This window comes from Agelaius phoeniceus, chromosome 1 (assembly GCF_051311805.1).
Source record: "Agelaius phoeniceus isolate bAgePho1 chromosome 1, bAgePho1.hap1, whole genome shotgun sequence".
NCBI lineage: Eukaryota > Metazoa > Chordata > Aves > Passeriformes > Icteridae > Agelaius > Agelaius phoeniceus.
Window position 1 is genome coordinate 2,819,811 of NC_135265.1, and position 141,844 is coordinate 2,961,654.

The 141,844-nt window shown below is 47.1% G+C and overlaps 4 protein-coding genes and 1 pseudogene across 9 annotated transcripts; 3 read left to right on the forward strand and 2 right to left on the reverse strand.

The window, feature by feature from the left end:
• Nucleotides 1-1,053: 1,053 nt before the first annotated feature.
• Nucleotides 1,054-21,722, forward strand: HHATL (hedgehog acyltransferase like). Of its 3 annotated transcripts, none has more exons than XM_077185081.1 (12): nt 1,054-1,360; nt 2,980-3,130; nt 3,727-3,794; nt 4,579-4,692; nt 5,616-5,810; nt 7,285-7,494; nt 11,683-11,854; nt 13,187-13,331; nt 13,668-13,703; nt 15,040-15,241; nt 18,484-18,625; nt 20,592-21,722. In XM_077185081.1, the coding sequence occupies exons 2-12, from the start codon at nt 3,025-3,027 to the stop codon at nt 20,714-20,716; spliced, it is 1,515 nt and encodes a 504-aa protein (XP_077041196.1). In that variant the 5' UTR covers nt 1,054-1,360; nt 2,980-3,024; the 3' UTR covers nt 20,717-21,722. The 3 variants fall into 3 exon arrangements, with proteins under 3 accessions (XP_077041196.1, XP_077041231.1, XP_077041260.1); XM_077185116.1 differs by lacking the exon at nt 1,054-1,360 and adding an exon at nt 2,298-2,838; XM_077185145.1 differs by lacking the exon at nt 1,054-1,360 and having other exon boundaries at nt 3,019-3,130; nt 3,731-3,794.
• A 126-nt stretch (nt 21,723-21,848) lies between these two features.
• On the forward strand, nt 21,849-37,040 carry KLHL40 (kelch like family member 40). The gene is made up of 6 exons (XM_054644295.2): nt 21,849-27,031; nt 30,460-30,620; nt 32,035-32,142; nt 33,201-33,386; nt 34,347-34,493; nt 35,820-37,040. The coding sequence occupies exons 1-6, from the start codon at nt 25,886-25,888 to the stop codon at nt 35,929-35,931; spliced, it is 1,860 nt and encodes a 619-aa protein (XP_054500270.1). The 5' UTR covers nt 21,849-25,885; the 3' UTR covers nt 35,932-37,040.
• Nucleotides 37,041-39,460: 2,420 nt separating this feature from the next.
• Nucleotides 39,461-62,132, reverse strand: ZBTB47 (zinc finger and BTB domain containing 47). Its single transcript, XM_077185203.1, has 6 exons — nt 61,638-62,132; nt 49,677-51,041; nt 46,153-46,300; nt 45,551-45,666; nt 45,058-45,202; nt 39,461-44,199 (listed from the first exon to the last, which is right to left on the reverse strand). Exons 1-6 carry the CDS (start codon nt 61,638-61,640, stop codon nt 43,832-43,834), a joined length of 2,145 nt encoding a protein of 714 aa, XP_077041318.1. The 5' UTR covers nt 61,641-62,132; the 3' UTR covers nt 39,461-43,831.
• A 10,232-nt stretch (nt 62,133-72,364) lies between these two features.
• Nucleotides 72,365-74,234, forward strand: LOC129127437 (PWWP domain-containing DNA repair factor 3A-like; annotated as a pseudogene).
• Nucleotides 74,235-86,614: 12,380 nt separating this feature from the next.
• NKTR (natural killer cell triggering receptor) lies at nt 86,615-126,713 on the reverse strand. 4 transcript variants are annotated; one of them, XM_077185361.1, is made up of 17 exons: nt 126,658-126,713; nt 126,312-126,391; nt 117,128-117,202; nt 113,824-113,931; nt 113,153-113,197; nt 111,384-111,471; nt 103,378-103,407; nt 102,421-102,566; nt 100,229-100,424; nt 99,499-99,648; nt 98,384-98,471; nt 96,871-97,016; nt 93,004-95,940; nt 92,316-92,411; nt 92,127-92,186; nt 90,712-90,810; nt 86,615-89,004 (listed from the first exon to the last, which is right to left on the reverse strand). In XM_077185361.1, exons 2-17 carry the CDS (start codon nt 126,367-126,369, stop codon nt 88,926-88,928), a joined length of 4,401 nt encoding a protein of 1,466 aa, XP_077041476.1. In that variant the 5' UTR covers nt 126,370-126,391; nt 126,658-126,713; the 3' UTR covers nt 86,615-88,925. The 4 variants fall into 4 exon arrangements, with proteins under 4 accessions (XP_077041476.1, XP_054500740.2, XP_054500731.2 ...); XM_054644765.2 differs by having other exon boundaries at nt 90,712-90,807; nt 100,202-100,424; nt 126,658-126,712; XM_054644756.2 differs by having other exon boundaries at nt 100,202-100,424; nt 126,658-126,712.
• Nucleotides 126,714-141,844: the final 15,131 nt, after the last annotated feature.

The following is a 141,844-nucleotide window of genomic DNA, read 5'->3' on the forward strand; positions in this document are numbered from 1 at the left end:
AACTTTTAATTTTTTACAGGAGGGTGAACCTTGTTTTCCACAAGATCAAAGCACCTCGTTAGGTGCTGGGTGTCAGCACACTGCCCTGGCTGGGAGAGCCTCTCTGTGTGCACCAGGTGAAAAACAAAACCATGTTAAAAAGCCTTTTTGTTCACAGCCAGTGCAGCAGCAGAGCTGGGCTGATCCCAGGGCTGCAGATCCTCCCTCCCAGAACACAGAACCTCACCCCAAAACTAACCAACCACCGAGGGATTTATAAAATCCAAATTTATACAACATAAAATTATTAAAATATAACATTTTCATAAAATCTCTGCCTTGTTTCTCCGTGCTGACCCCTCAGGCAGCCCAGGGATGCTCAGGGAGGCATCCCCAGGGTGAGCTGTGCCCAGATGTCACAGGGGCTTGGTGACAGATGTGGGCACTGGGCACAGGCCTGGCCCTGAGATAACAGAGACCAGAACCCAACCCTGCCCCTTCCTATCCCCTGCTGGGGATGCTGGAACACCCAAAGGTGTTTTGTGGAGATTCCAGGACCGTTGAGGCTGCAAAAGAGCTCTGACATCATTGACTCCAAGTGCTAAACCATGTCCCCAAAGTGCCACATCTATGGGAATTTTGGAACACTTCAGGGATGGTGATTCCACCTGCGCTGTTCCAGTGCCTGACAACGCTTTCAGTGAGGAGATTTACAGTAATATCCAACTTGAATCTCCTCTGGCACACCCTGAGGCCGTTTCCTCTTGCCCTGACTCTTCTCACCTGGCAGCAGGAGATGCTGCAGCCTCCGAGCCTCACTTCGATTTCAACCCTGCCCAATCTGAGGAGGAACCACGCTTCCTTTTGGCTCCGTGCCTCAGTTTCCCCATCCCCACGCACTGACATCTCCCTTTGGAACAAGGTGATGGGGACATCCCCTCCTAAAAGCGGGGACCCAAGCCCACCCTGGGAGGGGGAGCCAGTCCCTGCCTGGCGCTGCCGAGCCCCGGGGCTCCCCGGGCCGGCTCCCCTGGCTCGGGGTGAGTTTGGCAGCCAGCGCGGGTCCTCTCAGCAGCTGCGGTGACAGACAGCTCCCGAGCCACCCCCCTCTGCAGCGCTGCTCTAAAATAAAAATACCTCCCGCCTGCTCCGCTCCACTCCCGGCCAAACTTCCCCCAGGGCCAAGCTGGGGGGACGGCAGCCCAAAAACACCCCTGGCCCCCTCCCCGAGCCGGGCTCAGAGATGCTCTAGGGCAAACCGGCCGCCCCCAAACCCTCGGTGGGTGTCCCCTCTCCCTTGTCCCCCTGCTGTCCCCATCGCGCTGCCGGACGCTGGATCCCCGACCCTCGCCCGCCTCCCCCCGCGGCCCCGGGGCTCAAGGTCAGTAGCGATGCGGGAGCGATGCGGGGCTGGGGGGGCCACGATGCGGGTGGTGACACCGCTGTCACACCTCGGGGCTTTCTGTCACCTCTGCGTGTCCCCAGCGCCCGCCCGGGGGCCGCGGAGGGAGCGGGAGGGTGAGGATGATGAGGATGATGAGGATGATGCTGCCCTGCTGCCACCGGGGCTCTGCTGGGACCCCCCCGAGCCTCCCTGGGCAGCCCGGAGCGATCAGAGTTAAAATCATCCGAGGGGTCCCCGTCAGCCCCCGAGGTTGGGCACCGCCTGCCGCCCGCTCCCTCGCCAAAGAAGGGAACAAAAATAAATAAAAAGAAGCTTTGGAAAGCGTGGAAAGGAGGGGGAAAAGCTTTTTACAGGCACGGCCGTGCGCGCTCTCCCGCCGCAGGGGCTCCGCAGAGCGGGGGCAGCGCCCGCCCGCAGCGGCCCCGCACCGGGAGGGAGGGAGGGACCGACGGCGGGGACAGCCCCGACATTCCCCCGGAGGAACCCGACATTCCGCCCGGGATGAGCCCGAAATTCCCCTTGGGATGAACCCAAAATTCCCCCCGGGATGAACCCAAAATTCCCCCCGGGATGAACTCGAAATTCTGCCCGGGATGAGCCCGAAATTCCCCTCGGGATGAACCCAAAATTCCGCCCCGGATGATCCCGAAATTCCCCCCGGGAAACGCGTTTGGTCCACGCCGGGGGGAGATGGGGTCACCCCCCCATCGCTGCCAAGGACCTCCCCCACCCCCTGCTTAAAAACCCCGGCGACCAAACAAAAAATAAACGCTTAAAATGAAAACGATAATTTAAATATTATTTTAATATTATTTTAATTTAAATATTATTTTCATTTTAATATTATTTTCATTTAGTATTATTTTCATTTTAACATGGAGTGGTTTTAATAACCTCAGAAGCTTTTGCGACGCGGATGCCAGAGCAGACAGAGGGTGACCGGGCGCCTTTTGCGCCTTAATCCCCTCGGCGCTCTCAGGGATGGTGGCAGGGGGGTGCCAGCCCCGGGGCTGTCCCCTGTCCCTGTCCCTGCTCCTCTCTGGACACTCAGCCGGGAGGCAAGGCACGTCGCGCCGACGTTAATTAACCTCGCAGGAGTAATTAGCCCCTGGGCTAATTGCTGCTGATGCCGCCGGGGGGGCTCAGCCGTGTCTGCGGGCTCATAAAGTCTCCTGGCAGGTGAATTTTGGGATCACGGGGATTTGGGAGCCCCCCGAGCAGGAGGTTGGGCGAGGTGAGCGGGGAGGTGGGGAAACCATCGCGTCCCCTCCATCAGCGGCGGCTCCGTGTCCTGGATCCCCTCCAGGGACCCAAGCAGGAATTAGAGGTGGGGACACGCTGGAGGGAGCCCATCCTGGAGCAGCTCTGAACATCGGGATAACGGGAAGAACAGGAACACCTGGCCCCAAATCCTGGCTCCCGGGTGGGGTTTGCAGGAACCCCTTTGCACCCAGGTGTGACCCTCTTCTCCTTTCCCTTCAGCCTTCAGGGCTGGGGAGGAGCAGCAGGAATTTATGGGGTGTTTGAGGGACCCTAAATTCCTGCTCAATTCGTTTTCCCCCGGTTCTCCCCGCTCTGCTCTCTCCCTTGCCCAGGTGTGGATCCCTCCCCGGTGCCGGCCGGGGCTGTCACCTCCCACCATGGGGGTTAAGGCGATGCTCCCCAGCTACGAGCTGGGCTTCTATGCCCTCGTGGTGACCTGTGCCGTGCTCTACAGCGGCAGCGGCATCTTCGAGGCGTCCAGAGGTAACGCTGCATCCCCTGGGAGGGGCCGTGGCTCTCAGGCTCCTGCTTTTACAGCTGCTGGTACCAGCAGCAGATCCCCGGCTTTAACTGCTGCAGAAAACAGCTTGCAAATCCTTTTTAAAGGGATTTTTTGCCTGGTTGTCTCTTTGTCCCTATTCCCACTGTCACAGGTCTCCAGGTAGTGCCACACCAGGCAACCACCACCCTGCCTACACAGGGCTGATTCCCTTTCTTGTTTGTTGTTTTTGGGGGGTTTTGTTTGTTTCGGTTGGGGTTTTTTGTTGGTTTTTGGTTTGTTTTTGGCTTTTTTTTTTTTTGTGTTTGTTTGGTTTTTTTTGTTTGGAAGCCCACAAACCTGAAACTTTTATGGGATCAGCCAGGCAATGTGTAATGAGAAAAAGACTTTGCTGAAAATTCCTGCAGAAACCTGCTGTCACTGACTCTTTTAGTTGTCTGTGGCAATCAGGCAATTTTGGGGTGGGGTATTTGGGCCCTGGTTGCTCATTATCACAATGATGAAGGTTCTGGGCCTGGCTTGAACCTGGATCCCGTTTCCCAGAGCTGTTTCTCTCCCTCTAACTCTGATTCTTCTGCAGACAGCATGAACAGAAAAGCCTTTCGGGATGGCATAAAGCCAGGCTGGCACTACTTTGGCAGGAAGATGGTGAGTGAGGAAGGGCTTGGGCTTTTCCAGCTACAGACAGCCTGGGCAGTGGAGAAACAGAGCTGGTTTTTCTGCTACTGACGCACTTCTGTGAGGTCCACCTGACTCATAATTTTCTCCCTAAAGTAGTGGGGAAAATACCAGCCCTGATGATGCCTTGTGCAGGCTGCCCTAGAACAGAGGCTGGGCAGAGCTAAAGAATAAAGCAGGGATTTATTAAAAGGCCTCCATGGATGCACCTTGGGCAGCACAAGAGCCCAGCCAGGGCTGCACCCAAGATGAACCAAAATGGCCCCAAAATGCACCAGCACTCCCGGGCTCTCTCCCTGGGATCAGTTCTGCTCCATTTGCATCTTGCAGTTCATTGTCCCATTCCAGCTTTAGCCCCTGCAGTCCCACCCTGCTTGTTTTTCTCTCTCCAGCCCACGGGGTTTGTGCTCTGGGGCTGAGATTTGGATCATTTGTCCTTGGTGCCCAGCTGGAGCAGGAATTGTTTTGTCTCCCTGCTCTGTGCACAGAGCTCAGCATGCCCTGATGTGAAGCTCAGACCCACACACTAAAGCAGCACAGAATGTGAAAGTATAAAAGCCAAATCCTGAGGCATCACTGCAGGGCTGTGGATGCTCCACTTTGTGTGTGCTGGGATGAGTGACCTCTGCACGTCCCTCCTGGGGTTTTATGTCTGAGCTAAAGTACTTGGGAGCCCTTGGGTGGAAAATGGGAAGCAAAAGCTCTAAAAGTTGTGGAGCTGGGGGCAGTAAAGTGCCTGGTGCTGCTCCTGCAGGATGTGGCTGATTTTGAGTGGGTGATGTGGTTCACCTCGTTCAGGAACATCATCATCTTCGCCCTCTCGGGACACGTCCTCTTTGGCAAGATCTGCTCCATGACCGTGCCACAGGTGAGCAGGGATCTGAGAGCACCAGGGCTGGCCTGGGATCTGTGGAAGGGTCTCGGGTTTGGTGTTGCTGAAATGGCTCCCAAGGTATTAAAGAATCTTTTGTTCAGCTTCACAACTGAAGAAGTAGAGATTCTTTGGCTTTGGTTTTCAAGGTTGTTTATTTTCTTTTATCCATTACATTCTGTCTCTGACCTGCTGAGATCTGTCCAGCAGGTTGGTTCGTGGCACCCTGACCACCCTTGGGGTGGTGTTGGCTTTTTATACTAAAAACTACCTGTACTTTATTTACAATAATTTTCCAATACCTATCACCTATGTTAGACACTCTGTCTCTACCCTAAACCAATCCAGAAGTGCCACCATCACAGCAGAAGATGGAGGACAAGAAGAAGAAGAAGAAGGACAGGACATGCCCAGACTCCTCCATCTTGCCTCTTGAACCCCCATTCTAAATCCCCAAAATTCTACATTTTCACCCTGTGATAAATTCACTGTCATTCTACTCAAACCCTTGTGGCTTGTAACTCCTTACACAAAGTTGGGAATTGTTTCCATGGACTAAAATCAAAGGCACAGGTGTTTGTGACTCTGTGCCAAGGTCTCTGAGCCCCTGCCAGGGTCTCGAGTCCTCCAGGGCAGCCAGAGCAATGTCCTGGGCTCTGACAGGAGGGGTTTTGGGGACATTCTGGGCTCAGGGCTCTGACAAGAGGGGTTTTGGGGATGTTCTGGGCTCAGGGCTCTGACAGAAGGGGTTTGGGGATGTTCTGGGCTCAGGGCTCTGACAGAAGGGGTTTGGGGATGTTCTGGGCTCAGGGCTCTGACAGAAGGGGTTTTGGGGATGCTCAGGGCTCTGACAGAAGGGGTTTGGGGATGTTCTGGGCTCAGGGCTCTCCCCACACTCACCACAGCTGCTCTCTCCCCAGCACCGGGCTGTGATGTACATGGTCTACGGGCTCCTGGCTGTGCTGGCCAGCATGGGGCTGCTCTACCTGATGATCATCCTGTCCCACTGCCTGCTCCTCTACTCGGTGGCCCTGGCCAAGCAGAAGTGGCTCTGCTACGTGGCCGGGCTCTGCTGCCTGGCCTCCTTCAAGGTGGAGCCCTTTGGCTCATGGCAGGTGGGTCCTGGCCGTGTGTCTGCCCCATTTCCAGCCCACTGGTGTCCATCTCCTCGGGGTCATCCCCCAGGAGGGCTCCTGGGGCAGCCCCAGGCCCTCCTGGCCATTTCTCCTGGCTGTATCAGAGCTCTCACAGCATTTTAGAGGGAAGGGACTGTTGAGGTGTGAGCTTGGGAGTAATCCCACAGTGCTTATGTCACATTTTGGTGGCTTCATGCTGTTCCAGAACAAAAGACATGTGAGTCCTGCTTGCTGCTCAGGCAGCAATTTGTCAGCCTGTTGCTGCCCTGTGCCTCAGTTTCCCCAGCTGTAACACAGAGCTGAGATGGATTCAGTGATGCTCATCTCTTAGGTGACAGCCTAGGTAAGATTTTATCTCACTGGTGGGTGGAGAGAAGCCCAGGAAGGACTTTATCAAAATATTCAATCCCTCAGCAGGACATTGCTGTCTCTCCCTGCCTCCAAAGATGTGTTCCCTCCCTCTCCATCAATCCCAAAGCAATTGGCTCTGCTTTACTCTGTGGGGACACCTGTGACAGGGTGACATTGCCACCCAAACCAAAGCCTGTGTGACCAACAGCTGCTTGGTGACACGGCCAAGAGGATCTACCACTTCCTGACTGCTCTGAGCTGCAGGAGCCAGCTGGGAAATCGAGCCCCAGTTTTCTCTTTCCAGCTCATTAACTTCAGAGACAATTGGTGTCAGAGCATAATTAGAGGTTTTCCTTGAACTGAAAACTAAACTGGCAGAGGTCAGGGTTAGAGGAGATGCTAGGAAAAAATTCCTCACTGTGAGAGTGGAAAAAGGGGCCCTGGCACAGGTGCCCAGAGCAGCTGTGGCTGCTCCTGGATCCCTGGCAGTGCCCAAGGCCAGGATGGATGGGGCTGGGAGCAACCTGGGATAGTGGAAGGTGTCCCTGCCCATGGCAGGGGTGGCACTGGATGGGCTTTAATGTCCCCTGAACCCACACAATTCTCTGCTGCCCCAGTGTGGTGGTGTTCACAGGGGTCCCAGGATGAGGGGAGTGATGAGAATCTTGACTCCATGTTTCAGAAGGCCGATTTATTATTTTATGATATATATTATATTAAAAAGAAATGATAGATTAAAACTATAATAAAAGAATAGAAGAAATTATTTCACCAGAAGGCTGGAAAGGAATAGAAAGGAATGATAACAAAAGCTTGTGACTCTCAGAGAGTCCAAGCCAGCTCACTGTGATTGGCCATTAATTAGAAACAACCAACATGGACCAATCACAGATGCACCTGTTGCATTCCACAGCAGCAGATAATTCTTGTTTTTCTTTTCCTCTGAGGCTTCTCAGGAGAAAAATCCTGGCAAAGGGATTTTCCATAAAATATCACAGCGACACCCCAGGAGTGGTGTCCCCCACACAGCGAGGCAGCACAGAAGGGACACCACGTTCCTGGTGGTAATCTCTGTTTCTGTTAATCTCTGTTTCCTGCCCAGAGTGGGTTTGTGACAGGAGCTTTTGATCTCCAAGATGTCCTTTTCTACGGAGGCTGCACCTTCACCATCATGCGCTGCATGAGCTTCGCCCTCGAGAGCTCCCAGAAGGACGAGGGCATCTACTCCATCTTCGACCTCCTCAAGTACAACTTCTACCTCCCCTTCTTCTTCTTCGGGCCTGTCATGACCTTTGACCAGTTCCACGCCCAGGTGAGTGAGCCTGAGGCCAGGCTGGAGCAGGATTTCCCCCCAGAATTTATTTGCTTGTGGTCAAAAACCCCAACTTTTGCCACAGTGAAGTTGCAAATGGTTGTAGAATTTCTTGTGGTCACCTCTAGTCTGTGGCTGTGCATTTTTGTGGGGAAGGGCATAAACTGATGGATTTTTAAGCTTCTTTTTGGGTTTTTTTTTTGGCCAATTCACAATGGAAGATCTTGCTGTGATGTCCTTGCTCCCTGGGCATCTGCACTGCTCCGTGCCTCAGTTTCCTTGTGTTGTCACCCCAGCACCTTCATGGTGAGGACCACACATGGGATCTCTGCATGCTGTGACAGCAAGGACATTTCTGTCTCCCATTTCTATGCAGCTGCTTCACCTGGGGATGGTTTGTGTTTCTTTAGATCCAGTTATTTCTCAGGAAACAAATAAGATTTGGTGGAAAGCTGAGCTCCAGCAATCAGGGGCTCCATTAATACCCTGGTGCCCCAAGTCTTGGCCCGTTCCACACAACCAAGGGAGCTTTTGGATGAGCAGACTCCAAACAGAACTGGAAAACACCAGCAGAAGCCTGGGCTGGGACCTCTGGAGCTGTTCCACAGTCCAAGATCAAGGAAACCAGCAGTGCTGTGTCCCCCCTCGCTCTTCCCACCTCAACCTCCTTCTGCACCAAGGATCAGCCCTGGCCACCAAAGCAAGCTGGTGATGCTGGCAAAGGAGGGTGTTTGGTCAGCAGTGGTGCTGTGGAGGATTCCCACCACCACCACCACCCCTGGTTCCTTTCGCAGAAGAACAGCCACACTGAGTTTTTGGACCCAAACTGATGCCTGGATACAAGAATGTTTTGGAAAAACATTTGTGGATTCAGAAGAAAAACCAGCCCAGGGCAGGGGAGAGCAGCCAGAGCCTCATGGGGAGGAGGAGACTGAAGGCCCACCAGCCCAGCAGCTTCTCTCACACTTGGAGCTGGTTTTGGTTGCCTAAGAAGGGGTTTGCACTGGAATGTTTCCTCCAGGATGAGCCATGATCCCGGTCCTGCTCCTTGCCTGCTCTTCACCTGTGGAATTTACAGCTTCATGATGCCTCTTAAAAGGAACAAGAGCCCTCAGGTCTTACTGCACATATTAAAAATGATTTTTAGAGCATTGGACCTTGAAGATCATAAGGTCAGCTCTGGTGTCCCTATCAGGGATCCAGCCAGGTACCTACAAATGGGGACAGGAAACTCCTCATGTCTCCAACACCTGAGCTCCCACTGCTCCTGCAGAGCTGCATCCAGGGGGAGTTTTATTCCTGCTCCTTTGCACAACCCCAAACCAGGCTGTCTAAAGCCTCTTAATGAGCAATTCCCCTCTCTGCTGCTTCAAACCCCAAAGGCACAAGGATTAAAGTCCCCAGCCCCTCTCCCCTGCCCTGGCCAGGGGTCCTGGCTTGGCCTGGCCACCACTGCCATCTCCTGGCTACATCCCCCCTGCACGGCTGGAGCTGCAGCTGGATGCAGGGGTGAATTCTTAATTGCCCAAGAGCAATCAGGGCAGGAGGCAGGTGGAACCTTCCCCGGGGTGGGATGAATGGTCCCGTTAGAGATTGGATCTGTCCCTTTGGATCCTACTGGTCCTGCATCCTGGTGGAGCTCCTGCATTCCTATGTGAGATGGGAACTCATCTGTACCAGGGCTTGGCCAGCCAAATTTGGGTGGAGAAGCATCTTTCTCACTGAGACCAAGGGAACAAATGCCCCTTTCCAGGGCTGGGAGTGTCAGTGACACATCCCTGATCCCAAGGGGGTGGTGGCCAAGCGCTGGCACCACACACAGATGTGAGAACGAGAGCAAACAACCTCTCATCCTCACATTTGTTGTTGCACCAGGGGAGGTTTAGATTGGATAATAAAGATCATTTCTTCAAGGAAATGGTTGTTAAGCATTGGAAGAGGCTCTCCAGGGCAGTGGTAGAGTCACCATCCCTGCAGGTATTTCAGAGAGGTGTAGATGTGGCACTTGGGGACAGGGTTTAGTGCTGGGTTAATGGTTGGGCTCAATGATCTCAATGGATTTTTCCAGCCTAAGGCATTCTGTGATTCCATGGAAGGAGGGTTCTGTGCCCACCCCCACATCTCCATGCAGACCCTGTCCTCCCTCAGACCTGGGTCCGGCGACCTCTTCGTTTCCTCAAAGCACCTGGTACTTAACAGGCATGAAAAAAAATATGGCAAAGGCTTTAATTCTCAGGAATCATCTGGATTTGACAACAGGGCTGGTGCAGCAGCCCGTGGATTATGTAGGGAGAGCTCCCACCTCTCGCAGGGAATAAAGGGGAAGTAATAAACATAAGAGGATTTTGAATACAGCAGCGATTTTGCGGGGAAGCAAGGACATGGCTCTGCCCCGTGTAATCCTGAGAGCTCGCTCTGGTGATGGTTATGTGACAATGAGCAGAGATGTGGCAGCTCCTGGAGGCAAACCCCAGGCCCTGTTTGTGCAGGAGACAGCAAAAATGAAATCCCCATCAATCAGGTCCCACCAATTCAGGACAGCCCCTCGAGCAAGTCTCCCTCTCATCTACAGCAGGAATCTGCAACAGAAGCCTCAGCCATCATCAGCTCTCCTCTTCCTCCCAGATGACCCTGAACAAAAATACACCAGGCCCTGGCAGATCTGTCAGGCTGGGATTCCAACCCTGGAATCCATCCTGGAGATGTGATGGGTGCAAGCATTTGCTCCCTCTCAGTGCCTTTTGGAAGGGGCTGTCCTTAAGCAACGTTGATTTCCTGAGCACATTGCTGCAGAAAGAGCACGAAACCCTGGGAGCTCCCTGGTCAGAGTGGATTTCAGCCCACCTGGAGTCCCTGAGGACATCCAGGCCTTTGACCACAGACCTGCTCTGCTGGGAACCCCCTGGGAGCAGCAGGGTGATGCAGTAGGGACATCCCTGCTGTGGGTGGGACAGGTCCTGCTCCTTGTGCATGTGCTCACCTCAGCTAGCCCTTGAGAACTCCTTAATCAGTGGAAATTTGGGCAATGTAGTCCACAGTGTGACCTTGTCCTGGTTTAGGGCAAATTTGGGAGAAAACCTCCAAAGGGGGTCCCTCCAGAAAGCAAACCCACACAGCCCCTCTCCCCAACAAGTTTGGGAAGGATTCCTCAGGGAGAAGTGGAAAGAACCTGTTTATTTAACAGGCATAGCAACTCCCAGCACACAAAATGAACAATAGCAGATGACACCACTCTGAAAAAGATGACAAATTCAGAAAGTCTCTCTGGGGGTGGTCACTCTGTTCTCAGTCCCTCCTGTGCTGGGGCAGCTGCTGCAGCCACAAGGTGCAAACTCTCAGTGTTCCCAGGTCCCAGTCCAGAGCAGGCTCAAGTAGGTCCAAATAAAGGGAAAGGAGAAACAGTCCAGGGAAAAATTTGGACTGTTTGGCTAAACTAGCTAAGGAGCAGAAGCAAGAGCAAGCAGAAGCGAGAGCGAGAGCAAAGCGAAAAGCCAAGCAAAAAGCAAAAGCAGCACCATGTACTGCCCTGTATGTGTGTCCCGCCAGCCGTGGGGGAGCGGCTGATAACAAAACCAAAACAAAACTTTCACTCTTCAGAGCCAGTCTTGAAGGCACAGAACATAATATCCAGCATAAACAGAACACACAAATGGGGATACAAGCATCATAACATCACCCTAGGACAGACCTCTAAAGGGGAATGATGAATCAATCCCTGTTTGGACCTTGACCATCCTTGTGGATGAAGGAACAATGCCCATCCTGTCCCTGGGCTCAGCCCTGCCCTGTGACCGGGGTCCGAGGATGAGGAGAGAGATGAGGATCTGACTCCATGTTTCAGAAGGCTGATTTATTATTTTATGATATATATTACATTGAAACTATACTAAAAGAAGAGAAGAAAGGATTTCATCAGAAGGCTGGCTAAGAATAGAAAAAGAAAGAATGATAACAAAGGTTTGTGGCTTGGACTCTCTGTCCGAGCCAGCTGTGCTGTGATTGGCCATTAATTAGAAACATCCAACATGGGCCAATCCCAGATGCACCTGTTGCATTCTACAGCAGCAGATAATCATGGTTTACATTTTGTTCCTGAGGCCTCTCAGCTTCTCAGGAGGAAAAATCCTAAGGAAAGGACTTTTCATAAAAGATGTGTGTGACACTGCCCCTGTTTGTCCCTCCCTGCAGGTGAGCACCCGCGAGCTGAGGCGCAAGGACGACGAGATGAAGAGCATCCGTGTCAATGCCCTGCTCCACGTGGGGGCCATCGTGGCTGTGGACATCTTCTTCCACTTCTTCTACATCCTCACCCTCCCTTCTGACCTGAAGTTCGTGAACCGCCTCTCGGACTGGTCCTTGGGTGAGTGGCTGTGCTCGGGCACCTTCACCCCTGTCCTCAGCTCCAAGGCAGCGGTGAGGGATCCAGATCTCCATCCACCCCCCTGAGAGGCTTTGGGAATGCCTGTGTTGGACAGGTTTGACTAAAAAACTCCTCATCCTCACTCTGGCCATGCACAGAGCTGGGTTGGTGGCCCTGGAGGTTGGGTAGCTCTGGAAAGCACATGGTGCTGGTCTGGCCTTTCCACAGGGTAAATTGATTCGTTTGGGGTTTAGGAAGCTGAGCACCAAATTATTTTCGTTACCTTTGGACTGGGAGGGAGCTCAGCACCTCTGAAAAATCAGCAGGACAAAGCAAACCACGTGCAGCAATGCAAAGCCTGATTGCATGTAAGGAAAGTTGTCCATTGAGTGGTCAAACACTGGGAGAGGTGCCCAGAGAGGTTGTGGATGGTCCCAAAAGAGTCTGTTCAACACTTAAATGGACAATGTCCAGGGCAACATAATCTCTACCTAAAGGTGGGTGTTCTCCAAGCATGGCTGGGTTAGCAACCTCCAGAAGGCAAATTCCCAGGATAAGTGATGGAAGCAGCACTGGCAGCTGGAGGGAGGGCTCCAGATGATCAAATCCATGTGTGGTGGCAGCATTTCAGACACCACCACACAGCAGAGGCCAAGCAGGGGCTGGAGGAGCTTCCTGTGTCTCCAGAGTGGCAGCTCGAGGCCAGGATAAAATCCTAATGCAGCTGGAGTGGCACTAACATGGATTTAGGGTGTCCCAAGAGCCCTGGCTAGGTGGATCCCATGTTACTCCAGAGGGAGCTGAGCTCTTCTGACTGTCCTGACCATGGTGGGAGTGGTCAGATTATCCCTTAATCTGGGAGCTGGATCCCACCAAGACAGGGGCATTTTAGCAGCTCTTTGCAGATCCATTTGAAATCTTTAGTAGCTGTCCATGCAGGGTTTGTTTCCCAGTGTCAGACCTCTCTAAGGCAGAGGTTCTGACCCTGGCTCTGCTGTAGCATGATACCCATGGCCAGGGTAACTGGGGCGGGGGGAATTTTGATGGAGGTGCCAATAAAACCTCAGAGGGCAGCCCTGAGAACTGTGATGAGTTCATCAAGGCTTAACAAGCCTCAGAGGGAAGGCACAATGATGGAATAAATTACTGTACAAAGAGAATTTCTTGGACTATTAAGACCAATAAGCAGTTTGCTCCCTAATACCCTGAGAAGAAATTGCCCTTTGGTTCAAGCCTCTTAAAAAAAAATTTAGTTTTAAAAGGTTTGCTCTGCAGAAATCCTGATGCATTCCGTGTTCCTTTTTCTCTGTTTGTCTCCCATTTTTGCTCCAGCTGGCCTGGCCTACTCCAATCTGGTGTATGACTGGGTGAAGGCAGCTGTGATGTTTGGTGTCATCAACACCATTGCCAGACTGGACCACCTGGACCCACCCCAGCCCCCAAAATGCATCACCATGCTCTACATCTTTGCTGAAACGTGAGTACCCTGAATGGAGACTGTTTGAGCTGGACAGGACCTGTGTGGAGGGGAGGGCACCTGGGCTGTCCTGGGCAGCTGCTCTCTGAGCTGGAGACCCCCTGAAACCACAGCCTGGACCTGGCCAGAACCCAGGGAAATATTCCTAGGTGGGGAGAAATGGATAAGGAGAAAAGTTAAACCACGTCTCTAGTGGGATCTGTCCAAGGAAGGAGCCTGGAGGATTTCTGTGAGCAAGGTCCATGATGTGCCTGGCCAGGGGATTGGGTGTTTTCTCTGTTTCAACAGGTTTTTATTGTCATTGTGTGTTTTAACATGTTCTTATCTTATTTTTAGGCATTTTGACAGAGGGATTAATGACTGGCTGTGCAAGTAAGTGTCTGGTTGAGCCCCTCTAGTCTGGTTCATCCATCCCAGAGCAATGAAGCATCACATGCTGTTCATCCCAAAGCTGGGGTGTCCTCTCTTCTGGATAAATCCCACTATTTGCTCTGTTTAGCCCCAAACCCATTGAATTAATTGCACAAAGAACAGCCCCCTCCTCCAAAGCTGGGAATAAAAGAGTGCTGTCCCAAAATCCCTTTAAGGCTGGTGGGTGTAGGGTTCCCTCAGAGGAGGAAGAGCCAGCTTAGCTTTACATTTCTCCAGGAGGAAAGGGGAACTGAGTGCTGTATCCCCATCTGCACCTGCCTCAGCCCTTCAGCTCCCTTCATCCACAAGTTCACACCAGCAAACCTCTACTGAGGGGGGTGGTGGCTGCTTGGTGATAAAATCCTGAGCACCAGCAAGTCTGAGGGAACCCCAGTTTTACCTGCCAGAGGGGGAAAGGTGGATATTTTGTCCTTGAGTATTTATAGGTTGGTAGGAACACAAGTCGACTCCAAGCAGTTGGGGCACAGCAAAAATCAATTTATTGCCATAAGATCCCTCCTGTTTTATTGGGATGTTCTGGGCTGACCTCTCTGTGAGAGGAGCTTGGGAAAAGAAACTCCAGAGGGATCTCCTGGACTACAGGGAGCACCAACCTGTGGTGGTGTTCACAGGGGTCCCAAGACGAGGGAAGAGATGAGAATCTTGACTCCATGTTTCAGAAGGCTGATTTATTATTTTATGATATATATTATATTAAAAGAAAATTATATACTAAAACTATGCTAAAGAATAGAAGAGAAGGATTTCATCAGAAGGCTTGAAAGCAATAGAATGAAATGATAATAAAATTTTGTGCCTGACCAGAGTGTGAGACAGCTGGACTGTGATTGGCCATTAATTAAAAACAGCCACATGAGACCAATCACAGATGCACCTGTTGCATTCCACAGCAGCAGATAATTATTGTTCACATTTCGTTTCTGAGGCCCCTCAGCTTTTCAGGAGAGAAAAATCCTAGCAAAAGGGATTCTTCATAAAATATGTCCGTATATTTTCATAAAATATATTTTATCATTACATATAATTTATAATTTATATATATAAATTATATATAATGATATATAAAACAGTAAAATAACTACAAAAAATAAACAAAACATTAAAATACAATACTATAAATTAATATATAATCATATATATATAATATATATTTTATTTTATCATTATGTATAATTTCTAATTTATATATCATTATATAATTTTATAGAATATAATATATAAATGTATATTATATAATTTATATAAAAAAACATTAACCACCTTCCCTGGCCTTTAGGTACGTGTATGACCACATTGGAGAGAACCACGACAACATCCTGAAGGAGCTGGTGGCCAGCATCACCACCTTTGCCATCACCACGCTCTGGCTGGGGCCCTGCCAGGTCGTTTACATCTGGTCCCTCGTCAACTGCTTCGGCCTCAACTTCGAGCTCTGGGTGCAGAAGTTCTTCCAGCTGGGGCCCTTTGCCAAGCTGGAGGTGAGGGCGTGGGGACAGCTCCAGGGGGCTGGGAAATGCTTGTGCCTGGAGGGAGCTCACACTGGGTTGCAGGGGTTGGGTTTTTGGGTGAGGAGGAAGAGCAGAATCCCTGAGGATGCCATGGGGCTCCTGCCTGGAGATCTGGAGGTCTTTGCTGTGGCCTTCAAAACCGTGGAATTATTAAGACTGGAAAAGATCAGCAAGTCCAGCTGGATCACCACTGTGGTGGTGTTCACAGGGGTCCCGGGATGAGAGAAGAGATGAGAATCTTGACTCCATGTTCCAGAAGGCTGATTTATTATTTTATGATATATACTATATTAAAAGAAAAGGATATATCAAAACTATACTAAAAGAATAGAAGAAAGGATTTCATTAGAAAGCTAGCACAGGAAAAGGAAAGGAATGATGATAAAATGTTGTGCCTGACCAGAGTCCCAACACAGCTGGACTGTGATTGGCCATTAATTAAAAACAACCACATGAGACCAATCAAAGATGCACCTGTTGCATTCCACAGCAGCAGATAATTATTATTTACATTTTGTTCCTGAGGCCTCTCAGCTTCTCAGGAGAAAAATCCTACCAAAAGTATTTTTCAGTAAATATGTCCAGAACACCATGTCCACCACCAAACCACATCCTTTAGTGCTGTATCCATGGGGCTTTTTTTGAACATTTCCAGGGATGGAAATTGTCCCTGGACAAGCCTTGGGATCAGCCACTGAGCTGTGCAGGGGAAGCTCAGTGCTCTGTGTCCCCTCATTCCATGCACTTTGTCACCCACCCAGAGCAAACCAACTCCTGCCCCTAGGCTGCTTCACAGGGAATTTAGATTGGGGTGGAAATTCCAGAGGGAAAACAGAGGTCCAAGAGAAGCAGGAGTGAATCTCCAATGAGGCATCAAAGTGCCACAGATGGACACAAAATTTGAGATGTCTGTCAATATCTGTCCTTGGGAATAGGTCTATGCATATGGGGAATATTCTGTGGGGAATATCCAGATCCTAGGGGGAAATGTTTACATATTTCCTTATGGGATTAATTTGTTCTTCTTGTTCCACAGAGCACCTTGGCATTCTCAGTGGTTTTGATCTGATTTATTTTAAAATCAAGTGTTTGGATGATATAACAAATTATTTTTAAATAATAATAATTTAATATTTTTAATAATAATTTTAATAATTTGTGCCCTGTCTTTGTTTGGGACCAAGATATCTCAGGGACATACTGGAAAAAAAAAATCTTTAAAACTTCCACTCTGAAAACAATTATCTTCCTGTTGGAATCCAAAATGCAAGAAACTCTCAGAACTTTAGACCTGTAAACCCAAGCTTAGAATTAAACCAAAGATTTAATCTAAAACCTTAAAAAAAACTTCCAAACTTAAATACTAAAACCAAAAATATAAATTTATAATTTTAAACAAAACCATGTTAAACTAAATTTAAAAAATTTAAAGTTTAAAATTTAAAATATAAAATATTGCAATAACTGCAAAAATAAACAAAAATGAAAATGTAATTCTATACATTTATATATAATATATATAATTATATATAATTTGTATAATTTGTATATAATTATGTAATTTATATATAATATAATCTAATATATAAATGTATATAGTATAATTTATAATTATATATAATTTACATAATTTATAATTTATATATCACTGTATATATCAATTAACTAAAAAAACTTACACTATAACACAAATCCATACAACAAAATATTTAAAAATTAAATCAAAACCGTAATATCCTTATTAACAGTATTTTATTAATCAATAACTTCTTAAACAATCACAACTAAAAATCTTAAAACACTCTAAACAATGCTATAACAATATAAGCCAAATTCACCCTTCCTACCTATAAAAAATTAAATATAAATATAAAATAGATAAACCACATAAATATAAAAAATTAAAATATAATTTTTAAAAAATCACATCATCAAAATAAAATAAAAATAAAATTAAATTATAAAAAATAACATAAATAAATATATAAAATATAAACCACATAGAAAAAAATAAACCACAATTCAAAGATCCCATCTCAAATTCCTTCCAAAATATATATTCCTTCCATTAAAATATAAAACTATAATACAAATAAATATATAAAATATAAACCACATATAAAAAAATAAAATATAAAAAAATAAACCACAACTCAAAAAAAATCACATCTCAAATTCCTTACAAATAAATTATCACAAGCTCCCCATTTCTTTTTCCCAATTTAAATCCTGGAGGTCCTAAATTAGTTAAAGATCTATTTTGAATACAAACCGTGGAGAGCAATCCTCCCGCTCGCTCTCCTGGTTGAACTCCTAATCAGATTAGGGCTCTCGAGGCAGTGAAATCCCCTTCCCTGCAGCACCACAATTCCCAGCCCTAAGTAGCCTGGAGGCTCTTTGGAGGCTGTTCTGAACTCCTTCCCTGCTCCACTCTCAGCAGCTGATCCTGGAGATTATGTGCCACTGACAATTCCACTCTGCTGCTGTCATTGGCTTCTGAGCTTTTTTTTCTTTCCTGTAATTCCTAGGAAACTATTTTTACCAGGAGCCAGGAGTGATTTGCATGTAGGGCTAATAATAATCCTGGGATACAACAGATTCTTCTGCCTTGAGGAGTGGCAAGAGGTGGAGAAAGCAGGACTCAACCATTTCATTTTAAAGAGGATCTGAGAGAGCTGGAGAAGGACTTGTCACAATGATGTGGAGGGATGGGACAAGGAGAAATGGATTTGAACTGACAGAGGGCAGGGTTAGATGGGATTTTGGGAAGGAATTCTTCCCTGTGAGGGTGGGGAGGCCCTGGCACAGGGTGCCCAGAGCAGCTGTGGCTGCTCCTGGATCCCTGGAAGTGTCCAAGGCCAGGCTGGATGGGGCTTGGAGCACTCTGGGACAGTGGAAGGTGTCCCTGCCATGGCAGGGGGTGGAATGGATGATCCTGAAGATCCCTTCCAACCCAAACCCTTCCATGTGTCTGTGATTCTACAATTACCATGAAACTGTGTCTAACATCTTGCCCCTACCCATGGGACCCAGCCCAGGGTCCCTCAAGCAGCAGAGCAGTTTTGTCCTTTCCTTGTCCTTTCCTTTCTTCATTCCAGAGGCACTTAAAGCTGCTCTGATTTTTGCCTCCTCTCTGGGATCCAGCTGGGGTTGCCCCAGTCACCCCCTTTCCCTTAGAGACCCTTTTCCCTCTGCTCCTCTCTCCTCCACAGGCCAAGCTGTCAGGGGCCATGTCTCGGCGGATCAGGGCAGCTTTTGGGGCTGTGAACTTCTGGGCCATCGTCCTCTACAACATCCTGGCCCTCAACAGCCTGGAGTTTGCTCTGCTGGTGACCAAGAGACTCCTCGTGACGGGTAAGGTGCTGCCAGCCTTCCCCACTGAGACACCCCTGTCTGAACTGCTGTGGGAGCTGAGCACTGGGATCTTGGATCCTTCTGGGTCCAAAGTGCCCTGGTCACTGGTTTGTGATGTTTGGACATGTTTGGCTGCTCCAAATGTCCTTAATTCTCATGCAAAAAGTGGTTTCTTAGCCCCTCCTGCTCCTCACTGAGTGTTCTGGAGTGCCAGCTGCCTGCCAGGTGTGCTTGTACAGCTCCTGGCCCAGTCTGAGCCTGGCTCAGCCTCCCTGGAGCACTGCAGAGGTCATGTTCACCTCACCAAGTAGGGCTCAGTCCCTGCCTGTGAAATGTCCCCTTGCTGGAGAAAGGGATTGACCCCTCCTGCCTCATTTCCTCTGCTCCAGCAAGCATCCTCCACCATCCCAAAGGTGACAGGTACTAATCCTCATCCTGCATGTCTTGGTTTGGAAAGACAGGAGTCTGCTAAGGAAGGCAGGAGCCTCCCCTGAAATGGAGAATGTAAACCCTCCCCGCCCCTCCAAATCGCTATAAATTTTAAATTAAGGGGCTCTCAGGCAAAGATATGAGAGCAGGAATAACAGTTCTTTAATAGGGACAACAATAAAAGGATAAAATAAACAATGCAGTACACTAGAACAACACTGACAGGGTCAGAATACAACTTGACACCCAGGGTGTTGATAGCAGTCCCATTGGAATTGTGGCTCAGCCCTCCTGCAGTGTCAGGGGTGGTTCTGCTGGAGCAGGGATCCTGTAGAAAAGGGTGCATTCTTCCTCTGAAGATCCAGGGGAAGAAGAGGCAGCTGCTGCTCCTCTGGGGAATCCAGTGGAGCAGCTGTGCAGTTATTCCAAGATCTCCAGATTATATCCAAGTAGGAATGCTTGGCTCCTCCCTCTGGGCTCACATCTCCCAATGGGATGCTGTAGTTCTTATCAGCCATGCAGGGACATTCAATGGCTGTTATCAGCAGGTGTCCCCTCCTGAGAGAGGAGTGGCTGTGGAAGAGATAAGGCAAACTGCCCACCTGACAAGAGACAACTGCCATACAGATGGTGATAGAATACATCTTGCCTTGCAACCTGGATCAGTACATTTCTAATCAGTGGATTGTGGCACTTTTCTGAAGTATTCTTGAGCTGCCCAGGGTATAAATAGCCCTGAGGAGCCCTCTCTGGGATGGGGATGGATAATGTCACACTCGCTGTGCCAGGAGTGCCTGCCCGCTGAGCTCGCTGGCTTTTGCTGGTTGCATTATTCATTGCACAGCTCCTGTTTTAGCAGGAACAAACCCTGGATCCACCCCTGTGCTGTGGAGACCAGATTTGTGATTGCAAACATCATCAGACCCTTCCAAAGAGGAGGGAGAGCTCAGTCACTGACGTAGGTGACAAAAATATGTATTTTCCAGGGCGGACACTGTGTCCCCACTGAGTGCAGGACAAGAAGACTTCAAAACAGTGCCACAATGCACTGGTTAGAAATGTACAGACTGCAGGATGAGGATTTGTACCTGTCACCTTTGGGATGATGCAGGGTGTCTGCTGGAGCAGAGGAAATGAGGCGGGACAAGGCTGGGCTTGATCTCAGCATCAGCGGGGCGCAAAGATTCCAGAAGGTCTCAGTGTTGAGCAATGATAAACATGGGCAGGTTCAATGGGCAGAAAGCCAACCATGACCTCTGAACTTGGGGAGCAGAAGGATTTTTGGGGGTAAGAGGGGCTCAAAACCCCTCCAGCATTCCCCCTTGGTGGGCTCAGGCACAGCTTCACCTAAAATCCAAGTCTGAGGATTTCCCTCTTGCTGAAGCTGCAGGGCTGGATCTATGACAAAAAAATGTCACTGGCCACCATGAGCTTGTGTGACCTCCCAAACCCGCCTGAGAGGCAGCTGTGCTGGGGTGAAGAAGTGGCCTTGCCAGGCCAGCACAGCTGCATGACCAGGTCTCCCTCCCTGCCCTAGGTTTCCCTGAGAGCACCTTGTCCATCTGGTTCATCACCTACTGCGGCGTGCAGCTGATCAAGGAGCGCGAGCGCATCCTGGCCATCCAGGAGGAGGAGAAGGGGGACAAGGCCAAGTTGGAGTAGAGGAGGCTTGTCCTGAAGCTTCATCTCCCTTCCAGCCACTGCTGCCAGGCCAGGCACCGTTCAGGGCTCTCCAAGCCCTCCTGACAATCGGACTGCTGTAGCTCATCCACGTAGAAGCCACCTGGAAGGCACAGGTCACCCCCTTGCTGCAGGGAAGATTTTCCATCAGGCACAGTGGGTGTTTCACAGTCTCCCCAGACGTGGCAGGATGCTGAGGCAGCTCCCAGGATGTTTTTTCCATGCCAGAGCCATCCCTGTTGTTTTCCTGACCCTCTGAAGTGTGCAGGCCCAGAGGTTTCACCCTCTGCTTCCCCCAATGCTCGGTGCACCAGCACTGGGCTCCCCCTCAGCCCTTGTCTCCCAGAGGGGACTCTCCAGGCCCCATGGCTGGAGGTTTTAGGGCCCTGCACTGCTGGATCTGAGACTGATGTGACCACCCTGCTGTGACATGTGTCCTGGGACTCAAGCCAAACCCCACCTCAGTTTTTTTACATGCTACGGACAGAGGTCTAAGCTCACATTCCTGCCCATGGCTGAGGGACAGAAGGTGCTGTAGCCACCCCTTGCTCATCTCCATCCCTTTCCTCAGCTGCCTTTGGTGTGCACAGCCCAGTGAGCACACAGCTGAACACCATCAAAGGAGAAAAACCCCAGGTGAAGGGCAAGGAGTGGGGCCAGGTGGTGGAGGGAAAGCCTAATGGAGACTCCTTGGAGAATCAAACTTTGGGAGTGTGTGAAACACAGTGCCTTGGGGAAAAGGTGGGTTTGTGACCCAGAAATAGCTCTCTTGCACTTTAGAGTAACTCTCAGTGGCCTTATGTCTGAGTTCTGTCTGTTTGGGGGCAGGATCCACACCCCTCTGCAGTGGGGTCGAGACCTTGGTGCATCCCTGTGGGGGAAGCAGGATGGGTTCCCAGCCAGCTTTCAGCTCTGCCAAAGCAATTCGTGAAGTCCCTGGTAAATGTCTCTTATTTATGTAGCCAATAAATGTTGGATAACTCTGGCACCTGCTGCTCATCCCTGTTAATGCTGCTGGCTGCAGGTGACACCCCTGGAAACACCCAGGCACCAGAGCTGAGAGGACAAGGATCTGTTTGCAGGTCCTCGCCTGCTCCCCCCAAAAAAGTGACACAAGACATTTGTGACTTCAGCAGAAACCCGTTTGCTATCACCAGACTGAAGGTTGGGCTGCACTGGATTCATATTCACCTTTAATTTCACTCTACTATTGGGTGTCATCACCAGACTGGAGTTTGAGCTGCACTGGATTCATATTCACCTTTATTTTGATGCTGCTTTTGTACATATCTTGATCCTGTGGCCAGCAAACTTCACCCATGTGGGCTTTGGGTTAGAAGCCAGGTTGGTTTTACTTTTGGGAGCCTGACCAACAGTGCTGGGAGTAAGGGGCAGGCATTGTGCCTTGGTGGCATCTTGTCACATCCCTTTTTGGCACATCTGTCACTGCTGGACTTTTCATGGGTGTTTCTTGGCATCTCCGTTATTTCAGATTTACTTTTTCCATCAGACCAGCTCTGCCACCGTGTGCTTCCTGCAGGGTTGGCTTCCTCCCCTGCCCTCTCTGGGGGTGTCCTTGCACAGGTGGCACCTCCCTGAGCTGCTGTCACCACGGGCTCTGTCCCTGGGGTGGCTCAGCTCAGCTCTGTGGCTGCCTGGGAGGACAGAGTCAGCTCCCAGTGTCCAAGTGGGTGACTCACATGGCAAAGCCCAGTGACTCTGCACTGCCCTCCTGACTGGGACACTTCAGGAGAGAAAATAGCCCATCCACTAAGAGGCTATATTTACCCAGCAGCTGCTGAAGCTGCCAGAAGGAGCTAATCTTAGACACCAACCCAGCCAGTGATCTGTTAGAGACAGTTCATGGGAGAATTTGGGCTTTGCCCTCCTTTTCCAGGAGTTTTCCATTCAGCTTTTGCTGATCTGACAAGCCCAGGAGGTCTGAGCCCCCTGGTGCTGTCTCAACCAGCTCAGCCTTGCACAGGACACCCCCACCCTCACTGAATGTCTCTGTAGGATGGGGTTTATCCACTCATTTGCTCTGATTATTGCCTGCCCCTCCATAAAACTCCACCAAGAAGCCAAGAAAAGCAATTTTTTATTTTAATTACAAATCCCACTTAACAGCCTTACATTGGACACTTCCTTGTTCAGCCTGACATGGCTGAAATTCCTTCCTCCATCCTTTTTGTTGTAACATTTTGTATGGGTGGGAGTGATCCTGCAGCACTGCATCCCTTTAGGATGTATCTGTGTATCCTCACTGTTGTGGTTTAATCCCACTCACTCACTCCCCCTCACCCCATAAGGAGGAGAACCAGAAAGAAAAGGTGAACAGGTAAATCTGTGGAGATAAGAACAGTTTAACATTTGAAACAAAACACAATGATGATAATAGTAATGACAAGGAGAGGAGAAAGAGCAACAGAGGCCAAGAGGAACAAGTGCTGCACAACAATTGCTTATCACCCACTGGCTGATGCCCAGCCTGTCCCCAGACAGCAAATTGGCTCCCTTCTGGGTAATTTCCACAGTTTATATCCTGGAAATGATGTTCTGTGGTGTGGATCATCCCTCTGGCCAGCTCAGGTCAGCTCTCCTGGCCATGCTGCTTCCCAGCTTTTGGTGCAGCTCCTCCCTGGCAGAGTGTGAGAGATGGAAAATCCTGACTCAGGGTGAGGATGACAGCAGGAGCCAAAATATCAGTGAGTTATCAGCATTATCCTCAGACTAAATCAGGAAAAGCACAGCACTGCAGGAGGAAAATCAACTCTCCCAGATGAAACCAGGACCTCCACACCCTCCCATGTCCTGGGGGACTGTTGCCCACTTGGGGACGCATTTAATGACTCTGGGAATCCACTGGTCACTGGAAATCCCTGGCTGTGGCCCTGTCAGACCTGGGGCACAGTGCACCCAGGCTCTTGGAAAACCAGGGCTGCTTCCCCAAGCCTTGGAGCTGCTCCAGGCAAAGCCGCTGCAGCCCTTGGGAGTCCCCAGGGCAGGTTTGGGAGCAGCACAGGGCCCTTTCCCTGGGTGAGCCACCAGCCTGGGAGATGCCAGAGACCCAGCAGGTCCCAGAGCTCCTCTGGGAAGGGCTGCAGCTGAATTTTGGCAGTGGCACCCCTTGGGGTGGGGGATAAGGAAGCAAAACTCAGCTGGCAGCAGCACGAAAAGGAAAACAAGGCAGGGCTCAAGGGAGATTAAAGGCAGAGGGAGGGGGGAAATCCCAGCTGGTGGCACAACAACACAGGATTAAACCTGGGATGGCACAGAGCTGATGCACAGGGGGCAGAGAGGGGAGGGAGAGGGTGTCCAGCCCCAGAGGTCAGGGAGCAAAAATTCCTGAAGTTTGACCCGGTTCAAAGATCAGCACTTGGAGCTTGGGCCTGGCACAGATGAGCAGCACAGGAGAGCTCATGATGTGAGCTCTGAAAACTGCTTGAGATTATTTCCCTGCTCTGTTGGTACCTCCCAGCTGCTGCTGGAACCACACCAGTACAGAAGGGCTTCATACTGGAACAGCTCCCTCCCTCTTGTAGAGATGACCATCATGGCAATTTTTATGAGCACATCCCTGCCAGGGTAAGGGGTTGTGTGGCTTTAAACACACCAAGAATAATGGCTAATATTTTTTCATAGACTTAATTAAATCGTTAATTAAATCTGTGCCATCACTGAGCGTCAGACAGCCCAGAGGGTCCACAGCAAGAGATAAAACAGATTCATGTGCAAGTTTTACTATGGGTATAAATAATTAGAGCTACTCTGCTCGCCCATGTCTGTCAAAACTAATTTGCTTCTTTGTGAGCTCTGTGGGAATAGCTGGACCTGGACTGGCCATTTCAGGGCCCAGGGGACTTCCTAGACATCCATGGGTAGGCAAGCAGGACACAAAAGCTGCTGGAGAGCTCAGCCACCCTGGAGCATCAGCTCCAGGCCAGGCTGCCCTGCTGTGCCTCTAGACTTCATCCAGAGGGGAACGATCAACCAGAAGGCCTGAGCAGGAGACCCTCAGTTTACTATAAGGTATTTGTGTTTAGATGTCTTAATCTGTGAGTTTGAGCCCACCCTTGCATTTCCTTTATTTCTATCCAGCCTCAGACACTCTCTCAGTCACCAGGATCTGGAAAGGATGGATTTATTGGTGCCAAGGTGCCCACAGACTGTGCCACTGGGGCCCATTTGCATGTAGGACAGAGTCACAGAATCAGTGAGGCTGGAAAAGAGCTCTGGGGTTGACTCCAACCTGTGGTTGAACCAGACCATGGCCCTGAGTGCTGTGTCCAGTCTTTCCTTAATGCCTCCAGGGATGGAGACTCCACCACCTACTGCAGGGAAAAAGAGCCATTCCTCTCCCACCGTCCTCAAATCTCCTGCTTTAGTGAGGATTTTAAAGGAACTTCCAGCACAGATCTCGTATCCCACACAGGGCTGTAAATAAACACCTCTAACTCCATTTCCAGACCCCTGAAAAGTGACTCCAGAGGAGAATAAAGGACAAACCCGTGCAGCAAAGCAGCCCTGGGTGGGAGCTGGCTGGAGCTGGGGATGCCACAAAGCCCACACAAGACCTTCCCTTAGCACATCCTTCCAGCTTGGACTTCATGGCCTATTTTTAGCACAGCTAAAGGTCCAGCACTTTCAGAGCATCATCAGGAGGAAGCCCCAGCCTTGCCACCCATGACCCAAACAGCAAATCGGGCTGTTAGATTCACCCAGAGTCCTCTTCCCAAGCCCATGGGTGTCCCCTGTGGTGTCACAGCAGCTAAACCTGCTGCTCTCCCCGCGGTGACTCATGAGCTGACAGGCCCTTCCTGAATTCCTGGGGCTGGAATTACAGCTGTTCCCCCGGCCCCCCTCCCTTCCTCCTTGTCCAATGTGTCATATTAAAGGGTGATCGGCTTACACATGCTGCACTATGGATTCCTTAAGCCCTGCAGTGCTGTGTCTATATATAAAGCCCCGAGCTGGAAGCTGAAGTGCACAGACAGCTGGGAGCATAGCAAGGTTTCACATTCCCAGTGTGCCAGCGGTCTGGAAGCCCGTGAGGCTGTGAGCTCTGCTTTCTTTACTCAGGTTTAGGTACAGCCACCAATATTTATCCATAAAAGAAGGACTGGGGCGAAGAACGAGTGGTTATTCGCCACCATGGGTTTGCCTCTTGATCAAGTGGAAGAATTGCGTCTCTACCAGCAAACTCTTCTCCAGGACGGACTCAAAGACATGTTGGACCACAATAAGTTTCTGGACTGTGTGTTAAAAGTGAAAGGGAAGGAGTTTCCCTGCCACCGGCTGGTGCTGGCAGCCTGCAGCCCCTATTTCCGGGCCATGTTCCTCTCAGACATGGAAGAGAGCAAGAAGAGGGAGGTCAGCTTGGAAGATGTCGACCCAGACGTCATGGGCAAGATCCTGCACTACATCTACACCTCCGAGCTGGAGATCACCGAGCAGAACGTGCAGGACATCTTCTCCGTGGCCAACATGTTCCAGATCCCCTCCATCTTCACCGTGTGCGTGTCCTTCCTGCAGAAGAGGCTCTGCCTCAGCAACTGCCTGGCCATCTTCCGGCTGGGATTGATGCTGGACTGCGCCCGCCTGGCCGTGGCCGCCCGGGATTTCATCTGCGACCGCTTCGCGCTGGTCTCCCGGGACGAGGAGTTCTACCAGCTCTCCCCCGACGAGCTGATCGCCATCATCTCCAGCGACTCCCTCAACGTGGAGAAGGAGGAGAGCGTCTTCGAGGTGGTGATGAAGTGGGCGGGGGCCAAGGAGCGCGAGAGCCGGCAGAAGGCCCTGCCTGTCATCTTCGAGAGCGTCCGCTTCCGCCTCATGCCCGGCGACTTCATCAGGGAGCACGTGGAGAAGCACGCCCTGGTCAAGTCCAGCCCCGAGCTGCTCAAGAAGCTGCAGATGGTGAAGGACGCCCAGAAAGGCAAGTTCACCGTGGTGAAGAAGAAGAAAGTGAAGAAGAGCAGTGAGAATCAAGCAAAGGAGGATGTTGTCAATGGAGCAGTGGATGAAGGGGAGGACACGGAGGAGGATGCTCTCCCTGGGATCCTGAACGACACCATGCGCTTTGGGATGTTCCTCCAGGACCTTATTTTCATGGTGAGCGACAGTGGAGCAGTGGCCTATGACCCCAATGCCAACGAGTGCTATTTTGCCTCCCTGTCTACTCAAATCCCAAAGAACCACGTCAGTCTGGTGACCAAAGAGAATCAGATCTTCATCGTCGGAGGACTGTACTACAACGAGGACAACAAAGAGGATCCCATGAGCTCCTACTTCCTACAGGTACTACCTTTGTCTTTTGTTTCTTGACCACTTGGGAACATCACCAAGCTTTAACTCCCATATTATTTGTTGTCATGTGATGTTAAAGTTGTTAATGAAGGAGAATGATCTGGGTTGCTTTACTGAAGATTCTTCTCCCTTTATTTTTAAGGATGATGCCATTGAGGGGTGGTTGTGGTAGTTGAGGAAGAAGGTTTGAAGGAGTAGGAAATAGGAATGAGCCTTCCTGATTCAAATCCTGAGGAGAGGATTGTTTAGGACAATAAATTTGGCCCAGCCCTGGCTGCCACAGGGTTCACAAACTGGGAGGTTTGTGGCATCAGACCTTGCATCCCCTGCCTTCCCTGGTTATGAACCCCAGGAAAACCCAAGGGTGACGCTGCCAGGTGCTGGGCCAAATTCACTGTCCTAAGGAGCAGCAGCAGCTGCAGCCACAGAGCAAACACCCCAAGGACACAGGGCATGTCCCTGCCTCCCAACGTGCCCCATTCCCAGTGCTGTCCTGCCCCTGGAGATGGGCTTGGTCCAGCTCAGAGTCTCTGCCTCAGCCATTTCCACCCTGAGAGGGGGAAACCACCTCGAGCTGTCTTTGGGGATACCCCTCAGGGAAAGTGGCTGTTCTAACTCAGCAGTGACCCAACTGTGACTGGATTGAGCTGTGCAGGCAATCTGAGCCCCAGCCTGGGCTGCAGCCCAGATTTCTTTCCCTGTAGACAGCTAACACAAGGCTCCTGCCCTTCCTCCTGACCCCAAGGAATCCAGTAAATCCTCTATTCTTCCTCCCATACCCAGAAATCCTTTTTTTGTTCCTCTCCATGGCTCAAATCTTCTGGGAAGAAACAATAACGTGTCTCAGGCTCGCATCTTCTGGGAAAAACAATAACATCTCCAGGCAGAAAGGATAAAAGGAGGGTGGTTGCCAAGCTGGGACACAGAGCCCTGATCCCAGCCTTGACTCATTGCCCTCATCAGTGGGGCTGCACATCACGCAGGGACCAGGCTTGTCCTCACCTGGAAAGGGGCAGGGGGTGAAGCCCAGGGAATGAGAAGCCAGGAGGAAGAAACCCCAGCCCTATAGAGCAGGAGGGAGTGGGAAAGCTGAGGAAGTGCTGGGGGTGCCCCGTTTGAGATACAGCACTGGACAGTCCATGATGACCAAGGTGTGGGCAGCCCCATCAGGTAGCTGTGAAGAGCAGGGCAATGCATTCAGCCAAACCTGTGCCTAAGGATCAATCTTCCCAGCAGAGGAGGAGCAGGGTCCAGAGACCTCACAGAACCTCCACAGAATCATAGAATGGCCTGGCAGGCCATCCTATGGAATCCTGAGAGGGACATTGAAGATCTCATAGTTCCAAACCCCTGCCATAAGCAGGGACACCTCCCACCAGACCAGGCTGCTCAGAGCTCCATCCAACTTGGCCTTGAACACTTCCAGGGGTGGGGCAGCATCCTTGGAAATATTTAATATTTGGCTGCACAAAGCCCTGGGAAACTGCTCTAACTCCAAACCTGTGTCCCTTTGAACATGTGGATTGCATGAAAAACCTTTGGTGGTCCTTCCCCTCAAAGTACTGTGTGGTTCTGAGCTGCAAACAAAGCAAGATTTCTCTGTTCAGCTCCCAGTTTGCCACTAATTCAGTGGCAAATGTCCTGAGCATCGTGGGGCCAGTTTCAGCTCTTCCCCACAAGAAGGGTCTCTTCACACATCACCATGTCATTTGTGCTTGGGAGAATCAGACAAACCCTGGGACTGGAGAGCGCCATCAGTTTGCAAATGTTTAATTTATTACATCAGTGTAATTCTGTAGCTCAAAGTTGCTGTATGAGCAAGAGAGGTTTGGAGCCCTTTTTTTCAGCTCAAATGACACATTTAGACATGCAGCTCTATGACAAGCCACTGTGCCACAGCTCCCTACACCTTCTGACTCTTTCTATCCCCCCAAATTTCACATTCTCCCTGCTGGAGCTGGGTGCATTAGGTCAGGGATAATTTAGATTTAAGGACAGGCACCAAAATATAAAAATGCTGATAAATCCCAGGAGCTTTGCAGATTTTGGCAGGAGCAAAATGATTCCATTGACATTTCAGATGGGAAAGGGTATCCTTTCTTTGTCACTTGCAAGATTTATGACTCGAAAACAATGCTGAACCCATCAAGAAGCAGGAACCACCCCGATGACTGAGCTGCTCAGGGTTGCACTATAAATAACACATGTGTGGACCACAGCTTACAAAGAGACAAAAACCACAGGCACCCAGCTGAGGGCGAGTCTTTGGAGCCAACCCATCAGGCTGGAGCTCCTTGGCCTGAGCCCATGGCAAACAATGCTCCAGGCAGTGCTGCGTCACAGCTTCATCCTGCAGCCCCACAAAACTGGCTGCAAGACATCCCTCCCTCCTCTATCAAGATATAATAATTTTTTTTCCCAATTCCCATTAAGGCACAGTGCTCAGAGTCTTTAGTCTAAGAATTTTTCTTTTTTTTTTAATTTTTTTCGGGTGGGAGGCGAGGCATTGCTTTGATCTACAGATGTCCAAGGATTTGGTGATCTGATCCAGCAGCTTGCTCTGGCACACTTTATCTGTGTAGCCAACATTGCTGGCAGCACCCTGTTACCTGGCAGAGATGGAAAATGCCAGGATGAAATACTGTGAGGTGTTTTCTATGCTTGAAAAGGCTCAGGAGAATTTCTAGGATTGAAATGCTTCCATTCCTCCAGTCCCAGGAACAATCCATTGCAAGTGCAGCAAGAAGCCTCTCACCCAAAGATGACCAGGCTTGTTCCAAGCTCCGAGTTAGAAAAGGAGACTGAGGAGAGAGCTTATTATTCCACAACTCCCTAGAAGGAGGCTGGAGCAGGTGGAGTTGGCCTCTTCTCCCAGGCAAACAGTGACAGGATGAGAGGACAAGGCCTCAGGCTGCACCAAGGGAGGTTCAGGCTGGACATGATGGAGAATTTTTTTACTGAAAATGTGGTCAGGCATTGAGATGAGCTGCCCAGGGAAGTGGTGGAGTCACCATCCCTGGAGGTGTTCAAGAAATGGCCTGATGTGGCACTCAGTGCCATGGGATGGACAAGGAGGGGATCGATCAAAGGTTGGACCCAATGATCTCAGAGGCATTTTCCAACTTTAACATAATTCTGTAAGGACCTGGATTTGATGAATAGAGCAGAAAATGTTGCTGCAGACCCATCTCTGCTCTTATGCCTTGTCATAAAAGGTTTATCGTACAAATTGTGACTTGGGTTTGCTCTCAGATCTCCCATCCTGCTCCAGCTGACAAAGGCACAGCCACAGGAGCATTGCAGGGAGTGCTGCTGGGGTGACCAAGCTGCACATGGGAACACACTTTGTCCTCCACCTCTGGACCCTGATTTTTGCTAATCAAATGGACACACACTAATGATCATTTGTTCCTTTCCAGTACGACCACCTGGATGCAGACTGGCTGGGGATGCCCCCCCTGCCCTCTCCTCGCTGCCTTTTTGGTCTGGGGGAGGCAGAAAACTCAATTTTTGTGGTTGGAGGGAAGGAACTGAAGGAGGGAGAGAAGACCTTGGATTCAGTGCTGTGCTACGACCGCCTGTGAGTGTTCCTTGGAGGAGAAATGGAGCAGCTGCCATGGGTCAAAAGGCTTGGGAGAAGGGCTTGAACTCTGTATGAGGATGCTGGGACTGTCCTCGAGCTGTGCCCTGGGGCTTTGAGCTGTCTCCTTCCAGCTGCTCCCTTTATTGAGCCTCCTGGAGAGGGAAGCCTTTATGGGCATATTTTGTTATTTGGGATTGACATTAGTAGATGTTCACGTGAGATGTACAGAGGTGGTTTTTTTCTTCTGCTAAATCTCCTGCTCTTGCCCATTGATTAAAGGATCAGTGGCATTCACTGTGGTCTCACCAAAAGCTGTTTGAACAGAAAAGCTTGTTTTTAAATTTTTCAGATGTGTCACAGAATGGCTTATCCTGATTGATATCAGGCTTAATATCCAATTATTTTTGGACAATGGGCTCTGACCCATGCTAGCTCATGGGCTTTATTAAAAGGCACCATCCTGTTCTTCTCTCAGGAGACAGAAACTTCCAAAGCCTGCTGCTCTCTGCCCCAAAGAGACAGAGCAGCAGGCACCAAGAAGCCTTTTCTTGGTCTATATTTAGATGTGTGTGCTTCCAAGTCTGTTTTATAGGCAGAGATTTGAAACCAGTTCCATTCCCACAGAGCAGGGCATTTATCTGCCCCTGCAGACTCTGGGAAAGAATTTGTCTGCCCCCACTAAGTGTTTGGGGGTGGTTTGAGTGTCAGTTTGGAGCTGGTAGAGATGTGATCAGCGCCATTCTATCTCTGCTTTTATTTGGTTATTATTCTGATTGAACATGGCTGAACACGAGCCAGCCATGTGCCCAGGTGGCCAAGAGGGGCAGTGGATTGTATCCATCCATCCATCCATCCTGGATGGACCAGCAGGACCAGGGAAAAGTTTATTCCTCTGTGCTGGGCACTGCGAGGCTGCGCCTCAAATCCTGCATCCAGTTTTGGGCCTCTCATGACAAGAAGGACATTGAGGGGCTGGTGTGAGCCCCAAGAAGGGAACAGAGCTGAGGAAGGGTCTGGAGCACCAGGAGCAGCTGAAAGAACTTGGGGGGCTCAGCTTGGAGAAAAAGGGGTTCAAGGGGTCATTATTGCTCCCTATTCCTACCTGAAGACCTCAAGAAAACAATGGATATTAGCATAAATAATCTGTTCATTTTATTATTTTACTGTCATCCTTTTAAAGGATAACTATTATTATTTTTAGGGTCATTATTATTATTTTTAGGATCATTAGGCATTTATTGTCTGAGCCTGTCTCCCATTACAGACCTTGTGATTCTGAGACTGAGTCCAACCCTGTGCTCACCTCTAGGCCTGGGAAATGTCATGTCCTCTAGGTGTCATCCAGCAAGCTACAAATCCTTTTGCTTCCCATCTTTTTCTGACCCATCTTTTTCTTTCCCATCTTTTCCAGGTCCTTCAAGTGGGGTGAGGCTGATCCCCTTCCCTACTCAGTCTATGGCCACGCAGTGGTATCACACAAGGACCTTGTCTACGTCATTGGGGGCAAAGGAAGTGACAAGTAAGTCAAAAAGAAAGGGAAAATCGAGGAGGGAATCCCTCACACCAGTGGGAATGCAGCGTTGGTACCTCCTCAGCCTGCTTTAAGGAGGGCTGGATGGGATGGGAGATGTGGATCCTCCCCTCTCTGCTCACCTCTGTGCCTGCAGCCCTTTCCAAAACCTTAGGAGGCCAACAGGGACATCAGGAGGATGGCAGTGTCCTTTCAGGAGAGAGAATGTATTGTCCCATCCCTGGAAGCAGGCTGGAGGGGGCTTTGAGGGAAACTGGTCCAGTGGAAGGTGGCCCTGCCCATGGAGATTGCAATGAGATGTTCTTCAAAGATCCTTCCAAATCAAACCACAAAAAAAACCCAAATGTCACTCAGATTGGGAGAGGCAGTGAAGAGCAAGAAGCTCCTTCACTTTTAGGGTGTCCTGTCGTGGGTTTGTGGAGCAGAGTGGTCACCATAGCCAAATCCAGACATGTATTTGCAACAGGAGGGAAAAACCTGATCCACCCTGACCCCATCCCACCCTCCTGCAGGAGATGAGCTCGGCAGGAAAAGCCTCTCTCAGGAGCATCACAGTGGCTGCCTTGCAGGGCACAAATGTGGCTGTTTGCAGAGCAAACATTCCACAGTCCAGCAAGGATTGGTCCTGCTCGGGAAGGGCTATGGTCTGAAAGATGTGAACATCCTCACACTGCCCACCTGGCCACAGGAGCATCACTGAGGATATTTGGCAGCATCACGGTGGATCAGGAGCAATAAATCAAAGCCTTGAAGGCTTTGAGAGGTCCTAAGGGGCTGCCTGGACCTGTATCCAGGTGTGTGAGCACCAAGCTGAGCTCTCAGGACTTCTGTCCAAGGGTACAGCAGGAGGGGATGTGTTACACACACAGGTGGTGACTCCAGGCAGGGACATCCTTGGGTGCACACCCAACAAAGTCAATGTGAAGGAGCAAAATCCTCCCTAGGCACCCCACCTTCTTCCCAGCAGACACCCCCAAACCCCTCCAAGAGCAAAACCACCCCTTGGAAAGCCATCAAGGCTCCTTTTCCCTCTCCTTTTTCTCCAGGAAGTGCCTGAAGAAGATGTGTGTCTACAACCCAGCCAAGTTTGAGTGGAAGGAAATGGCTCCCATGAAAACTGCCCGCTCCCTGTTCGGGGCCACCGTGCACAAGGACAAAATCTACGTGGCAGCTGGTGTCACTGACTCTGGTTTGACCAACTCCGTGGAGGTCTATGACATTGCCACCAACAAGTATGTCCTGAGTTGTGGTTACACCAGGAGTAGGTGCAGGTGTAGGCTCAGCAAATTCCAGCCATTCTGGAGTTTGTTTGTGGCTCCTGATGTCAGTTCCTCCAGTTTATACGCCCATGGGAGGGGAGCTGGAGCTGGATAATCTTTAAGGTCTCTTCCAACCCGAGCCATTCGAGGGTTCTATGGTTCCTCAGAGAGCTGGGCATCACCAAAGCCACTGTGGTTGGGCTGGGGATCATCTCAGGCTCGTCCTCAATGTGGTTTCACCCACTCTGCCATCCTTGGGTTCGCTGGGGCTTCACCCAACACAATAGACCCTCAGAATTTGGGTGACTCTTGCAGCTGCTGCCCCAGCACTGGGACAAACTGGCCCATGCACCCAAAGCAAAACAAACTTGAACGATGATGATGGGAACAGTTTCCCTGAAAGCAGCCAGGGTATGGTCCCATAACCACCTTGACCTGCACAACTGGATCTGTCCTAGTGAGCTCAGCTGTTGAATCCTGATTTGAGGCCATCCTCAGCATGGGGGTGGCCAGGATGCTCCAACTTTGAGGAACATTTGAAGGACCTGGGGCTGTTTAGCCTGGAGAAGAGGGGGCTCAGAGGTGCCCTTATTGCTCTCTACAACTCCTGCAGGGAGGCTGCAGACAGGTGGGGTTGGTCTCTGACAGAACCAGAGGACACAGCCTCCAGCTACACCAGGAAAGGTACAGGTTGGATATTAGGAAAAAAAATTGCACCTAAAGAATAATAAAGTACTGGAATGGTCTTCCCAGGGAGGTGGTAGAATCACCATGTCTGGATGTGTTTAACAAAAGACTGGCCATGGCACTGGGTGCTATAGTCTGGCTGAGGTGTTGGGGCATGGGTTGGGCTCGATGATCTTAGAGGTCTCTTCCAACCTCATTATTCTGTGATTCTGTGATTCTGAACTTGTCCCCTCTCTCACGTGGCAGGTGGGACACCTTCCCTGAGTTCCCCCAGGAGCGCAGCTCTGCCAGCCTGGTCAGCCTCTCTGGGGTGCTCTACCTGCTCGGGGGCTTCGCCACGGTGGAGACCGAGTCGGGAGAGCTGGTGCCAACAGAGCTCAACGACGTTTGGAGGTGACAAACCTTCCCCAGGGCTGTCCCAGGGAGCATGGGAGGGATGTTAGTAATGAAATAGATCATTTCTGTCTGGTTTTATGCTGTCAGTGTGAGATGGAGGTTGTCACCCCAGCACCAGGCTGCAGGCTCAGCACTCGGTGTCTGGGAATTTTGCCCTGTGCTGTGCTGGAGGGCACATTGGTGCTTCAGTGATCTCTCCAGCCTCACGTAGCAACAGACCAGGGAAAACTTGCTCCTTTGGCTTTGTTGTGCGTTGACATTTTGCCTGGAGCTGGTTCCAGACTCTCCTTTGGTGTGGAGCAGCATCTGTGCAGTGTTCCTCTCACTGGGAACAGCCAGTGCTTGGGCTGGGAAGCAGAGTCTGGGTTAGGAAGCAGAGAGTCTGGGTTAGGAAGCAGACAGTCTGGGCTGGGAAGCAGACTCTGGGCTGGGAAGCAGACTCTGAGCTGGGAAGCAGAGTCTGGGCTGGGAAGCAGAGTCTGGGTTGGGAAGCAGATAGTCTGGGCTGGGTAGCAGAGTCTGGGTTAGGAGGCAGAGTCTGGGCTGGGTAGCAGAGTCTGGGTTAGGAGGCAGAGTCTGGGTTGGGTAGCAGAGTCTGGGCTGGGAAGCAGAGTCTGGGCTGGGAAGCAGAGAGTCTGGGTTAGGAAGCAGAGTCTGGGCTGGGAAGCAGAGTCTGGATTAGGAAGCAGAGTCTGGGTTAGGAAGCAGAGTCTGGGTTAGGAAGCAGAGAGTCTGGGTTAGGAAGCAGAGTCTGGGCTGGGTAGCAGAGTCTGGGTTGGGAAGCAGATAGTCTGGGCTGGGTAGCAGAGTCTGGGTTAGGAGGCAGAGTCTGGGCTGGGTAGCAGATAGTCTGGGTTAGGAAGCAGATAGTCTGGGCTGGGTAGCAGATAGTCTGGATTAGGAAGCAGATAGTCTGGGCTGGGTAGCAGAGTCTGGGTTAGGAAGCAGATAGTCTGGGCTGGGTAGCAGATAGTCTTACATGCAAGAGGAGTAGGCAGAAAGCACTTAGTGACAGCTCTAGTGCAGCATTGGCTGCTCCTGTCCCTCAATTCAGTGCTCTGGCACCCTCAGCAGGATCCTGCTGTCCTTCACCATGGATGTTCCACCTTGGTGCCATCAACCCAACTCCCAGAAGAAAAATATCCCCTCCCCTGCAAGACCACGTGCTGATATCCACGTCCCCCAGAGTAGAGCACGCCAGGGCTGCAATTCACGCCAGTTCTTGTGGCCAAATAACTCCTGTGGGCTGCCACCCCTATGGAGAACAGCTGGAGGGAGGGAGAGGAGCCCTTTCCTCAGCATTGTCTGCCTGTCTCTCCCCAGGTATGACGAGGAGCAGAAGAAGTGGGAAGGGGTTCTCCGGGAGATCCAGTACGCCTCCGGTGCCACGTTCCTGCCCGTGCGCCTCAACGTCCTGCGCCTCACCAAGATGTAGTCAGGAGAGATTGCTCCTCTTTCCAGGGGCTGCTGGAGCAAGGAGGGGTGGGGAGATGCTTCTCAGAGATGGGGCATCTAAACACTGCCCAGGACATTGCATCTGTGATTGGTAATTTTTTGGATAAGTGGGAAAGAGGGGAGAGTATCTGGAAAACCTCCCGGGAAATTGAAGGGATTCACAAGGTAATTAAAGAGGGGATTTGGAGTCTGTAAGGAGCTGGGGAAGGCTGAGAAGCACAGAAAAATTAGTTATTCCAGTCTCAGGAGACAGGACAAATAGATGATAACATTTTTTAGCTTATTTCTTCATGTTTTTTCCCATCTTTTCAACTGCTGTTGGACCCCTCCAACAAACAGGGGATGCAGGAAGTGAGGACAAGGATTACATTCCCCAGGGAAAGGCATCCACAGAGTATTTTCCAGCCTAGGGTGTCTGTGAGCACAGTGTTCCTTGGAGAGGAGAAGGAAGGGTTAAAGTCAAGTGGCACAGGAGAGACCTGGTAGAATTTGATGAGTTCCTGAGTGAAGAGGGTTGTTGGGATAAGACAGGCAGAAGAAAAGATCATGTGAGCAGCAGAAGCACCTTGGAAGATGAGATGAAAAGCAAATCATCTCAGTTCTTTGCCTCCAGCTTGACTGTGGAGTTTTGAGAGGCTGGGAGTTAAGTGTCAGAAAAGGAGGAGTCATGGAAGTTGTAGGGTAGGAAGGGGGAGAGATGGACAGAGGATGCCATGTGTGGCCACCTCCAGCCTTTTGGGCCCCTCATCTTCAATCACAGATCACAATGTCCTCACCTATGGATGGACAAATGCTGGTTTTTAGGGAAAGGTTTTATATTTTTGCTGTTTTTCTTATTTTTCATGTTCAGATTTTTTTTTTAAGAGTATTTTACTTTGCTAAGATCTCAGATGTGTTTGGCTCAAAGGGAGCTTCTGACTGAGGAAAACTGCGTATTTATTTTAAAGTTGTCAATAATGAAGTTTTGATAGAGACACGACTGTACTGGCAGCAGGAAAAAAGATCTGTTAGAGCAAAATTCTCCTGATTTTGCCCACACCATCTGACCAGTGGTTTATTCAAAAATAAATGTGACTATTCCAAAAGAAACCCCTGTGTCTGCACATTGATAAAGCTGAAACTGATCCTTCACAGCAACCAAAGACAAGGACTGAGCACAAGTTGTGATGGACACATGCAGCAAAACAGCCCCATGGAGAGCCTCATCTTTTTCTTGTTATTTTCCCTCATTTGAGAGCTGAAATTTTAGTATCCATATCCTTACAGCTCTTCCCTATGGGTGTCACAACCAGGAGTTTACCCAGGACTAGAAGGAAGCTGGATGCCTACACTGACAGGGTGAGAAGAAATGGCCTCAAACTGTGCCAGGGGAGGTTTAGATTGGATGTTAGGATGAGTTTTTTCATGGAAAGGATTATAAAGCACTAGAAAAGGCAGTGGAGTTCCAGTGATGCAGTCACCATCCCTGGAAGTGTTCAAAAAAATGTGGATATGGCATTTAGGAACGTGGTTTAGTGGTGAACAAGGGGGTGGTGCTGGGCTGGTGTCTGGACTCAATGAAATTAAAAGTCTTTTCCTACCTTTCAATTCCATGAATTGAATTCTTCCAACAATTCTATGATTCTTCCAACAATTCTATGATTCTTCCAACAATTCTATGATTCTGTGATGTCACAGTACTATTAACAGGGTTGATAATCAATAATAATTCAAAAAAAGAACAAAAACAAACCTTGCAAAACAATTGCCTCAAAGTGGTATGAAAATTCTGGTATCACAAATCTAGGTCAGAATGCAGTTGTGGAGAAACTGAAATATGTTTGGAAGAAAAAAGAATTCAAGAGAAGTAAAGGAACCAGAGTCTTGTCCTGGTTTCATTTGAAGGATTTAGGAAGTTACAGGATAAGCTCCTTAGAGGACAATCACATCAGAACAGTAATGAAATATTTCAAAAGAAAAAGAAATCCAAGGTGACTGGCTGTCACAAAGTAGCTTAAAAAAAAAAAAAGGAACAAAAATCTTTGAAACAATCAAATGTGTGAAAAAGGCACGAAAAAGAAATAAACACCTTCTGCCTAGTTCTGCAGAAATTCATGTAGACAATTCCCAAGCTAATTAAAGATGACTCTTCCAAATAGCTTCTGGCAGAAAAAAAAGAGAAAAATTCAGGAAAAAATATTAAAAAAAAAATAATCCCTGCATAGAATAACCATTTAAAAAAGTAATTTATTACAGTGTCAGGATCCCACCTCCTGCCTCCAGCAACAGCATCCCTGGAATTGTTCAAGGAATGAGTGGAAGTTGCACTCAGTGCTCTGGTCTGGCTGACTCAGTGATCTTGAAGGTTATTTTCCAGCCTTAATGATTTTGTGATTCTGTGACCTTTGCTTCAGCTCTTCTTGCTGAATGCAGGCTGGGAAGTTGTTGATGATCCTAATAGAGGTTTGATCCCCACTCACTTCCTGCCACACTTCTTGGCTCTCCTGGAGGAATTCTGGGCTTTTTGAAGCCAGCAGGAGAATGTTGCTGACTTTCCATGAGCTGTTGTGATGTAGTCCCTGATAAAGGCTCAAGATGCTTCAAATAAACTGGAGTTTGGTGCTCATGTGTGGTTCACATCCATTATAAAGCTGCGGAGAAGCCACCACTGGCACAGGGCAGGAAACTATAAAATAGAAAAAAATGGCTGTTGTATAAAAATATCCAGAAGAACTTGAAATATCCCACTGCTGGAACAACAAGAGGCAAATCTCAGCACATGCTGGTCCGAGGAAGGAGGCAGAGTTGGACATCACCAAGTGAAGGTGTGGCCTGGGGATGTTCTTCCATATCTTCAAGAGGCTGGGTCAGTTTAAAGGCCATCACAGATAAGAAATGCCACCAGGAATGCTCAGAGAGACATCACTCTTCCCTGCTGCCTGGTGTTTTCCTGGCTCAGATGCAACAGCTTCACTGGCACAGGTCCCCCTGCAGATAATGACAGTGGCAAAGACTGCATCCAAAGGGTGAGGGAAAACCATCTCTTCTTCCCCAGTCTTCCCAATATCTATGCTGATATTACTGGTGAGGTTCCCCCTGCTCAATTTTGAATTAATAAAGGCACTGGGTGCTTTTGGATGTGCTCCTTGGTTTCTCTTCTGCCAACAGAGATCAGAGAGCCCCTGCTCGAGAGTTCACACCGACCTGATGGAGCCAGTAGGATCAGGTGCTCAGTCCTTACCCCAGGGCTGTAAGCACTGAATTCCTTCTTCTATCCACTCATCACCCTTCCCTGAAAAGCTCTTTTTTTGTTGGCCCCACAAGAGTCTCACACACATTCACACATCTCCCACCAAACCCAGCACAGAGCCCGCACATGTGAAGCAGTGGCAGCAAATTCCTCATCCTCCCCATCTCTGACTGCTCACACAGTTGCCTGAAAAAAACCCTTTTAAAAGAAAAGAAAAAAAAAAAGGGGGGGAAAGATAAAGCAAAATTAAGGTAACAAAAGAAAGTGGTGGAGCTTTCGGTTTTCTTTTATAAAAGACAAATCGTTTATTGATTCAGTCCTTCCACTTGCAACCTCTTTGGTAACAGTCATAACACTTCCAGACTGGGAGAACGCAGTGGAAAGGCCCAGTTCTGACCTCTCACCAATTTCAGAGCTCAGTGAGCCCCAACGTGCCTTGGTGAGAGGCCAAAAGCAGATTTCAAAGCATGGCCAAGGACCTGGCCTCGAGGGACAACCCAAACCAGCCTCCCTACTGTGACTTGTTGCGCTGGTGGGCAGCACAGAGAGCAGCCCCAGCACCCCCAGGCAGAAGATGGCTTGGGATGGGGATGTCTGACTGGGAGCTGTGCCCTGGGAGGTGGCCTTGATGAACCTCTTGGGACCTCCTGGACATTGGCCAATGGGACCATCAACGAAACAAGACTCGCCCGTTCCTGCGGTAGACAATGACTTGCCTCAGTTGGCCCCACGGGGATGGACTAATCCAACCATCTCAGCCTCCCCCTCCTCACACCATCCCAAAGAGAGTAACTGCTGTACTTGGAGTTAAAGATAAACATATATTGATTACACATGGTCATAAAAAAAAAAAAGGTAATAATAATAATAATACATTTCCTAGAACATTACTTAAGACGCTTCCGAAAAGCATCCAAGCTTCCCCTCCCCTCCCCGCCTTCCCTTAATCTATACAGAATAAAGTGCTTCGTTTAGTTTGTTCACACTTGTAGAGCCACCAATACACTCTTATCTTGGCATGTTTGGGCAACTGATACTGAATGCCGTAAAATAATTCAGAGCCAAACACCAGGCATGAGAAACTAGTTTTGAGGCAAGTGCTTGGGGGTTTCATTCATTTCCTTCAAGTTCCATGCTACAGCGGTTGTTCTTATTCCTTTTTTTTTTTTCTCCTTTTTTTTTTAATTTATTATTTTCTTCCTTTGTAAGTCCAACCCAACTCCCGTTGTGGTTCCGTGTCTCTAGGCAGGGCTGCGCGTGGGGAAGCTCTGGCCGTCCGTGTGAACAAAGGGCGTCTGTCCGTCTGTCCTTCCCTCCTGACTTCAGGCAAACCAAGAGTCACCTCAGAGGAGTTGTCTAGCAGCGGATGCTCGTCTCTATTGCACTGTCACAGCCATTCCCACCCATCTGTCCATCCATCCATCGCCTTCCCACCGCGCCAGGGTTATGGCTGTGGTCCGAAGGGCCAGCCGTGCCTCATAGATACGTGAGGCGAACTGGTCTGTGCTACCAGGCTCCTGGGATTATATAAACCAAAAGTGACCCTCCCCAGCATGATTCCCTCCCTCCCCAAAGTTCAAATGAAGGGTGGAAAAAAAAATAATTCCGACCCAGGCGGGTCTGGGGTTTGGGTGTGTGGGAAGAGCTGTCAGCTGAACGTTGCGCTACGGCGAATTCAGGAACCGCGTAATCGAAATCGAGCCCCTCTCCACCCTCGCGGTCTGTCAAAGAAGGGATGTGAGAGATTAAGGTGCAAGAGTTAAAAAAAAAAAAAAAATTAAAAAAAATTAAAGTAAAACATAAAAAGCTTGAAAACAACGGACCCAACTCTCCTGCCTGCTGCTCTGTCTAACCCCAAGGGTGCAACAGCGCGGGCTGGGACGGGTCCGGGATGGACGAGGCACTGTGGGAGCGACTCGTCTGAGCTCTTAGTACACAAATGAAAACCAGACATGGAGACACACTGGGGCTGAGTCAGGGTGTAGACAAAAGGGCTTGGAGGCCTCACAGGACTCCTGGGAACTACCCAGGCCTTGGAGAGGGGAGGGAGCAGCAGGGATCTGGTTCTCCAAAGTGCTGTGTGCATGGTCACATCTCGACGTCTCCAAGTGGCTCTAGGAGCAGGCTCTCGAAGGGGATCGGACGTGGCTGGGATCAGTCACTGGGCTTTCTGCTGGGCTTCCAGCCTCAAGGAAGTGCTCTCATCTCCCAGAGATGTCCAAGGGGGGCAGGTCCTCACTGGGAGAGGATGAACTGGGACAGGAACAGGAAAGCCACCTCCAGGTGAGTGGAATAAGGGAGCACACAATGTTGGCATGGATGTTTACATGGGGGGAAGTCTATCAGCTGATGGGCTCCATCACAGAAGACCATAAAATAAGGGCACAGCACTCCCATCCTGTCTCAAGGCTGAAATTGAGGGGAAAGAAGCACAAGGAAGCCCAAGGGGATGGGATCTGGGAGGCAGCAGAGGAGACAGCATGAACCTCTCCAGCACCTCCATGGATTTCACTGAATGCTTCTCCAAAGCAAAAATCTTCCAGTATGGGTCATGGTCCCTTCAGACAGCCAATGGCCCCAAGAGCCCTCATCCCTCACAGGTGTGTGTGAGGCTTTGTGCCATCCCAACGAGTCCCAGGGTCATGGAGGGGGCAGCAGAGAAGCCTTTGGAACCCACCTGAGAAGGTCAATGAGGTGAGGCAGCTCTGCCATAGAAACCTCCTCGTGCTCAGAGCAGATGGAGATGAGGGTGAGCTCACTGGTACTGAGAGCCATGCTGGGGATCCACAGGATCCCAGCCAACACAAAAGATAAAAAGGACTTTGTAGCTCCAAAATGCTAACATCAGTCAGCTTTCCCATGATGCTGGGCACCAGTGGGGCACCACTCAGCAGGAGGTGACACCAGACACCTCAAAGAGCACTCAGGAGAACAGCAGATGCTCCCTGGTCCTGTCCCCATCAGGCTCCTGCATGTCCCCAGTCAGCAAAGCCCCTGAGCATGTGTCTGAATCCTCCCATCTCTGCAGGCACAGCCCCAATGCTGCCCAAGTGCTTTGCTGATTTGGTCCAGGACACAAAGCACCAAAGATTTTCACAGAGCTAGGTGTGGCTCCCTGTCCCCAGCACTCTGCTGTCACCCAGCACAAGCTGCATAAGAGAAAAGGCTCCTGCAGCCCACTCAGTGACCTCTTTCCTTTTTACCTACCAACAGTGCTTCCACCACCTCCTCCATGACCTGACCCACACCAGCTTTAGAAGCACAGGATCAGCTGGAACACCCCCCACCTCCTGCCAGCCCTTCTCTGCCCAGGCTGGGTGCTCTCTGACTCTAAAGAGGACACTTCCCCCAGGCAGGGACCCCACAGCCATGGTCAGGACAATGCATGGCACCCTGGGGCAGAACACAGCAGTGAGAGACCCTGCTGGGACCTCAGTGCCCAACAAAAAGGTGACAGCAAAGCCTTCCTCTTCTCCTCCTCCTCAGCATGAAGTCAGACACATAATTTGTAAGTGAATCATCAACAAGCACTAATCAACATCACAGGGCATCACCAAAACAACCACAACCCTCACTGGTCCCCTCTGGTCCCCCCAGACCAGGACAGGGCAATGGATGCCAGCACCACAAGGAGAAGTGAAGCTTGGGAGAGCAAAGCAGGCAACAAACTGGAGACTGGGACATCATCATCCCCAGGCTGAACATGGTCCTGCTTTAGCTCTGAACCTTGCAGTGGGACTGACCTGGAGCTCACCCATCCCTCAGGGGTTTGTTCAGATTGTTAAGGCACTATTCTGGGCCGATTCTGCTGAGAAACAGAAGCGTCCTGCTCCTCTGTCCCAGGCTCCCCTCCTGCCAGTCCCAAAGGTACCTGAGCTCTCCCAGGAACAGCTCCCCAGCTCCAGAGCATCCCCAGGAGCCCAGCTCCTGCTGGGATTAGCAGAAAGGGCACACCAGAACCCAGCTCCCTTAGGGCACCCCGGAACTGAACCAACAGCGAGTTGCAGATGCCCCGAGATGCAAGGTGGGTGTTTGTGCTTTTGCCTGTGGAGGAGGAAAACCTGCTGTAGGGAAGGAAGACGTGTTGAGGGCTGCTAACGAGGGCATGCTAATGGCTTTCCAATGGGGACACCTGCTCGCCACGGGTCACTGGGGCTGGCAGTGGGGGGCTCCCCTGGGGTGCCTACCTTTCAACCCCATGGGTGAAGAGCCTGACTTGAAAGACCAGCTTTACAGTACAGGGATTCAAGCACCACTAACTAGAATTCGGCTTCGAATTATTGATGCACCGGCCAGCAAGCTCAAGCCTGGATATCCTGCTCCTCCCAGCCTCACCAGCATCCCAGCAGGAAGGTGATGCCAGCGTGTGGGAAGATGAAACTGAGAGTGACACCTTTTACCTACACCCTTACGGACGGATGGCAGTTCCCCCCCCAACACCCACATTCCTCAGGGGGAGGCTTCCTCCTGCTCCCCCTCTCTGCAGAGAATGACAGGTGAGAGAAAGGAATAAAAACCCAAAACAACCCCAAAACGAGGAGGAAGGGGGGGTAGAGAGCAAGCAAAGCCTTGGCTCCCCGGGGGAAAGGCGTTCCCGAAGGGCAGAGCAGTCCGTGCAGGCGCATGGCCGGGGGGGGTGAGGGGAGGGCACCTAATTGTTGTTTGAATTTATCCTCCCCGCGGGAAACAGGGGAGGGGGTGGCGGTAGGTGAGGAGGAGGAGGGAGGGTCTGTGGAAGAGGATGGAGCAGCGGCAGGGGCAGGGGGGAGACGCCGGGGCCGGGGGGCAGCGGAGCCGGGCTGGTGGCGGGCTGGGGCACGGCTGTGTCCGAAGCCAGGGGGTTGGTGACGCGGAAACATTTCTCCTTGTGGGCCTTGAGCATGTTGGAGAAGCGGAAGCGCTGGCCGCAGACGTCGCAGGGGTACGGCTTCTCCCCGGTGTGGGTCCGGCGGTGCCGCTTCATGTTGGGGCGGCTGGTGAAGCTCTTCCCGCAGATCTCACAGATGTAGGGCTTCTCCCCTGAGCGTGGGAGGAGAGGGAGAGAAGCTGCTGGTTAGGGTGAGTGTCAGAGACTGGGGAGATTTGATGTCTCGAGGTATTTTGGGGTGCATGCGCGTGCCTTGCCCTGGTGAGGCAGTGAACAGCCCCACATCCCAGCCCCAGGGCCTGTATCCCAGCCTGGCAGTGTCTGTCAATCGTGGCACACGGGGAGGCAATGCTCCATTCTCCCCTAATCCAATTCCTGAGGGCCAAATGATCAGAAGTCCCATGTGGGAGAAAGGGGGGAACCAAATACCCCTTGAGGAGCAAGGGGTATTTAAAGCCAAACACAAGGCCATCACATTCATCTAGACCCTACCTTTTTCTTGGAAGTTCTGTCTGAACCCAGGAGTTGGTACCCTGTGCTACCAACTACCTATATGTGCTTTTCTGTATCTTTTCTGTCCTTCTCTTTCTTCTTCTTCTAATTCTCTCTCCTTGGAATATTTTGAGTAGCTCAACATTGAATGTATTTAAAGTTTGCTAAGTTGAATGGGCCAAGTTTAATGCTGTGAGAAGTGTTTTATGTTGGTTGAATGCTGTACTAAACCTTTTGCGAAAGCTCCCTGATTTTTCTCAAGTTTGCCAGCAAACCTTTGAGTTGTTTTGACCCCTTGAGAAGATCTTGTTGGCATTTCTCCTGTGTGTCCAGCTCAGAGATCATGAACCATTGTAAGCCCTTCCAAAAGTCTCCTTGAATAAATTGACTGGGGCCTTATCAGTGCTTCCCAAAACCCCATCCTGCCACCCACCCTAAGATGTTGCCCCCATCCCATCACTCCTTTCAGGGAGAGCCTGACTGCAGGGATTAGGGGCCAGGCAAGGGGCAGGTCTCACCCGTGTGCGTCTTCATGTGCTCATCAAAGTACTGCTTCATGTTGAAGTCCTTGCCACACCACTGGCACATGAACTGCTTGTGGCCGATGTGGATGCTCATGTGGGAGCGCAGCTGGTACTTGTACTGGAAGCGCTCGTTGCAGTTCTGCAGGGGTGAGGAGTTCTCGATAAGCACCCAAAATATCCCCCCATTCCCCTCAAATCATCAGCAGCAAGGAAATCCTGTTTTTTTCCCCCAAGAAACCCCCCCAAAACAGGTTTTTGGGACATACCCAGCCAGGTTTGCAGGCTGGGTGGGTGCAAAGTCCAGGCACTCGGGGACAGATCCTGGCATTGGACAAGTTTCATCATGAAGGTGGTGGGACTCTCAAACCAGGAGGTGATGCAAAGTTTGGAAAAGTGTGGGATCATCCCTACAGCTGCACTGTCACACAGCACAGTGGAAGCCCCAGGGAGTGGAAGATCTCTCCCCAGATCAGTGTTTCTGCCTTACCTCACATTTGAAAGGCTTTTCCCCGGAGTGCTGGAGCGAGTGGACCTTGAGGGACATGCTGCGCTTGAAGGACTTCCCGCAGGTCTCACAGGTGAAGGGCATGTCCTTGGTGTGTGCTGGTGGGGATAGGGGCAGGTCAGCAGCCTCCACACACCTCCACCATCCATCTCCCCACACCCCAGCTCTGGCTCCCCATGCCAACCCCAGCAAACCCAAAGAACCTCTGGAAGATAAATGGGAGCGACGTTTCAAGCGTTTCCCTTCCAAACCCCCATTCTTTTGGATCTCTTTGGTGGCTCCAAGGCCCAGGGACCCAACCACTGTTGTCGTATGGAATTTGCTTTTCAAAGCCCAGCACTGGTATGGTCTGGTCCTTTTACACTTCAAACCTTCCTCTGATCACTTCTGATCAATTAAATAAATGGGATTCCCCAGCACTGAGCAGACATTGGTTCAGCATTGAATATCAGGCCAAATTTCAAGACAGGGATGTGAGAAAGCTCACCCAAGAGTAAGCAAACATGACAGCAACAGAAAACACCTTTCATTGCCAAACTGATGGACCCCCAGCAAGATCTCCCCGTGGCGCCTCCCACACTCACCAACCATGTGTTTGCGCACGTGGGCCATGGTGTAGAACTTCTTCTCGCAGATCTCGCAGGAGAACTTCTTCTCTGCATAGCCATGGACAATCTTGTTGTGCTCGTGGAGAGACCAGAGCTTCTTGAACCCCTTCCCACACGTCACACACTGCAAGGACACAGGAGACAGTCAGGGAAGCAGCTTCGTCCATGGAAAGGGAACATCATGGTGAAAGCTACAGCTGATATCAAAAATCATAACTACCAGCAAGTCTGATATAGACCTTGTCGCTTCAAAACCTCCAAATTTCATATTTCTATGAAAATGAGCAAGGGGCAATGACCTTCCAGGGAAGGTAGTGGAATTTTCATCAATGGCTGTATCAGGATTTGGATAAGCAACAGCTCATGCCCTATTCTCAGCTGGGAATTTTATTCCTAAATGAAGATCTTACATAAAATATCCTGACCCTCTGTGCATTGGAAATTTGCAAAAAATATGAAAATAAGGAGAATCCCTATCTGGGGCAGTACAACTTCAGTCTTCAGCAGATATAATGGATACTTCACCACTAAATTTATTTTCCAAGCAGATCTGTGATTCCATGATATCCAAAAGGACCAAAATAGACCCAAACCACCAGTCCATCAGCACAAGGAGAACAACGTGACATGCAAAGTCTTCCCGAAAAAGTTAAGGTAGAGAATCACTTCAGCTCCAACAAGTTCAGTGCTCCTCTGGAAGTTCCCAGGAAAAGGTCCAGCTTCTATGTGAGACCTCTTGGAGGCACATGAGACCAGTTCAGTGCCCAGGAAAACACTGGAGAGAGATATCCACCAAGGATACCATGCCAGGAGCCAAGGGTCAGCTCCTTCCCCTTCACCTTTCCATGGCTCATGTTCCTCTTGGTCAACAGGGATAAAACCACCTCTTCTCTCCTTGCGGACTTGTTTAGAAAATTATTCATGCCTTGAAGGCATCTTGCAACAATGTGGCTGAATTGTACCAGTGAACCTGGGCAGGGATTTCTCCACTTCTCCTCCTTCCCAGAGGAACAGATGCTTCTTGATGGGCTTCAACCAAATTTTGCTGGGATACCACTGAAAACACATCATTATGCTGTGAAGTCACTGTATTTCTCCAAATATATTTATATTTAGGTGCCCCAAAGGGAAAATTAGGGTCACAGAGCTATTCCCAAGCCTCCTCATCTTTATCTTGCCATGCTCAAATATCAACATTAGCAGTTCTCCAAGTCCTACTGTTCCCAAGTATGCATTTCCATGGATCAGAACAGCTTTATCTCTGTCTTAAGGGATATTTCAGGGCAAATTCAGGACTAGAGCCTGATATCAAAGACACATCAATATCCATTTTCTCTACTTAAAATGAAAGAGACAGAGGAATTTCAAAATGAAAGGTAGAGGGAAAGCAGCAGAGGTAGAAAAACCCCAAGGGCTGCGGGGCAAACACCCTGGAGGACTGAGCTCTGTGTCCTCACTCACTGCTGAAAATCATCACTCAAAAAATAAGGAAGCAATGTCCAAATGAGGGGGAAAAATGGGGATATGAATTCTTGTAGGTTAAAAGGAAAACCATACTGAAGCTGGCAATAAAAAGAGTTTGAGGGACAACTCAATAAAGCAAAGGATGAATCACTTTTCAGGTGGTAGAGGTAGGATGCACATTATGGAGATGGGGGATGAACACAGGGAGCAGGATGGTTCTTACATCCTAAAGCTTTATGGGTGAAATTTGGTGACAAAACAGGGAAAGAAAGCAGCAGATCAAACTGAGAAAAGGTGGATAGTCTCTTCATGGATCTGATTAAAACACAAGAAATAAAAACTCTTATCGGCAGAGTGTTGAAAAAAATTCCTTTTCCACCCAGACATAATTCCATGGGATGTTGATAAAGTTATTAAATATTATAAGAGCAAATGGAGTGGATTTGGCTATTTGTAAAATTAAAAATGCTTAATTAGGTGACAGACAATGATCCCTTTTTTTGCAGAAGGAGGTCACTATACAGGCAGTTCTGGTTCATCCTATTCCAAAATGATTTGGAAAAGGGATAAAAAGGAGAGGGCAAAACAAAAACCAAGCAATGTGGTGACAGCCCCATGTTATCCACCTGGAAAGCAGATGAAGCTGAATAAACATTCTGGTAAAATTCCTTTTTAACTCTTTTTTTGTTAGGCCCTGAAATAGCCACCACTGCGCAGCTATTGGAACTACACTCATCCATTCTGGGAAAAAGCATCCAAAAAAAGCAACTTCAGAACTGTGGATTTGTCAGGAAGATGCACCAAAGGGTCAGTGACTGCTTCACCTATGAAACAAGACTGTTCCTGCTCCCATGTTCCCTGCTTGCCAAGATCTGCCTCATTCCCTGTTTTATTTGGGGTCTCATCACTGAAGGGCTCCAGTAGCACTTGGGTTGTGTTACCTCCATCAAGGAGAGCTGTGAGATCATTCAAAATCTGGTCACTGGTGGGAAGGGTGATGGGAGAAGCTGTCCATAAATTGTAATATATAATATTTGTATATTAATGTAATATTTGTATTTGTATATTATATAATATTTGTAATTATTAGCAGCAGCATCCTGTAAAACAGCTCATCAGGAATTAGGAGATGGGAATTTGGAGGGATCTTCAGGAACACACGTGTTTACTGCTCTGATTGGGTGCCTCCCTATCCCCTCAAAACTGCACTGATTTAACAAAGTCAATTTGTTACACAGGATCTCATTAGCACAGGGGAAGGCCACACCAAGCCCAAGCCATGTGTGGATGTCAAATGCACTCAGAAATTTGCTAATGCACACAAAAAAAGCACAAAAGGCAGATTAAAACCATTTTAACTCCTGTCAGCAAATCTTCAAATTAAGCTAAAATGGGTTCAGTCTGGGTGGGAATGCTGGAGTGTGTCTCCATCAAGGGCTCGCAGTGTTTTATCCAGATTAACTGAATAAACTCAAAAGAAAAATTACTCCTCAAAAATTAACTCTGTGCTTCCACCCAGGCAGTCAATGGGAAGCCACAGCCCTGTGGCACAAATCCTCTAATTGCAGGTGACTGTGGGACCCTCCTGAGTCTGAATACAAGTCATGGGTGAAGGAAGGTTCCCTCCCAACTGCCATGTTGTGCTGGTTTTGCATATAGAGAAAAATCTCATATCTCAAATTCTCAAAATTCTGAAACTCTCAAAATCTCAAATTAACAACCAAAACCACTACACATGTGCTAACTGCAACATCAATATTATCTGAGCACGAGCCCATCCCATGGTGTAACTGGATGGAATGACCTCCACGGTGCTTGGGATGCCCTTCCCTCACTGGGATGTCCCACAGTGGTGGGATTCTTCTCCTTTGGTGGGATGTCCCCACCTTGATGGCACACCCACCCACTCTGGAGGGGTATTCCCCCCTTGGTGGGACATCCATCTCTAGTGGGACGCTCCACCTTGGGGTAAGGCATTTCCCGTTGGTGGGATGTTCACCTGGTGGGATCCATGCCCTGGATGGAGCCATGCTCACCTGGATGTTCTTCTCACAGTCGGTCTGGTGGTGCAGCAGGAGCTCGCTCTCCAGCAGGAAGCGCTTCCCGCACTTGTCGCAGATCTGCATGCGGCTGTGGGTGACGTTCATGTGCTTCTCCAGGTACCAGCGGTTGTTGAAGATCCGCGGACACTTCTTGCACGGATAATGCTGCTTCTCCTCCAGCTTCACCTTCTGGCCCAAGCCATCTTGTTCTTTCTTCCTCTTCCTTCCCCTCTGGCCTTCTTCTTCCTCCTCCTCCTCCTCTTCCACCTTGGCCATCTCCTGGGACCTGGTTGCCATGGCAGGTTTAGTGGCTTTGGATGCCCGGCTGCCCCTGCGGGGCTGCCCGCTCTTTTCCCTTTTCATCTCTGAGGCATCCTCATCATCATCATCCTCTTCTTCCGTCGTCTCCTCCAGATCTTCCTCCTCGCTGCGCTCCTCCTCCTCCTCCTCCCCCACCTCCGCATCCTCCTCCTCTTCCTCCTCCTCCTCCCCTTCCTCATTCTCCTCCTCCCCGTCCTCCTCCGTGTCGCGCCCATCCCCGTCCGGCCGCCCCATCACGGCCGCCTCGCTGGCAGCCGCCTTCCCCTCCGTGCCCTTGGAGACGTTGAGGGTCTGGTTGTTGAGGTTCACCTCCACGATGATCTGCTCCCTGTTGTAGGAGCCCTGGCTGTCCAGGTCCTCCTCAGACTCCTCACCCTCCATCTTACAGACAGCACCAGGACCTCCATCCTTCTCCTCCTTGTAGTACTGCTTGGCCGGGCCGGGGGGGAGCGTCCCGCTGCCCGTCCCGTCCTCCACGCGCACCGAGAAGGGGTCGTTGCCCTCCCGGGCGTAGATTTTGGGGTGGGGGGCGTCCACCTCCTGCTTGATCTCGCAGTAGTAGGGAGGGGGTCCGGCGCAGCCCTCGGCGGGCAGGGCCATGTCGGTGGCCAGGCTGAGCGAGCGCGTGTCCAGCAGGTCCTGGCAGGAGGACGCGATGTTGTTCATCTGCAGCACGGCGGCCGCGTTCAGCACGTCCTGCACATTGCAGGAGTTGACGAGCAGCTTGGAGGTGTAGATGAAGTTGAGGATCTGCTGGAGGCCCTGCGAGGTGAGGGCCTCCAGAGAGAGCTCCACGCGCTGCAGCTGCTTGTTCTGGGTGAAGAGGGAGTGGAAGAACTGGCTGTAGGCTGCCAGGACCCCCTTGTGCGCCGGGAAGATGCTCTTGTGCTGCACCAGCACGATGTCCACGTCGCACAGGTCCGGCTGAAAGAGGCGCTGCTCGTTCAGTCTGTCCATCAAACACGTGAAGTGGAGGGCTACATCCTCCACCAGGGAGTACTCAGCCGAAGGGTAGTCAGTCGTTTTTTCGACTATCAGCTGGGGGAGGAAAGAAATAAAATCATTCAGGGCTCTTTTCCCCCCCCAAAAAAACACCCTTCTGGCCATGCCATCATGCCAAGTCAGAGATGTCACCTGAGAAGCTCTACTGCCAGCCTCAGCTTGGAGGTGCCAACCAAAACATTCTGTCACCTACCCCAGCTTGGAGGTACTCACCATGGAGTTCTACCACCAGCCCCAGCTTGGAGATACCAGCCAAAACACTCCATCACCAACGCCAGTTTGGAGATACCAGCCAAAACACTCCATCACCACCCTCAGTTTGGAGATAGTAACTAAAACACTCCATCACCACCCTCAGTTTGGAGATACCAACAAAAGCACTCCATCACTAACCTCAGTTTGGAGATACCAGCCAAGAAACTCCATCACCAATCCCAGTTTGGAGATACCAACCAAAGCACACCATCACTAACCTCAGTTTGGAGATACCAACCAAAACACTCCATCACCAACCTCAGTTTGGAGATAGCAGCCAAGAAACTCCATCACCAACCCCAATTTGGAGATAGCAACCAAGAAACTCCCATCACCAGCCCCAGCTTAGACATGTCAACCAAAATGCTCCACCAACCTCAGCTTAGGAACACCACAAAGCTCCACCACCAGGCCCAGCTTGAAGACACCAACCAGGAAGCTCCACCACCTGCTTGAGTCCAGGAGACTCAACCAAGGAGGAGAAGCCCCAGTGAAAGGGCAGGTCAGGGCCACACTAGCACCCACTGATATCCCTTCAAGGTGTGTAGGAAGCACCATGGCCACCCAGGAGGTCCAAAGGCAGGCTCAGGTGTCCACACTCACTCAGAGATGTCACACAGGAGAGGGGATGCCTTGACCTCTTGAACCAGATGGAGATCCAGGTGGGTATTTGCCCCAAACAGGAAGCCAATTTTAGGCACCTGCTGAGATGTAACCACCCCCTAAATAAAAAGAAATTAGGATTTTATAGCTCCCTGTTTCTGCAGACAACAGCACAAAGCCCAATATCCTCTGATATTGCTGAATTACACCGCGTGCTCTCGCTCACGACAGCAGCTCACTCACAGCTGGATCCATTGGCATGATTTATGCACTTCTTAATGCTCATTTTCCATTGCCTGGGGAAAGGCACTACCTGGAAAAATTCAAATCAGGGAGCAGCACCCCCAGGCTGGGGAACGCTGTGCTGCCAACCCTCCCCAGGCTGAGTTTTCTGGGTATTTAATCCAACTCCCATGTATTTCACATGGTCCAGAGCATCCCTGGTGTTCATCCCCTCTCCTGGTCATACCTGAGCCCCAGGATGAGTCTGCCTGCTCCATCCCAAATCCAAGGGAAATCCCACACCCTAAATCCTGCATCCTGCATTAAAAGAAGGTGGGACACACCCAGACCCCATAACAACCCTTTTTCATGACCTTTGTAGGATGTGACCAAGGACATGGTGCAGAACAGTGGCAGAGAGGGAGGGTTCAACCTGCCAGGTTTATCCTGCACCTCCTGCCCCAAAAAGAGATTTTCAACTCCCATTTTTTCTGGAACAAATGGCAGCTTTTGATTAACACACAAATTCCAGCAAGACATGTTCTGTTTGTCTTTTTTTTTTTTTTCTTCTGGTGAGCCAAAGGCAAAAGGACACACAGACAAAAATGTTTAAATAATAAAAAAGGGTGTTTTCTTCTCTGTTTTCCCAACAAGCAAAAAACCTCTTTCCCTTCCCTGCCAAATTTTTTCATTTTCATTGGATGTCTGCTCCACAACCAACCCATCCAACCAATAGGGATCTCAAGTTTTGCATGGTCCTGATAGCCCCGGAGAATCCTAGCAAGTGCTGGCACCCAGAGAAAACATGGAAAAACCAGTTCTGCTCCAAATTCTTGGCTCTGCAGCCTGGAGCATGGCAAAGAGGTAGTAAAAGGATTGGGTGTTTACATATTTTTATATACTTTTTTATAATTTTTTATATATATATATATTTAATATTTCCAATATTTAATATTCCAATATTCCAATACATTCATGCTTATATATAGTTAAACTACTTATATATAAAAACACATAAATATATAAATACACGAACATTCTTTATATATGTACTTGTTACAAAATGCTGCATAACCCAGCTGGAACATCCATCCACCTTCACCATTTCCTGAGCCTCTCACGACTGCCAAGAACATTTTGATGAGATCTTGGATGGTTCAGCCCCCCCCCCCCACCTCCAAGACACGTAGAAAATAATAAGGCTGTAATAAATATCAAAAACTGAAGAGACAGCAGGAATTCAGCAGAGCAGTTTGCTGTTTGCCAGGTTCTCTATTGAAAAAAATAACCCTAAACTCAGTTTTTATCTCCGGGGATCCATCTCATTTAGGATACCCCGAGCTTGGGGCACAGCCACCAAGGAATGGGTGCAAAATAGAGGAAAACGGGTCTGTGGGGCGGCATCTCCCAGCCTGGAAAACAAAAGGCGGCTTTTTTTGCCCTCTGGATGGAGGATTTTTGGCAGAGGGGGCTGATCCCTCACCCAGCGGCGCTCCTTGCCAGGCGGCTCTAATCAGTCCCAGCAGCGGCGAGGACAATGCGTGTCTTGGCCGCGTCCCGCCGGTGACTTCAGCCCGGGCTTGTCAGCGGGAGCCTTTTGCTCTTTATTGCTCTCAGATGCTTTTCGTGAGCTTGCCCCGCAGCCAGAGCCCCGGCCGAGACGAGAGGCGCCTGCCGGGGTGAGATCCCCAAAAAGACCCCGACTTGCCCCAAAATGCCCCTCCGGCAGCTCCTGTCCCTGCGGCTCCAGCGGAGCGGAGCAGCCTGACTAATGGGGATTAATGGCAGGGTTAAATCCAGGGCTCTTCCTCTGGGAAAACGCAAATATTTGAAATGTATATCACTTGTAATATTTCTTATATTAAAAATACATATTGAAGAAAAAAAAAAAAAAGGAAAAGAATCACGAGTTTCGCTCTTTTCCACCACCACCACTCTGCCCCTCTGGCTCTGTCCACATCCCATCTCCATCCCCTGCTGCACACCTGGGCAGCTCACTGGATGCACTAAACCAGGGTGAACCCTAAAACTGGCCCCACCACACGCTACCAACCTCAAAGCAAGGTTCTGCCATCATCAGTGCAGAAAAACACCCCGAAAAATTATTAGAAAGCAGCGTGGCCGTGAGTTCCGCAGCCCGAGGGGCCGGCGGCGCCTCCAGCCAGCCCTCCCCGCCCTGACGCTGCCCTCCAGCTCTATTTTAAGAGAGTTTTCACGTGGTGCTGCCAAAGTCCCGTCCCAAAACAGCCCCTGGGGCAAGAGGACGGCCAGAGGATGGGGAGGATGCTTGGGGTGAGGGATGGGGGGTGGAGGAGCCCCGAAGGGAAAGGATGGAAGGAAAGGGTGAGTAAGGAATGGTGGTGGAAGGAGATGCTGGGGCTCACTGGGGCAGGGCAGCATCTCTCCAGCCAAACCACCAAAAATCCCACCAAAGGAGGGGGAGGCCAAGCTCCATTTCCACCTGCATCCTGCTACGTGCCTCAGTTTCCCTAAACAGCCCCACCAACACCTGCCCACCCGCCCTGAAAGTGTTTGCTGCTGGATTTAAATCAATGTACTACGACAAAAAGCACTTTCTCTCAGCAGCTATTGAGAATGAGATCCCTAAATGTTCCTACAGCTCTAAACCTCCCCAAAGGATCAGAAGGTTGGGCCATTCTGGATATATTTAAATACTCAAATCCTCAGTCCCCCAAGAAGATCATCTCTGACCTTCACCAGCCTCTTCTTTATTTAATTAATTATTTGTTCATTTCTAGCACCCTCATCACCACAGCATCGAGGACCATGAGTAATTCCTTCCCACATAAGCACAAGGACAAGGGGTCTTAGGGCATAAAATTCACATTTAAGTGGTGACAAGACCAGCTGCCTGTGAACCACTTTCCATTCAGCACAAAATTTGGGGATTTCTTTAAATTTTTCACCCTCAAGATGTAAAAAAAAAAAAAAAAAAAAAAAAAAAAAAAAAAAAAAAAAAAGCAATCTGCTTTTCTGTATCATTTCCAACCACCAAAGCATTCATAGTTGACCTTCAGTATTAAATTGCATTAAAGAAAAGTGCTTTAATAAGGAGCTAAATACAATGTCAGCACTTCCTCCTCAAGAAAAAAAAAAGAAGTTCCCCATGCCCTCTTCTCAATTTGGACATTGCTGAACTTCAGGACAAAAGAGCTGGGCTGGAACTATTTAATGTCAAAACTTGACTTTTGCTGAAGAAAGAAATAACATTAAGAAATAACATTAAACCCCCATTTTTACAGATTAAAAAACTGTAAAAATTTTGGACGACACAAAGGGGCATCGTTACAAACCCCAAATATTCGCGCTTTCGGTTTTAATCCCCGCCCTCCTACAACCTGCCCTCTGCCTTCCAGACCCTTGCATGAAACCTTCAGCCTTCTCTCCCTAGTTTTGAGGCCATCAGGAAATTTTTTTTCAAAAAAAAAAGCTCCCCAAACCAGGATACACCAGCCCAGAACGAGCAGCACTGCATGGACCGAGCACATCCCACTGCCCAACCACCCATTCCTGGGGCACGGTGGCAGAAGAATAAACCACATCCCAAAACTCCTGTCCCCCTCCTATCACCAGACCCCTTGCATGAAACCCTCAGTCTTTTCTCCCTAGTTTTGAGGCCACCAGAAGATATTTTTTGTTTCAAAATTACACCAGCCCAGAACGAGCAGCGCTGCCTGGACCATGCACACCCATTCCTGGAGCAGAGCTGTGCCTGGGAAGCTGGCAGAGGGATAAACCACATCCCAAAGCTCCTGTCCCTCTCCTGTCCCCAGACCCCTGCATGAAACCTTCAGCCTTTTCTCCCTAGTTTTGAGGCTACCAGAAGACTTTTTTTCAAAATGATGTGTTTTCCCACAGCTCCCCAAACCAGGATACACCAGCCCAGAACGAGCAGCACTGCATGGACCGAGCACATCCCACTGCCCAGCCACCCATTCCTGGAGCAGAGCCGTGCCTGACAAGCTGGCAGAGGGATACACCACATCCCAAAGCTCCTGTCCCTCTCCTGTCGCCTACCTTGACAGCTCTGCTGTCCCCTCCCTCCCCGGGGAGCTCTCCGTGGGTGCTCTCGGCACGGGACCGTGCTGGGGGTGGGGTCTGCTCGCTCCTCCGACGGGTGTTTTTATTTAATTACGAGAGGCTTGTCCGGAAAAACAAGCAGGAAGGGAAAACAATAGCCCGGCCACAGCCCCGCCTGGCGAGGCGCCGGCCGGCACGGCCCCGAGCGAGCGCCCACCGCCGGCATCCTGCCCGCCGGGATGTGCCCGGCCCGCTCCGGAGCCCCCAGGGATGCTGCTGACACCATCCCAAGCGATGATTTTTATTTCTGTGCTGTCTAAAAGGCTTAAGGGTGCCCAAAGCAGAGCCATGTGCAGGCACAGAGAGCAGGCAAGGGGAAGGGGCTCAGCGATGCTCCCTAAGCCCGGCTCATCCTGGGGTGTTGGACAGCCCAAAAAACACCTCCCAGCCTCTGCTGGGTGAAGAAGAGCATCAGTCCAGCTGTGGGACAGGCAGATGCTTCACAGGCTTTTTTTTTTTTTCCCTCCCTTTTGGCTGTTCCTAATTTTTTATTAATGATATCCAGCATTTACAGGCTTTGGCTCAAGGATGCTTTTCCCAGGGAGTTGGTAGCAGCCCCAGGCCCAGCAGTGCAACAGAACAGGGACAGCTCCTTCCCCCATCCCCGTCTCCCTGCAACCAAGAGGACACCTTTGCAAAGGGGGAAAGGTTCATTTGGGATGTTTTTGGAAGCACCATGGCCACCAGCAGCGTGGGGAGAGGAGCAGGATGAGCTGGGATGAGCAACACAAAAGCTTCATCCATTGGGAGCAGGCACTGCCTTCCCAACAGCACAGCCCACAGAGGGTTAATGGCTTTGTGCTTTTTTTTTTTTTAATCTCATACTTTTAAATTTTTTTAAACCCTATCAGCTGCTGTGGGTGCTTTTCTCCTTTCCTTTTGCACACAGAGCTGCAAAGCCACTGTGACATTTCCAAGGACGGATGGATCAACCCCAACTGTCACACCCCAGCCCCAAATCGTCCCAGTGAGGTGATGCTGCTCCTCGAGGATGCCACCACCGTGATGGCATCGAGGACACTGTCCCTCTGTTCCACCAGGGTGACAGTGAGGGCAGTGCCAAGCCCTGGGAGCCCATCCCAACACGTGGGAAGCCGAGCACTGTCCCCTGCTCAGACACAGCCTCTGCTGCAAAAATACAGAGGCTCCAGCAACGCCGCATCATTTTCATGCCAGAACAAATCCCAATCCCTCCAGGAGAGCAGAGGCACCAAACCCTGGATGGAAGCACCCTTCTGAGTGTCCCTGTCCCCTCGGTCAGGGCTGAAGGAGGTGTGGCTCAGTCAGACCCAGCAAAAGCTCTGCAGGTGATTCCAGAGCCAGGCAAAGTCAGGTCTGGGGTTAAATCCCAAAGGGATGCTGCTGGATTCCAGCAGAGCTGGCATGGCCCTGGCAAACGCTGAGGGCAGACAGGACAGCCAGGCCATGGGGGCACAGCCAGTGACACCCAGCTGATGGGGATGTCCCTGAGCTGCTGCACTGGCACGGGGATGGGATGGGATGGGATGCTGCCCTCCATCTGTGGGATGCAGGACTGCCCAGAGTCACTGCTGGGGTGGAAGAGCCCAGGGGATGCACACACACACACACACACACACACAAAGCCACTGTCCCCCTCCCTCTCCTGCCCGAGAAAAACAAGCAGAGGGAAGGCTGAGGGAGGAAACGAGGACAAAACCCAAGGCTGACCTCCCCAGCCGGGCTGGCGGCCAAGCGGCTGCACCAGGGGCCAGCTCCAGAGGGGACATCACCCCAGAGAGCCCAGGGATGTCCCCAGTGCCACTGCCACCGAGGGAGGGCCTGGATGCAACAGGAAAGGCGGTGCTCAGAGCCCCCCAGAGCTGACAGGAACCCCAAATTCAGTGCTGGGAGCAAGGATGGGTGCAGGAGCAGGGATGGGTGCAGGAGAAGGGATGGGTGCAGCAGGACAGCCACCATGTCACCTGTGCAGAGCTCAAAGGCATCATAACCCCAAGGCACCCCCTGCCATGTGCAGCCAGGGATGCAGGAAGGGGCTGGGATCACCAGCAGGATGGATGGAGGGACAGAGGGAGGGATGATGGATGGATAGATGGATGGATGGATGGGTCGATGGATGGATGGATGGATGGATGGATGGATGGATGGATGGATGGATGGATGGATGGATGGAGGGATGGAGCCACCTCCCAAGCACTGCTGAATGAGGTTTCCAGCATGCCCTGCCTGGCAGCCCAGTGCCCATCCCTGGGGCAGCCACCACGACCTTCCAGGTGGATCAGCAGCATGGTGGGATGTGACATCTCCAGGGTTTGTCCCACACTCAGCCCTCAGTAAAGCCTAAAGCCACAGCATTTCCTAACCCAGCCACAAACTTGCCAGAGAGATCCAAGACTGCACCTGTCTCAGCCACGATGCTGGGCAGGACTTTCCATCCCTGAGCATTTCTCCAAACCCTGGCTGACCCCAGGGATGGTCGCCATCTCCAGATCCATCTTAACCCAGCCTTGACCAGGGCTCTTTGGGAAGCACCAGCCAAGCTCCTCTAATCCAGCCATGGAATGGTTTGGGCTGGATGGGACCCTAAAGATCATCTTACTCCCAACTTCTCTGCCATGCACCATCTTCCTTCAGATCCAGTTGCCCAGATCGAGGATCTGGATGCACCAGATCCTTCCTGCCCAACACTTTTAACATTTTTATGAAATGCATTATTTTTGTCCTTATTTTTATCACCCTTTTTCCTGTAGCTTGGGGAGCAGAGCTTTAACTCAGACAGGGTGTCAGCAGCCCTGGCTCCAGGCAAAAGATGTAATCATAAAAATAATAATAAAAAACGACAGTTTGTTGTAATTAAGTCTTCTACCCATGACATCTGCACCACCATGGCCAGTCTTTCCCCATATCCAAAGGCATCCCAGTTTTCACCATCAGGAGAGGTGGATGAACACTGAGTTGGCTGCAGAGGGGACAGCAGCTCCAGAGAACACGGGGACAAGTCCCCAGGTGTGTCCCCATGCAGGAAACCCAATGGGGCCACCCCTGCCCTGCACAAACCATCCCAACAACACAAGCCATTTCCCTTAGGAATAAGGGAAAATTAGGGGCAGGAGGCAGAGAGCTCATCCTGCCCACCAACATCCACTCCTCCAGTTCTACAGGGACCCACGGAATGCCAGGGGACATCTAGGATGACATCTAGGATGACATCTAGCATGCAAACCACATGGAGGATCTACATATCCACATTTTTGGGGCCAGGCAAACATGGCAGCAAATTAAAAACTTCATCCCTTGCTCTTCTCCCGCAGAGTCACTTTGTCAGGGCCACCACCAGGTCCCCTCTACAAAGGCTTAAATGCAGCAGCATGGGAGAGTCCTCAGTTTTCTCCTCCAGGAGGGAGAACAGGAAAATCAGCATTTCCCCCCAAAACCTTCAAAGACCCTCTGATGTTTTGACACATTCAGTTCAACCGCAAAAGGTTTGGGTTGTTTGGTTTTTTTTTTCCCTTATTTTTCCACAAGCAGAAAAATCTGCATCTTAAAAAGAACCAATATTTCATCAACTCTCGGGCAAGCAACCTCCCGTTTTTCCCCCTGTCTTTTCCAAAGGATCCATCTCCAAAGGCGGCAGCGGGTTATTTTTGTGGAGGGGGTGGCAATGTCTCTGCTCCAGACCCGAGAGACACGAGCACGGGGCCGTTTATCTCGCCTGCTGATAAGCGAACGCTCCGTTAATTCCTCCCGGGGAGAACAAAGCTCCGCCGTCATTCCAAGCCCAGGTGGCAAAGGGGACCCTGCGGCCACCCCGGGAAAAGCCCCCGGAGCGGGGCTGAGCATCCTCAGGGAAACTCTGCACTTGGAGGCAGAATGTTTGCACCCAGAGAGATTTCACCACAGATCCAGAGGAAAAAATAAAATTAAAAAAAATATATATAATAAATCCCTTTCGTGTCTTTCCAAGGAGGAATTTTGCTTTGTAAAGCAAATCTTCCTCTGGTTCTTGCCGAGGTAGGGTGTGGAAGGAAGGCTGAATTCCCAACTTTTCCCCGTCTTCCTTGCTGGGGTGGGCTCTGGGTGTCTCCAGCTCCACCTCAGGGCACGAAAGGCTCCCCAAAACACCCCGGAGTGTCCCCCTGAGCCCTCAGCATCTCCTCTGGCAAGGGATGCAGGCGCAGGATTCAGACGGGATTTCATTGCACAGGCCGAGTGTGACTGCCCAGCGTGAACCCAAACCCACTCCCGACCACTTTAACCCCAGCATTAATTAAACCCCCGCAGTCCTGGGGTGCCGAGCCCCATCCCACCATCCCATCTACCATCGTTTCCTCATTTTTCCGAGCTTGCACTTTCTTGCCCTTTCCAAAATTCCACTCGGACGCTTCCCGGGGCGTCAGGACGGGCACGGAGTCAGCACTGGGGCAAACACAATCCCGCACTTTTTGGGATGGGGGAGGCACCGGGAGCACATCCCAGGGGGATTTCATGTGGATCTTTCCCAGCTCGGGCCTGCCCTCCGCAACTCCAACTAAACCCCCCCCAAAAAAACTCCACCGGCCGATAAAATAGGTCACTGCTGCAGGCGAGAGCCCCAGCTCTGGTGTTATTATTATTATTATTGTTATTTTAAAGAGGAGCGCTGGAAAATCGCTTTTTCAGAGGTGGGGGGGATGCTGCGCCCTCCCTGCAGCTTTGCTCCTCCGGGATGTTGCGGAGCGCCCAAAACCCCCCAGACCCGCCGGGAAAAGGGGGCCCAGGACGGGAACCAGCCATGGAAAAAGGGGGGGGAAGGAGGCGGGCAGGAATTGGCAAAAGGATGGAGTCATCCGGGGAATGGGAATGGCCGAGGAAGCGGCAGCTCCTGCGCACCCCCCTCCCTCACAGCGGATCCTCCGGCCTGGGGGGCTCCAAAAGTGTGCGAGTCCCCCCAGATCCTGCCAGGGACCCCCGAGCCGGGCTGGGCTCTTCCCAAGGGAGGGCTCAGACCCCTCCTCACGGCCCTTCCGCACCCCCATCCCCCTCTAAAGCACCCCAAAGGTGCTGGTGATGGTGGAGGGGGGCGCGTTTTTGATGCCATTTCCACCAAACCCAGCCCGTCCTCGCCTTGCAGGAGGGGGGACCCTCATGCAACCCCCCCAGCAGAGCAGCACCGGGCCCAAACCCGGCCGGGCTGTGCTTTTTATACCCCCCAACCCCACAAAAAAATAAAATAAAAAATAATCCACGGCCCCCTCCCGTTTCCCCCTCAGGCCTGGATGCAGCATCGCCCATGCAGCCCCCCCACCTCCCTCATGCACCTCCGCCGCCCTGGCCGGGATTTGGGCAAGTTTCGAGGCCTTTGGGAAGTCGGCAAAGCCCCGGCAGAGCGAGGAAACGACGGAGGAAGGAAGGGGAAGGGAGAGGGGGGAAATAAAAGCGAGGAGAAAAGGGAGAAGGGGGGGCGGGTGGAAAGGGGGGGGGTTCAGGCTCTACCATTTTGATGCAAAGGTCTCCGCGCTGAGGAGTCCCGGTCCTCCTCCGCTGGCCTGGGGTTTGTGCTCTCCATGAAAAAAACAAGGAATTGGTGGGTTGGGTGGGTTGCTGGTTTGGTGGCTTTTTTTCCTGTTTTTCTTTTTTTTTTGGCCGCCTTATTTCTGCTTTTTTTTCCTTTTTTTTTTTTGCCTTTTGGAAGAGGAGGAGGAGAGGAGGGGGGGGAGGAAATCACCGCGCCAGCGCTGCTTGCATCCCCGTCCCTCTTTTCCTTTTTTTCCCCCTATATTTCCCTTTTCATCATTTTCCTCTCCCCCTGCTTTATATCTTATCTCTTTTCCTTTCTTTCTTTTTTTTTTTTTAATTTAATTTTTATGTTTTTCCTCCTCCTCTTCACCTCATCCTGCCCATCGCCATGTTCGCCCCTTTTGGGAAGCCGGAGGAATGCGGAGCGGCGGCGGCTCCGGCTGCCAAGAGCCCCGGGGCCGCTGATTGGAGCCGCCGCATCAGCTGGGGCCGCGGCTGCCCCTTTAAAGCGACAGCAGCCACCGCCACCCCACGGGGGACACCCCTCTGTCACCCTGTGCCCGCACCCCAAGCCCTCCGCCACAGCCGCCAATGCAGCGCTGCATCCCCCCGGAGCATCCCCGGGGATCCCGCTGGGCAGGGGAAACTGAGGCACGCAGCTCCTCACCCCCTCCCCAAACCCAATAGAAAGATCCCAAGATTTTTTTGAGCGCATAAAACCTCAATTTGAGGTGTCATGGAGCTTAAAATTGAGTGTTTTCCTGCTATTTGGAGGAAATGGGGATGCCCTTTCTGGATGTGTTTTAAGGCACATTTGGAGCATTAGTTGGGAGCATCCTCTGCATCTTGCTATGGCAGGGGAAACTGAGGCATGCAACCTCTCACCCCCTCCCCAAACCCAATAAAAAGACCCCAAGGCTTTTGGGTCATAAAATCTCAATTTGAGGTGTGTTGAAGTAACAGTGATGTACTTAAAGTGGGATTTTTCAGGTGTTCTCCCACTGTTTGGATGAAATGGGGATGCCCCACCTGGATGTGTTTAAGGCACATTTGGTTATAGGGAGCATCCTCTGCATCCTGCTGTGGCTGGGGAAACTGAGGCACACAACACCTCACCCTCTCCCCAAACCCAATGAAAAGACCCCAAGGCTTTTTGGGGACATGTTACCTCAATTTGAGGTGTCATGGAGCTTAAAATGGGATTTTTTTGAGTGTTTTCCTGCTGTTTGGAGGAAATGGGGATGCCCCTTCTGGATGTGTTTAAGGCACATTTGGAGCATTAGTTGGGAGCATCCTCTGCATCCTGCTATGGCAGCGGAAACTGAGGCACACAACCCCTCACCCCCTCCCCAAACCCAATAAAAAGATCCCAAGATGTTTTTGGAGACATAAAACCTCAATTTGAGAGGCTGTGGGGTAATGTCCATTTGATTAAAATGGGATTTTTGGAGTGTTTTCCTGCTGTTTGGAGGAAATGGGGTGCCCACACCTGGACGTGTTTAAAGCACGTTTGGTTATAGGGGGCATCCTCTGGATCCTGCTATGGTGGGGGAAACTGAGGCACACAGCTCCTTACCCCTCTCCAAAACTAAGAAAGACCCCAAGGTTTTTGGGTCATAAAACCTCAATTTGAGGTGTTGCGGAGCAACAGGGATTTAATTAAAATGGGATTTTTGGGATGTTCTCCCACTGTGTGGAGGAAATCCCCACCTGGATGTGTTAAAGGCACATTTGGTTATAGGGAGCATCCTCTGGATCCTGCTATGGTTGGGGAAACTGAGGCAAACAACTCCTCACCCACTCCCCAAACCCAATAAAAAGATCCCAAGGTTTTTTGGGTACATAAAACCTCGATTTGGGGTGCCGTGGAGTAATGTCCATTTGATTAAAATGGGATTTTGGGAGTGTTTTCCTGCTGTTTGGAGGAAATGGGGATCCCTCACTAGGATGTGCTTAAGGCAGGTTTGGTTTTTGGGAGCATCCTCTGGATCCTGTTATGGCTGGGGAAACTGAGGCACACAACACCTCATCTCCTCCCCAAACCAAATAAAAACATCCCAGGATTTTTTGAGCACATAAAACCTCAATTTATATATCGTGGAGTAACAGTGATTTATTTAAAATGGGATTTTTGGGGTGTTCTCCCACTGTTTGGAGGAAATGGGGATCCCCCACCCGGATGTGTTTAAGGCATGTTTGGTTCTTGGGAGCATCCTCTGGATCCTGCTATGGCTGGGGAAACTGAGGCACACAACACCTCACCCACTCCCCAAACCCAATAAAAAGATCCCAAGGCTTTTGGGCACATAAAACCTCAGTTTGGGGTGTCGTGGAGTCCATTTGATGAAAATGGGATTTTTGGAGTGTTTTCCTGCTGTTTGGATGAAATGGGGGCCCCCCACCTCGATGTGTTTAAGGCACATTTGGTTCTTGAGAGCATCCTCTGGATCCTGCTATGGTTGAGGAAACTGAGACACACAGCTCCTTACCCCTCCCCAAAACCAAGAAAGACCCCAAGACTTTTTGGCTCATAAAATCTCAATTTAAGGTGTTGTGGAGTAACAGTGACTTATTTAAAATGGGATTTTGGGGGTGTTTTCCCCCTGTTTGGAGGAAATGGGGATCCCTCACCTGGATGTGCTTAAGGCAGGTTTGGTTCTTGGGAGCATCCTCTGGATCCTGTTATGGCTGGGGAAACTGAGGCACACAACCCCTCACCCCCTCCCCAATAAAAAGACCCCAAGGCTTTTTTGGGGGTTGTAAAACCTCGATTTGGGGTGTTGTGGAGTCCCATTTGATTCAAATGGGATTTTTGGGGTGTTCTCCCACTGTTTGGAGGAAATGGTGATTCCCCCACCTGGATGTGTATAAGAAACATTTGGTTCTTGGAAGCATCCTCTGCATCCTGCTGTGGTTGGGGAAACTGAGGCACACAACACCTCACCCCCTCCCCAAACCCAATAAAAAGACCCCAAGGCTTTTGGGGCACAAAACCTCAGTTTGAGGTACTGTAGAGTAACAGTGATTTACTTAAAATGGGATTTTTTGGGTGTTCTCCCACTATTTGGATGAAATGGGGATGCCCTATCTGCATGGGCTTAAAGCACATTTGGAGCATTAACTGGGAGCATCCTCTGGATCCTGCTATGGCTGGGGAAACTGAGGCACACAGCTCCTAACCCCCTCCCCAAACCCAATAAAAAGCCCCCAAATAGTGGGAGAACACCCCCAAAATCCCATTGGGTCATTGGGATGGTGACCACCTCCTAAACCCATTCCTGCCCCCAACCCTCCTGCAGACACCACCCAAAACAGCAGATGGGACCACACCACCCTAAAAACAGAGCAGCACAGTGGCTCTGAAGGGCACTGGGGGCATCCCCAGAGCCTTTGGGGATTTTCATCCCACCTTGGGGATTTTCATTCCACCTTCCCAGCTCCTCTGGCTCCCCCAGCCACTCCCAGCTCAGACATCCATGTGGTAACGTCCTGCACTTGTTTAGACTCAGCCCTGGTTGCTGTGCTCAGTAACTCCTTCCAGATGTGAGCAGCTCTTTGCATAACGTCCCCGTGGCCACGTCCTGCCTGTGTTGGCTTCATTGCAGAGCTTTCTACATTTTTTTAGAATTTTTTTTTAATGCTCTTTCTCATTCTCAACCCTGCACTGCTTCACAGGAAAAAATTCCTGGCCAATGCCACCAGAACATCGTCCCTGTCAGAAAGGTTTTTGTGAGATGAGTGTTTGGCCTGTCTGACATCTCTCCTACCCTGGAAACCTCTCCAAAAAGCTACATAAGCTCCTGGAAATGCAGCCAGTGCTGGGGGTGAGGGTGAGAAGAGGCTGGAGATGGGACACAGGGATTTAAGCTCTGCTCCAGGGCTGAAATCCCTGTGGCCTTTTCATGGATGTGGCACAGGGGACCAGGGAGCTCCAGAACTTGGAGTCCTCATAGCTCTGAATATGAAGATCTACAGGGGTGGTCAAAGCCCTGGTGCCACTATGAGGGCCTCACCAAGAGGATTTTGGAAGAAGCTGAGCCCACCTCTCACATGGAGACCTGGTCTTTGCCAGATGCAGTTTCTCCTTCTTGATGAGAGAGAAGCTGTTCCTGAAGGGGCCACCAAGACAAGGGGAAAAAGCCTTGGAAGGGGCACAAGCAATGACACACTTGTGTGAAACCCTTTCTTTGACCACAGCAATGTTCCTGAGAGACAAAACACAGGTGGTTTCTTGGCCACAGCCACCCAGGGGCTACGTGGGGTTTGCTGAAAGAACCTCCTGAAGCTCCCTACAAATCCCACCCCACCCAGCTTGGTGACAAGGGGGAAAGCCTTGGAAGGGGCACAAGCAATGACACACTTGGGTGAAACCCTTTCTTTTGAGCACAGCAATGTTCCTGAGAGACAAAACACAAAAACCTTGTGAAAGAAAAACCTTGGGAAAAACCTTGGAAGAGGCACAAGCAATGACACACTTGTGTGAAACCCTTTCTTTGACCACAGCAATGTTCCTGAGAGACAAAACACAGGTGGTTTCTTGGCCACAGCCACCCAGGGGCTATGTGGGGTTTGCTGAAAGAACCTCCTGAAGGTCCCTACAAATCCCAGTGGGGTGAGATCCCACCCAGCCTGGCTTGGGGGCTTTGTTGTGTCGGTTCATGGGGCATGTGGGTGATTGATCCCTCATTGGAGCTTCCTCAGCTGCTGGGATTGCTGGCTGAGGGTAACTCCAAGCTCTTGGTGCCTTCATACAAAGTTCTGGAAGTTCTGGAGCCTTCCTGGAAGGCTGTGGGCTGGGAAATGGCTCTGGCACAGCTTGCACAGCATAACTGACTGTGAAAAAGGATGAAGGGAAGGTTAGCAGGGTCTACAGAGGGATCTGAGGGTCCAGAGTTCAGCTCAGTTGCTGTTAGGGAAAAGGCTCTCCAGGAAGGCAAAGTTCTGGAGAAACTGGCAACAAGGGGTTTCTTGTTGACACAGAAGTGTTGGGTTTCCTCCCTGGGACTTTCCAGCAGCATGGTGGCCACAAAAGGGACATCTGCAGTAGCTTTACCTCTTCCTTTCTCCCCCCAGGCCATGAGATGGAAACTGCAAGGTCACAGAGGGTCTTAAATGAAAGATCAGCCACAACAACACAGAGGAAAATGTTTAGGGAAACCAGGAGAGGTTCCTGTTTCCTTGGTTCAGCTGGTAATTCCATTTGCATTCCCATGGTTTCAGACTTCCCCAAAGAAAGTGTCATCAAGGACAAGGGATGAGAAGAAAGCTGAGACCCCGTAAGAGCTCAGGGAGCTTTGGGTTTGTGAGGAATCACAGAAGAACCTGGAGGTGTTTGTGTAGATGGGGCACCTGGGGACAGAGTTTGGTGGTGGATGTGGCAGTGCCTGGCAGGTAAAGGTCAGACTTGATGACCTTGAGGGTCTTTTCCGACCTAAATGATTCTGTGAAGAGCCAAGTGGACCTGGAATGATGAATTCCAAGGTGGAACCGTGGCTCTGCCTGCCTGGAATCCCCTGCTTTTACAGCTGTGCTCTGCTGAGCATCTCCTCTAGGCTGGAATTCCTGTGGGGAGGTGCTCCAGGAGATGGTGAGGGAGGTTCTGTGGTGTCCCCCCTTCCTGAGAGGGTCAGGGCTCAGGCAGAGCAGGAGGGAAGAGCCCTCCAGATTCCCTTGGGACACAGGATGGAGGCTGGGGACAAGGTTAGGGACATATCCTGGGCTTGGCCAGAGGTTTTCACTCAGCAGCTGGTTTTCTGAGCAGGATCATGGAAAAGAAGGGATCAAATCAGGCCAAGGGAGGGAGAAAGAAAGAATAAAAAATAGAGGAAGCAAGAACATTCCTGGAGGCTGTCTGGCCTCTCTCCCTCCAACCTCCTGAGAGGAGCAGGAGGAGGAGGGAGACAAAACAAAAGGCACAAGAAAAGAAGGAGCCAAAATAGCACTAACATGAGGGTTGTGAGGTCCAAAGCAAGCAGTGCTGGGGCAGGCCCCTTCCCAAAAACCCGGCAGCCCTCAGAGGATGCGGGGGTCCTGCAGAAAACGCTGCCCTTTTATGGCCAGGCGAGGAGGGCCGAGCACAGGATCCTGCCCTACTAAGGGAAAACATCTCCTGCTCAGTGCTTGCAAGGAGAACACCCACAGTGAGTATAGACAAGCTCTCAAAGGACGACTGAAATACTGCTGCTCGTGTTGACCCCGATTCTTCTCTTCTTTTTTACTTTTTTTTTTTTTTTTTTTTTCTTTTCTCCTCTCTTGGAGTTCTCACTTCTGCCTCCAAACCGGGGAGGGGGGAAGCAAAAAAAACCAAAACCAAAACAAAACAAAAAAAACCCACCAAAACCAAAACAAACAACAACAAAGAAAAAACAAAAAATCCCCAAAAAAACCCAAAAACAATGCCAAAAAAAATCCCCAAAAAACCCCCCAAAAACAAACAACAAAACAAAACAAAAAAAACACCAAAAAAACCCCACCAAAAAACCAAAACCAGAAAGACATTTGAAAAGAAAAGTGATGATCCAGGCAGGGCTGGCTGGGTCCAGGTGAAACCCTCCCATGGTGGGGTGGGGAGCAGGTTCAGGAGGGTTGGTGGGGAGGTGGGTGAAGCCCCCTGAGCTGTTCCCCTTCCAGCAGTGGCTGTGCTGGTGTTTATCCTGCTCTGGCCTGGTGTTTATCCTGCCCTGGGCCGTGGAAGGGCTGTGATCCAAGCAGGGAAGACGTTTGTTACTCCACTCTGAAGCACGAGGTCTGTGCCAAGCCCATCCATCCACTGCTGCAAACCGCAGCCCTGGCTGACCCAGAATCTGCTGCCTGGGATGGAACCACCACCTCCCAAAGCTGCAAAAGCCTCTCCATCCCAGGGCAGGTGGGATTTTCACCAGGAATAACTTTTTGCCTCTGCTTGGCTGAAGCAGGGAGGGGAATCCACACTGCAAGTAAGACCCTGACTCATAGAAACCCCAGTGAATTTGTATTTTTCTGTATTTTTCACGCATTTATCCACCCACAGGTATCTTCTGGATCCGGCAGCAGCCAGGTTTTAATTCTCAGAGGAGCTCAAATTGGATTCTAGGCCTTTTTTCCTACCAATTTTGGAATTACCAGGTTTAATTTTATGTTTGGTAACACCAAAATTAGGAAGTTTTAACCTTTAAGTTAGCGCACAGCAATAAGAAGATCCAAGAATTAATGAAAAAATGCTTGGAGGAGTGAATTTGGTTTGGTGGCCAGGTTTTGGTAGTGGGGGGCTACAGGGGTGGCCTCTGTGAGAAGCTGCTCAAAGTTTCCCCCATGTCCAGCAGAGCCAATTCCAGCCAGGACTGACCCAGCCTGGCCAAAGCTGAACCCATCAGAGATGGGAGCAGCAACTCTGGGGAAAACAGATTTAGGAAGTGGGAAAAAAACCCCCTGCAGCTGCAGAGAGAGAGAGTGAGGCCTCAGGTTTTGGCTTTTATATTTTCAGATTCTGTGCTGCTTTAGTGTGTGGGTCTGAACTTCACATCAGGGGATGCTGAGCTCTGTGCACAGAGCAGGGAGACAAAACAATTCCTGCTCCAGCTGGGCACCAAGGACAAATGATCCAAATCTCAGCCCAAGAGCACAAACCCCGTGGGCTGGAGAGAGAAAAACAAGCAGGGTGGGACTGCAGGGGCTAAAGCTGGAATGGGACAATGAACTGCAAGATGCAAATGGAGCAGAACTGATCCCAGGGAGAGAGCCCGGGAGCGCTGGTGCATTTTGGGGCCATTTTGGTTCATCTTGGGTGCAGCCCTGGCTGGGCTCTGGTGCTGCCCAAGGTGCATCCATTGAGGCTTTTAATAAATCCCTGCTTTATTCTTTAGCTCTGTCCAGTCTCTGCTCTAGGGCAGCCTGCACAAGGTGTCATGAGGAGTGAAGATATGTGAGAGGAACAGCCCTGCAGACCCCCATGAGGAAGGGCAGGAGCTGCTGCAGGTGCTGGAGCTGCAATTCCCCTGAGATTCCATGGTGCAGCCTGTGGAGAGCCCCTGCAACAGCCCATGGATCCACCTGCAGGACATGGAGGAGCCCATGCTGGAGCTGGGGATGCTCAAAGCACCCTGTGACCCCATGGAGAGCCCAACTGGGGCAGGCTCCTGGCAGCACCTCTGGATCTGTGGGGGAATCTGCCCACACTGGAGCAGGCTCCTGGCCTGTTGGGATCTCTAGCTGGTCACAGTGACCCTGAGATGTGTCAGAAAGTCTCTTTTCCCAGCCCGGCGCTTGAAGAAGGAGTCAGAGCTCTTCAGTTCTCGGTCTCAAGGTTGCTTATTGTTTCTTACCTATAAAATTCTTTCTCCTGTTTTTTCCTATAAAATTCTTTCTTGTCCAGCCAAGGTCTGCTCAGCAGGACAGACAGAGGGACTCTGCCTGCCCCAGGGCAAGGTTATGTCTTTATACTAAAAACTACGTGTGCAATATTTACAATTACTTCCCAATACCTATCACCTATGTTAGACACTGAGCTTCTACTCTAAACCAACCCAAAAGTGCCACCATCACAGCAGAAGATGGAGGCCAAGAAGAAGAAGGAGAAAGGCTGGACATGCCCAGATTCCTCCATCTTGCCCCCTGAACCCCCATACCAGAAACCCTAAAATCTACCTTATCACCTTGTGATAAATTCACTATCATTCTACTTAATTTGTCATGGCTTGCAGATCTTCATCTAAGGTTGGTAATTTGCTCCACAGGTCATAATCAAAACCACAGGGGCATCCTGTGCTCTGTGCCAGGGTCCCTGAGCCCCCTGGCAGGGCTCTGGGCTGCTCAGGACAGCCAGAGGGATGTCCTGGCTCCTGACACTGGAGCTGCATCCACCACAGCCCAAACATCTGCCCAGCTGCTGGACTTTGAGAAGTCCTCCTTGGCCAGCAGAGCTGGAGCCAGGTGAGGCTGTGCTGTGTCTCTGCTTGCTGCCTGGCTCCGCGTGGCCTCAGCGTCGGCGCAGCCCCGGCTGTGCTGATGTTGGCAGACACCGGGGGCTCGTTAGCGGCGAGACTCATTAGAACCGGGGCCCTGGGGGATGTTTTCATGGAATTCCAGAATGATTTGGGGCTGGAAGGAACCTTGAAGATCGTTCATTTCCAACCCCCTGCCATGGGCAGGGACACATTCCACTATCCCAGGCTGCTCCAAGCCCTGTCCAGCCTAGCCTTGAACAATTCCAGGGATCCAGGGACAGGTGGGTCACCTAAAAGTGTTACAAGATCACGGAGCAGCTGCCGTGACCCTGCTTTTGGAGCTGGCTCTGCTCACCCCTTTGGATGAGTTACAGCAGAGCATTGCCAGGTCTTCCTTTTGGGTGGAAAAGGGCTCATTTGAGAGTTATTTAAGAGCAGGTTTTACAACCAAGGTCTGTGCTCTGCATGCACCGAGCCCAGCCAAGCCAAGCAGCCCAAGCCAAGTTGTCCTCGCTGCTGTTGTGTTGGAGGAACAATCTCTATTAACAACTTGACTTGGCAGTTTCAACATTTTGGGGAATGAAATATTTTTATTCTCCCACCAGGCCTTTCTCCAGCCATTATTGGCTACTGCTTTGCTGCACGAACAATTTAACCCCTGTGATGTTCAGGGCACTGGACAAAAGTAAATTTAGTAAAATTTAACCTTTTCCTGATAAAGCACATGGAGATTCTATTATCTAGGTGGGAAAACCACAGGATTTTACTTATTTCATTTTTTTTAAAGCCCTTCACAATACAATTAAAGAAACTATGTTGCCACATGACTGGGGGAAAGGTCCTTTTGTTGCTTGAGAACTGGTGAAAAAGACAGAAAGCAAGAGGTTTCAAGGGTCATTTCTTGGGATGGAAATTAGTCCAGGGCGTGGTACAGCAGAGTTTGAGTCCAGGGTTTTTTCAACATCCTCACCCACAACCTGCAGGAGCAAGAGCAGCCCCACATCTCCATTTCTGCAGGAGAGATCTTCTGAGGGCATCAAGTGCCACGCTGAGGGCAAGAAACTCCAAAAGGCTCTTAAAAAATGGAAAAAGCTGAGAAGAAGTTTCAAACAAGCTTTGATGTAGGAATAGATCAAGTAAAGCATCTGGAGAAATAAAGATTTGAGCAACTCTCGTGCTGTGCCAAGGCTGGGACTGGCACCACGAGCTGAGTCTTGGACTGCCCCCAGAAATCACCGGCTCAGCGCGTGGCCAAGGAGTGTTCAAGGTGGCAGCTAAAAAGAAAAAGACAAGAAATTGTTATTTCTCAGCCTTCCCTGCACACAGCCAATGCTCAGGGCATCACTCTGCTGCTGCAGGAAACCCTGATGTGTTCTTGTTTCAGTAACTCTGCAGCCTGAACTCCAAGGGGAGCGCAGTGGTGATGGAGAAGAAGAAAGAACAATTAAATGACCACAGGGATGGGGCAGCTGCTTTACACCTTGGACACTTCCAGGGATTCAGGGGCAGCCACAGCTTCTCCAGGAAACTTTTTCCAGGGCTTCACCACCCTCACAGCCAAGACTTTATTCCTAGTACCCAATCTGAACCTATTCTCTCTCAGTTTGAAGCCATTCCCCCTTGTCCTGTTGATGCCTCAGGTTTTGGCTTTTATATTTTTCACATTCTGTGCTGCTTTAGTGTGTGGGTCTGGGCTTCATATCAGGGGATGCTGAGCTCTCTGCACAGAGCAGGGAGACAAAACAAAAGCTTATGAACCAGGGGCAGCAAATGCTGAAGGTGATGAGGTCAGTGAATGTAAGATTATTATCAAATTATAGAGATCGTAGAGTCCTATGGTTTGGGTTGGAGGGGACCTTAAAGTGTCACCAAAGAGGAGGAAAATATCCCAGGTGTTCTGTCCCACTGAGAACCCAAATTCCTCGAGGAAAGGCTGCTGGTGTGGTGCAAGCTGTGGTGGTATCCATACTGGCCAGAGTGGTGAAAGCAGTGAAGAAGAGGAAGCACCAGAAGGCGCTCCATGGATGGCACCACAAATGAGAAGAAAAGAGGTTTCTCAGTGTCTCTGAAGAGCCTGAAGCACTCTGACTGTGAGGAGAAGCAGGAGCTCATTGAGGGAGCCAAGGAACTATTCCAGGGAAACCCAGTGGTGCCTCCAGCTGATCCTGGACCATTGGATCCCAGTGGGCTGTCATTCCCTTACCAGCTCCTTCCTGGAATATTTTGCCACTGCTATCAGCTACCCAGTGAGGAAAGAGGGATACCAGATGGAATTCCCAAACACAGGGGAGGAAGGGGCTGGGCAGTCTCCCTCAGACACCTGTCACCCTCTTTTTTTAAGTTTTTCTAAGCTTTCTTATGTTTACATTCTTACAACAAACTTTCTCCCATGCTTTATATAAGTGACTTATTGTTTTGCATTCTTTTATGGAGGAGGAGAAATTTAATGGGCTGTTGGTTTGTCCAGTGTCATTGGAGAGGTGGCACTGTCACAGCCCAATCCACTGCCACTTTTGGAAATCCATAAATGTTGGAGTCAGAAATTAAAAGTGCTCTTTTTACCTTGAGAGAGCTGCATGTCTGTGTTGTGTCATTTCGTGTCCTACAGTGACGGACACCTCCCCACAGACACCCCTGAGGAAATTCCTCCTGAGAGGACCAGAGCTGCCAGGGACAGGGAGAGCAAGAAGCTGGTGGAGTTCCTAGTGAAGACCAAAGGGGCTGAAGAGCATCTCCTGAGCATCTTGAAAAGCGGGAAACTGTCACCATGGTATTTCATGAAAAATCCCTTCGCCAGGATTTTTCTCCTGAGAAGGCTCAGAAAAGAAATGTAAACAATAATTATCTGATTGCTTGGAATGTGGTTTGGAGGTTGGTGACCAACAGGTGCATCCTTGATTGGTCCATGTGAATTGTTTTTAATTAATGACCAATCCCAGTCCAGCTGTGTCGAGACTGGTTAGTCACGGGTTTTTATTATAATTTCTTTCTAGCCTTCTGATGTCTCCTTTCTATTTCTTTAGTATAGTTTTAGCATATAATTTTCTTAAAATATAATATGATATATGATATAATATGATATATATGATATGATATGATATATTATATGATATGATGATATAATGAAATATAATATAATGTAATGTAATATAATATAATATATAACAGAACATAACATAGTATCATATCATATCAACATATCATATCATATCATAATATAATCTATCAGCTTTCTAAGAACTTGGATTCAGATTCTCATCTCTCACCTCATCCTGGGAAACTGCAACAGGAAACAATCCTGCTGGCTGAAGAAATTCCTGAATTCCAGCTGGTACATAACCTGTGTGGAGACTCACTTGGAGGATGAGGAGCAGCTGGATCTGGTGATTGGGTACCTGAAGGAGGTGTACAGGGAGATGGACACCAAGAACCTGCAGCAGATCCTGGGGGATGGATGGCACCAGACTCATCTCAGTTGTGCTTTGTCACCTGAGGCCATCACCTGTGCCATTGCTGCTGTGGATGGCATTGATTATGAGAAGGCAGAAGTTCATTAAAGAACCACCTGTGAGCAAAAGAGGGAGAGTTATTTAATGAACAAATCCTGGGGAGCAAAAAGCTCAGGATGGAGCCAGAGCCTGTGGAGAGCTGAGGAGTGGCCCAGGCTGTCCTGAGGCCACCAGGTGTAAATACCCAGTGGTGATTTGTATAAAGGTGTCATTCTTTGTAAAGTCTGTATGTAAATTCCCAAATCCTCTGCTCCCAGCCCCAGCTGGCTCTCAGCCCTTGCTGCTTCCTGTGGCCTCGCTGTGCTCAGGATCCTCATCCATCAGTGCCCTCCTGGACACCTCCCACCAGACCAGGATGCTCCAAACAGCTTTTGTCTGTGATGATGAAAGCTGATCTCCTTGCTTGTCTAGTAAAGTCCAAGGTAAAGAAGCAAAAAGGGCCTTTGCAGAAAATCCACAGATGTTAAATTCAGCTGTGTGGTGAGATGGTCAGGTCCCAGGCACATTCAGGGTCCAGCTTTCTCTCTCCAGGGGCCTGACCCTGATCTTGGGGCAGTACAAAGATAAGTGACAATCAGGGAAATGGGAGGGAGTGGCTCAGGGACATAGGAACAGACATAGGAACAGGGCAAGGAGCCAATGGGGTATAAATGAGGGGATGCTCCCCAGGGCCTCCACATTAAAGCTCATCCCCTGCCTGGACACCTCTCACTGGACCAGAATGCTCCAAAACCTGGTCTTGGAGTGTGTTACCTCCTTTTACTTCTGGAAAAGACCAAGAGTTTTGATAAACCCACAGGAAAAATGGGGCAGGCATGGGAGCAGACTCCCCCAAACACAGCGAGATGCACTTGGATCACTGCTCAGCACCTGCAGGCTTCACCAAGTAACAAACAATGAACTTAAATGAGGAATAAACTGCCAGAGACCCCCAGGGCTGTGCAGAGCTTCTGCTGCTCCACTGGCTCCCACGTGGGCTCTTTTAGCCAAACACCCACCTTGGGAAGGGAGCTGGTCCTGCTTGGTGGCCAGGGGTGCCTGGTGGCCTCCCTGCTCCTGATGAAACCAGGGGGTTCCTGGCAGGGAAGGCTCCTGAGGGTTCCCCTTTCCTGCCTCATGGATCTCCAAAGGTGGGAGATCAGATTGGTGCCCAGAGCTCCCACCTGGATCACAAAGATTTGGGTTCTTGTTTTGTTGTGACGAGGAAAATTCCATGGAGGAGGAATCCAGGTTTTCTTTAAACAAAAACATTCCCTTTTCCTCTAACTGAACCAGTGGAATGCTGGTTTATTGCTTCTTCTGAGGCTGTGAATTTTGGGAGGTTTTAATTGTCTTTTTCTCATCCAAACTCCCCATTTAACCCTGCCCAGCTCCCTGCTCACCTTTGCTGGAGCTGTGGCACATGGAAGCAGTGTCACCAAGAGCTAATTAAGGATGAAAAATGATAAATGGTACATAAAACCCCCTGATTAGGGTTCCTCTGTGATGATGAAATGTGATCTCCTTGCTTGTCTAGTAAAGTCCAAGGTAAAGAAGCAAAAATGGCTTTTGCAGAATATCCACAGATGTTAAATTCAGCTGCATGGTGAGATGGTCAGGTCCCAGGCACATTCAGGGTCCAGTTTTTTTCTTTCCAGGTTCCTGGGGGCTGACTCTGGCCTTGGGGCAGTACAAAGATAAGGGACAATCAGGGAAATGGGAGGGAGTGGCTCAGGGACATAGGAACAGACACAGGAACAGGGCAAGGAGCCCATGGGGTATAAATGAGGGGATGCTCCCCAGGGCCTCCACATTAAAGCTCATCCCCTGCCTGGACACCTCTCACTAGACCAGGATGCTCCAAAACCTGGTCTTGGAGTGTGTTACCTCCTTTTACTTCTGGAAAAGACCAACAGTTTTGATAAACCCACAGGAAAAATGGGGCAGACCCCCCCAAACGCAGCGAGATGCACTTGGATCACTGCTCAGTACCTGCAGCCTTCACCAATAAATAAACAATGAACTTAAATGAGGAATAAACACAATCCCTCATCCAATACACAGGGCAAAGGTGGATGGGATGGTTCCTGTGTGCAAAGTTCAGGGTGGGATTCCTGTGGCAGCTCTGAAGGGCGTTGGTGTCACCCCTGGGTTTGGCAGGTGTGGATCTGCCCAGCACGGGGCTGGCAGCTCCAAGGCAGCTTTGCATATCAAAGGAGAATGCAGTAAGAAGCAGCTTTTCATTAGCCAGGAAGTCACAAATTGATACCTTGATTGAAATAATTATCAAGAATTACAGGAAATACCCAGAGATGCATTTAATATTCAAGAGAGTCTCCAGGGAGTTGGGGAAACTTTGCCCCAAATAGGAGTTTCTGTTCAGGGATGCAGCACAAAATGAAGCCCCCACCTATCAAACCCCCCATTATCAGTCCTGCCTTTTACCTGTCTTTTTAGAACAGATCCTTCCTTTTTCTTCTTTAGATTATCCTGATTTTTGAGGCTGCTGTGGAAGTGCTGGAGTTGCAGAGCAGATACAGAGGAACTGCAATAATTTCACTGCTCCTTTCTCTCCCCTCTGGTTTTTAGGTCCCTGAAATCCACAGGATCCATCACAACAGGAGTGTCCAGAGCAGCTGTGGCTGCCCCTGGATCCCTGGCAGTGCCCAAGGCTGGGTTGGACAGGGCTTGGAGCAGCCTGGGATAGTGGGAGGTGTCCCTGCCATGGCAGGGGGTGGGATAATCTTTAAGGTTCCTTCCAACCCAAACCATTCTGGAATTCTGTGAAATCAGTAATGGGAAAGACAAGAAACCATCTTACTCTGGAAATATTCATATACAGGAAATATCCAGTGAGTTTTCTTCCCCTGCCTAAGCCATGTTATATAATGCCCCAAAAAAACCAAACAGACAAAAAAAACCCATCCAACCAACCAAAAAAACCCAAACCCCAAAAAACCCCAAAACCCACACAGGGAAAAAAAAACAAACCCAAAAACCAAAAACAAAAACACGGAAAAACAAACAAACAAAAAACAACACATAAAACACCCCAAAACCCAAAAACAATACCCAAAAAAAAAAAATCAAAGAAGAAAAAATCCAGGATGAAGATCCCACAGAAATACTCTGATTTATATTAGTGCCAAAAATCCCCATAAATTGCTGGTATTTGTGCTGAAAATATTGAGCAGAGAAGGTTCCCTGCCCATGGCAGGGGGGTAGGAGTGGATGAACTTTTAGGCTCCCTTCCAACACAAGGTTTTCCCTAATTCTATGATCCTAAAGGACACAGGGGTGGAGTCAAGGCCTCAAAGAGGTGTCTCAGGGAAAGTTCAGGCTAAATTCAGATAGAAAGTTCAGCCTTTTCCCAGTGGGGTTTAGAAACACCAAGGCTCCAAGGGCAGGAATGGACAACAAACCATGGGCACCTTCTTCAGGAAGGTTTTTATAAGACCCAAATCCAGAAGCTGAAGTTCAAATTGAAGGTGAGACACCAGGCAGCCCCTGCTCACATCCCTGCAGCCCCAGCACAGCTAGAAGAGGGGAGATGGCAGGGACAGACCGCACTGGGGGAAAGCAGGGCTGCAAGGAGGGAGCATTGCTCACAGCAGTTATTTATGATTTGCCAGGAAAGCGAGCAGATACACAGCCTGGGACTCCCTGGGGATCTGTCCCAGGCCTGGTGCTGCTCAAAATATTTTTTTGATAATTACTTGCATGAATAGAAAATTTGCTTCTTCCAGCTGCGAATGATAGCGAGGAGGGAGGGACTGGGAGCGCTCTGGAGGATGGGCTGGGACTTCAAAACAAGCTTGAGGCAGCCTGGAGAAAAAAAATAGTCTGCAATTTAGGGGAAACAAAGGGAAAATGCTGCTTGTAAAAGAGGAGCTGGGCTGTGGGCAGGGAATGGGGGAGCAGGGATGAGGCAGAGATGTCGCATCCCTGCCTGGGATGGGCAGCCCTCCTTGTTCTGAGGGACAAGCAGCACAGCACAGGCAAGGGAAGGTGCAGGCTGCCTGCAGGACATGTGGAGAGAGGGGATTTAGATGCCTGTGGCTCCATGGATCCTCATCAGAAGTGGGTTGTTTGTATAGATATGGGGATTTGGGGAGGCTGTGGGCTGGTGGTGGAGACCAGGGGTTGGTCAATCACAGAAGCTGGAAAAAGAAATCCAAACAAACTCATCCAAAATCCAAAAACCCCTCAAGCTCCCCCAGAATAATCAAGGGACTTGGGAGTTATTTATTGCAGAGAAGATCAAGTTTGGGCAAGAGCTACCTTGCTACCTTAGAGCTTTTACAAATATTTAAGGCAGTCTGTTCCCTTTATTTAAATATTTACAGGGGCCTGGAGTGACAGGACAAGGGGGAATGGATTCCCACTGCCAGAGGGCAGGGATGGATGGGATTTTGGGAAGGAATTCTTCCCTGTGAGGATGGTGAGGGGTTGGAACAGAATTCCCAGAGCAGCTGTGGCTGCCCCTGGATCCCTGGAAGTGTCCAAGGGATGGGGCTTGGAGCAGCCTGGGACAGTGGGAGCTGTCCCTGCCCATGGCATGGGGAGGAATGGGATGAACTTTAGGGTCCCTTCCAACCCCATTCTGAGTTTCTCTGATTTTCTTAGAAGGAAATAGGTTGTTCTCTTCCTCTCTGTGACCAGCAGTGATGGGCTTATGCAACAGAAAAGGAGCTTTAATTGAGACAAAAACAGCAACAAAATTGGGAGTTTTGTCTTGGTTTGTTTTTTGAATTTATTTTTTTTTTTAATAGAGTGCATAGTTCAGGCAATTTTGGTTTTGGCAGTCCAACTGCTCAATATCAGCCCTGAAATTTTTTTCATATATTGGCTGGATAAGAAGTGCTGTGATTTATACAGCTGGAGTTGATCCTGACTCTGCAAAGGAGGAGACTGTGCAGAGCTGAAAAGGGCCCTTTTTGCCATGTTCTCTGGCACAAACTCCTCATGAAAGGTGTCAGTTCAGAGCTATTCATGGAAATGAAAGATGAGCATGGAATCCATGCAGCTTCCTGCAGAAAGTCAGCAGGAAATCCATGGCTAAAGCAGGATTCCTCCATCAATATGTGGGTTTTGTTACAGAGAGCAGTTTTGATAAAACAGATTTTTTTTTTGCTTTGTTTTCCCTCGTGGTTCAATAGAAGAGAGGTGTATTGCTACATTCCTGAAATCAAAAATCACACCAGAGACACGACCAGGCAGCCTGGGTTTGACATGATGTGAGCTCACATTCCCAGATTCTGTGCTGCTGACCAGATTTTCCTCACAGTTCTCACTTCTGTGATAACCAACCCTGCCAAGCCCAGAAGGGAATCACATCCTCACAGCAACCTGTGAGCTCTCAGGAGCAGAGAATTGGCCCAGATGATTTTCAGTGGCTTTGGTGGCACAGAGAAACCAAAATACACCTCAAAGTCCCTGCAAGGGCTCCCACTCACCAGCCCTGCTTCCCACAGATGAGAACAGCGAGTCCTTGACATCCTTCCTCCCTCTTGGCTTTTTTTTTTTTTGACAATTTTTCATTTTTAAAATGAACAATTCTTTGAGACAAGGGCAATATCTGATCTTTGAAGAAGGGAGAGGGTAAGGCCCAGGTCTAGAGCCCATGGGCTGAGGGCGATTCCTATTTAGCCAGAGGTGGAGGACCTGTAGGTCTGTGTGGAATATGACATTTCCAACAGGTTCCCTAAAATCATCACAGAATCCCAGGATGGTTTGGGTTGGAAGGAACCTAAAAGATCACCCAGTTCCAGCCCTGCCATGGGCCTGGACACTTTCCACTATCCCAGGTTGCTCCAAGCCTCATCCAGCCTGGCCTTGGGCACTGCCAGGGATCCAGGGGCAGCCACAGCTGCTCTGGGCACCTGTGCCAGGGCCTGCCACCCTCAGAGCCAAGACTTTATTCCTAATATCCAATCTAAACCTATTCTCTCTCAGTTTGAAGCCATTCCCCCTCATCCTGTTGTTGCCTCAGGGTTTGGCTTTTATATTTTCAGATTCTGTGCTGCTTTAGTGTGTAGGTCTGAGCTTCACATCAGGGCATGCTGAGCTCTGTGCACAGAGCAGGGAGACAAAACAATTCCTGCTCCAGCTGGGCACCAAGGACAAATGATCCAAATCTCAGCCCAAGAGCACAAACCCCGTGGGCTGGAGAGAGAAAAACAAGCAGGGTGGGACTGCAGGGGCTAAAGCTGGAATGGGACAATGAACTGCAAGATGCAAATGGAGCAGAACTGATCCCAGGGACAGAGCCCGGGAGCGCTGGTGCATTTTGGGGCCATTTTGGTTCATCTTGGGTGCAGCCCTGGCTGGGCTCTGGTGCTGCCCAAGGTGCATCCATGGAGGCCTTTGAATAAATCCCTGCTTTATTCTTTAGCTCTGTCCAGCCTCTGTTCTAGGGCAGCCTGCACAAGGCATCACTGTCACTCCAGGCCCCTGGAAAGTCTCTCTCCATGGTTCCTGTAGCTCCTCCAGGCCCTGGGAGGCCACAGTGAGGCCACCCTGGAGCTTCTCCCCTCCAGGCCGAACAATCCCAGTCCTGGGTGCCAAACAGCAATGACACCTGGGGAGCAGCAGCTGCTCTGTGCTGGTGACAGCGAGTGACACCAGCAGCTCATGGGGACACCACTGGGCAGCCCTGATCATGCAACACCACAGGGACTGATCTCTCCCTTCAGCAGAGACACTGGAAATAACGGAAATGAAATGACATTATTTTAATATATAAAATTGACATTGCTTCACAACGTTGTTTTTAAAAATCTTTCTTCATGCTGATACATGCTTCCCTCTCCATGGAACAGGTTTGTCCTCATTCTTTCTCAAATCTCCTGCTTCTGAAGGCCCACAAAGCTCTGCTGATTGATTCACCTCCCATTCCCAAGAGCCAGGTGTTTCTTCTGGAAGTGCAGCAATCCTCATCCTCTCCCCTTCATTGAAGACTTTCCCAAACCTCCTCATGCTTCTTTGATGCCTTGTGCAGGCTGCCCTAGAACAGAGGCTGGACAGAGCTAAAGAATAAAGCAGGGATTTATTAAAAGGATCTCCTCCATGGATGCACCTTGGGCAGCACAAGAGCCCAGCCAGGGCTGCACCCAAGATGAACCAAAATGGCCCCAAAATGCACCAGCGCTCCCGGGCTCTCTCCCTGGGATCAGTTCTGCTCCATTTGCATCTTGCAGTTCATTGTCCCATTCCAGCTTTAGCCCCTGCAGTCCCACCCTGCTTGTTTTTCTCTCTCCAGCCCACGGGGTTTGTGCTCCTGGGCTGAGATTTGGATCATTTGTCCTTGGTGCCCAGCTGGAGCAGGAATTGTTTTGTCTCCCTGCTCTGTGCACAGAGCTCAGCATGCCCTGATGTGAAGCCCAGACCCACACACTGAAGCAGCACAGAATCTAAAAAATATGAAAGCTAAAACCTGAGGCATCATTTTCATTTGCCAAAATTCATTGGGGTAAAATTATGTGGATATTGCCCATGTGGGTGGTCAAGGCACCAAGGAGAGAGGAAGGACCTTCCTCATCCTCCCTCACAGGGTGCACCATGAGCTCGAAGGAAAAGCAGCCCCAAGAGGGAGGGCAGCCCCTTCCTGTTTGCAGGAATTAATTAAGGAATTTTGCAGCCTGAGGCCAGGACTGGGACATCATGGGAGAGTGGGAGCTACAAGTGTTCACAAGCTGTGTTGAGCTCAGAACTCTCCGTGCCAAAATCCTTAAGAGGTTGGAAAAGAGCTCCAAATTCAAGTCCAACCATTACCCCAACACTGTTCACCACAAGCCCTGTCCCCAAGTGCCACATCCACACCTTTTTTGAGTGCTTCCAGGGATGGGGATTCCACCACTGCTCTGGGCAGCCTCTTCTAATGCCTGAGCACCCTTTTCATGAGGAAATTATTTCTGATATCTGGAGCCACTTTTGGTATTCCAAACCCTTCCCCAGCTCTGTTCCCTTCCCTGGACACACTCCTCAGTGTTTCTTGTGCTGAGGGCTCCAACACTGCAGACAGAATTCCAGGTGCAAAGTCAGAGAATCCCTGGGATAAGGACATCACTTTCCCTGGGCTGCACCCCATTCTTGCAAGGACAGATGTGGCTGGCACTGTGGTCACAGGAGCAATGGGACACTGGCAAGCAGCTTGGTGACCTCATCATTCTGTACAACTCTCTGAAGGGTAGCTGGAGTCTGCCACATTCCTATTTTCTAGAAAAATCCCTTCGCCCAGGATTTTTCTCCTGGGAAGCTGAGAAGCCTCAGAGAAAAGGAAAACAATTCTTATCTCATTTGCTTCTCCTGTGTTGTGCTCATGTGGAATTTGTTTGGAGATTGTTTACCCACAGGTGATTGTTCCATTGGATTCTGCTGTGAGTTGTGTTGACTCAATGGCCAATGAGGGCCAAGCTCTGTTGGACTCTGGAGAGAGTCAGGAGTTTTCATTATTATCTTTTTAGCCTTCTGTCTGTATCCTTTCTGTATTCTTTAGTATAGTTTAGTATAGTACTCTTTAATGTCACATAATATCATAAAATAGTAAATTGTCCTTCTGAGAACATGGAGTCAGATTCATCATTCCTTCCTTCCATTGTCTGGGGGCAACACAAACACAATAATAGTCAGGTGGGGTTGGTCTCTTTCTCCAGCAGCACTCACACACCCAGAGCACACAGCCTTGAGCTGCACCAGGGGAAGTTCAGGTTGGATATCAGGAAAAAGTTTTTCACAGAAAGAGTGAGAAAGTTCTGGAATGGCTGCCCAGGGAGGTGGTGGAGTCCCCATGCCTGGGTGTGTTTAACAAAGCCTGGATGTGGCACTGGGGGCCAGGGTTTGGTTGAGCTGTTGGGGCTGGGTTGGACTCGATGACCTTGAAGGTCTCTTCAAACCCTGAGATTCTGTGATTCTGTGATTCCTCGTTTGACTGAAGGGTGCCATGAAGAGTGGCCATTCCCAGGCCCTCACAGAGCCCACCCAGCTAATGCTGAGTGCCCTGGAACGGGTGATGCTGGCACGTACGGGCTAGGAGGATCCAAGACAAAGGAACAAGACACAGGACACTCATGTGGACACCAAGGAGGCTTTACTCCTCAGTGGGACCAGGGACAAGTGCCAAGGAAAAAGGGTCTGGACAGCTGTTGTGGTGGTTCCAGTTGTGGGTTTCTCTGGGTCTGCATTGAAGGCACTTGAGACAGTAGTTCATGCTCACACTCAGGTGTTTATTATTTCTTATCAGTAAAACAGCCTCACTGCTGGGAGTTCAGCAGCTTTTCATTAGAAGGCACAAAATGGCCACAATCTCTTGTTCCAAGGCCTTTTCAGACTAAACTGTCCAATTAAGAGCTGACACCTGGATTATTTTCCCTTTTAACCCAATCACACTGATCCCACAGAGCTGCAATGGGGACTTTTCTGCCCAATTCCAAAATGCCACCCAAACCCATGGAGAAGGAGCAAGAAGAAGCATGGAGCAGAAACCCAGGATGACACCCTGTGCCCTCCATCTGCTTCCATCCACAACACACTAAAAACCCCAAAACCTCAATTTCTCACCCAGTGACACACCTGCACTGCTCTCTATAATCTATTTCACACTTTTGTGGGTTCCAGTCTATCTTGAAGTCTGGGGAACTTTCTCCATGAATGAGGGTCAAAGTCAGTGCTGTCTTGGGGGTCAGAGCACCCCAAAACACACACAGAAATATCCCCACTGCTCTGGGTTTCCGCAACTCTTATAAAGGGAGTGGGTGTAAGGGCTGGAAACACAAAACAACCGGTAAGGGAAAGCAAGGGGAGGAGTACAGCACCTATCACACCCAACACAACCAATAGGGACCCAACAGAGGAGGGAAGAAACCCCTGAGACAAATCATCTGCTGAACAGGGGACAGATTGACACAGAACTTTCTGGAAGAAGGTAGGGGTGGTCATAGTGACTGACAGGGAAGGTGGGCAGCACAGCTGGCATGGACGTGGACATTTAAGGACATGAGGGGAGGGACAGGGGGATTGTCATCTTGAGGGACAGCAAAGTGGTGGGAAAGGTAGGGAGTAAACAGCTTAGGGGGAAAGCATTCTGAGGGGATGGAATGGGGGTACAAAGGATCTAACCATTTCTCTAACTAACTGACAATAGCTATCTTTTCTAATAGAAACAACAATAAAACTTGTAAAAACACACAATGCCACAGACAGGTACACGGCAGAAATATCAATTAATCCCAAATTAATGCAAATCCCTTCTTTGGGCATCCACCTCCAATTCTAATTATATGCAACAATGAATGCAACACCAATTCCTTATACAGAAGGAGAAGAAATGAATACAGCTTCAAGGTCTGAAGAAGGAGCATCTTTGCAGAACACAAGCCCACAAATTTATCACCTTCATTAAAAAGCCTCCCCAAACCTGCCACAGACCCTCTGATTCCACTCATGCAATCCCATCCACTTCCCAGGGATTACATGGATATGATGAAATTCAGGCCTGGGTCCCTTTAATTGTTCAGATGATTTGTAAGCAGTTTTAATGTACCAGGTGGAAAATCATTCCTGTTTCACCACCACCACCACCTAAAAAAGCATTATTGACATGGATGTGAAGCAGGGGTGGGGCACTCAGAGCTTGATTTCCTCCTGATTTGAATCCCAGGCAGTGTTCCCTTTGGGAATGACAGCTGATGGGATTCCAGGGTGCAGCCCAAGGTCATCCAAACACGGTGCTCTGCTCTGAGTGGGATCATCAGGAACCACACAAAGCCAGAACAGAAATTTAATCCACTGCCACAGGCCCAGGGATTCTGGGGAAGAGCACTGGGAATGCTCCTTCCCCTCGAGCTCAAGGACAAACAGCCCTTGTTTGGGAGTGACAGAGTGGGAAGGGAATCTCTTGGCACAGACAGTGCAGGGAAAGTGTGTTTATGCTGTGGCTTTGTAAATCTGTGATTTACAAGTAGTTGTTGCAGAGGCAGATGGTTCATTTAATTTGAGACAAGACACTCACCTGCAACTGGAGACAGAGCCACTCCACAACATCCTGTGGATAACCCATTCCCAAAACAACCCCAGACCTGCACACCAAACCTTGCTTAGAACCTTAATTTTTTTTTATTTTATTTTTGATGAAATCACTCCTAACTGAGCACTGATTTCACTTCATTGCAGGATTTCAGACCTGTTTCAGTCCTGAGCAGTCCATGCCTGGGTGTCACCACTCTATTTTTACCCAGCACTGCTCCAGCCCTGCCTCCACAGCCAGCTCAAGGTGACAGCGTGCCCTCCACAGCAGCAGCACCTGAGAGCAGCCCTGGGAGCCCCAGGACTGGCTCTTGCAGGGAACACAGCTCTGGAAGCATCCAGAACATTGTGTTCTTGAAGAAAGGTTGGTGACTACCTCCAGCCCCCTGCTGGGGAGGGGATTCTGCCCTTTCACCTCACCCTGCTGTGCTCTGTGTCCAGCTCTGGGGTCCAGAGGAGGCCATGGGGATGTTCCAAGGGCTGGAGCCAGGCTGGGAGAGCTGGGAATGTCCCCCTGGACAAGAGAAGGCTCCAGGAAGAACTCAGCCCCTTCCATGGGCTAGGGGGGCTCCAGGAGAGCTGGAGAGGAAGAGGGATGGAGGGATAGGACACAGGGAATGGCTTCAAACTGAAAGGGGACTGGGTTAGATGAGACAATGGGAAGAAATTCCCAATTTTCTCTGTAATGGCACAGGTCTCCTAGAGGAGCTGTGGCTGCCCCTGGATCCCTGGCAGTGTCCAAGGCCAGGCTGGACAGGGCCTGGAGCAGCCTGGGACGGTGGAAGGTGTCCCTGCCATGGCAGGGGTGGGGCTGGATGGGCTTTAAGGTCCCTTTGAAGGTCCCTTCCAACCAGGTGACTCCATGACAAGCTGGTTTGTGCTGCCCTGGTGCAACACTCACTGTTGCAGCTGCTCTGTGCTGGTGCCACTCCCCCCAAGGGCAGGCAGTGCCAGGTTATCCAGATCACACTGCAGACCTTGCAAACACCAGGAACTCCCTGCCCTCATCCTCCTCACCTCCTGCCAAAGGCAGTGCTTGCACTGAAACCCAGGTTCTGTGCAACAGGAGGTGTGAGAGCCTGGTGGATCAGTCTGCAAGGCACCACATCTGCTGCCCTGGGCTAAGAGCACATTTCCAAAATGCTGAGGGAATGGTCTGGGAATGTGTGTTTGGGAAAGGAGATTCAGCAGAGTGGAGAAGCTCAGTCCACTCCCAGATTGCTGTGGAGATCTCTTAACTGTTTCTCTTCACCAAGGAGAGGAACCTTTTATAGATCTTGAGGAAATGGTGAGACCTCAAATCACTTGGAAATTTCAAAATATTTGCTCCTCCAATGACTATTATGTAAACCCAGAGTCCTGCTGAGGAATAGCTCCCCTATGTAGGTCAAGAAAAGGAAAAGCAACTTCGTGTCTGAGTCTTGCAAGGGACAAAAGTGGATTCTGAAAGTGTATTATTAATTTTCCTGCCTGTTTCCTTTAAGCAGCACCCCAGATTTCTCCAGATGTAGAGAAAACAGCATTTGCAGATATGTACAAAAGTTTATTTTACAAACAGCAACTACTTTGGAATAACAAAATTGCAAAAACATAGAGCAGCGTTAGAAAACCAGCTCAGGGGGACATTTTCCATCTGCAGCACAATTTAACAGATTTCACCAAGTAAAAATACCCCCAGCCCTTCCCTCAACCCCTCCCCAACCATTCTCTACCTGATGGAATTGCTTTATAAACCTTTGACTAAAGATATGAAAGATTTTAGTGATAGTGCAGTAATTTTTGATAACTACAGTTAATTGTTTGACCATATTTCTATTACCTTTTCCTGGCCTTAAAAAGACAAATCAGATCTGAAATATGATAAAAATCTGATCCTGGAGCAATAGTTTCACTAATAGGTATTGAATACTAATGGTTATATTTGTATATTTTGTAAGACCATGAACCCTCTCGTTCTATTTTCTTAGAAAGGGAAAAAAAAACAAGTTACAGCTGTACTGAAAATGATGAAACTACAACAAATATCACTGAAATATTTGTTCAGGATTCTGAGATGGCTGCTGCTGTTAGAAACATGTTTGTAAATGTATCCTGACTTGGATATTAACTGTATTTAATGCTAAAAAGCATCAGAAGTTTGCCAAAGGGTGGGAAGGTTGCATGCACTCACTTTGTCACTAAACTCTTAAGTGTAGGAAAGGGGCAAGAGCAGAGTTTTGGGTACTTCTAGAAAAGTGAAAAACCTCCATGGCCAATTCAAAATCAGGAATGTGCTGTGGGTGGGCAGAAATGGAGGGAATCATCACCATCTCCCTTTGAACTTGCTTTTCATAAGTGTACCAAAAAAAAAAAAAAAAATCAAATTTGGGGGAGCTTAATTCAATCAAAGAGAGGAATTGATGCCTCAGTGAGAAATTACTGCTTTCAATTGTCAGAGCTACTGGGTCCTGATGAGATTAAGAAAAATAATTTCCAATACTTGGAAATGAGCAAATGAAAGCATGTGCAGATATTGCAGAGAGTCATTAATGGAAACTGTTATGGCACAACAGTGCTCATTAGCTTTAATCAAAGCTCGTTGGTTTTGTCACTACAGACCCCAATTTTCAGGTTGCATTATGCCATTAAAAAATCTGCTTCTCAGACCTCAACTTTCTAAACCCCCTCAGAAACTTTACAGATTGTTTTAAATCAACTGAATCAGAATATTGCAAGAATTACTCAATGGTCTTCAGCTTGAATCTATTTATATTTTTGCAAGCCATTTGCCTGGAACTTAAGAGTAATTTTTGGTACTAAACTTTACTTTGAAGGTATTGCTCATGCTTTTTATGAGGCATCCCAGTATTTCTGTAGTCCTGCTTTAACAAGATATAGTTCAATATCTGCAATATCAGTACCTGATATTCCCTATGGTGAATGGGAGAGAGCTTTTTTTTATAAAGGAGGTTTTATAAAGGAACCTTTATGGCTGGTTTTCTCAAAAAATTATCATCATGTCAGTGTTTGAAAGAGTGCTTTGGACAAACTCATGACACACTCATGGTTTACAACACTCAAAAGGTGTTGAAGGATGCCAAGCACTGTAATAGGAACTGAAAATCAAAGTCAGGAAGTGTTTGGAAACACATTTTTAGTCTCTGAAGGACATTGCTGTTTATGACAAAATTCCTCTTTTAAACATAAGAAGATTAGACAGGTTGGATATTAAGCTCCAAACTCATTCATCACTTTTGCTCACTGCTTGTCAGTTTGACAATTCCCACTGGGCATCAGCTCACCTTTTCCAGCAGAATTCCAGAACACCACAGCTCAGGAGGGATTAAGACAGAGTGGCAGCCTTTGTTTTCCTCACCTATATCCTGTACAGAATGCAATAATCAACAATCAAGACAGAATGGAAACAGCTTCCAGCAATAAAAAAGCATTTTCATCAACTAGAAATGGCAGCCTTTTTAAGAAATTGACTTCACAGTTTAATAGTTGCTAGCACATCTTTCCTAAGGTGTTTTTGAAGACAGTCCTGACTGCTGCACCCAAAAAGTGGCAGCAGCAATTCACCTAAGTGTGTAATACATGGCTTGGAAAAGCTGATTCAAGGAAAACCAAACTGGGCTTTTTTTATTATTATTATTTTGTAAAAGTTGCATTTGACATAAAAAAAATAAAAAATGACATCAGCTGTTGAGCTCAGTCCTTCTCTCTGTAAGCAGAGTTAAGTTTCAGCTAATTCAGCAAACAACCTTCACTTGTGACACTGTCAGAAGAGTTTTTTTTTGAATGTAACAGTGAAAAAACTCTGGACCAGAGTTTCCATCCTGAAAGGAACAGCCTCAGCTGTATCTGCTGCTCTCACTGGGGCTCCTGTTGTTGGAGTAGCTGCGATCGCTGTCGCTGTCGGAGCCGTAGGACCTGCAAGGACAGAAAAGATTTAAATGCCCCAAAGCTGCAGTTTGAGCTTCAAATTTAAAATTGCATCCTGTCAAAAAATTGTTATAGATAAGAAAACACACCAGTCTTTTAGAGAATTATATTTCTTGTAAGTGAAGGATTCATTAAAGGATACTCAAAATGGAAATAATCATTAAATTCATATGATGAAAATTCTGTGTAACTCAAGTCAAACTGTTTGTCACTTCTTGCTTTCTCTGTTACAGCTAAAAACCATCCAAAATTTATGTTTTTATAAAAGCTAATTGAGCTGAGTGAGAAGTGTACTCTAACAACTGGAATTTTACACTGCAAGTATTTCTCAACTAGCATAATTTCACAAATCCTTGATTTATAAATTTTATTTTCATGTTTGAAGGAGGGTCTTAAAACTTAGGCCCCATAACCACAACAGAGGTGTGTTTGTGTGTCTGCAGTGTGGAAATTGTATTTAAAATGTTTTGGCTCCTCCAGACAAATTCCAAGCTCAGCACCTGGCCAAATGTCAACACAGAGCCCAGATGGTTCCAGACAAGCCACAGGCCACGTTCAAATTACACAGAACAAGCTTTCAGAGATTTTCCAGCCTCCTGCCTGTAAGGGAAGCTTTCTAAGTGAAAGGTGAGCATTTCCTAATCACACACTGAAGCTCCTCAACTTAATAAAGCAATGGTTTTTAAGTTTATTTTCACATTCTTCATTAAAACTCATTAATTTTCCCCCCTCCAACACAAGATGAAAGTTGTCTTGTGCAAATGGGTGAGAGCAAAGTCCATTGAGAGCTGGTATAAAGCTGTGAAAAAATTTATATGAGGAGAGGATGAAATGTACAGTAGTCTTAGAAACCTGATTTATTACTAATAGAAGGCACATTAAAAGGTATAAAACAAATCATCAGTGTAATTAAATGTATCTACAACTCTCCATATCTCTGATCTCTGTGAAATGTGCTCACTTACACTTATATAAATCCCCTGGACTGAGGAGAATAAAATATATTCCAAACTCAGCAGATTTGCAGGTAAAAATATTCTTTCAAAATACATTCTGCAAAGTTAAAAATGAAATCTGGATTCCAGCAAAACTTTTAATTTCCCTTCCAGATTGTTTTAGATCCATTTCTGCAGCATAACCAAAAGGAATTTACCATACAGTGGAATTCTTTGCATACCAGGCAGCTTTTAATCCATAAGAGAGCACTTGAGTTAAGTCTTGTGAGCTATGTGGGTTTTTTAAAACACTTGATATTATTTAAAAATATAATACATCAAATCATGGAATCATTAAGGCTGCCAAAGACCTTTGAGATCACCAAGCTAACCCAGCCCCACTGTCTTCACTATTAAACCATGTCCTCAATGCCATTGCCACAAGTTTGCAACCCTTCCAGGGATGGGGACTTCATTTCTCTGGGAAAAAGTGCTGATTTTGAATGCATGGATAGAATGAACTGGAAAATCAACTTTTCCTTATCCTGGCTGCTTCCCCATCCTCCTATTTGGAATGTCAAAACTTCCAACTTCCTCGCTCGCATGCGCGCTCTGATTTTAACGGGAATTTAGTCTGAATTATTACTTTTGCTGAGTGTATTTCTTATTCTTATGGGGAAAAAGCAGCACTCTGGCCTTGTTCAACATCCCCTGTTTGTGTCCAGCAAATCCTGGTGCAGCCAGGCAGGATCAGACCCACCTGGATCTCCGGTCGTAGCTCCGAGATCTCCGGTAGCTGTCGCTCCTCTTGCTCCTGCTCCGACTCCTGCTGTAGTAACTGTCATAGGTGTAGGACCTGCTTTAAAGGGGGAAAAAGTAATACTGAATTCATATTTCTGGGCTAAAATGTTGTTTTAAATGCTGCTTTAAAGGATATTTATACAGAGGTATGAGGGCATGTATAGCAATTACGACGTGGCAAACAATTCTATGCTTTATAAATGTTTCCACACAACAACAATCTTCAAAGTAACAGTAAAAATCTCAAATTTTATTAGGAAGGAGATACTAAGCATTTATAAAGCATTGTGCTGTTCCTTTTATTTCTAGTAAAATTCTTGTTTGCTGATACTTCTGAAAGCAAGCCAAGCAATTCCATTTATAACTCAATATTATTTAAAAAAACAAAAGCAAGTGTGTTCACTTCTACTTAGGGCATTACCTACAATTGTAATGCCAGGATGGTTTGGTGATTTTCAGCTTTTGAAAGTGTCTTGTGTTCATTTTGCTTTGATTCAAGTTGCCATCATGATATTATAATAATAGTTTTAAGTACTACAGATGCCTGGAAGTGTCCAAGGCCAGGCTGGATGGGGCTTGGAGCACCCAGGTCTAGGGAAGGGTGCCCCTGCCCATGGCAAGGGGTTGGATCATTTTTAAGGTCCTGTCTAACCCAAACCATTCTGGGATTCTATGAGATAAAAGTAATCTTACAAAGTATTTTTATAAATAAATATGTATTTAGATATGCATTTGTATTACAGTATGTATAATAAAATAGGTAGTATGCATGATATATAATAGTTTCATAGACAATAATTATATGATAGTCTATTTTAAAGAAATGTAAATCAAAGTAAACTTATACTAAGATGATTTGATGGGCAGCACATTTCTTGCAGAGTTTGTACAAAAGCACAACCTGATGTGATTCAGGTTTTAGCTTTTATGTTTTTCAGGTTCTGTGCTGCTTTAGTGTGTGGGTCTGAGCTTCACATCAGGGCATGCTGAGCTCTGTGCACAGAGCAGGGAGACAAAACAATTCCTGCTCCAGCTGGGCACCAAGGACAAATGATCCAAATCTCAGCCCAGGAGCACAAACCCCGTGGGCTGGAGAGAGAAAAACAAGCAGGGTGGGACTGCAGGGGCTAAAGCTGGGATGGGACAATGAACTGCAAGATGCAAATGGAGCAGAACTGATCCCAGGGAGAGAGCCCGGGAGCGCTGGTGCATTTTGGGGCCATTTTGGTTCATCTTGGGTGCAGCCCTGGCTGGGCTCTTGTGCTGCCCAAGGTGCATCCATTGAGGAGATCCTTTTAATAAATCCCTGCTTTATTCTTTAGCTCTGTCCAGCCTCTGTTCTAGGTCAGCTTTCACAAGACATCAAATCCATACCTGGATCGACTGTGGTGCCCATAGGAACTGCTCCTGGATCGGCTCCTGCTGTAGCTCCGACTGACAAAAACCAACACCACAGAGGGGTTTTTAGTCAACAGAAACCAAAAGTGCTGAAGAGGGCAGGGGGAGAGGGGGAACAAGAGCAGGGGAACATGTTTGGCACAGTTTCCAGCTGGGTGAACTCACCTACGGCTCTTGTAACTGTGGTAGGAACTGCTGCGGCTCCTGGAGCGATCTCGGCTGTACCAGCCCCGGCTCCGGCTCCTCGAGTAACTCCTGGACCTACAGCCAAGGACATCAAGAGAGAGCACAGCTGAGGAGAAGAGCAGCAGAACGTGGGAACCAGAAGAAGTTACAAAACTTTCGTTTTCTAGCTAAATATTTATTCCATACTTGCTGGGTGATATGGCCCCTGAGTTAATCCAAGGGCTGGAGCCCCTCGGCTCAGGAGCCAGGCTGGGAGAGCTGGGAATGTTCCCCTGGAGAGGAGAAGGCTCCAGGGAGAGCTCAGAGCCCCTTGCAGGGCCTAAAGGGGCTCGAGGAGAGCTGGAGATGAACTTGGGACAAGGGATGGAGGGACAGGACAAGGAGGGCACTTCACACTGGCACAGGGTGCCCAGAGAAGCTGTGGCTGCCCCTGGATCCCTGGAAGTGTCCAAACCCAGGCTGGACAGGACTTGGAGCACCCTGGGATAATGGAAGGTGTCCCTGCCCATGAATGGTCTTTAAGGTCTCTTCCAACCCAAACCATTCTGTTTCTTTTCTAACACAGGGCTGTCAGAACACAAAAAACACAACCTGAAAAGCATTCCTTGAAAACATCAGAACATTCAGTTTGCCAGGGCTGGCTGTGGGAGCAGCACATGCTTCTCACCTGTATGAATATGTAGAACTTCGGGATCGACTCCTCGAGTGACTGTAGGATATGGACCTGGTTCTGTGCCTGGATTTAGACTCAGATTTACTTCGTGACCTGCTGAGACTCCTGGAAGGGCTGTTGTCATCTCTGCTCGGAGACTCCTCCTCACTGGAACTTTCTTGGTTCCTTGGCCGACGATTTAGCCGGGCTGTTTTCCTCACTTCATCAAAGAGAGACCCAGGCCGTACTTTATTTTTTGCTTTTATTTCAATTCTTAAGCCTGCTGGCTTGGGTTCTGGTGCTGATACTACATTTTTAACCTCCGTGGTCATACTGATTGTTGCTGGTTTTAAGTTACCAACACCTTGCAAAGGCTTCCATTTATTGTCTATCATATTGCTTGGTGTATTTTCAGAAATTTCACTTTTTAAACTACAGTCTTTAGCACCAGACACAGGGGTAGAGTTATTTTCTTGCCTTCCCGTTTCTTTTTCTTCTTTACTATTAATAAAGTCCCTTATGTTGTTTCCCAGTTTAACAGCATCTTGCTCAGGGGTCTCAACCTGTAACTCTTTTTTTACACCAGCACTTAAAGGTTTAGCAGTGAGAATGACAGGAGACAAAACATCCACATCCACCTTGCCCGGTGAGTTACGATCCGGAGTACAAATCTCCATGTTGTCATCTGTCTGAATAACATCTTCCAGCCCATTCTGGTTATTTTCTTCAGCTTGTTTAATCTCACTCTTGCAGGCAGCCACGTTTATTCCTGAGTTTAAAATACCAGTGGAAGTGCTTGTTTCAATGGGCTCTTTATTAAGGTTGCTGCGATCTGGCGAGGCCCCACATGTGGTGTTTTTATCTAAAAGGTTTTCATTCATACACGACTTTTCACCATTTCCCATTTTATCTGTGGCTATTTCATCCTTTTCATAAACTTGTTTTTTATCCTTTATGTCCCTGCTAAGCTGCTTTTCTTTTTTATCATCCTTGGTAACCGGCTTTTCATTTATCTCATCATCCTCTTCTTCCCCGAACTCAAGGGGGGGCTGCCAATGAAACATTTCTTTTCTTTTCTGGACTTTGTGTTTTTTCTCCTTTTTACCTTTCGATTTTTCTTTTGCTTTTTTGGAATGTGATTTTTTAGGAGTCTTTTTCAACCCATGTTTGTGTTTTTTCAACTTGCCTCGAGTGTCTGCTGAGCTGGAACAAGAACTCTCAGACTCAGAAGACGACAACTGTTTGCTTGTCTTCCATGTGCAGTCAGAACCCAAAAAGCCCTCTGAGGAATTGGATTGTTTTTTTATCCTTTTAGTAACACTAAGCTCTGTGTCAGACCCTGAGGTGGCCTCTCCTTCTTCTTTCCCAGAGGAGGGTCTGGAATCCCCCCTGTTATGCTTTGCCTCTCCTCTTTCAGAGTTGGACTCCGAGTCCCATTTGCTACCTGAGTAGGATTTGCGTTTTGTTTTTGCACCACCTCTGGGCTGCTCCGAGCATTTCTCCTTAGCTGCTTTCTTTTTGGAGTGATCAGAATCCCGCTCACCCTTGCCTTTCTCCTCCCCTCTCTCACAACTTAAGCCATTTTTATCCTGTTTCTCAGCATCCCCTTCTAAAGGAAAGCGGCCTTCTTTTTCTTGGACCGCTTTGGCTTTGGCAGAGCGCTCACTGTCAGAGGACAAGTCTGAGGATGACAAACTGTCACTCTCCTTCAGCCCTTGGGAAGACTCATCGTAGTCTTTTGGATGCTTGTAAGGCAAAGTGCTATCAGAGCTCGTTTCCTGCCTCGGTTTGAGGCCCCGGGCTTTGGGATCGCTGGATGTGGATTTCCTTTTGCTCCTGTGCCTGTCCTCATCGCTGAGGGAATAGTCGGACGTGGACTCGCTGTACCCCGACCTGTCACTGCGGTATTTACTGGGGGACGGTGACCTGCCAGAGGAAGGAGATTTTGTCCTGGAGCTCGATGGGCTTCTAGACCTTGAGTAAGATCTTGAGTAGGAGCGGCTTCGAGAGGACCTGCTCCTGGACCTGGGCCAGCTCTCGGAGCTCCTGTCGCTGCGGCCTTTGGAGTAACCGCTCCGATCGCTCTCGGAGCTCCTCTCCTGCTTGCGATAGGAGGAAGAAGTGTTGGCCTCCTTAACCACCACTAAATTGTAATTAGTTTGGGTGGGAATTAAGTGGGTTGTTTTAGCTTTCATCTCCTGAATTCGCTCATACGATGGCTTCCAAGGTTTCTGCCCGGGTTTCCATCTTGAAGGTGGGGGGCTGTCACTTAAGGGTATGACAGGGAGGTTTTCTGGGACAACTGGTGGCACGATGACCTTGTCACTGGGCAGGATCACAGCTCGGACAGGCTCAGCAGTCTTGGTCAGCTTAGTGTCATTTAACCGTGCTGAAATATTCCGTGGAGAATTGGGAACAGTCTTTTGCTGCCTGGGGTTAGAACTTGACCGTGACCTACTTTGAGATCGCGAAGATTTAGAGGCTGATCTTGATCTAGAACTTCTTCTGGAGTAAGATCTTGATTTAGATCTAGACCTGGATCTGGACCTGTAGTATGATCGAGACCCTCTGCTTGATAAGGATGACAAGCTCTGGTCTTCCTTATCAGATTTAGACCAGTCCCTCCTGGATGAACGCCTGGAAGACAATGAGGAAGAACGAGATTTCCTCTCACGATCACAAGATGATTTTGTCCTCCTGTGGAAGGAATGAGAGGATTCTACATCTGATGAGGCTGATGTTTTCTTTTTCTTCGTTTGCTTGTGCTTCTTGAAGTGCTTCTGCTTTTTAGATTTCTTTTTATGTTTCACCTTCTTCTTCTCTTTCCTGTGCTTCTTGTGATGGCTGGAGTATCTCACAGTGCTCAGATCAGCGTAACCGTTATGGGACCAAGACCTGGATCTCCGGGATGCACTTCTCTCATCCCACCTGCTGGTACAGGGGTCACTCAACCTGGAAAACAAACAAAAAAACCCCAGACTAAGTGCAAAAGCTTTAAAAACCTTTATATAAATTAAGTATTTTTAAACTTAATTTTAAATAAGTTTACGTAAACCCTAGCGCACATTTTAATACCAGAGAATTGCTTTGAGTTCCTTACACTCATTTTAAGATGTAGAATTGCATCTCTATCAAGAGCTACTTCTCCCTAAGAAATAAATCAGCCAACACAAGCAAGTTTTGCATCTTTTAAGACCTGTGTAAAGAGATTTAAAGTTTTAATTACCTCAGTCTGCAGGACTTTGACCTCTACAAAGCAGGATCCTAAAACCATATTTAAATACAAGTTTTAAAACATCTCAGTACATAAAAAAGAATAATCTGAAACATATGCAATTATGCACTACTAATTACATATAATATTTTTAAGTTTTCCTTTTAAGATTTATCTCCTGTAATTTGATAGAAGCTCATATTTATTATCAAGCCATCAGGAATTCTGGAGAGCTGACTTCCATCCATCACACAGTTTGTAACTGCTGAAAGAACATACAACTAAAACAATAAAGGCTTAGTGGACTTGATTGTTTTACTCCAAAGAAACCATGTAGTCCACTTTGAGGAGAAGGAAATCACTGAATCCTTAAGGCTGGAAAAGATCTTTAAGATCACCAAGTCCCACCACCTGGTTCAGCACTAAACCATATCCTTAGGTGCCACATCCACATGTTCTCTGAACACTTCCAGGGATGGTGGGCTCCACACTTCCCTGGGCAGCATATTTTTTCTGCGAAAAAAAAAAATTCCTAATATCTAATCTATCCCTGGCACAACTTGAGGCTGTTTCCTCTCATCCTGGTACTGCTGTGGTTACATCTACACAAGCAATGAGGGCTTCCCAAAGGCCAGGACATCTCAGAGCTGTGGTGGGGAGGCTCTTACTTGTCTCCTTTGCTCCACTTCTCCCCGCTGGGGGCTCGGTACGTCCGCAGCCTCTGCATCTCCTCCTTCCAGTGGGGAGGGGTCTCGCTGCTCTCCTCATCGTCCGACTCGGAGCAGGAGCGCGACCGCGGCGGGGTGTGATAGCGCTGGCACAGCAAACACACACAGCAAGGGTTCCTTACACAGCTGCTGCACCTTTTATACCTTTATATAGACTTCTAGGCCTGAGAGAGGCCAGCAGCTCAGGCAGCTTTTGGAAATGCGAAAGGAAGAATCAAGGAGGAGGCCACGGATTCCCTTTTGGAATAATGCAATTATTGCAGATAACCACCCTCGTTTTTATAGCACAGATGTTTCACTTCAAACTCTTCATGGTTTGTAGGAGCAAAGACAAACCCCATTGCAAAAGTTACTGCTCTTCAGAAATGGGAATCCAGATTAAGTCACTTTAAAGCAATTAAAAAAATAAGAAACTGAACACAAAAAAAAAAAAAAACCCACAAAAAACCCCTCAAAACTCTTTCACAAAAAAGAGCAATGAAGCTTCACATTAAAAAAATTATGCTTAGGCAGAGGATTTAAGTAGGCAACAAGAGCTACTTGTGCAGCAGAGAAAGAAGAACTCTGCTACTGCTAACTCATTTTCCATTACCCAGTGGGATACACACTTAGGTAAATTCTGTGAGGAAATCAGATCCTCCTTGACTCAATAAAAGCACATCTGGATTTGACTCAATTATTTTGAGCCACTTATAAATGCAATAAAATGGGGGAAAAAAAGCATTGTCCCCCAGAATAAAGTCACAAAGATGCATGCATTTATTTATCCAGGTAATTGCAGGCAGCTTTAAAACATCCTTCTTATATAAAAAACCAAAATCAAGATAACCTGAGCTTCACTATTGTTTCAGCTGAAGCAATGACTACTTGAAAACCAGCTTTTATAGAAGAATGGCCTAACAAATTGCAGGGTGTCATGGACCTCCCTAATTCTCACATTTTATACTCCAGAGTCTCGTGGAACCTACAAACAATTATTTTGAAAAACATCACACCTGGACAGAAGCTGTGCTAATAAAGACTATAAGAGATAGAAGAAAAATGTGTTTCTCCAACTGCCAGCCCTAAATGACATCTTTTGCACTCTTAATTTTGCTGAGAGGGTGCCAAAATGATGAAAAAAAAGACAGAAACCCCAATATCTGGCAGAAGCCAATTACACTCCACTTTAAGTTATTTTTCCCCAAGTCTTTATTTACCTAACTATTCCCAAACATTCCATTTAGGCATTTTTTCCTCCAAACAATTTTTAAGTTAAAAGAAGTCACAGGAAGGATGGAAAAGAAGTGTTATAAAATCAACTACCTGACAGGATTTCAATGCTTTCTAAACTGGATCCTACAACATGTAAATAAAGTATCATACAAAGCCCTCCAGGGAAATTCAAAGCTCAAAGTCAGGGATGTTACTCTGAGTGAGAGGAAATAAAGAAATAAATAAAATTGTCACATACTATTGTGCCTCTTCCTTTAATTTTTCGTCCAGATTTAGAGACTGATGGTTTCTGGTCAGTCAGAACTGGTGCAGCATCAAGAAGCTTCCTACATAAATTAATAAAGTATGAAGTTACACAGCAAGAAACACAATTAACTTACAATTAGTTTAAGTTAAAAATGAGAAATATTCATCATCTTATTCATTTTCAGACAGAATTCTGTGGTTTTTTTGAAGAAACAAAGCGAGAGAGTTCTGCAACAAAAGGCAAATCAACATGTATTTGTTTCCAACCAAATGTGCAGCCTGATCTCTTGACACAAAAATTAATGCTAACAATGAACTTGCAAAACACTGTCACAAGAGGTTAACTTTTGTTTGGGGCACAAATCCTGAACATAACATGGGCAGAAGAGTTTCAGGATCTCAGTTCAGGATAGTTGACAGGTTTTAAAGCTTTGCTTCTTTCAGCCCCTGTAATATCCCCCAAAGTAGTGAGTAAATCTTTGGGAATGTGAGTGATGTTCCAAGAAAAGGGTTACAGGAAACTGTACCATTAAGGCAATATAAAAACCCAACACCAAACAAACCCAACATTGATTTTAGAGCTAAGCCACTGCAATGGACTAGCTCAGCTACAAAAGCAATGAAATTTGACAGTGGAGGTACAAAAACACATTGAAAGCATCTCATGAACTTGTGACTTCCTTAGTAGCAAAAGAAGAGCTTTTTCTCTTATTCTCAAACACTGCTAAAGTCATGAAATTCCAGATTGATTCTGAACCAAAGTTTCTTCATCAGTCTAAGAAAGATGAAAAATCACCTCTCCCAATCCCAAGTTCCCCTTGCAATCAAGTATTTCCTGTGGTTTGCATTGCATGATTACTTCTGAAATTATTCATTAATAGTTTTTAATTGAGTTTAACACCCTTAAAGATCAATGAAATCATCTGAAGATCTCACTGAAAACCCTTGGCACAGGTCACAAGGAAAAGGAACTGTAAAAAGGGCAATGAAATGACCACATGCAGCAATTCTGACACTGCAGTCAGCAGCACCAGGAAGAGAATGTTAACAGGAATATTTCATGCACAAATTTCAGCAAGTCAGAATAAAAAGCTCAGAGTTCCTTACGGTTCAGGCTCTACATTGACAACAGGCACATCTCTTCTGAGCAAAAATCTATTTTCAGGCACTGGGGGGATTTCCTCAGGACGTACCACGGGCTTGTCCCGCTTGGTGCTAAGGTCGACTTTGTCTGCGACATCGCTCTTGTCAGAAAGGCTGCCAAGGCAAAGAGCAGGGGGAGAAATCACAGTTAGATGGGAAATAAATCCCTTGGCCAGCTGGGTCCCAAGAGAAGATGCAGCAAACTTAGATCTGGCTTAACAAGCAAGATGTGTCCACAACCCATTTTAGACTAAAGGGAGGATGGGCCATTATTACTGGAGAGAAAGTTCAGTTCTTGCCTTACAGCAAATAATTCTGCTTTTCATTTACAACTTGTTGAGAAATATTTTTAAAAGATAATCAAATATATGTACCAAGTTCTGCAATAAGCCTGAACTCTCACTTTTACACAGGTGTGCTGAGCCCTGAATAGTTTTACATGCTGGAATTGAGTCATTTCAACATCACTCTTGCTTTTATCTACAGAGATCTTCCATTTAATGGAAAACTCAACAGGCTCAACTTTAGGGTTTTTTGTTTGTTAATAAAATCATGCAGCAAACTCCAAACTTAAAAGCATTTTCATATTTACTGCTTGAGCACTTCATGAAAACAAAGCAGAATTCCCAGATTTTACTGCAATTATTAGATTTTAGAGACCAGTCACCGTCTTTGGCTTGAGGTTCGCTTGCACCTTGAATCCTCCTTCTTCCTCTCCTCCTTCCTTCGTTTCCTGGACTGTTTGGTTTTAGCTCTTCTTTTCCTCTTTTTCCTCCTGCTCCTTTCATTCTCAGCCTCACTCTCAGAGGAGGATTCTGAAGAGCTGGATGCACTGGAAGAGGACTCTGAGGCTTCTGAGTCAGAGCAAACTTTCTTCTTCTTCTCCAAAGCTTGAAGAGATATTTTCAATTGACACTGTGCACATGTGTGTGCATGTAAAAGCACAAAGCACATCATTTTATAGATGCAGAAATATACAAATGGGCCATTTTAGAAAAGCTCTGTGAACTTTTTCACAATATCAAAGAATCAAAATAAAAATTCATCTGACTGTTCCCAGTCTAAATCCATGTTGGTATTATACAAATATTTTCCAGCAAAGACAAAATACACAGATAAGCAAAGACCACTTATAGTAAAAAAATTAAGTACTTTTAGAAACAATGCACAGGTTGCAAATCAAAGATTAAGAATAAATTAGTTGCTGGCCCAGTTGCGTATTTTTTATTTTTAAAATTTTGTTATTTCCTCTTTTCTGATTCCTCACACTTTTACACTAGACTTTTTCCTCTTGACTTTCTCTAAAGGAGATAAATTACCACCTTATCCTAAGGAAAATCAGAAATTAGGTAGAAAATGCAAATTTATAACACTCCACTAATTCACAGAGACTGTCCAAACATATTTTTAAGATCATTTATTCTCTATGAATCTTCATGAAAAGGAAAATAAGCTCGACCACATATATTGCATATACTGACTTTACAGAATCTTTAAACCTTTGAGAGTGTACAAAATCCAACTTTAAGAAAAGTGCACTTGTATCTCCCTCTTTCAAAAAACCCCAGAAAAGTAATTTTTGATTCCTTTTTGAGTTTGCCATGTCAACCTCTAACATGAACAGGGGACAAATGTTGAGGGCAGAATTTTTTTTTTTTTTTGCTGTGCTTTGCTCTCCTACACCAAGATTTACATTTTACAGGCTTGCAAGAATTAAGATTCTACATGTCTAGCACAATGATTTTTAGCTGTTGGTGGAATTGTTGTACTCTCTGAGGACATGAGTGTTGGATTAAGCCCTTTGCTGACCCACTCATTTCTGTTTGAACTTCTGATACATCATCACCTATCTTATTTTTCAATTCTCAGTGATTACAGTCCCTCCTGTTCTGGGGGAAATCCCTGAGCTCCCAGGGTCACACTGGTACAATTCTATTGATTCAACTCCAGCAGACCTTGGGTTCTTCCCTATTTGCTTCAAGAGGGGACAAGGCACCCTGAGACCCATGAAGAACAAAAGGAACTCTGTCATTGGGAAGCTCCCATACCTTCTTGGTGATGTCTCACATGCAGCTCCTCACAGCACTGACTCCTCCTTCCTCACAGCACACCCAACCATCTCCAACTCTTCTCAGCCCCCTAACCCACTGTTTTATAGCACTCAACCTCACTGGACACAGCTGTGGCCTGTTAAGGGCAGGCCTGTCCCTAATCTTTGGTAATCAGTACAGCTGCAGCTCCTCAGGGGCCAGATCACCTTCTGCACTATCTCTATTTTCTTGCATTCTCTCCCCACTCTGTCACTCAGCAGGTTCTGCAGCACAGCAAGAAGAGAGATCAGGAACAGCTCCTGGGAGGGGGGTGTTGGATTAAACCCTTTTCTAACCCAGAGCTGGGGCAACTGAGAGGTGCTTTAAAAACTTTTATTCCATTTTCATTCTCATGTGAAGGATGAGACAATACAGAGGTTTTAATTTATGTTATTATAATTAGAAGCTAACTATTATTTAATTATAATACATGATAAGTGTTTCTTGTCCCATCAGCTTTAGCCACACCATGCTGAAAATGCCTTAAAGCCAATCATCTAAAATTACCCCTCGTGGGTGTCACTCCAATGCATCTTTCCTGTTCTATTTCCCCAAAGTACCCAGGCCTATTTCCAAGGCCACCCTTTGAAGTTTGTTTCTGGCTCCATTTCTCCCTCAGCAATGTCTGTCCTATTCCATGGCATTTCTAAATCAGCATTTCCCATCTCAAAGTTTACACCCAGATGCACACACAGTGTGAGCCTTCTGTCAGGCTTGGAGAATTCCCTACAAATCCATTTCCCACAGATGAACACGATGAATTTTGGGAATGTTGAGTGAACTCCTGGGAACTCACCCTCCTTGGCCGAGCTGGTGAGCAGCACCCCGCAGTCAATGACTCGCACGTCTGCGTAGGGCCTGCTGGCCGTGTCGGTTTTGAGATTTTCTATCTGTTCTATGACTTCAAAGCCAGAAATAACCAGCCCAAAGACAACGTGCACACTGCAGAAAGGAAGTAGTTACAAAGTACAAAACGTCTATGAATCATTGTGGTGATTTTCCAATTAATTCCACATTTCAAAAGTCAGTCTGAGATAGAAACATTGAGCTCTTAACGCATTAAATAAGATTTTTTAATGATTTTAAGTTGAACGTTGACAACAACGCTAAGATTTTTATGCAATGTGAAACAAAGATCCAGTCTGACATCAAGTACTTGCCTCAAACTGAAGCAGTCTCATCTCCTCAACAAGAGCAGGGTAAACAGATTAAAATTCCTAACCCACCCTTCTATTTTTGCAGTTTTGTGCAATAGAGATCAAGAGCCCATCTATAAACATGACAGAACTCCCCAGAGAAGCAGAATTTATAGATCTCTACAAACCCAGGATACAATTCCCCTCTGGCATTGCAGGGACAGTTAAAATAAAGGAATCCTTGGTTTTGTTTTGTGGTACCACATTTCTCTTCCTGTCTTCCATTTGCCCCATAAATTTTAGGGATAAAAACAAGCCCCAAAAGAGATGACTGCTCAAATATATTAAGTTTGGCAATTCAAGTCCCAAATTTATGGGCTGAGGGCAGCAAGCAGTTTTAAAGAAATAATCCTAGGATTTAAGACAATTCAAGTTTTTGTCCAGATTTAGGAAATAAGTTGCAACTTGAAATTTTTATAGAACTGAAACTTTTGTTTTCTATCTCATCCCATTGTATAATTTCCACAGAGTTAAGAATTTGTTTCCTCATTGTTGTCTACTTTCAATATAACCCTCAAACTTCAGCAATCATTTGAGAAATAAGAAAGGATTCTTACCCATCGAGATGAGGAGCAGGTTTTGTTGTTCTGTTGGACAAACAGCAAGATGGGAAGATGGTAAAATAAAATAAAATCAGGGATTCAGATGAAGTAAAAGAGGAGAATGACACAGAAAAAAAAAAAAAAGAGGTGAAGGTAAGACAAAAATAGTGAAAAAACACAGTTAAATATATGGAATTAACAAATTAAAATTACAGATTATACACACAGGCTTTCTTAAACTTTTACATGGTGTTTGTCTGAAGTTTAGCTAAGTGTGCATACTGAAAGCTGTACCAAGTATCATTTCATGCATGCAGTAAACGATTTCCAAGTGTCTTTAAATACACATTTAATGTAACTTTATGATTTTTAGAGAGAAGATACAATTTGGTGATAAATATTAGGTGACCAGTGGGATTTAAATGTTTCTGAGCTTGTTAGCTTCTTAGATTGCAAGGTCACTTTAAAGAGAGTTTATTTTAAAAAAGAAGAGTTATGATATGTGAGAGATTCTCTGCTTTCCCTCACCTCCCACCACTTCTTTCTCACTCCCCATTTACCTGCTTGGCCTCCTGACTCAGAATACAAGGCAATATTTGTGTCTTAAATCATCAAACACTTCAGCTCAAACCCTCACAGGCTTCCCAAAATCAACAGCAGACATTCTGTGCCACCTACACTTCACTGATAAATGCAGATTTCCTCTCTATTTTTCAGCTTCTCACATTGAGCCTGAATGGAAAATGCAACTGCTTTTTCTACAAATCTTTTGGATTCTAATGCTGTGAATCCTTTTCTAAAAGCAAACTAAAGTTACTTCTCCAAGTGAGCCTGAATTCCTGCTGCACAGGGGATCCTGCTTTGCAGGAATATTGAGTAAAGAACATCAGAGCCTGCTCAAATATTGGGGGAGAAATCAAATAGAAATCACTTCCCAAAACATTCTCTCTCTCTCTCTCTCCTCCCAAGCACTATCGTGCTTTTAAAGCCTTCTTCCAATGAATTCCCTGCTCTCAAAATAAATAATCAATCACAGGTGATTTTTCTAGATTTACAATAACACAGATTTAGTATGAAGTTTTTCACTGCTAGAATAAAATATTAGTTCTTAAACACTTCTCTTCCCTTGAGTTTTGAACTACTAGGTCACAAAACCCTGCAGTGCTGAACACATCCCAAAAGGTGGAACTGTCAATCAGGAGTGTTTACACTCTTGATTTTTTTTTTTTTTTTTTTTAAGCTCCAAATGTCAACCAGCCCACCCACTTCCTTAATACTGAATAATACAGAAAGCTTCTTTGGGTTAACACAGGGGAAGAAATGCTATTAACACAACATTAAATTTCTCAATAGCAGTAGGTGTTCTTTGATTTTTCCTTGCTAACACAGCATATTGCTACAAAAAGAAAAATCCTTATGGCTTTTGAAGCTCTTAAAGCAAGAGTTAACTGCATTAACAACCTGCTGCTAAGTAAACAGTTGGAGTGGCTTTAATTATGAAGCTGATTTAAAGGGGTGAAAAAACCAGAAGTGGGTTACTTCAATGGAACCAAATAGTAGTGAAGACTGAGGGTTTAGAATTAGCTGGAAACAGCAAGAAGCTCAAAACCAGGGCTGGGGAGGCTGCAGGTGCTCCTGCCATGCTGCAGCAGCATTGGAGACGAATTAAGCAAATCACCTAAGCAGGAGCTGCCTTTGCACTGGTGCTTACTGAGCAGAGGAAGGGGTGCTTGGTGCATTAAACCCATGCAGAGGCTGCCCCACTCCCCTGGCAGTCAGAGGTAAAATAAACAGGGTTTTGTCCTTGTTCACCAAGAGAGAACTGCAGGAGAAGCTTTGTCCCACAGGGAAACCTTTCAGATGCACCACAAGGACTTGGGTGACTGAGTAACTTCCCATGGAAAACAGAGCCCCAAATCCTTGTGGTGCCTTTGAAAGTTTTCTCACCTCAGTGTCAGGGCTGTAATCTGACATTTATTCTGCAAAGGTGCACTTTAAAAAAGCATTCTAAGGTTTTCTGCATCAATCCTTGAATATTTGCTTTGGCTTCAGAACTTAACCAGGAGCAAACCTACCTCCTGTCTTGGCACTAGAGAAACCTAAAGCCATGATGAGTTCATCCCCCCAAAATAATACTTTATTAGAACATTTCTATATAGAGCTCTCACCATTTAAACCATTCAAAATCTGCCTTTTAATACTGTTATGCAGGTTATTTACAGAAGGACAAATACCTTTCTTCACTCAGGTTTAAATTGGTTTAGGATACTGCTGAAGAGAAAATCATCTTTTTGATAAGAGCACGTTCTTACCCACCCCCCCAAAGAACCTCAGGCCTAAGAAAGGGTTCAATGCACATAACAATATGATCAGAAAAACAAGAAAGAGAAAAACAGAAAGAAAAGGAAAGGACACAGCCTTAGAGGAATGAGACATTACCTTTGGAGCGCACGATGTAACACTGTTTCTGTAAATTTTACACAAAAATGGCAGAAATAAATTGTAATACATTTTCAGACAAAACTGAGTCTATGTTTTATTAAATACAAGTTTAAAATTATTATTAATCAAGTTGTATGCAGAAAAAGGATGCCTAAAAGAGGGCTCTAAATTTTCTTTAGAATACACTTTGAAAGCTAAAGTTCTCCTTAAAAACAAAAAGAAAACTGGAGACAAAACCTGCTTGCAAAATTACTGCAAAAACAAACAGTTAGAAAGAGAATGCCCCCACTCCCCTCTGAGTCTCAATCCAGCAAAAAATGCCCAACTTGAAGCAGATGAATAAGCAACTTCTGTGGGTTTATTCACATGCTTGCAGCCCCACAGGGCTTCAGAGGTTCTGCTGAATCCATTGCCAAGCAGGGACTCCCCAGGCTGGCACACAAATGTTTGGATTCACAGAGGAAACGTGTACAGCCAGGAGTTCCCAACTTCAGCCAGTTCACAGTCAGCTAACATCCTCCTCCTACTAGGAAGCTTCTCTACAAGTAAGAAAAATCAGTGTTTTCTCTAAAATATCTGCATTGATTGCTTCTGCTCAGAATTTTAGAACAAAAACCACACTGCAGGTGCAAAAAAGCCCAAAGAGGTGCAGCAGCTGATAGTGGATTTTACCCTGGTGTAATTCTGAGCAGCAGCAATGTCTGAAAACTGAATTATCAGCTGAGCTCATCCCCAGCCCTCCCACCACCCCCAACAAACTATCAGTGATTCATTATCTCTTTGTTATTGATGGCACATTCAAGTATCCTGGGAATGTTTTCATTTTTCCATAAACTTTTAATCAAGACAATGGGACCTGCTTGTGTGAGAAGTGCATGTGTAGCAATAATGCTCAAAGATAATGCAACATCAGCCCCTTCCAGCTGACATTTTTTCATTTTTGTATTAGTCAATAATTAGCTCAAAAGGTATTTCATTCACAACAACAACAAAGGAAATTATTAACTGTTGATTAGAAAAATACCTACTTTGGGACACCAAAACGATATGAACTACTTTTAATGAGCTGGTAACATTCAGAAATAATTTGTAAAAATCAAAACAAGAGTCTTCCCAAATTATTTTATCCTTCATTTAGCAGATCAAAGTGGTTCCTTTGTTTCAGTTTATGAACTGGGCATGGCACCACACATGAAAACGTTTTTAAACCATAAAATCCTATTTAGTTCTGAGCAAAAAAGCAGAGCTTGAGAGACACATTAAACCAACAACACCCTCAATAAGGAAAAAAAAATCTGTCAGTAATAGGAAATCAGACTCAAGTTTTAAATAGCTGTGGAATAGAGAGGCAAGAACTCCAAGCATTTGAACTGATAAGGAACAGAATCCAGGACTCCTCTTTAGGTTGCACTAAGGGCTTATTCCTCACCACACAGCACAGCTGAACTATAATGAAATAATTATGACAGAAACTTCCCTCTTTTCACAAAGAGGTCACTTTGTTTTGCTTCCTATTGTTGCTTTACTCTTCCTTCAGCAGGGGCACCTGTGGTTTGTTCCAAATGTAGCTTGGCAGATTTGGTGTGAGGGGAAACAGAGCTGAGCAGTGGGAGGATCAGGAGTCATTAATGCTCCTTTATTTCCTCATTTTCACCAGAACTGCTCAATTCTGTACTGGGAATTCCTCCCTGGCAGGTGGGCCACAGGAATGATGGAATGGCTCTGAAGAGACAAGGTATTTCCAGGAAAAAAGAGAAGGGAGCACATGGCTCCAGAACATCACCCAGAGGAATGAATGCAGGCACTGAGCTGGAAATGCAGAACAGCCCTGGGATCTGCTCTGTCTGTGCTCACCCAGGGACTGCTGGATAGCAGCTACTGCAGATACAGAAAAAGAAAAGATGGTGCTGGAGTGGTTCCTGCCAATCTCTGCCACATCCTAGGGATTCCTAGCTTGGGATGGAAACAGGACAGTTCCAGACTGACATCCCCACGTAGGTTTAGAATGCTTGTAAAATCACTGAGGGTTCTACAGGAAGTTATTCATAAAAAACTAAATCAGAGTGGGGCTCCCTGAACACACACAGAGTCAATTTCTGACCTGGTGCCTTTACAACTCTCTCCAACACAAGCCTGCAATGAACTCCTACAAAGCTCTGGGTAAAGAAACTGAAATTGCAGAGTTTTATAAATCTAGAGGGATTCTCTCTGGATCCTTTCTGCTGAACTGCAAAATGCTGTGTTCCTCCAGAGCAGGAAATGTTTCTCAGGCACATGAGAACAGACTTGGCCTATTCACAGAACATGTGCATGGAACTCTCAATCCTCCCTCAGCTACACTTTCTCCTTCCCACCCAACTGTTGCTTCTACTCAATTAAGGGTGAAAAAAAAAAAAAGGGAGGAAAATAGTCTGCAAGCACTAAACCCAGCACTTCTGATACTGCACAGACACATTTCTGACTCCTTGCATCTCTGCACTGTGCCACTCTCCAGCACAATTGGATTGCAGTCCATGCTTTTCCCTGAAGCCTCCCAACATCCCTTCCACTGCCTTTCCCATGCCCAGCTCTCACTGTTGCCCATAAATCCTCCAAGCTCTTTCATGCCAGAGAAATTCCTGACTCCTCCAAGAAAGCTGGTGATTTCTTAGGATGGTTTACAGTAAAATGAGTCTGGAGATTCTGTTTCAAGTAAAACTGTCCACTTGAAATCAACTTTTAGGCATTGCAGTCTTGTGCCTGGTTTGCTGGTGCAATATGCCAAAGAGACATTTGCTGCCTGATTACTTCCTTGAAGATTCATTACTCCAAATACAACTTTTCTCTGGAGAGCAGAGAATTCTGATGAACTAACAGAACTCTTAGAGTCAGGATCCTTGTTATTATTTTAGCCCTACTTAGACAAACTGTTATAGAAAGGAAAATCAATTTTTTGCACTCCTTATCTGCCACATTAGATGTGTATAAGATACAGAGCTCTCATTCCTGAAAACAAATGCAGAGCTCTAAAGAAGCTCAGATGAACTATCTCCCTTTCTATAAATTTAATCAATGAAATTAAATAGATACAAATATTTTAAAAAAATTAATAACCTGAAGGCTACCACTGAATATTGCCTTTCACACGCTTTTCAGGTTAAACATTTGAATACTTTACCTAATGATAAACTACAGAGAAACTGAGCATTACTGGGAGTATAAAAAACACATTTTAATTTCAGCTTAAAGTGTCAAGAAGAAAATACTTTATTAAAGAAAAGCTCTATAGATGCACTACACATTCCCTAAAGTAATCAGACAAATGGCACCCAGCAAGACTAACAGCTTTAATAAACTGCATTTTGCACAAACTGCCTGGATACAACCTGCAGGAGCTGCTTCCCACTTGGAATCCTGATTCTCTTCCCTGGCTCCAGGACAGGCTGGTGCCTTTTCAGACATCAGAGACCCCAGAAATCTGCATGGGAAGGCAAAAGCTCCAGAGCATCCTCATCCTGAAGGCCACAGAGGACACCCCAGGAGCCTAAAGCTAAGCCTAAGCAGGGCTAAATCCAGCTCTGGATTCCTGCAGGCAGCTCAGGTGAATCCAGCTCTCATGGAAGTTTGTAGTCTCTTACTCTGCCTCAATTCCCACTGAACTCACACTTTTTCAAGTGATTCTATGAAAAAATCCAGAATTTTTCAAGGAATCTGCATCTTTCAGAATACTCCTATATTTGATCAAAGTGCTTTTTAAATAATCTTCATTTATTGGCCTGTATTAGTTATAATTTAGTATCCAACACAACCTTGGGTTGTTTTGGTGTGTGGGGAGAGACAAGGTGTTAAAATCTGATTGAACAAGCTGAGCCTACCAAGCATCAGGGAAAGAAGATGACTTTGGAATCAAATGCAGGAGAGAAAAGAAACTTTAGAGCCCTCAAATGACAGCTGCTTGACTGATGTGACATCATTAGCTTTTCATGTTTAATGTTCAGATAAGCTTAAAAATGGAAAATGAAGGCAAGAGAACCCAAAGGCAAGTCATCAAGTGAAAAATAATGAAGCAATGCCTTCAGAGAGCTTATTAAGGCATGGAGTTTTATTTATATCAACTGTTTTCAATATTAATGTGCACACATATCCTTTCAGATTTATTGTAATGAAGCACATGTAAAATTTCCTTTGAAGGGAACAGAAAACAAGCTTTTGAAACAATTTTATCTCTATGAAATGTCTAAACAGTGCTAAGTGTGAGACTTTCTTTTAGGTTCCTATGCATCTTCCATTTTCAGGACATTTTTTAGGAAAAGACCTAAAAATGTTTCTTATCTGAACTACATCATATCATACTGAAGATCTTTTTCAAGCAAAGAAAAAAAACCCAAGATTTTTGAGGACAATTTACTCCTTTACTGAAGCCAGGGAAGCGCCATTCATTCTTATCCCCCAAGAAAGATGGCAAAGAAAAAAAGACTTTTTCTAGTTAAGTAACTATGCTAAAATTTACTTTCCAAACCCCAGTGTTGTTTCCCAAAGTATGTCCAGACTAAAGTTATCAACCTGCTCTTTCCAAATTCAAACTGGTAAACATTAACAGGAGGCAATTTTGAAAAGGGAGTTAACAAAAGGAATAATCACATCAAAGTGTGCAAGCTTAAAAAACCTGACACTGAACCTAAAATACACTTGCTTTGACCTGGAAACCCTCAATTATCAGCCCTAAGTGTTTTACTTATGAGTAAAGCTAAAAGTGTTTTCTGTAGTTTCTAGAATTTAACAGAATGTGGCTACTAGAATGGCATTTTTTAAAGGTAATGAAGGAAAAACCTGGTTATCAGCACATAATTCTACATAGTGTTGATATATGCACAAGTTAACAGAGTTAGGATGTATTTAAAAATTATGTCAGGAACAAATACTCAAAAAAATTAATAATAGTAATTTAGAGTTTCTAGAATTTAACAGAATGTGGCTACTAGAATGGCATTTTTTAAAGGTAATGAAGGAAAAATCTGGTTATCAGCACATAATTCTACATAGTGTTGGTATATGCACAAGTTAACAGAGTTAGGATGTATTTAAAAATTATGTCAGGAACATATACTCCAAAAAATTAATAATAGTAATCACAATTACCAAATCAAAATCCCCACTCATTCTCCTCCTGAAAAAAAACCAACAAACAAAACAGCTCCCCAAAGGCAAATCAGAAATCATCATTTTTTCAAGAGCAAAACCATACAAACCACCTGTAGACCTCACTCCCCCTCACATACAATGCTCACCACTGTCATTTGCAGATAATCTGATGAGATTTGTGCACCCACAAAGCAAAGAATCTATTCCTGGCTGCTATAAATCATATTTTTAGGGCAAAAAGCCACAAAGGACAAACATCCATGGAGCACCAGCTTTAATCTAAACGAATGCCAGAAGGAAATCTTGATCTCTACCAATTCCTGGAGCAGGTGCCACTCCTTCCTAGCCAGGATCAGGAATGGAGAACATGGATATGGATAATTTAGCAATACCATCTTTCTCATGAACAGCGCTTCTCTGTGTAAGAAAAGCTCCAGTGTGGGATCACTTCTACTCACATGAAAAATTGGGAACCATTGGTATGTTTCCCTCGGTTTGCCATTGACAAAAGGAACGCTCTGTCATGTTTGAGAATAAAGTTTTCATCTGTTTGAAGAAAAAATATGTTTGTCAGATTTTCCCTGGCAAGGGAGACAGGTTGTTTTCTTAGTAACTTATGGATGCTCTAAGGAGAAATTCTGCTGCTGCTGGAGAAACGGGAACAGGGTGGAGGAAAAACAACAATCAGGTTTAAACAAGTCTCTTCAAATTACAGTTGAGACAAAAGTTTCTTTCTTAAAATGGTGCAGATATAGTGCAAACATTTCTCATTTAAAAGAATTCATGATGAGTGTCTTCAATAAATATTAGATCATGGATTTATATCCTGAGTTATTTGGGTAAGAACAAGGTTGGCACAATTATTGACATTCTAAAGCAGGAATTAACATACATGATGCTGTTACTGACACTCCAGGTGGAAAGGTCAGGAGAAAAAGCTGATTATTTGCCTGGTATGGCACACTAAAAATGCCACCTCTACACTCAAAATTGGAAGTCTCAAAGCAGAGAAGGGAAAAAAACTCTCTATATCTGAATCTAAGTATAAAAGCTACTAAAAATAAACTGAACATGCATTTTATAGTGCAGTGAATTAAAGAGGAGTTCTGGTTGTACAGCAGAATATAAAACCAGATCTTCTCCAGGTCATTTCCAAAGATAAAAATACCAATTTGAATGTACAAAACTATTAATTTTTAGATCACATGTCAAAACACAATCCTGCATATTTAGCACTCGCCATGAGAAACAAACCCTGAGTAACTTCTTGGCAAATGGATCTGTTCAAGCCTTTCCTTGACTACAAACTTCAATAGTCCCATATCAAACTGTCTGTTTTTTAAGAGAAACTTAGTTTCATGCATCTAACCACACACAGAACCTGTAAACAGAACTTATTTACACCACAGAGGCTGTAAATAAGTATATTCACTGTCTTAACACTTGAATATCACAGCAACCACCTGGTTTTTTATAGAAATAATTGTATGTCTTTAAACAAATAATTTAAAAACTCACCATTTTCCTTCCAACAGATTTTTACAAGAGGTAATTGTACATTGATTTATCAATGCTTTGCAAGGAAAATGACTTGTGTAGCATGTAAATAAAGGCAGAAATGAACCCTAAGCATACAAACCTTGAGTAGGGAAGGGGAGGAAAAGGGACATTAACAAAAGAAGAAATCACTGTTCAGAGCTGGAATTATGTGGATTTTCTCTCAGAATAAGTCATTAACCCTCAGAAAGGTTAGACACAGAACTCTTTATTTCTCCAAGCAACACAGATATCCATCTACAAAGGGACTTAGCAGTTGTCTATATATTTACTAGGGAGGGGACAAGGGAACAGAGTTTGAATTTGTGTTACTGAGCTTTTGTCTCTTACCTTTTCATTTTGCAAAAGACCACATTCTCTATAAACAAAAGAATATGTTGACAGTTTTAGGCAGGAAGATAGGAGTTTATTCATGAATAAAGTTGCCTAGCCTCCATGCTGAAAGTCATGTTTAACCAATTATGTTAGCCTTAATTAATTGTCATTTTAAGTTAAATATTAACAAAAAATTATCTGAAAGTCATGCATATAAAAGGAATTCTCATGCAACATTAGTTTCATGCAAAAAGGTGATCTATGAGTGAACCTGTTTTCATTAAGTAGTTTGGGAATCAAGACTTGTTTATCTCAGGACTGAACAGAGAATCTGCAAAGACATATTTGCTCTTACCTTTGAAATAGCCACCATAAATAGATTCACCTCCTTTTCCATTACCTACAGATTTAAAAAGCAGCAATTAAAATTCTTTTGTTGAAAACTTTTTGTTTCACTTATACAAAAGTTGTGCATAACATTCCACCAGCACTTGACTCTCAAAATAGGAGATTCCCTCCTCAGGCTCTTTAGGACAGGACACAGTGAAAAGAGACATTTTGGTAAGGATAGGTATTTCAGGAAAGGAACAAACAATCCAGGAAAACTCCTTCTGGAGATGTTTCTAGCTCATTCAATGCTTTATTATCAATTTTAAACTTATTCAATCAGTTACATTCCTGTACCAACAGAACATCACCAGGGCTGCCCTCTACTGCAGACCCAGAAGTGCAAAGCAGTTCAGACTAGAGTTTGCATTTGAATTGTTTTAATAAGATAGAATATCATAAAACCCTCCTCCAGTGAGGAGTTTTTAACACACTTCTCTAAACAAATATTACATCAGTTGAAACATTTGAGACCTTCCAAAATTAACAATAAAATGGGTGATCTATGCTCTACCTTACACAAATGAAGTATTTCTATGGCACTCTAATACTTTCATGGTATTTTCTAAAGTTATGAACACATAAATGCTAACATTTCTGTTCCATTTCAAATTTGGCAGTTTGAAAAGCCCATTTTACCTTCACTGAAGTCCCCCCCCTGAATCATGAAGTTTTTAACCACACGATGGAAGGTGGTGCCTTTGTAGCACAGCTTCTTCCCAGTTGTTTTGCCAATTCCTTTTTCACCTGCAAGAAGGGGAAACAAAACCAATCTACAGATTGTCACTGAACCAATTCCAAGGGTTTCCCTCCCTGGTTCTAAGGGATATGGCAGCCATAACTAAAAGATAACACAGTCCTACCTGCTGCCTTTTCACCATCCAGAAGGGGGATTTTTACAAGGGAACTCTGAGGTTAAAATTAAGTTGTTTCTTTAAAAAATTTCCCTTTCCCCCTCAAGAAGAAGTGTGTCAATCTACTCAGGGTAATTTATAAAAAAACCAAGAGTTCAGGATAATGGTGGGTTAGCTATTTTCTATGGGTACAGCTACAGCCCTGTGCAGGTCACAGTATCCTTTTCAAACCACTCACACATCTGGATGTGCCAGATAATTCCCAGGAGAAAAGCCAGGAAAACAGATTTCAACTCAGCTTCAATGTGATCCACACTTGGAAAAGTGGGACTGAGCTACTCCAAGCTTCCACACCTTCCCCAATCCTTGCACAGTGTCTGGACACCCCTTTACAGCAGCTGCAGATCAGGTGGGCTGGTGATTTTTCAGTTAGTGAAAAATCACCACAAAACCTCGAGTTTCATTTGCACTTCTTCCAAAATTCAGAAGAGAAGCTGCCCTGGGCTCATGGATGAGTGACAATGACTGGCAGGGTGAGGTTCTAGGCAGTAGGTCCATGAGGGATTTATGCTGGGCAAGAGGCACTGACTGGAGCTTCCCAGAGGGGGGGAGCTGGCAGAATGTGCCAATTAACAGTTAAAAGTTTAATAATAATAATAATAATAATATATACTGTGCAACAGTTAAAGCCCCACATTATCCACATGTGAAGGGACTGAGCTCCTCCAAGCTTCCACACCTTCCCCAATCCTTGCACAGTGTCTGGCCACCCTTTTACAGCAGCTGCAGATCAGGTGGGCTGGTGATTTTTCATTAGTGGTCCCACAAGTTTCATTTGCACTTCTTCCAAAATTCAGAAGAGAAGCTGCCCTGGGCTCATGGATGAGGTGACAATGACTGGCAGGGTGAGGCTCTAGGGGCAGTAGGTCCATGAGGGATTTATGCTCAAGAGGCACTGACTGGAGCTTCCCAGAGGGGGGAAGCTGACAGAATGTGCCAATTAACAATAAAAGATTATAATAATAATAATAATATTGTACACTGTGCAACAGTTCAAGCCCCACATTATCCACATGTACAGGAGATGCAGTGCACTGAAACATGAATTAACAGAATAAATAACAGGTCAAATAAAACAATGTTGATTGTCATCACTGGTTATGGAATAGGAATTTGACACACATAGGTAAGAGGACATTTCACCAAATATTCTGCACTCTAGAAATGCAGATACACTCATTACCCAGAGCCAACACTCCCCTGCTGCATTCTATTACCCTGCCACCCCAATCATCCCAAATTTGCCATTCCAAGCCCATCACTGCCAGGGCAAAGGGCACTGCTGTTTATCATCCCTCACTCATGGAATACATATTTATTAGTTATTTACCTGCCTCTCCACACCCATAATCCCAATCCACACCTCCTCCTACCCCATTTTTGATTTCCACATGAGTTATGCAAGCCAAGCTGTTTATGACAGGGATGGACACACTCCTCCCCTCTTTGTACAGCACTGAAAACCTTCATCCAACACCACCATGGAATATCTGCCTGCATGTTTGCTCATGTCTCAGGGGGTCCCTCAGGGCTATGGAAAATCCCCTCAGAGATGGGATCCTGCATGGCACTTGAGCTGGAGCAGTTACAGTCCTGTGCCAACAGAACATCACCAGGGCTGCCTCTGCTGCAGACCCAGTTCAGACTAGAGCTTGCATTTGAATTGTTTTAATAAGATGGAATACCATCAAACCCTCCAGTGAGGGGTTTTTACACACTTTTCCAAACAAATGTTACATCAGTTGAAACATTTTAGACTTTCAAAAATTAACAATGAAATGGGTGATCTATGCTATACTTCATATAAATGAAGTATTTTTATGGCACTCTAATACTTTCATGGCATTTTCTGAAGTTATATATTATGAATACATAAATAACATTTCTGTTCCTTTTAAAGCTTAAAATTAAAATTCTTAAACAGAGCTGGTAGTGAGATGGGAGCTTTGGCTGTGGCCATAAATCCCAGTCCCTTTTCTTACCCCCTTTAGAGTACTGCCAGTGCTTTCCCAGTCAGGTAAAAGACACAGGAGTTGTTCCAGTGGGTTAACCCTAACCCTGCAGCACCTCCCTGAGCTCAGACACTTGCACACAACATCCAACACACAGCTCCTGAGCTCAGCTTCTCCTCTGTTTCAGGCCAAACACCAGCCTTGCTCTTTTTGCTCTAGACATGCATGGATTTTGTCAGGAAAAGAAAAATCATTGTCTTTGAGCCCCATCCTTCCTAAGCAGCTCTTTCCAGGCCCTGCAAAGCCCTTGGAAATGGGATGGCAGAGGAGAATTGGCTGCCCTGGTAGCACCTGGAGGGCAGCTCAGTGTGAACTGGGTGCCAAGTGGTGCCAGTTTGAGACCAGAAGGGAATCAGCTCCTTACAAAGCACCACAGCAGATGGGCCCAGCTTTGTTCCATAGGTGGGCAGCATTGCAAGGCCAGCTGCTGGAATTTAAAAAGGACATTTCCAGGGGCCAAATCTACTTCTGACAGCAATGCCAGGATCACTCTGTCCTCCTCCATCTGCCAGAAATACCCTGGCTTGATGCTGGCTTTCTGCAGATTCTATACTCCAAAATGGGACAGCATCACCTCTCCATTAGAATTTACCTCCTCAGGTGGGAACAGGCCTTGCAGATGGCTGTGCTTTGTACTTGGATAAACAAATAATTATTAACAATAAAAATCATTATCAGTTAAAAGCCCACTACCAATAAAAGCCCAATATTTATTATCAATTTTAAACTTATTCAAACAGTTACATTCCTGTACCAACAGAACATCACCAGTGTTGCCTCTACTGCAGACCCAGAAGTGAAAAGTAAATGTATGCTCCCAAATCTTTGAAAAAGACATTATTAATAAAGAAAAAATTGGTATCTCTGCAGGTTGTAAAATAATCCATAGAAGCCTCACTGTTGGGCAGAAAATGGAAGGAGTCATTCATAATTATCAATAAAATCACTATCAATATAACTATTAACATTTAAAATGTTATTTATTAACAATAAAAATCTGAAATATCAGCTACATACCCGAGCACAAGCAAAGGAAGTTCTTACAAGTCTTTGGACAAATGTCTGAGAAGAGCTGAAACATAATTCGACCAACTAGAAAATAATTTAAAAAAAAAATAAGAGTTTTAGAACTGTCTGGAATAAGAAAATCTGCATATAAATCAATCAGAATGTTCTAAAATTGTAATTTTCTGAAAAAGGGTTATTTTATCAAGTAGAATAAGAAAACATCTGAAGTATGCATATATTAAAACACACAGCAAGAAAGAATAACAAAATAGTAAAAAATAGACAATAAGTAATAACATTCCATCCAATTTATCAGAAGACCTAGGGATTCCATTGTGATTTCAACCTGGAAAGCCAAGCTGATTTACAAAAATAATTTAATCATGTCAGATCTTTTCCATTTGGAAAATGCTTTCCCATAAATGCAGCTCCTCAGAGAGCTGGAGCAATTCCCTCCCCAATTACTGTGTTTATACAAATACATTAATAATCACATTTGCACAGTTTTCCCTGTGATCATTACCTACAAAGTCCAACTGGCTTGGCTCCATTTTATGCTGAGGATTACAGCTGCATTGGCACTCTTGGCCTAAAATCCTTCAGTTTAAAAAAAACCCAGATGAATCAAACAGGGAAGATGAAAGGCAGGCAGGACTAATGCTCCACTTGCCAGCTATTATGAACTAAATATTTTCTCTTTGCTACTGCTGGTAATTGTGTTATGTGCCTTCCAAATCTATTAAAATACTGCTGAAAAGTGGTGGAATATAAAGAAAACTGTTTTAAAACTGATTTCTATTTTCTATTTTATTTTCCAAGATAGTGGGATAGTAAAGTACTAAAAAAAAAAATCCATGACAAACTGCTCCCAAATGTATGAAATCTTTAAAAAATACATAATTAATAAAGAAAAAATTGGTATCTCTGCAGGTTGTAAAATAATCCATAGCAGCCTCACTGTTGGGCAGAATTACAAGGAGACCAGCAATAATCTATCAATGAGCACTACACTCTAGTGGTGCACACTGGTAAGACTTCATTTTTAAAAGTAACTACTCCAATAATAACTTCTCTTTACTTTCCTTTAAAGAAAAAAAAAGAAGTTCAAATGTATTTCATTCAATACTTAAAAAAAATAAATTGAGAGGCTCCTAAGAAACTGCATTCAATTTTAAGGCTCTGTCCAGATATATGCAATTATAAGATGGTGAATTGTTGATTCAGAAAGGAGGAAATAAAATAACAGCATCAGTACTTGATAATCTTAGATAAAAACTCCAGATGCCTCGAGCTGTTGAAAGGTCTGAATCTCATTAACTGCAGGAAGAATGTTCTCTAAGCATTCATCACCACAGCAGGAAAATCCAAAGGAAATGGGTAGGGAGAGTGTCCAATGAATGAAGAAATGGAGAATATTCAAAGATCCCCCATCAAACAGGAGCTCTGTAACTACCACTATGACAGAAAGGCTGTAAGTGGAGAAACCATTCTCAACTGTGAGGACTGCACATTCCTACCAGGAACACAACAGCCAGTTCAGGAGAAGAGTTCCCAATTTTCATTCTAGCCCAGGAATTCAGCAGAACACAAATCTCACTGCCATTCCCTGCTGCACAAGCACTGAGCTGAGCAGGGACCCAGAGCTTCACAGAGCCACGTGCAGGCGGCACAGAGCCATGGGAGAGAAGCCACAAGGGCTTGGGTTGGGAGGGACTGGAAACTTCACCCAGCCCCAGCTCTACTGCCACAGGCAGGGACACCTCCACTGCCCAGGGACACCTCCAGGGACACCTCCAGGGACACCTCAACTGCCCAGGGACACCTCCAGGGACACCTCCAGGGACACCTCCACCATCCCAGGCTGCTCCAGGGACACCTCCACTGGCCCAGGCTGCTCCAGGGACACTTCCAGGAACACTTCCACTGTCCCAGGCTCCAGGGACACCTCCAGGGACACCTTCCACTGTCCCAGGCTCCAGGGACACCTCCAGGGACACCTCCACTGGCCCAGGCTCCAGGGACACCTCCAGGGACACCTCCACTGGCCCAGGCTGCTCCAGGGACACCTCCAGGGACACCTCCACTGGCCCAGGCTGCTCCAGGGACACCTCCAGGGACACTTCCACTGCCCCAGGCTGCTCCAGGGACACCTTCCACTGCCCCAGGCTGCTCCAGGGACACCTCCAGGGACACTTCCACTGGCCCAGGCTGCTCCAGGGACACTTCCACTGGCCCAGGCTGCTCCAGGGACACCTTCCACCGTCCCAGGCTGCTCCAGGGACACCTCCAGGGACACCTCCACTGGCCCAGGCTGCTCCAGGGACACTTCCACTGCCCCAGGCTGCTCCAGGGACATCTCCAGGGACACCTCCACTGCCCCAGGCTGCTCCAGGGACACCTCCAGGGACACTTCCACTGGCCCAGGCTGCTCCAGGGACACCTCCAGGGACACTTCCACTGGCCCAGGCTGCTCCAGGGACACCTCCAGGGACACTTCCACTGGCCCAGGCTGCTCCAGGGACACTTCCAGGGACACTTCCACTGTCCCAGGCTCCAGGGACACCTCCAGGGACACTTCCACTGGCCCAGGCTGTTCCAGGGACACCTCCAGGGACACTTCCAGGGACACCTCCACTGCCCCAGGCTGCTCCAGGGACACTTCCAGGGACACTTCCACTGGCCCAGGCTGCTCCAGGGACACTTCCACTGGCCCAGGCTGCTCCAGGGACACCTCCAGGGACACTTCCACTGGCCCAGGCTGCTCCAGGGACACCTTCCACCGTCCCAGCTTGCTCCCAGCCCTGTCCAGCCTGGCCTTGGACACTTGCAGGGATTCAAAGGCAGCCACAGCTTCTCTGGGCACCCTGTGCCATAGCCTCAGCACCCTCCCAGGGAACAATTTCTATTTAATATCTCATATAAACCCATCCTCCTTCAGTTTGACACCTTGTCCCATTGCTCCTTGCCCACGTGAGTCCCTCTCCAGCTCTCCTGGAGCCCCTCTACGTCCTGAAGAGACTCTAAGGTGTCCCTGGAGCCTTCTCTTCTGCAGGCTGAACAGCCCCAACTCTGTCTCTGCAGGAGAAGGCTCCTCCTGCATTCACTGTGTGAAATACCACATGGCACTTTCCAGGGAAAAAGCTGTCACCACCCCCATTGTGCTCCCAGCCCAGCTGCTGCACCACCAAGGTGCCAGCTGCCAAGGAACTCAGGAGGGCTCTTAGTCCCTGCAGGCTCCAGAAGGGACTTGTGCTCTGAGGCATAAATTGTAGAAGGATTTTGCTGCAAAGCCACCACATTTAGCACCTGAGGCAGCAGACAGCAGCACCGTGGGGCTCCATTGGAAGAATTCTCTTGTGTTCTTGCAGATGACAAGGCAGAAGATGGAAGGAGACATTCCTAACGAAGGGATCACTTCCAGCAGTATTTTTCACCAGTGCTTGGTCAATAACAAAGTCTGCCAGGTGCTCATAAAATCACAGAATGATTCCTGCTGGAAGGGACCTTAAATCATCCAGTTCCATGTGCAGGGACACCTTCCACTAGATCAGGTTACTCCATGTCTATCCAGCCTGATCCTTTAATCCTACAAACTGTAATGCACATCTATCCAAGCTGCAAAGATGACAGATGCACTTTGTAAGATGAGGGCTGTATAAAACCTGGAGCACTGCTTACCCAGCTCCATGCAGCCACACAAAATGCTGCTGTCTGCTCCTGAGACACAAACCACACACTGGGAATCCATCTGCTGGGTTACTGCCTGCATTTTACTGCAACTGCATGAATACCATTATCACTGAGAGGTTGTGTTTTCCACTGACAAACAGGCAATGAAATGTGCCAGAGAAAGATCAAACCCATTTTCACACCTTGGTCAAAGATGCAGGAAAGAACAGCTGCTAATCAAAAAAATAATAGAAGTATGTATGATTAGCACCTACAAATCTTTCTCTTGCCTCATCCCTCATCAAAAAAAAAAAAAAGAGAAAAATCTCATTTTAAACTTGGAACTGAGGTACATGCTGATATAACACAGACAAAAAAAGCATTTGAGATGCTACTTATTTCCCCAGATTTCGACACCTCTCCTCTGAGATGATCCACCTGCACTGCAGACAATTTCCAATGCTCTCTTCAGCTTCATTTCCCCAATATAAAGGTTAAGTGATCTGATCAGGGAACAAGCTCTCTGTGACTAACCATAATATTTGTACAGTAAATTGAAATAAACAAACAAAAATCGCTACAAATCACTCAAGTAAGCAACAGCAGCTCACAAACCTACCCAGAGTCCTCAGTTGGCTTTAAGCAAGAAATGACAGCACAGACACCTCAACTCCAGGCTAAAGTCAGAACTGCTGGGATTGCATTTGCCTATTATTTATGAAACAATAATCTGATAAAAGCATTATTTGTAAGCAGGCTTTGAACTTATTTTTTAAAGAATCAGAGTAAGTGGTGAAAGAAATATGTACATCATTCAAGTGATGCCTACATAAAATCTAAGCTGTTTGGAAATTTGATGAAGTGCTCTCTGCAGCTAATGAGCCAATTAGGGAAACCAGAAAGAAAAATGACCAAAAATAATCCAATTTCAGAACTCTGGCTTCAAACTAAAAGATGATTTTTTTTTCTTTTGTTTTTGAACTCCTTAATTTCCCAGCTGAGGAAGAGCTAGTACTTGATTCTAATTAATCAGGGTAGCAATGCCCATGCTATACTGCAATAAGGGCTCCTGCTGGCAAAGTTTATTAAAATAATCATTGATTTCAAATGTTTATTGTTTCAAAGGTAAATCCTCGAATTCAGCTGCTTAACCTTTTGGAAAAACACCTTTGGAGGCAAACACACATTGTTTCAAGTTATTTTCCAAGTACTGGGAAGTGTTTTGCTACGTTTTATTATGTTTGAGGCACACAGGCATCGAGTTCAGCTACACACTCCCAAAACAAACCTGGGTTTTTCAAAACTGTATCTACTGGATTTTCTCTTTTCTCAATTTCTTAAGAGTAAAGCAAACAAGAGGAATTTTTCCCAGCCTATCAGCAGGAATATCCTGCTGAAGGAGAAAGCAGGGATTACAAGCAGTGAGACAATGATGCACAGCCCAGGATGGCTGCCAAGGGCCCAAAGGCTCAGCCAGATTTGCATACAAGTTTGAATAGCAGCTCACTAAAAGGACCCTATTTGAATTGTATTAATTTGTTTATCCCTAAAACTGCCAATGCTAAGGCATAGGGATTTTTTTAAAAACTTCTTCAAAGTAGAAATGTGGAGTTTTCAAGGAAATAAAACCTCAGTGTGGAACAATGATGGATTTGATTTAAAATATGAGTTTGAAGAATGGATGCCCCAATTGCCCTGCAGGGACCTGCAGCCCTGACACGTTAACACTTTGTTAACACCTCCATGCCTCACCTGCACTCTTTGCAAGGAAAAGCTCCATAAACTTCTCTCCCTGGCTCTCTAAGCCCATTCTTCCACAAACACCACCTGAAGTTCCCTCCATTCTCCACAAAACCAAACTTATTTCAGTCCTGCACACATCAAACCTTCCCTGGGCTCAGCTTCCCAGGGATATGGAAGTGAGAGGCAGCACTTGGCCTTCTGGAGAAGAGGCTGGTCAGTTTTTCTTTTATTTACTGATCCAACTTGCTCCAGACCTCAAGGTGAGATTTCAGGGTGTTTCAGCCTGTCCTGACAACAATTTCACATGGTTATTCTGAATAAATTGTTTTGTTGAATCAATTCCTTTCAAATTTCCATTTCCCACTCCTGAGAAGGGTTTTCTCCATATGGGATCCCCTTGGCTCCCTGCTGTCCCACACACAGTGGTTGCCCATGGGTTCATGGACAGCCCAAGTTCTGGGTTCTATTTGCTGCACATTTTTCCCTTCTAAAGACTAAAAGTTAATGTGGAGCCAGTTGAGAACAGTTTCTGTCTTTAGGAATTTAACAAAAAGCCCACGAGGCATCATTGGGTCTATTACTGGAGGCACAAGAGAATGACTATTGCAAGGGTGCTCCTTTCACACAAATTCACAGAAAATCCCAAAATACATCAGGCTAAAGTGACTAGAAAGAGAGAAGGGAAGAGCAGACTGACTGTTCTGGGAAGGGACACATCCCAGCAATGAAAGAAACTGAAGTGGAACAAATCAATGAGCCAGGGGTCAAACAGAAACAGAAGAAAAAAAAAAAAAGAGAAATTATTCTATGAATAACAATGAAACCAAACAAAACTGATGAAATTTACCAAACTTCATGATGGATGAAACCAGTCAGGGGGTGGGAAAAAGCTTTTGGATGGCCACAGGAGCTGCCAGAGCTGCAGACTGCATCTGTGACATCCTAGTGGGACATCTGTTCCCATTACCACGGCACCTGAAAGGCTCCAGCTTCACACAGACTTTGCCTCACAGAGTAAAGACAGAATTATTTAAATAAGCATCTGCTGCCATCCCCAAATTCTTGGAATACTGGAAGCAGTTAATGCTGTGTGCACACTCAATGTGCCCAAACCCACTGGTGGGGGGCCCAAAAGAAAGGAGAAGCACTATTTGTGGCAGTATCAGAAGAAATGCTTCTTCCTGATTTGGTTTCCATTTGCCCTTTAAAAATTAAGAGCCACAACCTGCATTCATTAAAAAAAAAATGCTGAACAGGCTACTTAATTTAAAAGCAGACTAAATTTAGCTCTAAAAACCACCAAGCCAACAAAGTTTGCCCCACTGTAAGAGGCAAGTACAAGCTGGCACTGAGTTTTATTCCAAGGTTCTGTAGCTGTAATAAAATAAGGACACAAAAGCTGTAATAAAGCTTCTGGAAGCACAGCCAAAACAGAGCTGCACTCCTGCATTTTCCAAGGGATCTTATTAGAGTAAAACTGACCTGACTTTTAATTGCCACAGGTATCCTGGCACACCCTGGGCAAGCAAAGCCTGCAAGGGCAGAGCCAAGGTGTGTGGGGGGAATGCTTTTGGACTGGCAGCAGCCTAGAGTGTAAAAAAGGAGCCAGTTTTGTGTTCTGCAGGCAAAAAGATGCTTCCAGTGCTGCAAGAGGCACAGCCCCTTCTCTCTGCATCTTGTGGGGATGTTGGTTCAGCTTTTCAGGGCACACAAGGTGGGACAAGGCCTTTTTTCTTGGCTAGCAACAAAATGCAGGGCTGTTCTGCTGCCCACTTCTCCTGAAATGCAATAAGCATATCAGCTGATTTATTGAAGTCAAAATAAGCAAAATGTTCATTTGGAAATCTGCTGGCAGTGTAAAAGTTCAAATGAATACCTCACTAGTGCCAGCAGGAGAGCACATCCCTGAGAGTTAGTGCTTGGTGTCATCTGGAAGCACTGATTTACCACTTGATTCAGCTTTTGAAGGTCATCTTAAAGCTAAGAGAGCAACATTTAAGCTTTTTAAATATATCCTTAAATCCTGAGCCAGAGTTGCATGGTGAATTAATAAACAGGCACCAGAATAAAGCAGCATGACCAGACAGCACACAAGCCCCAACACTAATATTACAAACTGGCATTTTTCCTGCAAAAATCCAAGCCATGAGTCAGGTGTAATGCAACCAGCAGGGCTCCAAGTTTGATGTGCAGCTGGGAGATTCCTGTTACTTCCAAAAGAAAAGAAATGCAGACAGACACAAAGAGAGCCAAAGCCCTGGGTCTGCTCCAGGTAAGCCAAGCTCTGCACCACCAGGAACACCAACGCTGCAATTCCTCCCTGACAGCTCTATCAGTCACCAAACCCAAAGAGGTTGGGGGGAAAACAGGTAATCCACTTTCACTGGGGATGAACAGCTCAAGGCTGAGGAGGGGAGATTGTGAAATGGGAGCAGCAACCTGTGCAGGGAGAGCAGAGAGAACAGCAGCACAGGGAGAGATCCTTCAGATGGAGTCAGAACAAAAAAACAAACAAACAAACAAACCCACACTAAACCTAAAAAGATGAACAGCAATTGGGATTGAGAATGAATTGTCTTTGCTCTAAATCATCCCCATCAAATTACCATTCCTAAGGGGAAACCCACCCAACCTGAAACAGTGTCAGTTGTCTCACTCCATAGTAAATTCCACCTGAAATTAAAGCAATGGAACACGTTAGAACTCCATTTACATCATCACTTATCTCCTCACTGGAAGTACTCAGAAACCACAGTGCCAATCAAAATAACTCAGAGAGGAGTTGCAACAGCAACAGATTTATAGATATGCCCTATCAGGTCTCTGAAGTTAGAACAGAGCCTCTCTTCTGAAACTGTGGTGAAAACAAAACGCTAAAAGGGTTTCAGTTGCATCTGAATGAGGCTGAAATTTGGAATCTCTGAGATATAGGCTCTTAATTCAAAGGTTTTCAGAGAAACATTGAAGCAGAAAATGAAAGTGAAAGCCTAATGAAGCCATCACATACATTCATTTTTCTAGAGACAAGTGGTAGCAAGATAAAGCACGGAGTATGTGTGAGACAACTAATATGCATTGATAAATGCTCGTTCAAAGAGATGGGTGAGCAAATCTCCACTCCCATCTTTACAGAGAGGGGGAAAACACAGGAGGGAACCAGGCTGCTGTTCAGCATTAAAACTCACAGCCTACTGCTTCTGAGGACCACACTTGTATAGGGAAAATATGAGTGAAAAGATGGATTTATTTTAATTATTGGTTTTTGTTTTGTTTTTTTTTTTTTAACAGGCCAGCTGGTGAGGTGTTCTGTGCTTCTATGATTGAATGCCCAGTTCTTCCTTTACATTCAGAAGACGCATTTTGAGCAGGACAAGGAAAGATTTAGCCCAGATGACCTCTTTAAGTTCCTCCCCAGTTCTAATTACTGCATCATTAAAAATACTTATAGGAGTAAATATCCAGTCTCCTCACAGCCTGCCCCGATTTTCCACAGTTCACAGAAGTGGCATAACAAACATGTAATAGAAAAGGTATAATACATCACCAGACGGCTTTTTACCTTCAGAGCAGCGTTTATCAGCCCTGCCGAACCTTTATATTCACGCGTGCAAATAAAAATCGGTCTCAAGGGGCAATGAGGAGCATCCAGCACCCCAGAAAACAGCCGAAGTTATTAAAAAGTAACTCAGAAATAACGCATCAATGGCCAAACTCGCTGCTAGCGGCTTGGGCCCATAATGCAGGCAAACCCGTGATTTAAAAGCCCCGAACACAGCCTTACCTGGCTCCCTGTTGATCTCTATCTCGAAGAAGCACTGGGGCCGGTCCTGCACCCCCATGGCCGCCCCTCGGCCTCGCCACCTGGACACAAAGCACAGAAGGAGCCCCCGCAGTCCCTCCCTCCGTCCGTCCCTCCCTCCTCACCCAGGGCTTCAATTACAGCGGGGCGGCTCCGCCTCAGCCCCGACCCCGGCGGCGGGGGAAACTCGCTCTGAGGGGAAGCGGTTCCTGCCGCGACCGCGCAGCCGGGCTCGGCGCCGTCAGCGCGGCCCATCCCCTCCTCCTCTTCCTCCTCCTCCCAGCCGTTTCCCAGCCCGCCCCATCGCTCCCTTCTCCCGGGGTTTTACCTGGCGGCTCCGGCGCTTTGTCCCCTCACGGCGCGGCCCCCTCAGCCCCCGCTGCCTCCCCGCCCCGCCGCCAGGCGGCGCCGCCGCCCCCCCCGGCCGCCATTACCCGCCCGGCCTCAATGGCCGCGCCAGGCCACGCCCCCTGGCCGCCCTGCCCGCCGCGCTTTCCCGCCCTCTGCGTGAGGGGCCGGGGGGCGGTGCCGTGAGGGAAGGCGTGAGCGGTGTCCCCCGTGCCGCCTTTGAAATGATGAATGTTTAAATAATAATAATAGTAGTGTGAAAAATAAATTCAGCTCTTAAGTCATACTTTGCTGGGGTGGGTGGGAAAGGGAGTGGCGCCATGAGGGGAAGGGGGCTTCGCTCCCTGCTAGACATGGCGTGACCGAGCTTCTCCGCTGCCGCGTTTAAAACGATGAATGTTAAAAAAAATAAATTAAAAAATCCAACTCTTAACTCATGCTTTCCCTCCATGGGAAGTGTAATTGCCTGTAAGTGAGTTTGAATCTTGGAAATAGCGGCTCGATTCCCTCCGGTGTTTTCCCCTGGCTGTAGAAATGGGAGTGGGAATTTGCTTGCCCACCTCTTTGAACGCTGCTCGGGGAGGAGGAAGGGCCTTTACAGAATACATAACGAGAATAAATAGCATCATAAATAACCTTTGCAGAATAAATATAGTGAATAAATAACAATAAATAACTTTTACAGCATAAATAACCCCCTATGGTGGGGGTATCTCACTGTCCTGACCCCTCACCCTTATGGCCGTGCTGAGGGACCCCCCCCTCCAGTTCCTTCACCCTATTTAATTTGACGTGTCTAAGACAACTCTCCACGAAAGAAAAAATATTTTTGTGAGTATAAATAAGCCCTCAGAAGATGATGGATGGAAAATGATTGCTGCAATGAATTCCTGATTCCCCGTCAGGATGAGAACGTGGCTGCTGCCAGCCCGGGGTCATCCTGCCTCTTGCTCAGCCTGAGTCTTAAAAACTCCAAAAAATTTAAACCAAATGCATTTTAATGATTGCAGCAGGCCATAGGTTATTTATTCTGCGTTGCAGATGTTGGACCATGCTGGAGTGTGGAAGCGGTAACGAGAAATTGAAGCGTCAAACTGTTGAGGAAGGAGTGTTAAAACTGTAAATCCTCAGCTCAACACATCCTTCAGGCAAAATTACTTCACACCAAGGATATCCAGAAGCTTAAACCACTTCAGTTTATTAATTTAATTTCTATAAATCCTCTTGTAGTACTTGTAGTAACTCCAGAAAGAAGTTTTGTTTCTTTTTAAGCAGGAAGGACATTTAGTCCTCAGCACTCAAAAAACAAATTATTTCCAATGTTTCCCAAAAGTTGTACAAACCAGAACTCTGCAGTAATTTTACCTGGCAGCAGTATCTGCAATTATGTCCTTGTCTGAGGAGAAATTCAGAGGTTTTAGATGAAAAAAAAAAAACCCTGCTGAGAATAAAGCAGCAAAGTAGCAATGCTGAAATCACAGGATGTTTTAGCAGTTGAGAATGCAGCAAAGTGGGATTGTTTTAGATGTAATTTATCTATAGTCTAATGGTGGCTGTCACGATAGTGTTTGAGGATCTCTGGAAGTTTTAACAGCCAGATTCTGTCATTCTTTATTAGGTCTAATAATACATGATTGTGCAAGTGGTCCCTCAGGAATCCTGTCACTGGAGTTGTCACGCTGGTTTGCTGGTCCTTGGGGGGGGACACTTACAGGGTAAGCTGTCAAAAAATGAGGAAAAAAAACAGTGAAAAAAAAGGAGTGAGTCTGGTCCTCAATTATTTGTAGTAGAAGGGTGTTATTTGCATTGCTTTTCCACGGTAGCTGAGAAACAAAGCTACTGGGGGGGTTGAGTTGCAGGAGGTCTGCAGGAATTCCTTGCCAGAATTAAAATTTGAAACCACATCTCCTTGATTTCCTTAATCTTCAAATAGATTCTTGATTCCCTTTCACCTGCAGTTTCTTGCTTTTCTGTCCTCATGAATGAACTAGCTAGAGGCAGGTGAGCAAATAGAGCAAATAAATAAGCAAAAAGTCTCAAAAAAGACATGGAAATGTGCTGCTTGCTCATGATGAAAATAGCAAAGATTGTGAGCAATAAAAAAAAAAGAAGCTGATTTCAAGCCCTGATTATTTTAATAACAAAGCAAATTGGAAAGAAGTTCTGATCACTTGGGAGCTAAGCTCCTAAGATCATGTCTAGGACAGAGCTGATAAATATGCAGTTGGTGAAAGAAAGAGATACCCAAAAGAAGAGTTTCTGAAGCACATCTGAAGCTGATCTTTTGAAAGATGAAACACTGAGTTACAAATGAAGATTTTTTTCCCTCGTGTTCCTCTCTGGGAGCTGCTGCAGATGCTGCTCTGGTCACATCCTGTGTCCATTGAAAGCAGTGACAAAGTGCCCTTTGATGGCAGTGGCTCTGGGTGTAGGCTGTGTGAGGGGCATCACACTCAGCACAGTCATGAATAATTGCTTCTGTGTCATTCTAATTTTTGATAAGCCATAAGTTTGTGAAACATCCTCCTAAAATTTCCTGATTATTTATTTTCCAGTCCAAGACACGACTTCTGAGCACACCAAGATCCATGGATCCAACTTTCTCCTATCTCAAATTGACTTTAGAGATTTCTTGGTGGTACAATTCATGCCTAAGAATGCCCATTGACAAATCTTGGCTGGAAGCTGCATTCTTGCCTGAGACAGAGCCCTCTTGATCTGGGAGGTTGCAAAGTAAGAGGCTGCAAAGCTACAGAGCCTGCAGGCACTTTGGGGTAAAACTGCTTGAACTGGGGCACACACTTTCATTTCCAAACAGTCTTTGATTGCCTTAATAGCTATTAGTCTCCATGTGGCCATGAAAGTTTGAACTAAGCAGCTTTTGTTTAGGTATTTGTACAGGCTTTTCCTTATCTCTTTTTTTTTTTTGCAAATTCCATGGATGGAACCTGAGACTGCACTGGGAAATGAGGTTTTTTTTCTGGGCCTAGTGCCTGAAAAACCTCTGCTCTACTCCTTGGTGCTGAGTATTTTCCTACCTTTCTTCAGGCCTTGAAACCCATATTTCATCTGAGTTGCTGCAGGGTGATCTCTACTTCCACACCTTTCCTGGTACCTACATGCTTATTTGCTCCCCTGCCTGCATTAGTATGAGTTCTCCCTAAATAATATTACAAAAATATGTCCATTTTGTTACTCAAGGAGGAGAAGGAATTGCCAGCAAAGCTTTTCATTATCTGGGTCATTTGGGTTCGGGGGCTGGTGCTCAGAATACTTTGGTGAGACAAATTCATGGCTGCCTGTTCAGAATCTCACTCTTCACTGTTCCATGCAGATTCTGCTCCAAGAGGGGGATGCAAAGTGTTGACACCAGGAAAAGAACTGACTCAGAGCTGTTCATGGGGGTCACTGAGGCTTTGAGCATTCAAAGATTAAAAAAGAGCTGGAAAATTCTACATTTAAATGTTCAAAACTTGTTACTGAAGAACAGACAAGCACCTGGAGTGTTCCCTTCAGTCAGTCAGTCATGCCAAGCCATTTTTTTGGTATTTGTTACTAAAAGTAAATATTGCAGTCCAGAATAACTGAAAAGGGGCTTTAATTATGCCAAGCCTCAGTGCTGAGCACACTTGAAATTAAAAGTGAAAGGCTGGTAGGCAGTTTATCTGTTGAACAAACGGGAACAGCAAAAAGGGGCTTCATTAAAAAAATCCCCAGGTCAGCATTTGAGTTTAGAGAGCTAAAGGGGAGGAAATAGCACATCTCAAGCAAAGCTTTTATCCCAGGACATTTTCTGGGAAGGAGCATTGGTGTGGGGACACACTTGGACAGGGCACAGGGGTATCTGTGACCTCAGACATCCCAAGGCTGCCCGTGGTTCTCTTCACTCAGGCTTCCCTTTCCCCTGGGATTTCCTGTGAACCCACTTAGTACCTGAACCACTAACACACTTCCTGAAGGATTACTGAGCATCCCCCCGTGCTGCCCTGAAGCTTCAGGAGTGTTTCCATCCCTGGCATGAGTAGGTGGCCCCATCTGCTATCCAGGCAGTAAACAGAATTTGTTAATGACTGCCCCAGCGTGATAGAAATATCAGCAACTCGTTAATCCATTATGTGTGAATTGCTTAATGGGGCAGGGAATATTCCTGTGCTTGTGGCTTCTTCAGGCCTTGAAATCCACATTTTATCCCAGCTGCTGCAGGGTGATCTCCACCTCCACGACCTTCCTGTCTACCTACATGCTTATTTGCTCTTCTGCCTGCATTAGTAGGAGCTCTTCCTAAATAATTTTACAAAAATATCTCAATTTTTAAAATATTCTACTGGGTGTAGATAAAGGGGTTGATGATTTTACATCTCCTTAACTAATAAATAACTGATGTCTGGGTCGGTGTCTTGAGAATGTCTCAAGATAACACTCAGCCGGATCCCAACCCCAAAGTGATTATTCCTTTTTTTTTTTCATTTTCTTCAGGGTGTTATAATTCAGAATTTTGAAAAAGAACTCCCACCCTGATGCCTTGCTAGCACTCAAAGCTATTCTTTATGCAAAGGCAGAAGTGTATTACCTCATATCAGACACGATTTACCCACTCAGTAGCACTCAAACTAGGTCAAAAACAAGAGGTTGGTTTCTGCAGTGTATAATTAACCAGTGAATTTGGGAGATTGGGGAGGTTAATGATGCCATGTCTGGTTCTGCATGTGGAGTTCTTACGTGGAAAGCCAGTAAGTGGGACACGCTGCAGAACAGCAGCACAAGGGAGTTTTTACCCTTCCCAATAAAATTAGACTGTTTGTGTTACTGTGTTCTTGCCATCTCCCATCTGTCTCCCTGTGCCTCTTGTCTCTCCTATTAAATCCTGAGCTCTCAGAGTGGGTGACAACAGAGAGCTTTTGGTAGGGACTGTGACAACCTCTATCGGTCTGCTGACGGGAAAAGGGATAAGGCAATTTTGCCTAAAAGCCTGCTCTTGTTCAGAAGTGACACCAAGGCAGAGATTAGAAATAAAAAATGGTTACTGAGCAAGTAGAAAAAGAAAATTCATGTGTATTGCTGGAGGCAACCACACAACCCTGTAAGAGGCTGTGATATCCCCAGGATCACTCCGATTGGAACTAATATTTAATTAATACCTTTTGGAGGGGAACATGGCACGAGGATTCCTCTCCCCTAGATTTTTCCCTTTCTTTTTTTCCCCCTAAAGTTTAATTTACCTTTTTTGCCTTTGCATTATTAAAGGCGTGTAAATCCAGCTCGATATTCTCACCCAGCACCATCTGAGAACACTCTGTTATGCAGCTTGAAACGCTTGAATCTGAGTCAGCTCAGGTGCTTCAGAGCTTGTTAGCTTTAGCTCAGACAGCTTCTGCAGCTCGCAGGAGGGATTGTTAATTAGCTGAGATGCAAATATAGGCAGAGATTCGGGGCCCTGCCTGTGCTGGGGACCATCAAAGCAGCTCTGCAGAGCGGCAGAGATTCATCACTTTGCTGTGCTGAGCCAGAAATGACTTCACGTAGTGCTGGTGGGACACCTTGTCACTGCTGTCCCAAACTTCTGCTCCAGGGGTGTGACATGTGGCACAGAGAGGCTGGAGCTGGCTCCAAGCAGAACCAGCTGAGCTCTGCATCGCTCTGAGACCCAAACTGGCCCTGGAACAAGTGCAGCTCCATTTGTATGCACTGCTGGTCCTGAACCATTAAATCACATGGAAACCACGCTGACTCCACACAAAGCCATGTCGGGGATGGATAAATCCATACAGCTGCCAGTGCTTTAAAAATAAAGGATTCAAGGCACAGCACGAAGGGAACTGGGTGAAATGTAGTGGCCCCTGTGAGCTGGGAGGTCAAACTAATTGATACAGTGCTTTGTTCTGGTGTTAAAGCAGTGAATCTGCAGCTGAGGCTCCAGAGCAGAGTGATAATAACAGCAAGAGCAGTGCCAGGAAGGAAAAGCTGAGCAGTTGGCAGAGCCATGGCTGCAGCGAGCTGGGGAATTCACAGAGGATCTGAGTAGGCAAAAGGGAACGGCTCCTTGCTCTTGAACCTGAGGAATGAACAGAGGATCCTGGTAACAAATGAGGGCACGGAAAAATTCAGGTCAAGGGAGGTGATTCTGCCCCTCTACTCTGTCTTCATGAGACCCCACCTGGGGATGCCCTGTCCAGCTTTGGAATCCTCAGTGCAAGACAGACATGGATCTGTTGGAGCTGGTCCAGAGGAGGTCACAGAGATGCTCCAAGGGTTGGAACACCTCTTCTCTGGAGCCAGGCTGGGAGAGCTGGGGGTGTTCACCTGGAGAAGAGAAAGGTCTGGGGTGACCTCAGAGCCCTAAAGGGGCTCCAGGAGAGCTGGAGAGGGAATTTGGGGAAGGGCCTGGAGTGACAGCAATAGGGGGAATGGCTTCAAACTGAGAGATGGCAGGGTTAGGTGGGGTATTGGGAAGGAATTGCTCCCTGGGAGGGTGGGCAGGCCCTGGCACTGGGTGCCCAGAGCAGCTGTGGCTGCCCCTGGATCCCTGGAAGTGCCCAAGGCCAGGCTGGACAGGGCTTGGAGCAGCCTGGGATGGTGGAAGGTGTCCCTGCCATGGCAAGCAGGCTGGAAGATGATCTTTCAGGTCCATTCCTTCCCAAATAATTCTATGACCCTGTGAAGTTCTGGCTTGTGGGCACAGGCAGGATGGATTCCTGCAGGGAGTCCCAGCAAAGTGGGCGGTTTCTGTCAGGGGAATGAAGGATTGCCAGAAGTCCTGGATTGGCACAGTGCCTCCAGAGAACAGCAGTAATAAAACACTCAGTGCCTCTCTCTGGTAGCAGTGCTGGTAATGCCCATCCAGATGAATATTGATGGTGATATAAATAAAGCTCTATGCAATTACAATCAGCTAAGGTTAGGAAGGTATTATTTTTCTGGCTTCAACAATTAAGTGCAGTGTGTGCACTTATGGATAGAGCAGGTTGGAAGAAGGGAAGGATTTATGTTGTCTTCTGAAACATTCAGCACTGGCCACTGTCAGAGACAGGAAACTGCATCGATCTGTTTGGGAATGACAATTTCTCTTTCCTGCAGCAGCAGCAAAATATCTGTGCAGGAGCTCAGTGCCTCACTTAATTTGATACTAAAAGATATCTTGGTGGACAGAGATTTATAAAACTCTGCCATGATGTAGTGAAAATCTTATTTATGCCTCTTCCTATGCATAGGAAGAGTTTGCCTTATGATAAGATAGGAGCTTAAAGTACAACCTGATTTAAACATATAAATAAAATGTGAATTAGGAAGCAGCCAAACTCCAGCCTGCTTCCTTCCAATGTATGCCAAACCTTCCCTCCCAGCATGAGAAATTAGGATTGGCCATGTGAGAAACCACACAGAGATTTCAAAAATCATAGAATAGTTTGAGTGGGAACAGACCTTTTAAAGATCATCTTTTGCAGGAGTCATGTGGGTGAGGCATCCTGTACCTGCAGCTTGGATGTCCTGATCAAATCCTGTATTTTTGTCAGTCAAAGACAGATAAATGTTGCTTTTCTGATGGAGGATTATGGATCAGCTGGAAATAATTTCTGTTCCATTCTGCATCACCCTTTTAGATTTAGCCCTGGTGCTTGAATCTGCCAAGTATTTGTCCAGGGGATCTGCCTGGCCTTTGGGACAGTAATAATGAATAACTAAGCCTTTTACCATCACAGTAATAATGAAGTTTTAATGGTGAATTAAGGAACAGAATGAGGGAAAATCCAGCCATGAAGCTGTTTCTGTCTGTTGGTATCTAGCTAGACAGTCAGATGTGGAAGTGTTAATGGATGTTGGGTGAATGAAGGAGTGATAAAATCACACAATGTCTATAAACATAAATCGGGATCAATACAAGAGTGGCTGCACAGATTCAGCCTCAGCTTCTGAAGCAAGAAACAGCTGTAAACCTACATACAGGTTTGTATATAAACCCCATGGAACTGGGGGTTCCCAGAGAAAAGGAGGCTCAGAGGGGTTTTGATCTCTACAATTCCCTGATGGGAGGGTGCAGTCAGCTGGGGGTTGGTCCCTTCTCCCAGGGAACAATGACAGAATGAGAGGAAATGGCCTCAGGTTGCACCAGGGGAAGTTTAGATTGGATATTAGGGAAGATTTCTTCATGGGAAGGGTGGTCAGGCATTGGAACAGATGCCCAGGGAAGTGAGAGAGTCACCATTCCTGGAAGGATTTAAAAGATGTGTAGATGTAGCACTTAGAGACATGGTTTAGTGGTAGCCTTGGCAGTGTTAATGGTTCATTTTGATTTTAGAAGACCTTAGCAACCTAAACAGTTTTGTGATTCCATTCTGTGGCTCTTTTTGCCTAAGCTTTTAGGTCCTGGCTACACTAGAAAATGTTTCAAATGCTGGCCACTTCAGTGCTACTGACCAACATCTGCAGAGCTGAGCAAACTGAAACCCACAGAACAGAAAAAGGGTTTGAGTGTCATTTCTGACCCAAACACTGGATGCACCTGGGTCTAGTTAGAACATATGAGCCAAGGAAAATAACTGGAAAACTTCTTCAAAGGGTACTCAATCACATCTCCATGGCCACATCTTCTCCTGCATCCCTGCTGGCACTGACAAGTAAGGTGTGGCTGAATCAAATCCTTCTGGTGCTATAAATGTGAATAATGTGTCCTTTAATTCTGAGGTGAAAGCAATTTATTTCTTGAAGTAAAACTGTGTCTCTACCTTAATTTTCTTCCTGTTTTCCTGCCAGAGCACCACATCAATCATTTTCCTTCTCTAAAGTCAACCTCAGCCACTGACTTGTCTCAAACAATTGTAGGATGAACCTGCTGTCAGAACCACCTTCTGCTGCTTGGCCTGACTGAGCTGCCACTGACCCCTGGCAGGAACTCACCCTCTCTACACCTTTTATTTGCTGTTCTACTTACAGGGAAATGAAGGAGAAAACCATAAAAATAACGAGCATGTAAACAACTCTGCCGGGGAGCAAACAGCTCTGAGGATGAGCCGTGAAAAATCACACAGAGCAGAGAAAGCCTCCCGAGATAAATGAGATAAACGGGACTATTTAGGGCAGCCAGACAGTAATTGCAGCATTTGCAAAAGTCAGCATGAATATGCCACATTATTCCCAGCAAACATCATGTTTGAGGGACATAGCTCATCTTCTGTTCCTGAGGCCGGTGATTTTCTTTTGGTTTGTTCTCTCCCTAATGGGGCAGAATTTCTGAGTAATTTTCCTGGTGCTTTGGTGTCTCCCTTGCAGTTTTATGGGCTGTTACCAGCACTGGTGGTACTGATGTGTGAAAACTGAGACAAGTTAATTTGGATTAAATGTAACTGGAATGTTGTAGTGCCACGGTTGGATGAGCTTTGTCCTAGAAGGGAGATTTCAGGGAGATACAATATTTGTGAGCAAAGGCATCATTTGCTGAGAGCAGTGAAATGTGGGCTCTTGGGAGGAAAATTGAGAAAACAACATTGAAACCACCTGTAAGGCTGAGCCTGCCTCCCTGACTTCTGGGATTTGTGCAAATGTGAGCACATTGTCATTTTCTACATCCTTCCCTGCTTAATACCCACCAAATATTTATTCTGCAGGCTGCAAGGGTATTGTATTTGCAGGGAAATGCCCTGATGAAGGCAGGAATGATGTATCTGACTCCATGTTCTCAGAAGGCTAATTTATTATTTTATAATAATATATTATATTAAAGAATACTGTACTAAACTATACTAAAGAATACAGAAAAGCTACTTAATGCTAAAAAGATAATAATGAATAATATTAATAATAATAATTGGCCCCAATTGGCCAATGAGTGAAAACAACTCACAGCAGAATCCAATGGAACAATCACCTGTGGGTAAACAATCTCCAAACACATTCCACATGAGCACAACACAGGAGAAGCAAATGAAATCATTATTGTTTTCCTTTTCTCTGAGGCTTCTCAGCTTCCCAGGAGAAAAATCCTGGGTGCAGGGATTTTTTTAGAGAATGTGAATGCCACACAAGGGATGTGTGGGCATTGCTCAGGACGTAGCTCTGGATCAGACTGCAATGAGGTCTTAATCTCCAAACACATTCCAAAGGAGCACAACACAGGAGAAGCAAATCAGATAATTATTGTTTTCCCTTTTCTCTGAGGCTTCTCAGCTTCCCAGGAGAAAAATCCTGGGCAAAGGGAATTTTCAGAGAATGTGAATTCCACACAAGGGATGTGTGGGCATTGCTCAGGAAGTAGCTCTGGATCAGGCTGCAATGAGGTCATAATCTCCAAACACATTCCAAAGGAACAAAACACAGAAGAAGCAAATTAGGTAATTATTGTTTTCCTTTTCTCTGAGCCTTCTCAGCTTCCCAGGAGAAAAATCCTGGGCAAAGGGAATTTTCAGAGAATGTGAATTCCACACAAGGGATGTGTGGGCATTGCTCAGGAAGCAGCTCTGGATCAGGCTGCAATGAGGTCTCAAAGGATATGGCAGCAAGATGGGAAAGTTTCTGGCCCTGGCACAGGTTGTCCATGGAAGCTGTGGCTGCTCCACCCTTGAAAGTGTCCCAGGCCAGCTTGGAAGGGCTTGGAGCAGCCTGGGGTAGTGGGAGGTGTCCCTGCCATGGCACAGTCTCTGTGATATCTGGGTACTCTGGTATCTCAGGTACATCACCTCTAGATGCTCATCCCCTGAGTCTAACCCCAAAGGATCATAAACCCAAATGAAAGCCACTAGGATTTTTAAAGCAAAGACAGCTGGAGTGCTTTTTAAAAAATGCTTGCAGGGATTCATATTTTTGCTCTACTTTCCTGTTATAATATTTACAAAGTACCTTTGCTCTGGAAAGGATTTTCCTCGGTTTTTCATTATCCCAGAATTTTGAACCTCATATTTTACAAATTGTAGTAAAACACTTCCCTGAAAGTGTTCAAAAAATGGGTGGATGTGGCACTTGGGGACATGGTTTGGTGGTGAACGTGGCAGTGCTGAGTTCATGGTAGGGATTGATGACCTTAGAGATCTTTTCCATGAAAATAATTCAGTGAATCCATGAGACATCTCAAAGGTTGCATCCCTGTGGACAGGGATGTGAAGCAGGGGTGGAAGGAGCAGTAACCCCACTGTTCCTCTCTCTTTGGATGAGCAGGGTGTGCTGCACCACTACTGTCACTCACTGCAGGTGCCACAGTTCCTCCTCCTGTGTGAATCCTTCATCAGGATTCATTAAACAACAGCATTTTAGGGGGCTCTGAGCTCCTCCTGGCTGCTGCTGCCAGGCCTTAATTCCCCCTCTAATTATCCCTGGCCACTTTTGATAAGCTTTTTTTGTTTTTTTTTTTAAATTTGCAGCTCTCCATTGCTGTGCATTCAGCATGAAGGTGCTCCAGCAGGGTGTGTTTGTGTGGTGAATGATGTTGTTACTCTAAATCACTAATTCTAAGAATCCCCAGGGGGAAAAAAAGGTTCTTTGAACATTATAAAACTGCATATTTGCCTACTGCTAATTAGTCAAACATAACCTGCAGTCTGAATCTTCTTGGAGACTGGGAAGAAGAAAAATACCCTGAGAGCAGGGGAAGGGTTAAGAAGGGAAACTCAGGCTGTGAAATTGAAATATTCCTTCTGGCTCAGAGAAAGCAAGAGCACTCATCAAGCACAGAGGCTCTTTATCTGGTGTCTGACAGTGCCACAGGGGACAGGAGATGCTGCAAACCAAGGTTGTTCCTTCCTCTCTGAAGTGCTGCACTCCTACATGCTGGCACTGAGGGGAAGCTGGACCTCCAGCTCAGCCAGACTGGCCAGTGACACAGGTCAGGCAAAAAAAAAATAAAAAACAAAGCTGGAAAAGGCAGAAGTATCAGCACCCAAGTCCTCAGATAGTGAGAGCTAAAAGGGATGAGGAAATGGTCCTGTCTGACCTCATTTGGGATTGAATTTTTCCCCAAGTATTTCTCCATATAGTCTGTAACTTGGCATGTAAGAGGGGCAAGTAAAAGTCAGCAACCTGTGGATGGCAGGTACATTGAAATTCTGCCTTTTTCAGTTGGGAATCAGAGGAGAAAATAGACAGTATTTAGGATCAAATCTTATAAAGAATTGAGTACATACCCACCCCAAGGACTTCATGGACACCTACAAACCAGTGAAGGTGGTCAAACACTGGTGTGGACACTTTTCTGTGGCTGTACTGTGCAGATGTTGGCATCACTTTGGGATGCTGTTGGCATCTCCTGACTGACTCATGGACCAGCAGCAGGAAGGACCAGCCTGTCCTGTGGGGAGAGCAGGAGCACAGTTCAGCTGCATCAACAGGAGCCCTGCTCTCAGGTCAGAGGATGAGCCCTGACCTTTATTTACAGGTACTGTCAATTAGCTTATTTGTGGGGCAGAAAAACGGCTGAGCTTTTAAACCATGTCCTGTCTGTGCTTTCAGCTGCCACAGCACCTCCTGAGGAGGAGGAGCAGCAGCAGCAATGATGGAAGAACTGTCTTAACATTTGTTCTGAATGACCTGTTAGTTCCCAACACCTAAGCTCACCAGTATGAAGCTGTTGACAATTTTTAAAGTCTGAAGGTGCTGTGGATTACAGGGGGAAATGGAACAGAGAGAGGGAGGCTCTGTTTTAAGGAACACAAAGGTGCAAACAGCTCCCTCACAGTCCCAGACAGCTGGAGAGGCTCCCAGCCTGTGTCTGGTCTTAAATGTTAATGCAGCATGACAGGAGGATGTACAGGGAGAGAGGAGACTCCTCAGGGCCATGCATGCACCAGTGAGCTCTGCAGCCTCCTCTCTTCCCTGGGGTTGTGGCTGCCTGTGCTGGGGGAGCTGTGACAAAGTTCTGCCATGGCTTTGGGTCCTTCTGCTGAGCTGTGAGTGTGTGGGAGGACCTGTCTGGGGTCTCTTTGCTGTATTCCAGGAGCTGCACTGAAGCTCATTCCCTTGCCTGAGGGATGCTGAGGTCTCTGTGTGCCCTTCCTTGTGCCTTGCTGATCCTCACCTGCTCCTGGCTTTCTGCACCTGCCTCATGCTCTGGATCTGTCTGGCATCTGCTGGACTCTTGGCCACTGTCACTGGACCTGCTGTGCTCCCCTTGCCAGGTGCTGTGGGAGGCTCTCAGGAGTTGTCACCTGCATTTCTGTTCCCCTCCAGGTCACTGCCCCACCTGAGTGCCCTGGCTCTGTCCTGCACTCTCAGGATTAGGTCCAATCCTCTGCCTTGCACACAGGATTGTCCCCTTCATTCTCAGCCACAGTCCCAGATGGATGAAGTGACTGCCAACATCTTTTATGGAATCACAGAGTGGTCTGAGCTGGAAGGGATCATCCAGCCCACCCCTGCCATGGCAGGGACATCTTCCACCATCTCAGGCTACTCCAAGCCCCATCCAACCTGGCCTTGGACACTTCCAGGGGTCCAGGGCAGGCACAGCTGCTCTGAGCACCCCATGCCAGGGCCTCAGCACCCTCAGAGCCAAGAATTCCTTCCCAATATCCCATCTCACCCTGCCCTCTGGCAGTGGGAAGCCCCCTTGTTCTGTCACTCCAGGCTCTTGTCCCCAGTCCCTCTCCAGCTCCCTTGGAGCCCCTTTAGCTACTGGAAATGGCTCTAAGGTCTCCCTGGAGCCTTCTGTTCTCCAAGTTTCTCAGTCTGGCTCTAGATCAGAAATGCAGCAGCCTTCAGAACGTCTTTGTGGTCCTTTTAGAGGGGACAGCAGGGGACAGAAGCCCTAACATGACAGTGCATTGAAGGGGACAGAAGCCCTGGCACATCACTGCCCTGCTGGCTGCCCTGTTGGTGTGATCCCAGCACAGCAGAGCCTGTTGGGAGCATCTGCAGAGCTTTGCACCCCAAACTGGTGGCCCCTGGACACCTTGAGGTGAATGTGGCCTCTGAGGGATGATATCTGTGCACCAAGCATGTCACACCTGCTCCTCCAATGTGGGACCTTTGTAACGTTGTGGGCGTGGCATTCACATTCTCTGGAAAAATCCCTTTGCTCAGGATTTTTCTCCTGGGAAGCTGAGAAGCCTCAAAAAAAAAAGGAAAACAATAATTATCTCATTTGCTTCTCCTCTGTTTTGCTTGTGTAAAATGTGTTTGGAGATGTTTGCCCACAGGTGATTGTTTCATTGGATTCTGCTGTGAGTTGTTTTCACTCTTGGGCCAATCAGGGCCAAGCTGTGTTGAGACTCTGGAAAGAGTCACAAGTTTTCATTATTATCTTTTTGGCATTTAGTAAATATCCTTTCTGTATTATTTAGTTTAATATAATATTCTTTAATATTATATTTATAATATAATATAATATAGTATTATATAATATTATAATATTCTATAATATAATATAATATAGTATAGTATAATATAATATAATATAATAATATTCTTTAATATAATATTATATTATATTAAATAGTAATATATTACTCTTTAATATAATATAGTATCATAAAGTCATAAATTAGCCCTTCTAAAAACATAAAGTCAAATTCATCATTCCTGCCCCCTTGGAGACATTCCCAATACAATAAATGGGGACAAGCAGTGGTGGGAAAGGAGGTGACTGTCACAGCCCTGGGTGCACCAACAGGTTCTGCAGCCTCTTCCCTGCCCCTCCCAGGCCTTTGGCTGCAGGTGCTCAGGGTCAGCCCTGGTGCAGGGCAGCTGAAACGTTGGATCAGGCTGTGGTGGAAACCTGAGAATTCCTGCCTGGAGTTTTTCCCATGTACCTGCAGCCCTGGGCTTGAGGGCTCTGTTTCAGCACCGTGCCCCTGCTCCTTGCCTGAGCTGGGGGGCAGATCTGGCTCTGCCTGCCCTGCCGTGCCAAGCAGCTCTTCCTGGCAGAGGGAAGGAGGAAGTAATGTAATAAAATCAAAGCTAATCCCCATTCTGGTCACTTAAGTATCACAATGGTGGGATTCTTTGCCAGTGGAAAGTATAAATGTGGAATTGATCATTAATTCCCTTTCCAGAGGCATCGTGCCCTCTAGTCCCCATTTCACACGGACTGCAAATGGACACAGAATGAAACCTCAGTGATGGGGCTGCATTTAGCAGACAGAAAGCACATCTGGTTTATTGCTTATGCTGTTCAGGCTTTTAAAAGTCAAAAGTACTCAGGGCTCCCTGCTGATAAAAATATTCCGAGCTGCTGCTTGACTCCAGGGTGA

Coding starts and splice junctions, on each gene's coding strand:
- HHATL (XM_077185081.1), top strand. CDS start 3,025: ATGGGGGTTAAGGCGATGCTCCCCAGCTACGAGCTGGGCTTCTATGCC. Junction 3,131..3,726: donor CATCTTCGAGGCGTCCAGAG/GTAACGCTGCAT, acceptor ATTCTTCTGCAG/ACAGCATGAACAGAAAAGCC. Junction 3,795..4,578: donor ACTACTTTGGCAGGAAGATG/GTGAGTGAGGAA, acceptor CTGCTCCTGCAG/GATGTGGCTGATTTTGAGTG.
- KLHL40 (XM_054644295.2), top strand. CDS start 25,886: ATGGGTTTGCCTCTTGATCAAGTGGAAGAATTGCGTCTCTACCAGCAA. Junction 32,143..33,200: donor GGGGGCAAAGGAAGTGACAA/GTAAGTCAAAAA, acceptor CTTTTTCTCCAG/GAAGTGCCTGAAGAAGATGT. Junction 34,494..35,819: donor GAGCTCAACGACGTTTGGAG/GTGACAAACCTT, acceptor GTCTCTCCCCAG/GTATGACGAGGAGCAGAAGA.
- ZBTB47 (XM_077185203.1), bottom strand. Junction 46,301..49,676: donor ACTGTGAGAAGAACATCCAG/GTGAGCATGGCT, acceptor GTGTCCTTGCAG/TGTGTGACGTGTGGGAAGGG. Junction 45,203..45,550: donor AAAAGCCTTTCAAATGTGAG/GTAAGGCAGAAA, acceptor TCACCCCTGCAG/AACTGCAACGAGCGCTTCCA.
- NKTR (XM_054644756.2), bottom strand. CDS start 126,369: ATGGGGGTGCAGGACCGGCCCCAGTGCTTCTTCGAGATAGAGATCAAC. Junction 113,932..117,127: donor CTTCCTTTGCTTGTGCTCGG/GTATGTAGCTGA, acceptor CCCTTCTTGCAG/GTGAAAAAGGAATTGGCAAA. Junction 92,412..93,003: donor AGTTCTACATATTCATACAG/GTGAGAAGCATG, acceptor CCTTGGCTGTAG/GTCCAGGAGTTACTCGAGGA.